A 118,345-nucleotide genomic window follows, 5' to 3' on the forward strand; every position below is an offset into this window, starting at 1 on the left:
CAGTGACGGTGCCTCAGTGAGTGCGGTGTTCACACACTCCCCCTGCAGTGACGGTCTCAGTGAGTGCGGTGTTCACACACTCCCCCTGCAGTGACGGACTCAGTGAGTGCGGTGTTCACACACTCCCCCTGCAGTGACGGTCTCAGTGAGTGCGGTGTTCACACACTCCCCCTGCAGTGAAAGTGTCTCAGTGAGTGCGGTGTTCACACACTCCCCCTGCAGTGACGGACTCAGTGAGTGTTGTGTTCACGCACTCCCCCTGCAGTGACGGTCTCAGTGAGTGCGGTGTTCACACACTCCCCCTGCAGTGACGGTGCCTCAGTGAGTGCTGTGTTCACACACTCCCCCTGCAGTGAAAGTGTCTCAGTGAGTGCGGTGTTCACACACTCCCCCTGCAGTGAAAGTGTCTGAGTGAGTGCAGTGTTCACACACTCCCCCTGCAGTGACGGTGCCTCAGTGAGTGCGGTGTTCACACACTCCCCCTGCAGTGACGGTGCCTCAGTGAGTGCTGTGTTCACAGACTCCCCCTGCAGTGACGGTCTCAGTGAGCGCAGTGTTCACACACAACCCCCTGCACTGACAGTCTCAGTGAGTGCGGGGTTCACACACTCCCCCTGCAGTGACGGTGCCTCAGTGAGTGCGGTGTTCACACACTCCCCCTGCAGTGACGGTCTCAGTGAGTGCGGTGTTCACACACTCCCCCTGCAGTGACGGACTCAGTGAGTGCGGTGTTCACACACTGCCCCTGCAGTGACGGTCTCAGTGAGTGCGGTGTTCACACGCTCCCCCTGCAGTGACGGTGCCTCAGTGAGTGCGGTGTTTACACACTCTCCTTGCAGTGACGGTCTCAGTGAGTGCGGTGTTCACACACTCCCCCTGCAGTGACGGACTCAGTGAGTGCGGTGTTCACACACTCCCCCTGCAGTGACGGACTCAGTGAGTGCGGTGTTCACACACTCCCCCTGCATTGACGGTGCCTCAGTGAGTGCGGTGTTCACACACTCCCCTTGCACTGACAGTTTCAGTGAGCGCGATGTTCACACGCTCCCCCTGCATTTACAGTCTAGGTGAGTGCGGTGTTCACACACTCTCCTTGCAGTGACGGTCTCAGTGAGTGCGGTGTTCACACACTCCCCCTGCAGTGACGGACTCAGTGAGTGCAGTGTTCAAACACTCCCCCTGCAGTGACGGACTCAGTGAGTGCGGTGTTCACACACTCCCCCTGCAGTGACGGTCTCAGCGAGTGTGGTGTTCACACACTCCCCCTGCAGTGACGGTCTCAGTGAGTGCGGTGTTCACACACTCCCCCTGCAGTGACGGACTCAGTGAGTGCGGTGTTCACACACTCCCCCTGCTGTGACGGTCTCAGTGAGTGCGGTGTTCACACACTCCCCCTGCAGTGACGGTCTCAGTGAGTGCGGTGTTCACACACTCCCCCTGCAGTGATAGACTCAGTGAGTGCGAGGTTCACACACTCCCCCTGCATTTACAGTCTAGGTGAGTGCATTGTTCACACACTCTCCTTGCAGTGACGGACTCAGTGAGTGCGGTGTTCACACACTCCCCCTGCAGGGACGGTCTCAGTGAGTGCGGTGTTCACACACTCCCCCTGCAGTGAAGGTGCCTCAGTGAATGCGGTGTTCACACACTCCCCCTGCAGTGACGGTCTCAGTGAGCGCAGTGTTCACACACAACCCCCTGCATTGACAGTCTCAGTGAGTACGGTGTTCACACACTCCCCCTGCAGTGACAGTCTCAGTGAGTGCGGTGTTCACACACTCCCCCTGCAGTGACGGTCTCAGTGAGTGCGCAGTGTTCACACACAACCCCCTGCATTGACAGTCTCAGTGAGTGCGGTGTTCACACACTCCCCCTGCAGTGACGGTCTCAGTGAGTGCGGTGTTCACACACTCCCCCTGCAGTGACGGTCTCAGTGAGTGCGGTGTTCACACACTCCCCCTGCAGTGACAGTCTCAGTGAGTGCGGTGTTCACACACTCCCCCTGCAGTGACAGTCTCAGTGAGTGCGGTGTTCACACACTCCCCCTGCAGTGACGGTCTCAGTGAGTGCAGTGTTCACACACTCCCCCTGCAGTGACGGTGCCTCAGTGAGTGCGGTGTTCACACACTCCCCCTGCAGTGACAGACTCAGTGAGTGCGGGGTTCACACACTCCCCCTGCACTGACAGTCTCAGTGAGTGCGGTGTTCACACACTCCCCCTGCATTTACTGTCTAGGTGAGTGCGGTGTTCACACACTCCCCCTGCAGTGACGGACTCAGTGAGTGCAGTGTTCACACACTACCCCTGCAGTGACGGACTCAGTGAGTGCTGTGTTCACACACTCCCCCTGCAGTGACGGTCTCAGTGAGTGCGGTGTTCACACACTCCCCCTGCAGTGACGGTGTCTCAGTGAGTGCGGTGTTCACACACTCCCCCTGCAGTGACAGACTCAGTGAGTGCGGGGTTCACACACTCCCCCTGCACTGACAGTCTCAGTGAGTGCGGTGTTCACACACTCCCCCTGCATTTACAGTCTAGGTGAGTGCGGTGTTCACACACTCCCCCTGCAGAGACGGACTCAGTGAGTGCAGTGTTCACGCACTACCCCTGCAGTGACGGTGCCTCAGTGAGTGCGGTGTTCACACACTCCCCCTGCAGTGAAAGTGTCTCAGTTATTGCGGTGTTCACACACTCCCCCTGCAGTGACGGACTCAGTGAGTGCTGTGTTCACACACTCCCCCTGCAGTGACGGTCTCAGTGAGTGCGGTGTTCACACACTCCCCCTGCAGTGACGGTGCCTCAGTGAGTGCGGTGTTCACACACTCCCCCTGCAGTGAAAGTGTCTCAGTGAGTGCGGTGTTCACACACTCTCCTTGCAGTGACGGTCTCAGTGAGTGCGGTGTTCACACACTCCCGCTGCGGTGACGGTGCCTCAGTGAGTGCGGTGTTCACACACTCCCCCTGCAGTGACGGTCTCAGTGAGCGCAGTCTTCACACACAACCCCCTGCACTGACAGTCTCAGTGAGTCCGGAGTTCACACACTCCCCCTGCAGTGACGGTCTCAGTGAGTGCGGTGTTCACACACTCCCCCTGCAGTGACGGTCTCAGTGAGTGCGTGGTTCACACACTCCCCCTGCAGTGACAGACTCAGTGAGTGCGGTGTTCACACACTCCCCCTGCAGTGACAGACTCAGTGAGTGCGGGGTTCACACACTCCCCCTGCAGTGACAGACTCAGTGAGTGCGGTGTTCACACACTCCCCCTGCAGTGACGGTGCCTCAGTGAGTGCGGTGTTCACACACTCCCCCTGCAGTGACGGTCTCAGTGAGTGCGGTGTTCACACACTCTCCCTGCACTGACGTTGCCTCAGTGAGTGCGGTCTTCACACACTCCCCCTGCAGTGAAGGTGCCTCAGTGAATGCGGTGTTCACACACTCCCACTGCTGTGACGGTCTCAGTGAGTGCGGTGTTCACACACTCCCCCTGCACTGACAGACTCAGTGAGTGCGGGGTTCACACCTTCCCCCTGCAGTGACAGACTCCGTGAGTGCGGTGTTCACACACTCTCCTTGCAGTGACGGTCTGAGTGATTGCGGTGTTCACACACTCCCCCTGCAGTCACAGTCTCAGTGAGTGCGGAGTTCACACACTCCCCCTGGAGTGACCTTGCCTCAGTGAGTGCGGTGTTCACACACTCCCCCTGCACTGACGGTCTCAGTGAGTGCGGTGTTCACACACTCCCCCTGCAGTGACAGTCTCAGTGAGTGCGGTGTTCACACACTCCCCCTGCAGAGTTGGTGCCTCAGTGAGTGCGGTGTTCACACAGTTCCCCTGCACTGACAGACTCAGAGAGTGCGGTGTTCACACAGTCCCCCTGCAGAGACGGTGCGTCAGTGACTGCGTTGTTCACACACTCCCCCTGCTGTGACGGTGCCTCAGTGAGTGCGGTGTTTACACACAACCCCCTGCAGTGACAGTCTCAGTGAGTGCAGTGTTCACACACTTCCCCTGCAGTGACGCTGTCTCAGTGGTGCGGTGTTCACACACTTCCCCTGCAGTGACGGTCTCAGTGAGTGCGCTGTTCACACACTCCCCCTGCACTGACAGACTCAGTCAGTGCGGGGTTCACACACTCCCCCTGCAGTGACTGACTCAGTGAGTGCGGTGTTCACACACTCCCCCTGCAGTGACGGTCTCAGTGAGTGCGTTGTTCACACACTCTCCTTGCAGTGACGGACTCGGTGAGTGCGGTGTTCACACACCCCCCCCCCGGCAGAGACGTTGCCTCAGTGAGTGCGGTGTTCACACTGTTCCCCTGCACTGACAGTCTCATGGAGTGCGGTGTTCACACAATCCCCCTGCAGAGACGGTGCGTCAGTGACTGTGTTGTTCACACACTCCCCCTGCAGTGACGGTGTCTCAGTGAGTGCGGTGTTCACACACTCCCCCTGCAGTGAAGATGCCTCAGTGAATGCGGTGTTCACACACTCCCACTGCTGTGACGGTCTCAGTGAGTGCGGTGTTCACACACTCCCCCTGCACTGACAGACTCAGTGAGTGCTGGGTTCACACCTTCCCCCTGCAGTGACAGACTCCGTGAGTGCGGTGTTCACACACTCTCCTTGCAGTGACAGTCTCAGTGAGTGCGGAGTTCACACACTCCCCCTGCAGAGACGGTGCCTCAGTGAGTGCGGTGTTCACACAGTTCCCCTGCACTGACAGTCTCAGTGAGTGCGGTGTTCACTCACTCCCCCTGCAGTGACGGTGCCTCAGTGAGTGCGGTGTTCACACACTCCCCCTGCATTTACAGTCTAGTTGAGTGCGGTGTTCACACACTCTCCTTGCAGTGACGGTCTCAGTGCTGCGGTGTTCACACACTCCCCCTGCAGTGACGGTCTCAGTGAGTGCGGTGTTCACACACTCCCCCTGCAGTGACAGTCTCAGTGAGTGCGGTGTTCACACACTCCCCCTGCAATGACGGTCTCAGTGAGTGCGGTGTTCACTCACTCTCCTTGCAGTGACGGACTCAGTGAGTGCGGTGTTCACACACCCCCCCCCGCAGAGAGGTTGCCTCAGTGAGTGCGGTGTTCACACACTCCCCCTGCAGTGACAGTCTCAGTGAGTGCGGTGTTCACACACTCCCCCTGCATTGACGGTCTCAGTGAGTGCGGTGTTCACTCACTCTCCTTGCAGTGACGGACTCAGTGAGTGCGGTGTTCACACACCCCCCCCCTGCAGAGAGGTTGCCTCAGTGAGTGCGGTGTTCACACTGTTCCCCTGCACTGACAGTCTCATAGAGTCCGGTGTTCACACAATCCCCTGCAGAGACGGTGCGTCAGTGACTGTGTTGTTCACACACTCCCCCTGCAGTGACGGTGTCTCAGTGAGTGCGGTGTTCACACACTCCCCCTGCAGTGAAGGTGCCTCAGTGAATGCGGTGTTCACACACTCCCACTGCAGTGACGGTCTCAGTGAGTGCGGTGTTCACACACTCCCCATGCACTGACAGACTCCGTGAGTGCGGTGTTCACACACTCTCCTTGCAGTGACGGTCTGAGTGATTGCGGTGTTCACACACTCCCCCTGCAGTGACAGTCTCAGTGAGTGCGCAGTTCACACACTTCCCCTGCAGTGACCTTGCCTCAGTGAGTGCGGTGTTCACACACTCCCCCTGCACTGACAGTCTCAGTGAGTGCGGTGTTCACACACTCTCCTTGCAGTGACGGTCTCAGTGAGTGCGGTGTTCACACAGTTCCCCTGCACTGACAGTCTCAGAGAGTGCGGTGTTCACACAGTCCCCCTGCAGGGACGGTGCGTCAGTGACTGCGTTGTTCACACACTTCCCCTGGATTGACGGTCTCAGTGAGTGCGGTGTTCACACACTCCCCCTGCAGTGACGGTGCCTCAGTGAGTGCGGTCTTCACACACTCCCCCTGCAGTGACGGTGCCTCAGTGAGTGCGGTGTTCACACTCTCCCCCTGCAGTGACATTCTCAGTGAGTGCGGTGTTCACACACTTCCCCTGCGGTGATGGTGTCTCAGTGGTGTGGTGTTCACACACTTCCCCTGCAGTGACCGTCTCAGTGAGTGCGGTGTTCACACACTCCCCCTGCACTGACAGACTCAGTGAGTACGGTGTTCACACACTCCCCCTGCAGTGACGGTGTCTCAGTGAGTGCGGTGTTCACACACTCCCCCTGCAGTGACAGTCTCAGTGAGTGCTGTGTTCACACACTCCCCCTGTAGTGACAGTCTCAGTGAGTGCGGTGTTCACACACTCCCCCTGCAGTGACGGTGCCTCAGTTAGTGCGGGTTTCACACACTCCCCCTGCAGTGACGGTGTCTCAGTGAGTGCGGTGTTCACACACTCCCCCTGCAGTGACGGTGCCTCAGTTAGTGCGGGTTTCACACACTCCCCCTGCAGTGACGGTCTCAGTGAGTGCGCTGTTCACACACTCTCCCTGCACTGACAGACTCAGTGAGTGCGGTGTTCACACACTCCCCCTGCAGTGACGGTATCTCAGTGAGTGCAGTGTTTACACACTCCCCCTGCAGTGACGGTATCTCAGTGAGTGCGGTGTTCACACAGTCCCCCTGCACTGACAGTCTCAGTGAGTGGGGTGGTCGCACACTCCCCCTGCAGTGACGGTCTCAGTGTGTGCTGTGTTCACACACTCCCCCTGCAGTGACGGTGCCTCAGTTAGTGCGGATTTCACACACTCCCCCTGCAGTGACGGTGTCTCAGTGAGTTCGCTGTTCACACACTCCCCCTGCACTGACATTCTCAGTGAGTGCGGTGTTCACACACTCCCCCTGCAGTGACAGTCTCAGTGAGTGCGGTGTTCACACACTCCGCCTGCAGTGACGGTGCCTCAGTGAGTGCGGTGTTCACACACTCCCCCTGCAGTGACCGTATCTCAGTGAGTGCCGTGTTCACACAGTCCCCCTGCACTGACAGTCTCAGTGAGTGGGGTGGTCGCACACTCCCCCTGTAGTGACGGTCTCAGTTAGTGCGGTGTTCACACACTCCTTGTGCAGTGACGGTCTCAGTGAGTGCGGTGTTCACACACTCCCCCTGCCGTGACGGTGTCTCAGTGAGTGCGGTGTTCACACCCCCCCTGCAGTGACGGTGTCTCAGTGAGTGCGGTGTTCACACACTCCCCCTGCAGTGACAGTCTCAGTCAGTGCGGAGTTCACACGCTCCCTCTGCGGTGACACTGTGTCAGTTACTCCAGTATTCGCACACACCGCACTGCTGTCTGTATTTAGTTTGCACATTGTCCCTGTGGCCTGTGGTTTTCCTCTGGGTGCTTGGCATGTGTTCATCAAGTTAGTACAAATGGGAAGTAAAACTGAATGCAGAATTTCGCCTTCATTTACAGAGAAAGTGAAGTGCAGCTCGACAAATGAAGTGCAAGGGCCTTGACGAGGTAGATTGGGAGATCAAGAGTTCATCTTTCAGTGTCCACTGGTAATGAGACGCGGTATGGTTCTTCCAGTGAATTGAGAAGCCCTCGTGTTCTGTGGAACAGTCGGGACAGGCAGGTGTGAGGCTCATCTCATTCAGACAGAGCATGCAGCAGTGTCTCAGCTCCCTTTGACAGGTAAGTCAAGCTTCAAGTTCATCAACATTATTTTCAACTGCCTGGACATTTGCCAGGAGTCTGCGGGCGGGGAGGCTTCAAACCATGCTCTTTCAATCTGACCTGCAGTACCTCGTGTTCCCCCACATCCCAAGGTGTCAGTGGGTTAATTGGGTGCTGTGTGTTGTCCCTCGTGGGTGGGTGAGGGGTAGAATCTGGAGGGAGTTGATGGGAATGTGGGGAGAATACAATCGGATCAGTGGAAATGGTTGGTTGATAGACTTTAAGATAAGATCTCTTTATTAGTCACATGTACATCGAAACACACAGTGAGATGCATCTTTTGTGTAGAGTGTCCTGGGGGGGCAGCCCGCGAGTGTCGCCGCGCTCCCGGCGCCAACATAGCACGCCCACAACTTCCTAACCCTGCCCAGGCAGAGTACAGGGTGCTGTTCCTCTCTCACCCCCAGCAGTGGAGGAGGCCAGGGACAGGCGTCACTGTGGGAATGGGGAAGAGAATTAAAATAGCTGGCAACTGGGAGTTCCAGGTGGCCGTGGCGGATGGAGCCCAGCGGTCCGACAGAGCGGTCACCTGGTCTGCGGCCGATCTCACCAATGTAGAGGAGGCCACATCTGCAGCACTGAATGCAATTAACGGAGCTGGAGGAGCTGCATGCGAAATGTCCACCTCACCTGGAAGGGCTATTTAGGGCCTTGGATGGTGGTGAGGGAGGAGGTGTAGGGACAGGTGTTACACCTCCTACGGTTACAGGGGAAAGTGCCTGGGGAGGGGGAGGGATGGGTGGGGAGGAAGAGCTAACCAGGGAGTCACGGAGAGATTGATCCCCGCGGAAAGCAGAAAGGGGTGGGAAGGGGAAGATGTAGCTGGCAGAAGCTGCAGATTGGTGTGCTGGCTGGTGCGGTGAAGGGTGAGGACCAAAGGAACTCTATCCCTGTTCTGTCTGGGAGGGTGATGTGGTAAGAGCAGAAGTGCGGGAAATAGAGGAGATATGGCTGAGGGCTCCATCAATAGCAGTCGGGGGGATGGTGGGTGGGGACGGGGGGGGGAGTCCCCTTTTCCGAAAAAGGAGGACACCTCTGATGTCCTGGAGTGGAAGGCCTCACCTTGAGAACAGATGCGGCGGAAACAGAGGAACTGAGGAAAGGGAACGGCATCCTTACAGGAGGGTTGGAGGAGGTGTAGTCTAGGTAGCTGTGGGAGTCGTTGGGTTTGTAGTAAATGTCAGTGGATAGTCTGTCTCCTGAGATAGAGGCAGAGAGATCAAGAAATGGGAGAGAGGTGTCAGAAATGGACCAAGTGTGGTCCAAATATGGACCAATGCTCAATACAAGAGGGCATGGCTTTAAGGTAATGGGTGGGAAGTTCAAGGGAGATGTCAGAGGGAGGTTTTTCACCCAGAGAGTGGTTGGGGCATGGAATGCACTGCCTGGGGTGGTGGTGGAGGCAGGTACATTGGTAAAGTTCAAGAGATTGTTAGATAAGCATATGGAGGAACTTAAAATAGAAGGATATGTGGGAGGAAGGGGTTAGATAGTCTTAGGCGAGGTTTAAAGGTCAGAACAACATCGTGGGCCGAAGGGCCTGTATTGGTGCAATGGTTCTATGGATATGGAGGGGTGTGAATATAAGATCTCTTTATTAGTCACATGTACATCGAAACACACAGTGAAATGCATCTTTTGTGTAGAGTGTTCTGGAGGCAGCCGCAAGTGTCGCCACGCTTCCGGCGCCAACATAGCACGCCCACAACTTCCTAACCTGTACATCTTTGGAATGTGGGAGGAAACCGGAGCACCCGGAGGAAACCCACGCAGACACGGGGAGAACATGCAAACTCCTCGCCGACAGCGGCCAGAACTGAACCCGGGTCGCTGGCACTGTAATAGCGTTACACTAACCGCTACGCTACAGATCCTTAGAGACAGCGAGACAGATTGAAAAGTTGTTTAAAAGACACATGGGTCGTTTTCCTTCATTAGCTGGAGCACAGAATACAAAGGCAGGGAGGCCATGTTGCATTGACGTACAACTCATTAGGCCAGAGCTTTACTATTCCAGTTGTGGTCACCACATTTGAGGAAGGACGTGGCTGCGCTGGAGAGGGTTCAGAGGAGATTCACCAGGATGTCGCAGGGACCGGGGAATTGTAGACGTGAAGAAAGATTGCAAAGTCTGGGGTTGTTTTCTTTGGAACCGAGGAGACTGAAGGCAGATTATGAATCAGAAACAGACTTAGATGACGTGAAATTTGTTATTTTGTGGCAGCAGAGCAGTGTGAAGACATAAAGACTACCATAATTTATAAAAATAAGTAAATAGTGTAAAAAAAAGGAATAACGAGGTCGTGTTCATGGACCGCTCAGAAATCTGATGGCAGAGGCCAAGAAGCTGTTCCTGAATCATTGAGTGTGGGTCTTCAGGCTCCTGTACCTCCTCCCCAATGGTAGTAACAAGAAGAGGGCATGTCCCGGATGGTGAGGGTCCTTAATGATCGATGCCGCCTTCTTGAGGCATTGCCTCTTGAAGATGTCCTCAATGGCGGGGAGGGTTGTGCCCGTGATGGAGCTGGCTGAGTCTACAACCCTCTGCAGCCTCTTGCGATCCTGCACATTGGAGCCTCCATACCAAATGTGATGCAACCAGAACGCTGTCCACCGTACATCTATAGAAATGTGTAAGAGTTTTTGGTGACATACCAAATCTCCTCAAACTCCTAATGAAGTAGAGCCACTGGAGTGCCTTCTTTGTGACTGCACCAATGTGTTGGGCCCAGGAGAGATCCTCTGAGATGTTGACACCCAGGAACTTGAAGCTGCTCACCCTTTCCACCGCTGACCCCTCAACGAAGACTGGTGTGTGTTCTCCCAATCTCCTTTTCCTGAAGCTCACAATCAGTTCCTTGGTCTTTCTGACGTTGAAGGTTCGAGACAGAGTAAACGGGAAGGATCAAGTTCTCATATTTCCTTACAACGCAGGAGGTTACTTCCCCACTTATTTCTCTGCAGCCTATTCTCTCTCACATGCACATCACTCCACTGACCGCACACACTGGGGGCAACTTACAGCGGCCAGTTAACCTACCAACCCACCCGTCTGTGGGACGTGGGGGGAAACCGGAGCGCCCAGAGGTCAGGATCAAACCCGGGTCTCTGGCGCTGTGAGGCAGCGGTTCAACTGGCTGCGCTGGTCATTGCAGAGAGGTCAACGTACCAGGAGGCAGAGACTTACAGTGATTGGTAGAAGTATTAGACGGCAGTGAAGGGAAAGTTCACCCAGAGGATGGTGAGGGTCTAGAACTCACTGCCTGAAGACGTGTGAGAGACAGAAATTGACCCCCCCCCCCCCTTCCAGCGCATCTATTGGTATTGGTATTGGTTTATTATTGTCACTTGTGCTGAGGTACAGTGAAAAACTTGTCTTGCAAACCGATCGTACAGGTCAGTTCATTAAACAGTGCAGTTACATTGAGTTAGTACAGAGTCCATTGATGTAGTACAGGTAAAAACAATAACAGTACAGAGTAAAGTGTCACAGCTACAGAGAAAGTGCAGTGCAATAAGGTGCAAGGTCACAACAAGGTAGATCATGAGGTCAGAGACCATCTCATCGTATAAGGGAACTGTTCAATAGTCTTATCACAGTGGGGTAGAAGCTGTCCTTGAGCCTGGTGGTACGTGCCCTCAGGCTCCTGTATCTTCTACCTGATGGGAGAGGGGAGAAGAGAGAATGTCCCGGGTGGGTGGGGTCTTTGATTATGCCGGCTGCTTCACCAAGGCAGCGAGAGGTATAGACAGTCCAAGGAGGGGAGGCTGGTTTCCATGACGTGCTGGGGTGTGTCCACAACTCTCTGCAGTTTCTTGCAGTCCTGGGCAGAGCAGTTGCCTTACCAAGCCGTGATACATCCAGATAGGATGCTTTCTATGGTGCATCGATAAAAGTTGGTGAGTATCAAAGGGGACATGCCAAATTTCTTTAGCCTCCTGAGGAAGTAGAGGCGCTGGTGGGCTTTCTTGGCCGTGGCATCTACGTGATTGGATCAGGACAGGCTGTTGGTGACGTTCACTCCTAGGAACTTGAAGCTCTGAACCCCCTCGACCTCAGCACCATTGATGTAGACAGGTGCATGTACACCGCCCCCTTTCCTGAAGTCAATGACCAGCACTTTTGTTTTGCTGACATTGAGGGCAAGGTTGTTGCCATGACACCATTTCCACTAAGCTCTCTATCTCCTTCCTGTACTCTGACTCATGGTTATTTGAGATACAGCCCAATACAGCGGTGTCATCTGTAGATGGAGTTAAGAGCTTGTAGATGGAGTTAAGAACAGAATCTGGCCACACAGTCATACGTGTATAGGGAGTAGATCTGCAGAGTCCTGGGCTGTGAACTTTAAGAGCCGTGATCTGCAGGGTGACAGACCCAGCGCTGGAAAGTGGGATTAGGCAGTGTGGTCCTTTTGTGGACAGCACACACACACACAATGGGTCAAAGGTCCTCCCCCTGCATCAGAGGTTTTCTTTGATTCCGCGATAAGAGACAGATGATAGTACTCGAGCTTTCAAAGCAGGATTTGTTTTGGCTCCAGCTGTTTAACAATAAGGGTGCTGTATCGGTGCCAAGGGTGAACTGTGAGCCGGCACACAGTGGGAAGGATAGGAGGAAAAAAATGTGAAGGCAAATTTCAGAAACATCTCCGAACAATCGGGCTGTGAACATGGAACACATCACTGTCTCTCACTGTGGTCCGATGGAAGCGCTGAGATCTAAAGGGCAAGGAGGGGGAGGAATTCCTGACATTAGTACAAGATGTCTTTCTTGGGATGGCTCCAGAGCAGGGGTGAATCAAGCTCTGGGGAAACCATAATAGCATCAGGTCGTGACAGAGAGGGACCCGGAATCGAAGGTGATAGGACGGTGCGTTGGGAGCTGCCACTGGATTTGGAAGAGGTTGTTTGGAGATATAAATGAAAAACACTGCGATGCTGGAGGAACTCAGCAGGCCGGGCAGCATCCGCGGAGGAAAGCAGGCGGTCAGTGTTTCGGGTCAGGACCCTTCTGAAGGTGAAGATAGGGAAAGGGGGAAGCCCCAGTATATAGGAGGGAAAAGCAGAGCAGTGATAGGTGGGGTCGCAAGATGCAGTAAAGCTCCGATGGTCCACTGACCCACTGTCCAGAAACCCTGGTGAGTCAGCAGCTGGTGTTTGCTGCAGTCACTTCAACGCACTGGGACCCCCTCTCCTTCCCTCACTCCAGGACCCCATCCCCCCTCTCCCTCCCTCACACCGGGACACCATCCCCCCTCCTCAATCCAGGACCCCATCCCCCCTCTCCCTCCCTCACACTGGGACACCATCCCCCCTCCTCAATCCAGGACACCATCCCCCCTCTCCCTCCCTCACACCGGGACACCATCCCCCCTCGTCAATCCAGGACCCCATCCCCCCTCTCCCTCCCTCACACCGGGACACCATCCCCCCTCCTCAATCCAGGACACCATCCCCCTCTCCCTCCCTCACACTGGGACCCCCTCTCCCTCCCTCACCAGGACACCATCCACCCCCCCCCCCCAACCGGGACCCCCCTCTCCCTCCCTCACTCCAGGACACCATCCGCTCACCCCCCCCCCATACTGGGACCCTCTCTCCCTCCCTCACACTGGAGTCCCTCCACCTCTCCCTCACTCACACCGGGACCTCTTCCCCCTCTCCATCCCTCACACCGGGACCCCCTCTCCCTCCCTCAATCCAGGACACCATTCCCCTCTCCCTCCCTCACACTGGGACCCCCTCTCCCTCCCTCACCAGGACACCATCCACCCCCCCCCCCATACCGGGACCCCCCTGTCCCTCCCTCACTCCAGGACACCATCCACCTCTCCCTCCCTCACACCAGGACCCCCTCTCCCTCCCTCACACTGGAATCCCTCCACCTCTCCCTCCCTCACACCGGGACCTCTTCCCCCTCTCCCTCCCTCACACCGGGACCCCCTTCCCTCTGACACTCTGGGACCCTGGTCCCTGATTCCCTTTAACCCTCACTGGATTAGAATACCACGTAACATCTGAAACATGAACTGAGAGTGTTCTGGGGCATTAATAGCATCCAATAGTCCGGAAAGTCTTCCAGTCCGATAACCACCACGGTCCGAGTGTGCCGGATCATCGGAGTTTGACTGTACACGGGCTGGTATCCCTCCTCTGCAGAGCTAGTTCTGCTGAACTGACGGTGCAAAGATGATTCAGACTGTTTCGGGGAGGGCACCACTGACCCGGGTGGAAGGGTGTGAGGGTGCTTTCCACACAGACAGTATTGTCTGCCCAGTGTTTGTTCAGTGAGTGCCCCACAGGAAAGATAAGCCACACCATCCCTCCCAACCCCCCCCCCCCCAAAAGCCATTCTGCACCATTTAACCTCAGGCCCCACCTCGTAAAGGACAGGACTGGGATGTTGTGGTGGGACGCTTGTGTGGGACATGGAATGGGTTCCAGGGGTCACCGAGAAATGAATCGGGGTTGGGGGCAGGAAACATGATACAAATGACGAGGGGGAATAGATTGGGTGGGTAGTGAGAAACCTTTCCCCCAGAGTGAGGAACCGAACACTAGATGACATAGGTTTGAGGTGAGGACGAAGAGGTTTAGCGGGAATCTCTCTGGACCACAAGAAACCACAGAGAGTTGTGGACACAGCCCAGCGTGTCACGGACACCAGCCTCCCCTCCTTGGACTCTGTCTTTACCTCTCGTTGTCTTGGTGAAGCAGCCGGCATAATCATAGACCCCACCCACCCGGGACATTCTCTCTTCTCCCGTCTCCCATCAGGCAGAAGATACAGGAGCCTGAGGGCACACACCACGAGGCTCAAAGACAGCTTCTATCCCACTGTGATAAGACTATTGCAGGGTTCCCTTATACAATGAGATGGACTCTGACCTCACGATCTACCTTGTTGTGACCTTGCACCTTATTGCACTGCACTTTCTCTGTAGCTGTGACACTTTACTCTCTACTGTTATTGTTTTTACCTGTACTACATCAATGCACTCTGTACTAACTCAATGTAACGGCACTGTGTAATGAATTGACCTGTACGATCGGTATGCAAGACAAGTTTTTCATTGTACCTCGGTACAAGTGACAATAATAAACCAATACCAATACCAATACCGATCTGAGGACATTATCGCCCAGAGGGGGGGGTTGGAATCTGGAATGCACTGCCTGAGGAGGTGGTGGAGGCAGAGACTCCCACAACATTTAAAAAGCATCTGGACGAGCACTTGAACCACCAAGGCCGAGAAGGCTACGGACCAGGTGCTGGTAAATGGGTGGGTACATGATGGTCAGCATGGACTTGGTAGGCTGAAGGGCCTGCTTCTGCCCCGTTACGACTCTACGATGATGTCAAGCGGGAAGGAAAGTGTGGCATCCCAGAGTGGAAGGGATGGGGTGCTGAGGGGAGGGATAGCGGGAGCAAGAGCGAGGGGAAATCGGACAACCCCGACTCACGTGGTCCTCTAGACCCAGTGGCCTCGTCACTCCTGCACGGCAAGCTGATCCACTGTGGCCGGCGTCTCCCGTGATCACTGACCACTCTGGAGGAGGCGCTCCCTCCTGACAATGCGGCTGGGGTTGCAGGACCCAGGAAGGAGCGGAAATCCCAACGGGCACAGATGTCTGAGCAGAAAGCATCGCCCCTCAAGGGCTGCCGACCCTCCCTGTGCCTGAGTGCTTGGTCTCTCTACGCTTGTTACCTTCCCCGCATCTGGAGTATTGCATTCAATTCTGGTCGCCCCATTACAGGAAGGATGTGGAGGCTTTGGAGAGGGTGCAGAAGAGGTTTACCAGGATAAGATAAGATAAGATATCTTTATTAGTCGCATGTACATCAAAACACACAGTGAAATGCATCTTTTTGCATAGAGTGTTCTGGGGGCAGCCCGTAAGTGTCGCCACACTTCCGGCGCCAACATAGCACGCCCGCAACTTCCTAACCCGTACGTCTTTGGAATGTGGGAGGAAACCGGAGCACCTGGAGGAAACCCACGTAGACACGGGGAGAACGTAGAAACTCCTTACAGACAGTGGCGGGAACTGAACCCGGGTCGCTGGCGCTGTAATAGCATTACGCTAACCGCTACACTACCGTGCCTGCCCCAGATATTTATTTATTAGTCAAATGTACCTCAAAACACACAGTGAAATGCACCTTTTGTGTGGAGTGTTCTGGGGGCAGCCCGCAAGTGTCGCCACGCTTCCGGTGCCAACATAGCACGCCCACAACTTCCTAACCCGTACGTCTTTGGAAAGTGGGAGGGAAACACCTGGATTAGAGCTGAACGCAAAAAGTCGACCCTCTCCAGAGCCAGTTTTTTCTTCATTGAGGAGGTTTGGTAGGTCACCAAAGACTCTTGCAAATTTCTACAGATGTACGGTGGAGAGCATTCTGACTGGTTGCATCATCACCCGGTACGGAGGCTCCAATGCACAGGATCGCAAGAGGCTGCAGAGGGTTGTAGACTCAGCCGGCTCCATCACAGGTACAACCCTCCCCACCATCGAGGACATCTTCAAGGGACGGTGCTTCAAGAAGGTGACATCCGTCACGAAGGACCCTCACCACCCGGGACATGCCCTCTTCTCGTTACTACCATTGAGGAGGAGGTACAGGAGCCTGAAGACCCACACTCAACAATTCAGAAACAGCTTCTTCCCCTCTGCCATAAGGTTTCTGAACAGTCCATGAACCCAGGAACACTACCTCGTTATTCCTTTTCTTTGCACTATATATTTGTTTTTGTAATTTATAGTAATTTTATGTCTTTCTACTGTACTGCCGCTGCAAATTTCATTTAAGACAGTGTTAATAAATCTGATTCTGATTCATTTCGGGCAGATAACATCACTCATTGCACAGGGGTGAGTCACACTGACACCCAGCTGTTGGTGCCGCTCCCTCCCCTGTAATCCCCTGTAACTGCAGAGAGTTGTGGACACAGCCCAGCGCATCATGGAAACCAGTCTCCCCTCCTTGGACTCTTATGTCTTTACCTCTTGCTGTCTTGGTGAAGCAGCCGGCATAATCAAAGACCCCATCCACCCGGGACATTCTCTCTTCTCTCCTCTCCCATCGGGTAGAAGATACAGGAGCCTGAGGGCATGTACCACCAGGCTTAAGGGCAGCTTCTACCCCACTGTGATAAGACTATTGAACAGTTCCCTTATACGATGAGATGGACTCTGACCTCACGATCTACCTTGTTGTGACCTTGCACCTTATTGCACTGCACTTTCTCTGTAGCTGTGACACTTTACTCTGTACTGTTACTGTTTTTACCTGTACTACATCAATGCACTCTGTACTAACTCAATGTAACTGCACTGTGTAATGAATTGTCCTGTACGATCGGTTTGGAAGACAAGTTTTTCACTGTACCTTGGTACAAGTGACAATTATAAACCAATACCAATACCAATACCGATCTGCCTCCTGGTGAGGATGCCAGTCTCATGTGAATTTCCTTTTGTCATTTTGCTGGAAGCAAACCTTGAATACCATGCTGGCTATCCCCTGGCTCTGTCTCCTGCCTATGATTATGGTCTCCAGTGTGAAATAGATTCCCAGAGATGTTAAGGAGGATGGGGCTAGTCCCTTTGTGACCTTCGGGTAACTGGTAATTTGTTTATCATTGTCACGTAGAACATAGAACAGTACAGCACAGGAACAGGCCCTTCAGCCCACGATTTCCGCACTGAACACGATGCCAAATTAAACTAAACCTCTTCGGCCTGCACGTGATCCCCATCCCTCCAATCCCTGCATATTCGTGTGTCTATCTAACAGCCTCTTACACACCACTATCGTATCTGCCTCCACCACCACCCCTGGCAGCCCGTTCCAGGCACCCACCACTCTCCGTCTAAAAAAACCTGCCCCGCACATCTCTTTTAAACTTTCCCCCTCTCTCCTGAAGTGCATGCCCTCTAGTATTTGAGATTTCTACCCTGGGGGAAAGATTCCGACTGTCTACCCTATCCATGCCTCTCATAATTTTACAAACTTCTATCAGGTCTCCCCTCAGCCTCTGCCACTCCAGAGAAAACAACCCCAGTTTGTCCAACTTCTCCTTATAGCACATGCCCTCTAATCCAGGCAGCATCCTGGTAAACCTCTTCTGCACCCTCTCTAAAGCCGCCACATCCTTCCTGTAACGGAGTGACCAGAATCGTACACAACTTGCGGCCTAACCAAAGTTTTATGTGTCACGTGTACCAAGATACAGTGAAAAGCTTTTACTTGCGTGCCAACCAGACAGATCATTCCCTACATAAGTACACTGAGTACAAAAGAAAAAAAAATCAGAATACAGAATATAGTGTTACAGTTGCAGAGAAAGTGCAGCGCAGGTAGACAATAAGGTGCAAGGGCCATGACGAGGGAGACAGAGAGTTCATTTCTATCATACAAGAGATCCGTTCAAGAGTCTTATAACAGTGGGATAGAAGCTGTCCTTGAGCCTGGTGGTACGTGCTTTCAGATTTTTGTATCTTTTGCCTGATGGGAGGGGGGAGAAGAGAGAATGACCGCGGTGGGAGGGGCCCTTGATTATATTGGCTGCCTTACCGAGGCAGTGAGAAGTGTAAACAAAGTCAATGGAAGCGAAGCTGGTTTTCATGATAAACTGGGCTGTGTCCCTGACTCTCTGCAGTTTCTTGCGGTCTCGGGCAGAGCAGTTGCTGTACCAAGCCGTGATACATCCAGATAGGATGCTTTCTATGGTGCATCTGTAAAAATTGGTGAGGGTTAACGGGGACATGCTAAATTTCCTTAGCCTTCTGAGGAAGTAGAGGCACTGGCGTGCTTTCTTGGCTGTGGTATCCATGTGGCTGGACCAGGACAAGTTGTTGGTGATATTTACACCTAGGAACTTGAAGCTCTCAGTATCTCCACCATTGATACAGACAGGGGTGTGTACTCCACCCTGCTTCCTGAAGTCAATGACCAGCTCTTTTGTTTTACTGACATTGAGGGAGAGGTTGTTATCTTGACACCACGTCACTAGACTCTCTATCACGCTATTGCAGCGCCAGCGACCCGGGTTCAATTCCCGCCGCTGCCTGCAAGGAGTTTGTACGTTCTCCCCGTGTGTCTGCGTGGGTTTCCTCCGGGTGCTCCGGTTTCCTCCCACATTCCAAAGGACGTACGGGTTAGGAAGTTGTGGGTGTGCTATGTTGGCGCCGGGAGCGTGGCGACACTTGCAGGCAGCCCCCCCAGAAGACTCTACGCAAAAGATGTATTTCACTGTGTGTTTCGATGTACATGTGACTAATAAACTTATTTTATCTTATCCTTCCTGTTGAGGAAATGAAGGGATGTGGGCTTAGTGGAGAGAAGTGTGACTGAGGTAGAAGAACAGCTATGATCTCATTGGATGGCGGAGCAGGTACGAGGGTCATTTGACCCATCCCTGCTTCCATTTCCTATGTGTTCCTGCTGACAGCCATTGCCAGGGTTATGACTGGGTCAGAAGGTGAGAACCCCTTTTTGGACCAGGACCTTCACATCTACAGCGGACATCCCATGGCACCCGCGAAGGTGATTGGTCAGATGGCCCTATTCCGCCTGTGGAGAGAGGAACAGAGTTAGCGTTTCAGGTCAGACCTTTGACTCTGTTTCTCACACCGCGGAGGCTGACTGACCTGTTGTGTATTTCCAATGTTTTCTGTTTTTATTTCAGATTTGCAGCATCTACAGTTTTTTTTTGCTTCAACTATGGTGAATCTGTTTATTCGGTTGTGAATGGACAGTTTCTTTGGAGAACTTTTTATTTCTCAATGGAACGCACATTCATTGAGAAATGTAAAATATTTTTATGTTTCTGTTGCTCATCAGCCATTATGGTGTTTTACTCAATTTCCAGAAGTGGTTCAGTTATCTCACCATTCATTGGCTTTAGCTTGACTCTTCACTCCAACACACTCAAACTCAATTTAAAACCTATCACATTATGATCACTCTTCCCTGGAGGATATCTTACCGAGAGATTACTAATTAATTCTGTTGCATTGCATAACCAGATTCAAAGTGGCTGGGTTCCTGGTTAGTTCCTGAATATTTTGCTCTGGAAAATGGCTTTAAATGGGTTCTGTGAAAATGCCCTCGGAATTACTTTTTCCAATTTCATTTCTCTAATCATGTGAAAATTAAAGTCATTCATGAGTACTGTGTTACAGGCTATTCCGGTTTCTTTATTAATAATCTGCCCAACACGTTGACTGCTGGATGAGGCTTTAAACTACTCCCACCACTGTTTTATGCCCCTTGATTATTTTCATCTACTTTGATTCTAGCTCCTGATCTTATCAGGGCTACTCTAGCATCACTCTCTTATCTTAAGTTTTTTTTCAATTCTTTCACAAGGTAAAGTACCTGGAAACATTTCGTTTCAAACCCCTAATCACACACAACAGTGGCTCTGTTATGGCCAGTGGATCATCCCATGCATCTCTGTGGCGATAACTCTCTGCCTCGTAATAAATGTTTAATTTATTCAGGTAACAATCTTCAATATTAACTGTTGAGTTTTTTATTTCTGAACTCCAGCACCTGCAGGTTTCTTTTTAGTTTTATTCAATGTTATCAAAGTTTATACAACATTTATAAAATTAGAAGAAGCATAGACAGGATCTTTCACGCAGGGTAGAAATGTCAAGTACTAGAGGATGTGCATTTAAGATGAGAGACAGAAAGTTCAACGGGGAAGTGCGGGGCATAAAAGCAACAACTTCTTTGGCCAGAACTGTTGGCTGTGCCCTGTGAGCTGAAGTCCCCATCTCCCACACCTTACTCCGAGCCAAGCATTCACTTCACTGATCTCTTTGACCCTCTGCCTACTTGCGTTGGCTCGTGTAACAATCCAGGGATTGTTCGCTGGGCCGTCCCCTGTTTTAACTTCAACTGATTCTCCTCAGACTCTCTCACCAGAGCTTCATCCCTATTTCTGTTTAATTGTTTCAGAAACAATGACAACTGGATCATCTTCAGCTCAAGTGATTCAGGAGGAGACATCGTTAACCCTGGCATAAGGAGCAACACGATAGCAATGTTTAATAGACAGGCACATGAACAGGCAGGGAATGGAGAGATATGGACCACGTGCAGGCGATGGGATTAGTTCATCATGGGTGGCACAGGCATGGTGGGCTGAAGGGCCTGTTCCTGTGCTGTACTGTTCTATGTTCTATGTTCTAACACAGCCTCTGGGAAGATGGGTTATAAGACCGTAAGGCCAGAAGATTTAGGCGCAGAATTAGGCCATTCAGCCCATCGAGCCTGCTCCGCCATTCAATCAGGGGTGATTTCTGTTTCTCCCCCACCCCACTGTTTCACGTTCTACCCGTAACCCTTAACCCCCTTACTGATCAAGAACCTATCAAATCTCTTCCATAAATACACCCAATGACTTGGCCTCCACAGCCCTCCGTGGCAACGGATTCCACAGATTCACCACCCTCTGGTTTAAGAAATTCCTCCTAATCTCAGTTTTAAAGGGACGTCCCTTTATTCTGAGGCTGATTCTAGACTCTCCTACTGACGGGAATATCCTCTCCACGGCCAAGAAAGCTCACCAGCGGCTCTACTTCTTCAGGAGGCTAAAGAAATTCGGTATGTCCCCTTTGACACTCACCAACTTTTATCGATGTACCATAGAAAGCATCCTACCTGGATGTATCACGGCTTGGTACGGCAACTGCTCTGCCCAGGACTGCAAGAAACCGCAGAGAGTTGTGGACACAGCCCAGCGCATCACGGAAACCAGCTTCCCCTCCATGGACTCTTGTCTATACCTCTCGCTGCCTTGGCGAAGCAGCCAGGATGATCAAAGACCCCATTCTCTCTTCTCCCCTCTCCCATCAGGTAGAAGATACAGGAGCCTGAGGGCACGTGCCACCAGGCTCAAGGACAGCTTCTACCCCACTGTGATAAGACTATTGAGCGGTTCCCTTATACGATGAGATGGACTCTGACCTCACGATCTACCTTATTGTGACCTTGCACCTTATTGCACTGCACTTTCTCTGTAGCTGTGACACTTTACTCTGTACTGTTATTGGTTTTACCCTGTACTACCTCAATGCACTATGTAATGAATTGACCTGTACGAACGGTTTGGAAGACAAGCTTTTCACTGTACCTTGGTACAAGTGACAATAATAAACCAATACCAATACCAATACCAATACTCTGTCCAGGCCTTTCAGTATCTAGTAGGTTTCAATGATATTCCCCCCTCTCCTCCTTCTGAACTCCATGGAGTACAGCCCAGAGGTATCAAACACTCCTCAAGTTATAACCTGTGGGATCAATATCCATCCCTTAGCTGCACTGTACCCTGTCACCTCATGGGTTCCTCTTCACCAGTTCCGGTGGTGCTCTGGAATTGCCACCTTCTGCAGTTCTTGCCCTTGCTCTCCTAAACAGTGAACATGGAGGTGCAGGTAGTAGCGCTGCTGCTTCACGGAGCCAGCAATCCCGGTTCAATCCTGACCTCCGGTGCTGTCCGCAAAGAATTTACATGTTCTCCCTGTGACCATGTGTGTTTTCCCCAAGTGATCCGGTTTCCCTCCCACGTCCCAAAGACGTTGGTGGGTTAATTGCCCGCTGTAAATTGCCCCAAGTGTAGAAAAGAAGCAAAGGCGTGTCGATGGGTGAGAGAGGAGTCGCAGGGGTGCAGGGAAATAAAGAGAAGGGAAAGAGGCAGGCATGGTAGTGTAGCGGTCAGCGTGACGCTATTACAGCGCCAGCGACCCGGGTTCAATTCCCGCCGCTGTCTGTGAGGAGTTTGTACGTTCTCCCCGTGTGTCTGCGTGGGTTTCCTCCGGGTGCTCCGGTTTCCTCTCACATTCCAGAGACGTACGGGTTAGGAAGTTGTGGGCGTGCTATGTTGGCGCCGGAAGCGTGGCGACACTTGCGGGCTGCCCCCAGAACACCCTACACAAAAGATGCATTTCACTGTGTGTTTCGATGTACATGTGACTAATAAATAGATCTTATCTTAAGGAGAGGGGAACAAGCAGGGGGGAAATGGGACTAATGGATTTGATCCGTTGGGCTAAGCATGGACTGACAGTCATGGTGAGTAAGTAAGTACCTTACACTTGCTGGGCAAGATAAGGGGCTGAGACTCCTCCCTTCCTGAGCCCCCATACCTGCCTGACTCAGTGTCACAGGTTCCTCTCCATGAGCAGCAGCCAAATCTAAACCACCGCCTGACCCAAGCGCCGTTGGCTGTTCCCCAGGGTCAAAGCTTGCAGGTAGTTCTTGCCCCCTCTCTCTGACTCGCCCGCACTTTGGACTCCAGCTCAGCAACTCCCATCGGAGTCTCAGATGCAGCTGCTCCGGGTCTGCCTGACTGCCGAGCGTTAGCTTCACCGTTACCGACGCACTGCGTTGCGTGAATGGACGAGGAGGTTTGGGGGGAACATTTGGGGAGTAGGCCGCGGGATTGCATTTCAAGGTATCCTAGTTAATGTCAGTGGCTGGTTTAGTGACTTCATCCATTGTCCAGTCACCCAAAGGCAAGTGATTTTCCCTGCATCGTCCTCCAGATCCATCTGAGGCAGGCTTGATGAAGAGGATAAGATAAGATCTCTTTATTAGTCACATGTACATCGAAACACACAGTGAAATGCATCTTTTTGTGTAGAGTGTTCTGGGGGGCAGCCCGCAAGTGTCGCCACGCTTCCGGCGCCAACACAGCACGCCCACAACTTCCTAACCCGTACGTCTTTTGGAATGTGGGAGGAAACCGGAGCACCTGGAGGAAACCCACGTAGACACGGGGAGAACGTAGAAACTCCTTACAGACAGTGGCCGGAATTGAACCCGGGTCGCTGGCGCTGTAAATTGTTATGCTAACCGCTGCACTACCGTGCCTGCACAAACCCACCCCCCGCCCCTCAGACACACCTGCAACTTTCCACTGCCTTGCCCTGTGACTGATTGTGACAGATGAGATCAGGGCCCAGTGTTGCCCTGGGTGATCCAGGGGCAGTGAAAGACCAACCAGTTCAGTCTTCGACGCGGGAGTGGACATTACGGGAGGGAGGAGTGGCCAGCTGTGAGGTGGGGGGGGGGGATACGGTTTTAATGGGGATGGGGACGTCAGGCAGGTGAGGTGTTCCAGGCTGACTGCAAGGATAATGGCAGGGCCCCAGGGAGTGTTGTGGAACAGAGGGACCTAGGGGTGTAGGTACAAAATTCCTTGAAAGTGGCCACACAGGTAGACAGTGTGGTGAAGAGGGCGTCTGGCACGTTGGCCTTCATCAGTTTGGATATTAATTACAGGAGTTGGGATGTTGTGTTACCGCTGTACGAGACATTGGTAAAGCCACATTTGGAGCACGGCGTAGCCCTGCTACAGGAAGGAGGTCATTCAACTGGAGAGGGTGCAAAAAGGACCTACAAGGATGTTACTGGGACCAGAGGGCTTGAGTGAAAAGGAGAGACTGGACAGGTTGGGGCCGTTTTCCCTGGAGTGAAGGAGGCTGAGTGGTGACCTTATCGAGGTTTATAAAATCATGAGGGGCATCGATAAGGTGGATGGTCACCGCCTTTTTCCCAAGGTTGGGGAGTCTAAAACTAGAGGGCACAGGTTTAGGTCTGAGAGGGGAAAGATTTAAAGCAGACCTGAGGGGCAACTTTTTCCACAGAGGGCAGTCAGTCTCTGGAAAGAGCTGCCAGAGGAGGTGGTAGAGGCAGGTACAATTTATATTTAGAAGACATTTGGACAGGTACCTGGATAGGAAAGGTTCAGAGGCTAAACATGGGCAAATGGGACTAGTTCAGGTAGGCACCTTGGTCAGCATGGACCAGTTGGGCCGAAGGGCCTATTTCCGTGCTGTATGACACTTTAATGGTCTAGTTCACCAGATCAACAAATTCATGGCTTACAACAGGTGGATTGTCACAGTCTGTTCCCCAGGGTAGGGGAGTCCAAAACCAGAGGGCGTAGGTTTAAACTGAGAGGGGGCAGATTTAAAAGGGGATCTGAGGGGCAAACCCTTTCCCACACAGGGTGGTGGGTGTGTGGACCGAGCTGCCAGAGGAAGTGGTAGAGGCGGGTACAATTATGACATCTAAGCGACATTTGGACAGGTTCGTGGATAGGAGAGGTTCAGAGGGATATGGGCCAAACGCAAGCAAACGCAACCAGCTCAGGTAGGCAACTTGGTCGGCACGGACAATTTGGAACTAAGGGCCCGTTTCCATGCTGTGTAACTCTATGATTCTATGACTCAGGTTGGTAGCCGGTGTCTAATAAAGTACCCCAGGGATCGGTGCTGGGGCCCCAGTCGTTCACAATCCATATCAATGTTTTGGCCGAGAGAACCAAATGTCATGGTTCCAAGTTCACTGAGGATGCTGCACTAGGTGCGATTGTAATGTACAGAGGAGCAGGATGTAAAGAGGCTTCAAGGGGAAATGGACAAGTGGAGTCTGTGGGTGAGAGCATGGCAGGATGTGGAAAAATGTACGGGTGCACATAACAGAAACGTGAACATTTGTTAAATGGTGGGAGATTGGACACTGTTGAGGTTCAAAGGGACCTGGGTGTGCTTACACACAAGTCACTGAAGGTCAATGCAGATCTCGCTCTCCCTTCGTTGGAATTGATTTTTTATTGCCACTTGTATCGAGGTACAGTGAAAAACTTGTCTCGCATACCGATCGTACAGGTCAATTCATTACACAGTGCATTGAGGTAGTACAGGGTAAAAACAATAACAGAACCAGAGTAAAGTGTCACAGCTACAGGGAAGTGCATTGCAGGTGGACAATAAGGTGCAAGGTCACAACAAGGTAGATTGTGAGGTCAAGAGTCCATCTCATCGTATAAGGGAACCGTTCAATAGTCTTATCACCGTGGGATAGAAGTTTTCCTTGAGCCTGGTGGTACGTGCCCTCAGACTCCTGTATCTTCTGCCTGATGGGAGAGGGGAGAAGAGAGAATGTCCCGGGTGGGTGGGGTCTTTGATTATGCCGGCTGCTTCACCAAGGCAGCGAGAGGTAAAGACAGAGTCCATGGAGGGGAGGATGGTTTCCGTGACGTGCTGGCTGGGCTACGTACACAACTCTCTGCAGTTTCTTGTGGTCCCGGGCAGAGCAGTTGCCACACCAAGCCGTAATGCATCCAGCTAGGATGCTTTCTATGGTGCATCGATAAAAGTTGGTGAGTGTCAAAACGGACATGCCAAATTTCTTTAGCCTCCTGAGGAAGTAGAGGGTTATTAAGAGAAGATTTGAATACAGGGGTAAGGAAGTCTTACTGCATTTATATTGGTGAGACTGTGCCTGGATTATTGTGTCCGGTTTTGGTCTCATTATCTTAGAAAGGACACAGTTGCTACAGAAGGAGTGCAGTGAAGATTCACTGGACAGGTCCCGGTACTGGGTTTGGTGTGTGAGGAGTAAACTGCGGCCACGTTCTCTGCAGAATAGAAAAAGAGAGATCTTATTGAAACACAAAGTTCTTAAAGGGTTTGGAAGGCTCAATTCAGGGAGGGTGCTTGGTCTGGTTGTGGACTCTAGAATCAGTGGGTATGGTCTCAGAAGAAGGGGTAGCTGTAAGAAGAGGAGACATTTCATCATGGGTGAACTGTTTCAGCTCTCTACCCCAGAGTGTTGTAAGGGTTCCGCTGTTGTGTCTGCTCAAAGAGATTAATAGATTTCTGGGCAATAAGGGAATCCAGGGATGGGGGAAATGGTGCTGAGGGAGGAGATTAGACGTGAGCTACTGAATAGCGGAGCCAGGCTCGGGGGCTGGATGGCCTACCTGCTCCTATTTTTATGTCTCTGAACATTTCCCTGTCTCGGGGGACAGGCACAGTAGCGTAGCGGTTAGCGTAATGTTATTACAGCGCCGGCGACCAGGGTTCAATTCCGGCCGCCGGAGTCTGTACATCCTCCCCGTGAGTCTGCGTGGGTTTCCTCCGGGTGCTCCGGTTTCCTCCCACATTCCAAAGACGTACGGGTTAGGAAGTTGTGGGTGTGCTACATTGGCGCCGGAAGCTTGGCGACACTTGCGGGCTGCCCTCAGAACACTCTACGCACAGGATAGAGGCATTTCACTGTGTGCCTCGATGTACATGTGACTAATAAAGAAATCTTATCTTAGTTGGGGATCAATTGCTGTGTAATGCACCTGTGAAGTACCTCAAGGCATTTGTGCTGTGTTAAAAGGCCTACGTACATAGTTATCGTGTAGGAGGAAAGCTGAGTAAACAGTTGTCAGCAGGATCTATCTTGGGTGACTTAAAATGTGTTTCTATCTGTCGATCTCGATTTCCGTCTGTCTCCAAATTTCTGTCCACCTCTACCTCTCTGCTTCTCCTTACGCCTCAGTCTTTCTTTTCCCTCTTTGTTTACCCCTCCTTGGTTTTCTCTCTGTCTCACCCTCCTGGTGCCTCTCTCTATTTGTACTTGTCCCTTCCTCTCAGCCCCTCTCTTTGTACCCTTATCTCAGTTGGGCTCCATGCATCCAATGCAGTCCTTTACAATAGTAAAACAATTAAGACATTAACAAAGCCCATCATTGTGATTTCTTGAAGAAGCAATCTTATATCCAAAGCTGACATACACTGCTGGTTTTGTTTCTGTGGTGAGTAGCAGGGGATGGCTCCTGTAAGGGCAATGTTTGTTCTACTCTCCCATACTTGAGAGAAACAGACCAGAGCAAGGAGGTGCTGGAGGGGTTGCGGACAAGAGTTCAATGGTGCCTTAGTAACCAACAAATAAATGTTTCTTCACGGACTCTGCCCTTCCCTTTTCGCCGTGAGCCACTCGCAGCTTCGAGCCTCTCCGGTCAGAGATAGACGATCAATAGGTCTTTCTGTGTAGGTGAGGTGCGGAGGGCGGGAAGAGGAGGCCATTCGCCCCCTCCGCAGCCTGTTTCGCCACACAAGTAGGTTTACGTCCGGTAAGCATTTCGGCTCCTGACACCCTTCCTAACAAAAGGCCCAATCACCGTCTGGGAATCTTGGGGGGGAAATCCAAGGAAGAATGTTTTCGCCCACAGAGTGGTTGCAATCTGGATCACATACTGTCTGATAACGTGATGAAGGCAGGTACTCTGACATCATTTAACAAGGATCTGGACGAGTACTTGATTCACCGAGACACCAGTGGTAAATGGGATTTGTATGGATGGGTCAGTATGGATATTGTGGGCTGAAGGGCCTGTTGCTGTGCTGTATGACTGTGACAGAAATGATAAGGCAACAACTACCTTTCTCGGGAGAAAATTCTAAACTGTGTGTGGGATACCACTCCTGGTAGCATCCTGCAGCGGACACATCCTGGAGGTGGGGGGGGGGGGGGGGATCCCAGGCGGTCACAGGGAGAGTACGTGCAAACTCCACACCAACTCCAGCTGAGGTCAGGATTGAACCCAGGTCTCTGGGGATGTGAGGCGGCGGTGCTAACCACTGAGCCACCGTGTTCACCCATACGTGAACACTTCATTGCGTAATGTCATGGTCAGTGATTCCACTCCTGGGTCTGATACCAAGTTTGCCCCTCCCATTGTTCATGGTTCCCTACCAGAGAGAACTGCTTGTCACTTCGAACACCTTGGTCAGATCTTGCTCCGCAGAATACAAGACAACTTCCTGCAACTTGTTATTCATAACCAAAGACCCCACCCACCCGGGTCGTTGTCTCTTCTCTCCTCTCCCATCAGGTAGAAGATACAGGAACCTGAGGGCACGTACCACCAGGCTCAAGGACAGCTTCTACCCCACTGTGATAAGACTATTGAATGGTTCCCTTATATGATGAGATCGAATCTGACCTGATGATCTACCTTGTTGTGACCTTGCACCTTATTGCACTGCACTTTCTCTGTAGCCGTGACACTTTACTCTGTACTGTTATTGTTTTTTTTACCTGTACTACATCAGTGCACTCTGTACTGTCTCAACGTAACTGCACTGTGTAATAAATTGACCTGTACAATCGGCATGCAAGACAAGTTTTTCACTGTACCTCAGTACAAGTGACAATAATAAACCAAAACCAATACCAATAACTTAACCTGAGAAGCCCCAGTACCTTCCTGGATGTCGATGCAACTCTCCACTCCAAAGCAGCAGATGGGACTGGCCATGATATTACACAATGAAGCACCCCCTCTAGGTGCACACGGTGCCTCAGCGGTTAGCATCGCTGCTTTAGCACCCCAGAGACCCACGTTTGATCCCGATCTTGGGCGCTGTCAGTGTGGCGTTTGCACATTCTCCCTGCGTCCACATGGGATCCCCCCCAACACCCCCCTCCCGCATACTCCCGGTTTCCTCCCCACATCCCAAAGATGTGCGGGCTGGCAGGTTAACTGCAACTCGTGCAGAATTTGTGGAAATGTGGGGAGAATAGGTTACAGGAAAAGATCTCTTTATCAGTCTCATGTACATCGAAACACAGAGTGAAATGCATCTTTTGCGTAGCGTGTTCTGGGGGGGGCAGCCCGCAAGTGTCGCCACGCTTCCAGCGCCAACATAGCACACCCGTACCTTCCTAACCCGTACGTCTTTGGAATGTGGGAGGAAGCCGGAGCACCCGGAGGAAACCCACGCAGACACACAGGGAGAACGTACAAGCTCCTTACAGACAGCGGCCGGAATTGAACCCGGGTCGCTGGCGCTGTAATAGCGTCGCGCTAACCGCTAGGCTACCGCGCGTGCGGCAACGTGCGGGGAATGGGATTAGTCTGAGAGCTGGTGCGGACTCCATTGGCCGAATGGCTTCCTTCTATTTCGTAAGGAAATGTGGACTAGTTGTCCTCCCATTGATTGGTTTGCAGTTCTGCTGAGCTCTCAACTATTCGGCACCCCGTCCTTCCCACAGGCTCAGCATTCCAGCCTGACTCCATCATACACCACACATCCTTCATCCACACAATTCCTCCAAGGACTTCTGTTCCACTTGCTCTTTATGGATAGAGAAGTTCCTTTCTTCAGTGTCAGTCCACGCCCAAGCCGGAATTCTTGGAAGCAGTTGCCCTCTCTATTTGGAGCATCTTTGTAGCTTGCTATGTACTTCCCGCCTCCTCCCAAACAGCAGGAATTTCCTTCTGAAATCCATGTTGGGAGTCAGTGAAACATTCCAAGTGAGGAATAAGGGCAGGGAATAACTCCCGAATATTTAGCAATGGGAAATAAATCCGGCAGATGCACTCACTATGTAAGAACAAAGTTAAACCTGCCACAGCTCCTTTCTATTCTTTTCCAAAGGTGGTTTATTCAGTGATGACAGAATCACATTACTGCAATATCACAGTACTTCATGATACACACTGTTTACAGCTTCAAATTACAACACGGTCATTGCTATCCAGAACGCACTCGAGCCCCTGAGGTGCCCACCGGTCCCAGAAATCCCCCATTGTGCCCGCGGACACCGCGCGCTCCTTCTCCAGGGACAGATGTAGCCCAGGGAGAGGGGCAGGTGATCGGCTGGGGCAGACCCCTTGACTGCCCCTAGACCTGTGAATGGCCGCTTTGGCCAGGCCCAGGAGCGAATCCGGGAAGATCCCTCAACCGCCCTACCCCGCTTTTATTTTAATATACAAAAGTTTATTCACTAAAAGCACTGCAAAATGACATACAGAGTCAAAAACGACAGCAACTATTACAACAAAAAGAACCACACAGATGCCTAACTGCAGCAGATGCAACGAAACTACAGCAAAACGCACTACTTCAAATCGAAATACTATTAATGCCCTCCACGACACACGCGATCCGCTGCGGGGCCGATCCCAGAATTTTGTTTTATTTTACAAACGTTTATTTGTTTAAAGCACTACAAAAGGACATCCAGTGTCAGAACTACAACTAATACAGAAAGTAGAAGGGAAACGATGCAAACTACAGAACTACAGCAATAAAGCTAATGAACACCCACTAAACGCACACACAACACTTCAGAGAAGAAGCGCATTCTCACCGTCCACGACACACACAATCCCCTGAGGGGCCCACCCGTCGCGGAACCGCCTGCTCCCTCTCCAAGGACACTCGGGCGCGTACGTAAGCCCGGGAGAGGGGCAGGCAGGCGGACCAGCCGGAACCCTCGGCCGCCCGCCGCCTGGACCCGTGGATGGCCGGCTTGGCCAGGCCCAGGAGAAGACCCACCAGGAGACGCCCCAAATGGCTCCCTCCGCTGCACTGGGTGACTGTAGATCAGCAGCGCGGGGCTGAAGTGCAGCCAGAACTTGAGCAGCAACCCCTTCAGATAGGCGAAGAGGGGCTCCACGTACACGCGGTACGCCATCTCCTCCCGGCCGCAGGAATGGCAGGGAGCTGGGGACTCTAAAATGACTGAGAAATCTGTTAGACGGCACTGCTCTATGCAACACTCTCCGCCCCAGGACCCCAATGTAAAGGGGGAGGACTGCCACATATCCTGACCAAACTGCCCACTCTTTGCCACTTCTTTTTATTGAAAAGAGGACTTGAAATATATAAGTTTCTAATTTTGATTCAGCACTACTTATTTTTGGGTGCGGCAAAAATCAGCAGCGCTGCATTGGTCATTTAAGACAACACTTCTCACAAGGGATGCATCAACTTTCAGTCTGAAAATCCAGATCGGTCACAGTGCCAAAATGAATTCATTGACAAAATCTTCACTTTCTTTCCAATCACCACAGACGTCATTGCCTATTTTTTAAAGTTCCCCCACCCCTCTGATGTGACTGCCAGGATTTCCCCCATCCTTACGCCAAAAACAGGTGGAAGTTCAAATACAACATGGCTTGCTTTTATAGTTGGCGGAGATTTTTCATCAGTGAAATTAAATGAACTTGGGTTGGCGTTTTCATAGACTATCCTTTTGGATTTTATTTCCAAAAAAAATACAACTCTGCTTATAATGTACTGGCAGTGATTGGGAAGGATTTTCACCGGCTGAACTTTAATGCCGTTTCCGGGCCTCCGCCTGCTGGTGCCAGGGGAGGAAGTTGGAACCTCGGCGCGCGGCCTCCCTCCCCACCAACTCATCCAGCACCACAGGTAGCGGGGGTAGGTGCCAGGGGAAGCACTGATGCTTGGTGCAGCCAACACAAGGCTCTCTGGGGAAGGACTGCAATCTAAGGTCCTCCCACCAACTGTACACTGAGGGGCAGATCACCTAACAGCCCCAAACACTTGAAGGTATATTGTTCAAAGAGGCCACAGGAGTGATGCTTTGACACAGAATGTATTAACTTGACGTCACTGTGTACGTACAGACCGGACGTCACTGTGTATGTACAGACCAGATGACACTGGATGTACAGACCGGCCGACACCGGATGTACAGACCGGACGACACCGGATGTACAGACCGGACGACGCTGGACGTACAGACCGGACGACGCTGGACGTACAGACCGGACGACGCTGGACGTACAGACCGGATGACACTGGGAATGTACAGACCGGATGACACTGGACGTACAGACCGGATGACACTGGGAATGTACAGACCGGATGACACTGGACGTACAGACCGGACGACACTGGATGTACAGACCAGATGACACTGGGAATGCACAGACCGGACGACACTGGGAATGTACAGACCGGACACTGGGAATGTACAGACTGGACGACACTGGACGTACAGACCGGACGACACTGGACGTACAGACCGGACGACACTGGGAATGTACAGACCGGACGACACTGGGAATGTACAGACCGGACGACACTGGACGTACAGACCGGACGACACTGGACGTACAGACAGGACGACACTGTGAATGTACAGACTGGACGACACTGTGAATGTACAGACTGGACGACACTGGATTTGCAGGAAGCCGTGCACTGTTTTGCATTTCTTGCAGATATTTTTGATGAATGAAGTTTATTTACAATAATATAAACGTGCAAGGTGGCCACCGGGGCCAGAGTATCCAGGCAAGGGGACGATCCTCTCCCCCTCCCTACCGTCCCTCACACCCACCCACCCCCCACTCCCCCAACTAACTTCAACCCCCCCTGCCCTTCCACCCCTTACGCCTCACCCCCCACCGTCCCTCACACCCCCCACTCCCCCACCGTCCCTCACACACCCCGCTCCCCCACCCAACCTCACCCCCCCACCGTCCCTCACACGACCCACACCCCCACCCAACCTCACACCCCCACCGTCCCTCACACGCCCCGCTCCCCCACCCAACCTCACCCCCACACCATCCCTCACACCCCCCGCTCCCCCACCCAACCTCACCCCCCCACACCGTTCCTCACACGACCCACACCCCCACCCAACCTCACACCCCCACCGTCCCTCACACGCCCCACTCCCCCACCCAACCTCACCCCCCCACACCGTTCCTCACACGACCCACACCCCCACCCAACCTCACCCCCCATCGTCCCTCACACCCCCCGCTCCCCCACCCAACCTCACCCCCCACACCGTCCCTCACACCCCCCACTCCCCCCACCCAACCTCACCCCCCCACACCGTCCCTCACACTCCCCACACCCCCACCCAACCTCACACCCCCACCGTCCCTCACACGACCCACACCCCCACCCAACCTCACACCCCCACCGTCCCTCACACGCCCTGCTCCCCCACCCAACCTCACACCCCCACCGTCCCTCACACGCCCTGCTCCCCCACCCAACCTCACCCCCACACCGTCCCTCACACGACCCACACCCCCACCCAACCTCACCCCCACACCGTCCCTCACACGACCCACACCCCCACCCAACCTCACCCCAACACCGTCCCTCACACGACCCACACCCCCACCCAACCTCACACCCCCACCGTCCCTCACACGCCCCACTCCCCCACCCAACCTCACCCCCCCCACACCGTTCCTCACACGACCCACACCCCCACCGTCCCTCACACGCCCCACTCCCCCACCCAACCTCACCCCCCACACCGTTCCTCACACGACCCACACCCCCACCCAACCTCACACCCCCCGCTCCCCCACCCAACCTCACCCCCCCCACCGTCCCTCACACCCCCCGCTCCCCCCACCCAACCTCACCCCCCACCGTCCCTCACACCCCCCGCTCCCCCACCCAACCTCACCCCCCACACCGTCCCTCACACCCCCCGCTCCCCCACCCAACCTCACCCCCCCACCGTCCCTCACACCCCCCGCTCCCCCACCCAACCTCACCCCCCCCCCGTCCCTCACACGCCCCACTCCCCCACCCAACCTCACCCCCCCACCGTCCCTCACACCCCCCGCTCCCCCACCCAACCTCACCCCCCCCACCGTCCCTCACACCCCCCGCTCCCCCACCCAACCTCACCCCCCCCACCGTCCCTCACACCCCCCGCTCCCCCACCCAACCTCACCCCCCCACCGTCCCTCACCCCCCCCGCTCCCCCACCCAACCTCACCCCCCCCACCGTCCCTCACACCCCCCGCTCCCCCACCCAACCTCACCCCCCCACCGTCCCTCACACCCCCCGCTCCCCCCACCCAACCTCACCCCCCCACCGTCCCTCACACCCCCCGCTCCCCCACCCAACCTCACCCCCCACACCGTCCCTCACACCCCCCGCTCCCCCACCCAACCTCACCCCCCCACCCAACCTCACACCCCCCGCTCCCCCACCCAACCTCACACCCCCCGCTCCCCCACCCAACCTCACCCCCCACACCGTCCCTCACACCCCCCGCTCCCCCACCCAACCTCACCCCCCCACCCAACCTCACACCCCCCGCTCCCCCACCCAACCTCACACCCCCCGCTCCCCCACCCAACCTCACCCCCCCACCGTCCCTCACACCCCCCGCTCCCCCACCCAACCTCACCCCCCCACCGTCCCTCACACCCCCCGCTCCCCCACCCAACCTCACCCCCCACCGTCCCTCACACCCCCCGCTCCCCCACCCAACCTCACCCCCCCACCGTCCCTCACACCCCCCGCTCCCCCACCCACCCTCACCCCCCCACCGTCCCTCACACCCCCCGCTCCCCCACCCAACCTCACCCCCCCACCGTCCCTCACACCCCCCGCTCCCCCACCCAACCTCACTCCCCCACCGTCCCTCACACCCCCCACACCCCCACCCAACCTCACCCCCCCACCGTCCCTCACACCCCCCACACCCCCACCCAACCTCACCCCCCCGTCCCTTCCACCCCTCACCCCCCGCTCCCCCCAACCACCCCCCATCTCTTCCGCCCCCAACCCCCAATGTTCCCTCCACCCACCTCACAGTGTCTCCCCGACCCGACCCGACCCCCCCCCGCAGGTTGTGGCGGGGCCGCGATGGGTGGGGTCGGGGGGTCGGGGGACGGGGGGCCGGAGCCGGGACGGGGGCTGGGGGCTGGGTTGGGCTTGTCCCCGCCCCGCCCCGCCCCGCCCCGCTCCGCTGCGCCGGGCTCCCGCCCCCGGGGGCAGGGCTTCCTCTCCTTTGTCAGTCGCCTCGCCTTCCACCCAGTCAGTTTCGCTGCGGCCCCGGGACAGGAGCGGCGTGTGACCGGACCTGGAGCACCGGGTAAGGGCCGGGGTGGGGGCGGGAGCCGGGCCCGGGGTTTCGGCTCGGCCCCGGCCCGGGGATCTGAACTTTCGTTGGCCGACGAGAAAGTCCGGACTCCCATCTGTTGCTGCGCTGCGTGGCATCTTGTTTCCTGCAGTCCGGGGCCGGGTCTGGGCGTGGGATCCTGCTGTGTGGCGGCAGGAGCCGGGTCTGGGCGTGGGATCCTGCTGTGTAGCGGCAAGGGCCGGGTCTGGGCGTGGGATCCTGCTGTGTAGCGGCAAGGGCCGGGTCTGGGCGTGGGATCCTGCTGTGTAGCGGCAAGGGCCGGGTCTGGGCGTGGGATCCTGCTGTGTAGCGGCAGGAGCCGGGTCTGGGCGTGGGATCCTGCTGTGTAGCGGCAAGGGCCGGGTCTGGGCGTGGGATCCTGCTGTGTGGCGGCAAGGGCCGGGTCTGGGCGTGGGATCCTGCTGTGTGGCGGCAAGGGCCGGGTCTGGGCGTGGGATCCTGCTGTGTAGCGGCAAGGGCCGGGTCTGGGCGTGGGATCCCGCTGTGTGGCGGCAAGGGCCGGGTCTGGGCGTGGGATCCCGCTGTGTGGCGGCAGGAGCCGGGTCTGGGCGTGGGATCCCGCTGTGTGGCGGCAGGAGCCGGGTCTGGGCGTGGGATCCCGCTGTGTGGCGGCAGGAGCCGGGTCTGGGCGTGGGATCCCGCTGTGTGGCGGCAGGAGCCGGGTCTGGGCGTGGGATCCCGCTGTGTGGCCTCAGGAGCCGGGTCTGGGCGTGGGATCCCGCTGTGTGGCGGCAGGAGCCGGGTCTGGGCGTGGGATCCCGCTGTGTAGCAGCAGGAGCCGGGTCTGGGCGTGGGATCCCGCTGTGCGGCGGCAGGAGCCGGGTCTGGGCGTGGGATCCCGCTGTGCGGCGGCAGGAGCCGGGTCTGGGCGTGGGATCCTGCTGTGTGGCGGCAGGAGCCAGGTCTGCCTGTGGGATCCTGCTGTGTACCAGTAGGAGCTGGGTCTACCTGTGGGATCCTGTCTGCACTTATCAAGTGAGCCAGTGTATTGATGTGTGGGACTTCTCCCAGGTCTGGTCCCTGACCAGCAGCTGGAGTGTGCGTGTGACCCTCAGTGAGTTCACTTTCTCTCAGGGTTACAGCCATAGCTCCGGGCTGTTCACAGTGAGTGTGTTCCCGGAGATGCCCAGTGAGGCTGAGACTGAGGGGGAATGTGGGTCTCTCCCAGTGGGATTAAATGCCTGCTCATCCCCCGTCACAGTAAACCACCACTGGCGGCAGGTCTGGTACTAACCCCTGAACCTAACCATGCTGGGGTGATCACATGCTCCTTTCTCGCAGAACCACAGTGCTGAGGGAGGCCATTCAACCGATCAGGTCTACACTGGCTCTATGTACGAGCAATCTGGTTTCTCGCACGCCCCTGAACCTCTCTCGCATACTTATCCAGCTGCTTGTTTTTGTTTTAAGGCTCTGATGGGAGATTAGCCTTGACCAGATTTGTCTCAAGGCCTTTCAGGAGTGTCCTGAAGCCCACAGTACCATAGGGTCACATTGGGGATGATAGGCGGTGTGTTTCTTGGAGGTGCTGGTCTAGAAGGGATGTCGTGCTATATCTAGCACTACTGTGTGTAGTGGTATAATAGTGGGGACTTCATCTAGCCCCTGGTGTATTTGCTGTAGGATGGATTGATGGGACGGTGCACAAGTCCCATTACCTTCTGTGCAGCTGTGGAAAGTAATTTGGCTTGTTCTGTTATCCCTGTGTTGAGGTGCCCTCATCAGATGGTGTTATCTGGTGATCGAGCATCTCAAGTGGACAAATATTGACGCGATAGGGTGTTGTGTAGATTACAACATGTGCTGAGAACCCGTTAAATATAAAGTCACATTTTTCCGAGGGAGAATTTGTGCCTTCTTCCACACCCACCCCCTTCCTTCAAGTTGTATTTGGCAATTCTTGGATATTGCAGGTGTGGAGAGAGAGGTGGCTGAGGGTCTTGTTGGTGTATCTGCGGTATCAGCGTTGGAACAGGCTGCCAGGGGATAGTGGTGGAAGCAGATGTGATAGGGCATTTAAAAGGCTGTTAGACAAGTGAGTATGCAGGGGATTGAGGGATATGTATACGTCTCCCAGGGTTGAAATGTCTAATACTGGAGGGCATGCGTTTAAGGTGAGAGGGAGCAAGTGTGTAGAGAGTGGTGGGTGCCTGGGAATGCCAAGGGTGCTAGTGGAGGCAGAGGCTCAGGAAACTCTTGGGCACATGAATATGCAGAGAAGGGAGGGATATAGACCAGGGATTAGGTGTCATTGGCTTAATTAGTTTGACACAACATTGTGGGCAGAAGGGTCTGTTCCTGTGCAGTGTATTGGTATTGGTTTATAATTGTCCACTTGTACCAAGGTACAGTGAAAAACTTGTCTTGCATACCGATCATACAGATCAATTCCTTACACAGTGCATTGAGGTAGTACAGGAAAAAAACAATAACAGAATACAGAGTAACATGTCACAGCTACAGGGAAGTGCATTGCAGGTAGACAATTAGGTGCAAAGTCGTAACAAGGTAGATTGCGAGGTCAAGAGTCCATCTCATCGTATAAGGGAACCGTTCAATAGTCTTATCACCGTGGGATAGAAGCTGTCCTTGAGCCTGGTGGTACGTGCCCTCAGACTCCTGTATCTTCTGCCTGATGGGAGAGGGGAGAAGAGAGAATGTCCCTGGCGGGTGAGTTCTTTGATTATGCTGACTGCTTCGCCAAGGCAGCGAGAGGTATCATGTACAAGCAGAAGAGATTTAGTTTAATTTGGCATCATGTTCGGTGCAGATATTGTAGGCTGAAGAGCCTGTTCCTGCGCTGTTCTAACACAGCAAGACTTGTACTGTGTTTTATTTTGGTACAATTTTCAGTCTCTACTGCAGAACTTCAGGGAGTGATTTAGGTGTAGTGATATGTTGTTGGGTTTGACTAATCTCTGACCTATGAGGTTGTATTTTAAGGCTTATCACAAAGCAGTTGGGAACATTGCACTGTACAGTGGAATGCTGCATTATAAAACACTATGTAGGTTTGCCTGCTGTACTGGCACTAACCAACAAACTTACATTTAGGGACAGGAATAGGCCCCTCAAGCCTGTAAACTCCAGAACTGAGTTCCCGTCTACCCTGAGTAATCTTTTGTCCCTTTGCTTAAAAAGGAACTACACACTTCCACTTTAAAAAGTGTACAAAGACCTTGTTTCCACTATCCTTTAAGGAAAAAAACACCTCGCCTCTGTCTTGGATGGGTGACCCCTTATTTCTCAACAGTGATGCCTGGTTTTAGATTAAAGTCACAGAGTATAAAGCACTGAAAAAGGCCCTTTGGCCCACTATATCCATGCCAACCATCAAGTACTATCCCATTTACCAGCACTTGCCCTGTAGCCACCTGTGCCTTGGTGATTCATGTGCTCGTATACATACTTGTTATGTGAGGGTGCTTGTCTCCACTGCCCACTCAGACGGTGCGTTCCAGATTCCAACCATCCTTTGTGTAAAAAAAATCTTTCCTCTGATCCCCTCTAAACCTCTTATTCCCCACCTTTCACCTCTGCCTTCTGGTTTCAGATGTCTCTCTAACTCAGAAGGATTTCTCACCATCCGTGTTATTTATGCCCCACAAGAAAACGTCCTCTCCACATCAGATAAGATATTTTTGTTAGTCACATGTACATCGAAACACACAGTGAAATGCACCTTTTTGCATAGAGTGTTCTGGGGGGCAGCCTGCAAGTGCCGCCACGCTTCCGGCGCCAACATAGCACGCCTGCAACTTCCTAACCTGTACATCTTTGGAATGTGGGAGGAAACCGGAGCACCCGGAGGAAACCCACACAGACACAAGGGGAGAACGTACAAACTCCTCACAGACAGCGGCGGGAATTGAACCCGGGTCGCCTGCGTTGTAAAGTGTTAAGCTAACCGCTACGCTGCCGTGCCTGGCTCCTACACTACCATGCCCACCCTGTGAAGTCTCTTGTTTCGATCAAGTCCTCTCTCACTCTTCTAAACGGCGGCAGATACAAGCCCGGCCTTTCCAACCTTTTCCCCCTCGACAGGCGACCTGCCCATCCCAGGTTTGTGGTTTGATAGAGGCACCGTTCACTCATTCCGTGTGGATAGGCGTTGATGTTACCTGCTGACACTTCGTCTGACTGGGGGAACCAAAACAGTGTCTGGGTGTCTGGTGCAGCTGCTGAGCAAATGATCACCTGTGTGTGGGGATGAAATAGTCCTGAACGTTCACACAGCCTCTCGGGGAATGTAGGGAGTCAGCTGGAATGTGTTCCCGTTACCCTTTTGTTGCCAAGTCATGTTGCAGCCAAGTCCTGTTTAACTTCAATTTAAGTGGATGAAAACATGTGAAAACAAGGCTGTACAGTAAATCTACACACCGTGACTCTCAGCTGGCACACTTCCCCACCTCTGCTCTAATCTCCCTTCACAGCAGAAGGTTGTGTCTCCATTTTACTACTCCATTGCACAGTATCTTCGAGGTACACCGACTTTGAAGAGGTTTTTTCCTCCTCTCATTGGGAGTTCTGTCAGATCCTCTCTCACTGCTTCCCCCTCTGTGGTTTCTGCTTTGATGATTCCTCTCCCCAACTCCCCACAGATCCTGCTCGACCCGCTGAGTTCCTCCAGCAGATCTATTCTTGGCCAAAAATCTTGCCACGCAGTGATTGGATAAGGTGTATTTGGGCGACTCGTATCTTCCAGTGGTATCCCTGCTGGACCTTGCCAAGTGAAGCATAGAATCGTACAGCATGGAGGCAGGCCATTCGGCCCTCTTGTCTGGACTGACCAGTGGGCACCCTTCCACATTAACCCCATTGCCCAGCACTTGGTCCATAGCCCTCCATGCCAAAGATAAGATATTTTTAAGCTATCCTTATTAGTCACATGTACATCGAAACACACAGTGAAATGTATCCTTTGCGTAGAGTGTTCTGGGGGCAGCCCGCAAGTGTCGCCACACTTCCGGCGCCAACATAGCATGCCCACAACTTCCTAACCCGTACATCTTTGGAATGTGGGAGGAAACCGGAGCACCCGGAGGAAACCCACGCAGACACACAGGGAGAACGTACAAACTCCTTACAGACAGCGGCGGGAATTGAACCCGGGTTGCTGGCACTGTAATAGCGTTACGCTGAGTGCTCCTCTAGGCATTTAAATGCTGTGGGTGACCCTGCTTCCACTACTCACTCTGGCAGATACCTGCCACTCTCTGAGTGAAAAGGGGCCCCCTCAGATCCCCTCTGAATCCCTTCCCCCTTATCCTAAATCTGTGTCGTCTTCCTCTGAGAGGGGGAGAAGTTTCCTGCAGTCCAGCATACCTAAACCCCTCATATTTTGATATACCTAAATCTGGTCGCCCTTAACCACCTCTGCTCCCGGAGAGAATTCCTCATAACTGAAACCCTCCATCCCAGGCAGCATCCTGGTGAATTTCCCCTGCACCTCTCCAATGCTATCACATCCTTCCTGTCCCTTGGTGACCAGCGGATGGACTATCTTGCGGGGAGTCACCTCCTCTCAGCGTGACCGTCAGGGTTGCGGTCTCATAATGGCTTTCTGTAATAAGCCTGCAATGTTACGAGGGTGAGTCCGCGTCCCTCCTTGCTGCAGCCCACCGTTCTGGTCTGCCTCCCTCCCACTCTGTGCTGAAGATTCTCTGTGGACCTCCAGGAATGCTCGGAATGGGTGTAGTTTCCCACGCCGCGCTGGCTGTGGAAGGGGGGGGGGGGGGGGATGTGCTGGTGTTTAAAGCAACAGTGCCTGGAGAAACGTGCATAGCACCATTGCTGCTTGCGGGAACACAAAGTGGCCCTGTGCACTGCTGGGGCGTACTGGGTGTCCTGAGTGTGTGTGTGTGTGTGTGTGCATGCACACTGGGACCAGACAGTCGGGGAACTCACACGGCACTCTCTCTGCACCTACTCTCGGTGCTATCCTGGCTCACTGCCCCATCCTTTAACCTCTCCTGTAGTGGTCCTTGTCTGTCATTCTCTCTCCCTCTGATGGCACCTCGCTATGACTTGTAGGCCAGCTGCCTGTACCAGTCCTGTGTTCCACTGTCCTGTGGTACTGCACTCCACACCTTGAATGGTCAGTGGTCAGTAACAGTGCTTTACTCCCATCTCCTGGTCTCATGCTGCCCGACAGTCCTGACCTGTCACTGCACAGCTGGCCTTCAGCTGTGACGCTGTCACTGACAGTATCGTGGGCTCGCTCCTGCAATGGCAGTCTCAGTGACGGCACACTGGGCTCCCGTTCTATAACGGCACTGGTCTTGCCTGAAATAGCACTTGTCAGTGGGCGTGTGTCTGTAACAGCAGGGGCCTTGCCAGTAACGGCATTGCAGGATCCAGCCTGTAGTGGGTCCTCCGCTGCCTCAGCGAGAAGCAGCACGACCTGTAACCCGATTTGGAATTATGCGTGTGAAGTTAACTGAAGTTGAGACGGTGCCCAAGACTACTTTACTTGCATCGAATCTCAGCTGAGTCCTGTTATCCATTGAAATGAGCCTGCCGGGATGGGGGCGGCTCAGTGGTGCAGGGAGTAGAGCCGCTGCCTCGCAGCTCCAGAGACCCGGGTTCAATCCCGACCTCTGGCGCTGTCTTTGTGGAGCTTGCACGTTCTCCCCGATGCTCTGGTTTCCGTGCAGGTAGCTCAATTGTCCACTGTAACCTGCACTAAACGAGTAATTTGGCGGGAAAAAAAGAATCAAAGGGGGGGTTGATGGGCAAGTATGAGAGTGGGTACGTTGTAAGGGTCTGGGAGGGGTAAGAGACTGATGGGATTGCTCCCCTGGGCACCTGCGTGTACGAGATGGGCCAAGTGGTCTCTCTCTGAGTTGTAATGAGCATCAGATGAAAAGAGCTGTGGGAGGCTGTGTATCTTTGAGTTCTGAGTATATATGTTCTGAGTGGGAGACTTTAATGCATAGGATTAAAAACTACAGTAACGGGTAAGATCAGATATCTTTATTAGTCACATGTACATCGAAACACAGTGAAAGTCATCGTGGTGTTAGCCAGAAGTGGTTGATTGAACGTCACAGTGTGGCGCCACAGTGAGCACATCGGCCTGGTCGGAGCAAAGTGAAACAAGGTCCCCTACCATGTGGGCAGGCACGGTGGCATAGCGGTTAGCGTAACGCTGTTACAACGCCGGTGACCCGGGTTCGATTCCCGCCGCTGCCTGTGAGGAGTTTGTACGTTCTCCTCGTGTGTCTGCGTGGGTTTCCTCCGGGTGCTCCGGTTTCCTCCCACATTCCAGAGACGTACGGGTTAGGAAGTTGTGGACGTGCTACGTTGGCGCCGGAAGCGTGGCGACACTTGCGGGCTGCCCCCAGAACACTCTACGCAATAAGATGTATTTCACTGTGTGTTTCGATGTACATGCGACTAATAAAGAGATCTCATATATCATCATATTAGAGGGAGAGAAGACCTGACAAAGGTCCTCAGGGGGTCCTGACAGTGTGGAGAAGAATGTTTTCTCTCGTGGGACATCCTAGAACAAGGGTTTTAGAAAGAAAAGTCACCCATTTAAGTCTGAAACAAGGCGATGTCTTTTCTGGGTCACGAGTTTTTCAATCTCTTTTCCTCAGAGGGCAGCGGAGGCAGAGTCTTGGAATGTTTTTAAGGCAGATGTATGCTGTTGGTAACACGAAGTGGGGGGTTGCGGTTACAAGCAGATCAGCTGTTAGGGAGGATCGAGGGACAGGGTGCCCTCCTAATTGGTATATCCGAATGGGAGGAGAAAAGGGAATGACCAGTGGGGACGGGTGGGGGGAAGGTGGGGGTCAGTGATCTCTTCAACAGAGGAGACCCCAACCTCCCGGACAGAAGCGGTTGGGCAGTAACCCAGCCCCTCTCCAATGACAGACGGTCTAATGAGGCGGGGGGGGGGGGGGGGGGGTGAGGGGGGTGCTCAACGGTTGCGTGCTGAGCGTGTGGAAGTGTGTACGCGAGGGGGTAGAGAGAGTGCTGGTGTTGACGGGCTGCTGGGGAGTGGTGGAGACCTCGCCCAGTTGGCCCGGCTGTGTACATGTGCGGGACGGTCTGCCTTGGAATGGCTCTTGGCGCCGAGTGGGAGAAACCTTCCCTTCCTCAGTGAGCGCCAGTGCAAAAATTTAAAAAATAATGCCACGGGGTTGTCTGTGGAGGAGAATCTCGACTGGGAGCTGGATATACTCGGGGGGGGGGGGGGGGGGGGGGGGGGTGGAAGCTGGGAGCAAAACTAGGAAAGAGGGAAGGAAGGGAATATGGGGCTAATACTGCTCCAGAGGACTTGACCAGGCGTCGGGGGTGAAAGGGCTGGGATGGAGGGGGAGGCCCCAGATTGGGAGCGTGGAGCGACAGGGAACGACCTCCGCCGTTCTGAAGCTTGTAGCCGTGTGTGGGCGAGGGGTGGTGCGGTGGGCGAGGGGTGGCGCAGGGGGTGAGGGGATTCTATTGAAGGGGTTGGAGGTTAAGAGTCAGGAGGTCAGGAACTGGAGGCTGCCAATAGGTCAACAGAAGTGCCAGTCAAAAACACCAAAGTGTCATGGAAGCTGCCAGTGTGGTAGATCAGCAGTGCATTAGCACTGTGCACGCCCCCCTCGCACGGCGCCCGCGTGCGCACGCACCCTGTTGCTCGACACGGCATGCGCACACGCCCTCTCTCAAAGCGAATGATGCTCACATGAAAAGCACGACGACGCTGGAGGGACTCAGCAGGCCGGGCAGCGTCCGTGGAGAAAAGCAGGCGGTCAACGTTTCGGGGTCAGGACCCTTCTTCAGGACTGGAGATGGGAAAAGGGGGAAGCCTGATATATAGGAGGGAAAAGCAGAGCAGTGATAGGTGGACAGAAGAGGGGAGGTGGGGTGGGCACAGGGTGGTGATAGGTAGATGCAGGTAAGAGATGGTGATGGGCAGGTGTGGGGGAGGAGGGGAGAGCAGACCCACCGGGGGGGTGGTTCAAAGGTAAGGAGAGAGAGAGAGGGGAGAGAAAAGGGCTAGGAAAGGGAAGAGAAGAAACATGGTTGGGGGGGGGGGATGTGGGGAAGGGGGGTAGGGATTACCTAAAGTGGGAGAATTCAATGTTCATGCCTCCTCCACTGCCGGGAGAAGTCCAAACGCAAACTGGAGGAACAGCTCCTCGTTTTCCGTCTTGGAACCTTGCAGCCTGACGGCATGAACATTGAATTCTCCCACTTTAGGTAATCCCCACCCCCCTTCCCCACACCCAGCCCCCCCCCCCCCCCCCCCCCCAACCGTGCTTCTTCTCTCCTTCCCTTTCCCAGCCCATTTTTCCCCCTCCCTCTCTTTACCTTTAACCCGTCCCCCGGTGGATCTACTCTCCCCTCCTCCCCCGCACCTGCCCATCACCATCTCTTACCTGCATCTACCTCTCACCACCCTGTGCCCACCCCGCCTCCCCTCTCCTGTCCACCTATCACTGCTCTGCTTTTCCCTCCTATATATTGGGCTTCCCCCTTTTCCTGCCTTCAGTCCTGAAGAAGGGTCCTGACCCGAAACATTGACCGCCTGCTTTTCTCCATGGATGCTGCCCGGCCTGCTGAGTCCCTCCAGCACCGTCGTGTTTTTCATCTAGATTCCAGCATCCACAGTCCTTTATTTCTCGTGAATGATGCTCACCTCATTCAGAGGAAATCATGAAGCGTGCATAGTTACTCATCCCAGACGCACCTCCTGCACCGCACAAAGGCCTCTGGCTCTTTCCATTAAGCCAGGAATCGTTTACAAAAAAGCCACAAATAATCGAAAAGCAATGTACTAGAAACCCGACTATAAAGCCAGAACTGCTCAGCGGGTCAGGCGGCATCTGTGGAGGGAGCAGGAACTGCCTTGGGTTGGTGGCCTTTCATCAGAGTGGGGAGCAGTTGGAGGTAAGGCAGTTGGGAAGATCTGTGAGAGGGAAGGGACCCTGTGACAGGCGGCGGAGGTGGAAACTGGCCAGAGGTTCGTCTGGGGACCGCAGGGGCCAACGACATCTGAAATCTAGCACGGGAGAGAGGAAGGAGCCGCTTGCTATTGTCAATGTTTTCGGGCCGTTTGGCAAGTAGTTGTCGTTCCGAAACTGCAGTAAGGGAAAATTGGGAAACCTCGCAGGTGCTGGGAATCTAAAACTAAAGCAGAAGATCCTGGAAACACTCAGCAGGTCAGGCAGCGTCTGTGGAGTAGAAACAGTCAACGCTCCAGTTGGGATACCCTCCGTCAGAACTGAAAAGGAGATGAAGGAAGGTTAAACTGCACGGAGGGAGGCAGCGTCTGTGATAGGCTGAAACCGTGGTAACAAGCTGCTTCTGCCTGAGGAGGGGTCTCTACCTGGGACGTTGCCTCTGCTTCTGTACCCACAGATGCTGCCTGACCTGCCGAGTATCTCCAGCATCTTTCTGTTTCAGTTTTGGGGCAAGGGGAAAGTGGTATTGGAAAAGTGTGGAGAGGAACGAGGGGCCAGCAGGCTGGGGACAACATGGAATTTGTGATGGGGGTGGGGGGTGGGGGAAGTGGGGAGTGATAGCCTCTTTCTGTGCTGTGATATCTGCAGTTTCTCCTGCTGGAGTTGCCTCTACTACGGCTGTAGTTCCCCGGTTGAAGATGGCCATTGTCTCCCGTGAACGCTCCCTTGTGTTCCCCGGTGACTGGCACTGGCGTGCACGCGCTGGCCTGCCGTCTCCCAGCTGCACTTCAGCTGAGCTCCCACTGTGGCTGGCTGTCAGCCGGCTATCCGACCGTGCCAGGCATCACAAGCGGGGACCCATTCAGGATTCTGCCCTCCCTCGGGTGTGACCCAGTGCGGGGAAGAGCTGCCGGTGGGTGGGGAGCACTGGTGAGGGCCAGCTGCTTTAATTCGACCACACGATCAGTGGAAGGGAATCGCAGCCGTGTTTTGTCCTGGGACTTTGTCCCTGTGAGCAGTAAGGGGCTGCCTCTCTGCTTTCCTGGGCTGCCCAATGAATATCCTGGGGAAAAGGCGGCCACTGTCTCTCTCTGTCAACTCCTGGAGGCACAGTGGTGTAGGATGAAGTGTGGAGGCTCTCGCACACATCAAGCCTGCCTTCCTGCAGCTAACGGTGCAGTGTGGTTTCTTCCACACTGCTTCAAACTCCAAACTCCAACAACTTGTCCTGCTACGTGGACACCACGGCCAAGAAAGCACGCCAGCGCCTCTACTTCCTCAAGAGGCGAAGGAAATTCGGCATGTCCCCGGTGACCCTCATGACGTGCCACAGAAAGCATCCTATCCGGATGCATCACGGCTCGGTGTGGCAACTGCTCCGCCCGGGACCGCAAGAAACTGCGGAGAGTTGTGGACACAGCCCAGTCCGTCACACAAACCAGCCTCCCCTCTGAGGACTCCGCCTACACTTCCCGCTGCCTCGGGAAAGCAGCCAGCATAACCAAGGACACCCCCCACCCTGGACATTCTCTCTCCTCCCCTCTCCTGTTGGGCAGAAGGTACAAAAGCCTGAAAGCATGTACCACCAGGCTCAAGGACAGCTTCTACCCTGCTGTTATAAGACCCTTGAACAGACCTCTTGCACGATAAGGAAGAACTTTTGACCTCACACTCTACCTCGTCACGGCCCTTGCACTTTATTTTTTTTGTAGTATAATCATTTATTAGCTAAAAGCAGTACAAAAGGACAACCAGTGCCAAAACACTACAACTAGTACAGAAAGAGAAAACAAACTACACATCTACATAACTACAGCAAAATGACGCGAACTAAACACCCACGAAACACACGTACAACACAGCAGAGAAAAACGCCCACAAAACGCGCCACGCACACCTCAGATGAGTATCGCATTCTCACCGTCCACGACACACGCGACCCCCCCCCCCGAGGGGCCCACCGATCGCGGAGCTCAACCAAGGTGCCCGCGGATACCGCCTGCTCCCTCTTCAAGGACACCCGGGCGCAGACGTGAGCCCGGAAGACGGGCAGGCAGGCGGACCGGCCGGAACCCTCGGCCGCCAATCGCCAGGACCTGTGGATGGCCGGCTTGGCCAGGCCTAGGAGAAGACCCACCAGGAGATTCCCCGCACGACCCGCCTTGCACTTTTTGTCTACCTGCTCTGCACTTTCTGTGCAGCTGTGACACTATATTCTGCATTCTGTGTTTCCCTTGTTTACTGCCCCGGTGTACTTGTGTGTGGAATGATCCGTCTGGATGGCATGCAAACTAAAGCATGTCTTGCTACATGCGACAATAATAAACCAATTACCAATTCCCCCACACCGTCCATCAGTTTTGACCTCAACCCTTGCCCCGGCTGATCAGTTCTGACGCGGGGCTCATCTGACGCATGAATCAGGAGCAGGAGTAGGCCACCCGGCCCATCGTACCTGCTTTCCCATTTAATAAGAACACGGCCGGTCAGAACAGAATTTCAGCTCCACATTCCCATCCACGGCAGTAACACAGAAAACACGGTAGCGTAGCAGTTAGTGTGACGCTATTACAGCGCCAGCGACCCGGGTTCATTTCCCGCCGCTGTCTGTGAGGAGTTTGTACGTTCTCCCTGTCTCTGCGTGGGTTTCCTCCGGGTGCTCCGGTTTCCTCCCACATTCCAAAGACGTATGGGTTAGGAGGGTTAGGAAGGTGTGGGCGTGCTATGTTGGCGCCGGAAACGTGGCGACACTTGTGGGCTGCCCCCCCAGAACACTCTATGCAAAAGATGCATTTCACTGTGTGTTTCGATGTACATGTGACTAAGATATCTTATCTAACCTTTCACCACTGCCCCCCCCCCGCCTCACTTGCCAAGAGTCTATTTCCCTCCACCTTAAAGATATTTGAAGATCCAGCCTCCAAGGAAGTGTGTTCCAAAGGCTCGCCACCCTCCCAGAGAAAAAAAGTGGCCTCCTCGCTATCCGAAATGGGGGACCCTTTATTTGTAACCAGTGAGCCCTGGTTCGAGATTCTCCCTCCCTGTGTCCGCCCTATCAAGGTCTCTCCTCATCCCGTGTCTCAGTCAAGTCCCCTGACCGATTCCAGTCAGGGGCAGGCTGTGCAGTGCAGCTAACACAGCCCCTTTAGAGCAGGAGAGTTGTGGATTGTGTAAGCTCAGTAGTTGCAGGAGGTGCTGTGGAATGTGGGTGGGGCTGGATAGCAGTGAGACGAGTTGTTACTGACAGGAGACGTGCAGTGAGAACACCAGGTCCAGCTGCTGGATAAAGACTTTGATCAGTGTTGTGGGTCCCACACACCTCCCACTCCTGCTCCCTCCCACTGTACTGTGCAGAGAAAGGGGGAACCCATACACATCCCCATCACTGTACAGTACAGGGGGTGCGTGTGACCCTGTGTCTGTACAGTACAAGGTGTGTGTGTGACCCTGTGTCTGTACAGTACAGGGTGTGTGTGTGACCCTGTGTCTGTACAGTACAGGGTGTGTGTGACCCTGTCTGTACAGTACAAGGTGTGTGTGAGACCCTGTGTCTGTACAGTACAGGGTGTGTGTGACCCTGTCTGTACAGTACAGGGTGTGTGTGACCCTGTGTCTGTACAGTACAGGGTGTGTGTGCTGGGAGACCAACAAGTTTCGGGCCGACCAAAGAGCGTCTTTCACCGAGTTGATGACCTTGCAGCAGCAGTTGATGTCCGTCTCTGTGTGCGTCCCCGGGGACAGCCCGTAGATCGGAGAATCCTCTGTTACGCAGCTGCTGGGGATGAACCGTGACAAGGACCCTTGCATCTTTCGCCACACCCTCCTCGCAAACCTACAGCCTGCAAAAAGGTGGGCGACCGTCTTTTTCCCCAGCGCAGTCCTCCCGGGGGCAGCGTGCGGTGGGAGTGAGGCTCCAACCATACAGGAAGGATCTGACCAGGAGGGCCCCTCTCACCGCCAGCCAAGCGAGGTCTTAGTGCTTGTTGGTGAGTTCTGGCGATGAGACGTTCTGCCAGATGGTCTGGACAGTCTGCTCAGGGAACCACTCCACAGTGTCCATTGAGTCCTTCTCCTTCCAGCACTGCGAGATGTCCGTAGGGGAATGCTGCCGGCTGGCACGATCCAGGCTGCAGGAGTACGTGCTGAGGGACACACTGAAGCTGGGTGCAGCCAATGCAAGGGCTCGGTGGGGAAGGACTACAGTTTAGGGTTCTTCTGCCACTGACGAGGGAGGGGCGGGGGCAGGTGAGAAAGCCCCTAAATATTATAAATACGGGACCAGGTAGCTTCCAGGGAGCCACGTGTGGCATCGGTGCTGTTTTTTATATATATAAAAAGGTAACACTAATGAATGATCTGTACAAGAATGTAAAGGTTTGCACTGTTTTGTAATTGTATATAGTTCGTCTTTTATTATGAATAAAGTTTATTTTGAATAAAAAGAAGTACAGGGTGTGTGTGACCCTGTGTCTGTACAGTACAGGGAAAGATGTGTGTGACCCTGTGACTGTACAGTACAGTGTATGTGTGACCCTGTGTACAGTACAGGGAGAGGTGTGTGTGTGAGACCCTGTGTATGTACAGTATAGAGAAAGGTGTGTGTGACCCTGTGACTGTACAGTACAGTGTGTGTGTGTGACCCTGTGTCTGTACAGTATAGGGAGAGGTGTGTGTGTGACCCTGTGTCTGTACAGTACAGTGTGTGTGTGTGACCCTGTGTCTGTACAGTACGGGGTGTGTGTGTGACCCTCTCTCTGTACAGTACAGAGAAAGATGTGTGTGACCCTGTGACTGTACAGTACAGTGTATGTGTGACCCTCTCTCTGTACAGTACAAGGAGAGGTGTGTGTGTGAGACCCTGTGTATGTACAGTCCAGAGAAAGGTGTGTGTGACCCTGTGACTGCACAGTGTCTGTGACCCTGTGTACAGTACAGGGAGGGGTGTGTGTGTGTGTGTGTGACCCTGTACAGTACAAGGAAAGGTGTGTGTGACCCTGTGACTGTACAGTACAGTGTGTTACCCTGTGTACAGTACAGGGGGAGGTGTATGTGTGTGTGAGATAGTTGTTGGGTGTTATCACTTGACACGTTGTAGTAAGAAAGGGTGCGGAACAGTTGGGGCTGTACAGTCGGTGACCTGTGTCTGCTCCCTCCACAGATCGACAGTGAGGCAGGATGGGTGAGTATGTGGAGAAGAGGGACACCTGCGGGACCATCTGTCTGAAGTACCTGCTCTTCATCTTCAACTTCTTCTTCTGGGTAAGGCTGGGGGTCTGGCACTGCCCCTCACACCAGGGGTCCTGGGGGTCTGACACTGCCCCTCACACCGGTGGTCCAGGGGGTCTGTGACACTTACACCAGGGGTCCCGGGGGTCTGACACTGCCCCTCACACCGGGGGTCCCAGGGTTCTGATTGCCCCTCACACCGGGGGTCCCGGGGGTCTGACACTGCCCCTCACACCGGGGGTCTGACACTGCCCCTCACACCGGGGGTCCCGGGGGTCTGACACTGCCCCTCACACGGGGGTCCCAGGGGTCTGACACTGCCCCTCACACGGGGGTCCCAGGGGTCCCTGCCCCTGCCACCAGGGGTCCCGGGCTCCGTCCCTGCCCCTCACACCAGGGGGTCCGGGGCTGGGGGTCTGTGTCCCCACATCAGGGGTCCTGGGGGTCTGACTGCCCCTCACACCGGGGGTCCTGGGCTCTGTCCCTGCCCCCCCACACTGGGGGCCCCGGGGGTCTGTGTCCCCACACCAGGGGTTCCGGGGGTCTGACTGCCCCTCACACCGGGGGTCCCGGGCTCCGTCCCTGCCCCCCCCCACTGGGGGCCCCGGGGGTCTGTGTCCCCACACCAGGGGTTCCGGGGGTCTGACTGCCCCTCACCGGGGGTCCCGGGGGTCTGTGCCCCCCACACCAGAGGTCCCAGGCTCCATCCCTGCTCCTTGCATCGGTGGTTGAGGGTCAGAGTCCAAATGTTCCTTGGTTTCGGGCCCTTCTGGGGCGAAGTGTACAGTCAGTGGGTTACCCTGCCGTGTGGGGCAGGGTAGGGGCACTGTGATGGGAGGGTGGACTTGCTGCATTTCACAGGCCCGGGAGCGTACGCTGGGTCCTCACCGGTATTGTACAGCCCAGACTGTGCCTGACGGGACGGTGCAGAGGGAGCTCTGTACTCGATCCACACAGGCTGCCCTGCTCCACCAGATCTGTCAGCCTGGGAACGGGCTCCAGCGGGATATGGGTGGGGTAGAAAGATCTGGCGGGATGTGGTGGGTGGGAAGGGGAGAGATCCGGACTGGGTTCGGTAGACCAGTGTTGAAATGATGAGGTTCTGTGCGTGGGGCCGTTGTTTGTGGTTGATTCTGCTGCTGTGAATGGGACAGTATCTGGAGAGTGCACCCTGTGCCGGGCACACCCCGGTCTGGGGGTTGGGTCTCTGAGATGCCAATGTCACCAGCCCCTTCTGCCATGACCCCTACACTGCCCCCCCCCCCCGTTCCACCCTGGGCACACCCGGGGAACGACAGGGAGGGCAGACCCCAAGAGAGACCCCTCAGCAGCACACCAGACCCCTACCCAGACCCCTCACCCTGCTGGGACAGAGCCTGGCCTGCTCCCGGCCCTGCTGGGGGAGCACCGTCTGTGCTGGAACCTTGCTGGCAGGGGTGGGCCCTACTGGTGATATTGGCCCCGCCTGGTGGGCTGAGCTGGTCACGTGGGGCAGGGTTGGTCCTGCTGGTGGGGTGAGCTGGTCTGATGGGGGTGGTCCTGTTGGTGGGGTGAGCTGGTCTGGTGCGGGTGGTCCTGCTGGCGGGGAGAGGTCCTACTGGCGGGGTGAGCTGGTCTGGTGGGAGGGGTGGACCTGCTGGTGGGGGGTGGTTCTGCCGGCGGGGTGAGCTGGTCTGGTGGGGGTGGTCCTGCTGGTCTGGCTGGGGGTGGACCTGCTGGCGGGGTCAGCCCTTGCCCCGTTGGGGTGCTGATGGCAGCCGTGCGGCGTGCTCTGAATGGCCCTAGCAGGTGACCGGGCACTGGGGACGCCCACCCTGGGAAGCACACGCTGGGCGGTGCCCGCAGTGACCCCTCTGTCTTCCCCTGCAGCTGGCCGGAGGCGTGGTGATGGCCGTCGGTATCTGGACCCTAGCCGAGAAGAGTGACTACATCAGCCTGCTGTCCTCCAGCATCTACGCAGCCACCGCCTACATCCTGGTGGTGGCTGGAGCAGTCGTCATGCTGACCGGCATCCTTGGCTGCTGTGCCACCTTCAAGGAGAGGAAGAACTTGCTTCAATGGGTAATGACAATCCGTCCTTCTCCTGGCCTTTGTCCCTAGGTTGTCCCTGTGCACCTGGATGTACTCACGGATCAGGTGGTGGTCTGCACAAGAGTCCCATGGGAACGGAAGCTCAGCAAAGTCTGGCACCTCCCAGGGTCTCGCACTGTGTTCTGTCACGAGGACCGTGGTGTGTGCCTGTAATGTAAGGCCGGGCACTGATAGTCTGTGGTTTCTGCCAAGCTAACGTTGTGCGCTGGTAGTCTACAAGGTGTACCTTTGACCCTGTGCATTGGTACACTGTGTCTACACCTTTCCTTACGCTGTGTCTCGGTACCCCTACTCTCCTGAAAGAGCACTGACAGACTGCAGCCTACAACGGGAAGCATGCACGTGTCAGGGACTGGAGAGTTACCAGGGTTAAACTGATGGGAGCTGGAGCTTGTAGCCGTGTGTGTGTGTGTGTGTGTGTGTGTGTGTGTGTTTGTTTGAAAATGAGGGGTCGAAACAGGTGATGAACATTTCTGGGGGGCAGCGTGAGGAGCTGTACAGATCCCAGGTTAAACTTCAAACTGGTTGGGGACCTTCCCCCGCCATCCCTAGGAGACACAGGAGACGACAGACGCTGCAATCTGGAGCAACACGCAGTCTGCTGGAGTAACTCAGCAGGTCGAGCAGCATCTGTGGGGATGGGAAAGGAACCTTGGATCAGATTTATTATCACTGACTTCTATGAGGTGAAATGTGTTGTTTTGCGGCAGCCGTACAGTATAAAGACACAAAATTACTGTAAATTTACAAAAGTGAATGGATAGCGTGAAAATAGGAATAACAAGGCAGTGTTCACGGGTTCACAGTCCGTTCAGAAACCTGATGGCGGAGAGGAAGAAGCTGTTCCCGAATCGTTGAGTGTGGGTCTTCAGGCTCCTGTACCTCATCCCCGATGGTAGTGACGTGAAGAGGGCACGGAATAAAGGATGGGGGAGCACTGCCTCTCCTACCAGATCCCTCCTGCTCCAGCCCTTTGCCTCTTCTACCCATCACCTCTCAGCTTATTACATCTTCTCCCCCCTCCCCCACCCACCTACCTTCCCCCTCTCACCTGGGCTCACCCATCACCTGAACTCACCTGTCCCCTGCCTGCGTGTGCTCCTCCCCTTCCCCCCACCTTCTTATTCCAGCTTCTGCCCTCTTCCTTTCCAGTCCTGATGAAGGGTCTCGGCCCGAAACATAGAACACTACAGCACAGTACAGGCCCTTCGGCCCACAATGTTGTGCCGACATTTTATCCTGCTCTAAGATCTATCTAACCCTTCCCTCCCACATCGCCCTCCATTTCTCTGTCATTCACGTCGTCGACTGTTTATTTCCCTCCAGGGATGCCGCCTGACCTGGTTAGTTCCTCTAGCACTTTCTGTGTATTGCTCGGGAAGCTGGTTCCTGGCCACGAAATGTGTACTCTGGTGTAGTGCTGATGCAGCTCGGCTGTCTCTATATGTTTCTCTGTTGCACCTGCTGACGTTGTTGTTTGAGTGACCCTCCTCCCAGTGCCCGGGAGTCGATGCGGAGTCTGGGAATGCTTGGATGCAGGGATGTGTCCTCCCCCGCCCACCCCCCCGGACAATGGGATCTCGGTTCCCCTGGCAATATCAGACTGTGTGTGCGCTGCCAAGGCCCCTGTGTCTAAAATCAGCTGCGTGTTTCTATTGATAGCCTAATCTCAAACCGCAGCTGTCTCCATGTTAGGGAATTAGGAAGCCCACTGTCTGTTTCTGTTGCTGCGTCCTGGGTCACTCACCATCCGACATCCTGATGACTGCAGTGCCCTTGGTTCTTGGCTGCACCCCGTTGAATTTGCACCCCAAACCTGCGGCTCCTGAGAGAGTTGAGAGCCGTATTGCTTTATTTTCCACTTCAGAATTCCGAAGCTTTGAGTGAAAGCTTCGGGCAGCACACTGTCACAGCTGGTGGAGTCGCTGCCTCACAGCTCCAGTGACCCAGGTTCAATCCTGACCTCCGGTGCTTTTGGTGTGGAGTTTCTTCCTGTGAATGTGTGGGTTTTGTCCCACGTCCCAGAGATGTGCTGGTATTGGTATTGGTTTATTATTGTCACTTGTACCGAGGTACAGTGAAAAACTTGTCTTGCATACCGATCGTACAGGTCAATTCATTACACAGTGCAGTTACATTGAGTTAGTACAGAGTGCATTGAGTTAGTACAGGGTGCATTGAGTTAGTACAGAGTGCATTGATGTAGTACAGGTAAAAACAATAACAGTACAGAGTAAAGTGTCACAGCTACAGAGAAAGTGCAGTGCAATAAGGTGCAAGGTCACAACAAGGTAGATCGTGAGGTCAGAGTCCATCTCATCGTATAAGGGAACCGTTCAATAGTCTTATCACAGTGGGGTAGAAGCTGCCCTTAAGCCTGGTGGTCCGTGCCCTCAGGCTCCTGTATCTTCTACCCGATGGAAGAGGAGAGAAGAGAGAATGACCCGGGTGGGTGGGGTCTATGATTATGCCGGCTGCTTCACCAAGGCAGCGAGAGGTAAAGACAGAGTCCATGGAGGGGAGGCTGGTGTCCCTGACACGCTGGGTTGTGTCCACAACTCTCTTCAGTTTCTTGCAGTCCTGGGCTGAGCAGTTGCTGTACCAAGCGGTGATGCATCCAGATAGGATGCTTTCTATGGTGCATCGATAAACTGTTAGGTTAACTGGCTGCTGTAAATGACCCCTTAGTGGAGGTATGTGGCAAAAGGAATTGGGAATGCTATGAGGGCTGGCATAGGCTCAGTGGGCCAAATGGCCTCCTACATAGTGAGAGTATATGAAAAGGTGACACAACACCACCAGAAAATATGAGTAGGTGTCAGTTCCTCAGGCCTGCCCCACCATTCAATATGACCTTGGCTGATCTACACTGGTCTCAACTCCTCTTCTGTGCAGCTCCCCATCACTTTCAATTCCTCGATCTTCCAAATATTTATCTGCTTCCACCTTAAATATATCTAACGATCCGGCCCCCACTACCCTTGGGGGATGGAGAATACCAGAGACGCACTACCCTGTGAGAAGAAATTCCTACATATCTCAGTTTTAAATGACCGGCTCCTTATCTTGTAGTTCTGTCCCCTTGTTCATGACTCCCCCACTAGTGAAAACATCCCAACATCTACCTTGTCAACCCACCTTAGGATCTTATACATTTGAATAAAGTCGCCCTTCGTTCTTCTAAACTCCATGGAATACAAATACAAACTGTCCAGCCTCTTTTGGTAGGACAACCCTCTCATTAGCCTGGTGAATCTCCTTTGGACTGGCTCCAATGCTGCTAGATCATTTTTTTAGGTAAGGGGACCAAAACTGTGCGCAGTACTCCAGGTGTGGCCTCACCAGTACCCTGTACAATGGTAACGAAACCTCCTTATTCTTAAACTCCAATCACTTTGCAATAAAGGCCAACGTGTCCTTTGACTTCTTATCTACTTGTTGGACCTGCCTGCTAACTTTCTGTAATTCATGCACTGCGACTCCTTGACCCCTCTCATTTGCAGTCTCTCTCCACTTAGACAATAATCGTCCTTTTGATTCCTCTTACGGGAGTGTGAGGTCATATACTTCACCTCGCGCTTCCTCATGTTAAACTCCATTTGCCAGGATTACACCCAATTACTCAATCTATCCACTTCCCATTGCAGAGTCACAACATAACCTTCCACCTAGTTTCATATCATCGGCAAACTTGTAAACCTTGCATTTCATTCCCTCCTCCAGGTCGTTAAACAGTAGAACATAGAACAGTACAGCACAGTATGGGCTCTTAAGCCCACGATGTTGTGCCAAACTATATGAACATCTCCTCCATGATCAATCTGATCCTTCCCTCCTGCACAGCCCATATCCCTCCATTTTCCTTACTTCCATGTGCCTATCTAAGAGCTCTTTAAAGGTCCCTGTTGTATCAGCCTCTACAACCACCCCCGGCAGTGCAGTTCCAGGCACCCACCACTCTCTGTGTAAAACAAAACCTAGCTCTGACATCTCCCCTAAACTTTCCTCCACACACCTCAAACAGATGTCCTCTGGTATTGGCCATTGCCACCCTGGGAAAAAGGTTCTGGCTGTCCACTCTGTCTATGCCCCTCATAATCTTGTACACCTCTATCAAGTTGCCTTACCCTCTGTCGCTCCAAAGAGAAAAGCCCTAGCTCGTTCAACCTTTCCTCATAAAACATGTTCTCTAATCCAGGCAGTATCCTGGTAAATCTCCTCTGCACCCTCTCTAAAGCTTCCACATCCTTCCTATAATGAGGTGACCAAAACTGAACACAAGTGTGGTCTAACCAGAGTTTTATAGAGCTGCAACGTAACCTTGCGGCTCCTGAACTCAATCCCCTGATTAATGAAGGTCAGCACACCATACGCTTCTTAACCACCCTATCAACTTGCGTGGCAACTTTGAGGGATCTATGGACTTGAGCCCTGAGATCTCTCTGTTCCTCCACACTGCTCAGAATCCTGCCATTGTACTCCGCCTTCATGTCCGTTCCTCTAAAGTGTATCGCTTCACACTTCTCCGGATTGAACTCCATCTGCCACTTCTCCTCCCAACTCTGAATCCTGTCCATATCCTGTTGTAACCTACGACAACCTTCTACACTATCCACAACCCCTCAGTGTCATCTGCAACCTTACTAACCCATCCCTTCACTTCCTCATCCGTCATAAAAATCAGAAACAGCAGGAGTCCCAGAACAGGTCCTTGCGGAACACCACTAGTCACTGACCTCCAGGCAGAATACGCTCCATCTACCACCACCTGTGGGCAAGGCAATTCCGAATCCATGCAGCCAAGTCTCCAGAGATCCCATGCGTCATGACTTTCTGGATGAGCCTACCATGGGGAACCTTGTCAAACGCTTTACTGAAGTCCATATACTCCACATCCACCGCTCAACTTTCATCTATTTGTCTTGTCACCTCCTCTCGAAAAACTCAACCAGGCTCATGAGGCACGACCTGCCCCTCACAAAGCCATGCTGACTGTCCTTAATTTCCCGAAGGGCCTGTGCAGTGCTGTTAGGTTCTATATGACTAGGCTTCTCCGAATTCTGTCCCTAAAAATGCTCTCCAATAGTTGCCCACCACTGACGTAAGACTCACTGGTGTATAATTCCCAGGATTGTCCCTATTACCTTTCTTGAACAATAGCCGTCCTCCAATCCTCTGCTACCGCTCCTGTGGCCAGGGAGGGTACAAATCTCACCGTAAACACTTGAGGGCGTAGAACGGATCCCTGGGGTACCCTGCTAGTTGCATCCCTGCAGCCTGAAAAGGACCTGTTTCTTCCAACAGTTTTCTGTGTGACAGCCAGGCTTCGTATTGAGTGCACTTTGGCAGAGTGCCCCAGGAAAGTCCCTGTAACAGCAACAGTATCTGGGCATGGTGTTGGTCCAGGAGGATGGCACTGAGGTATAAGAAGCTGCTGAATGGGTGTGCAGGCTCGAGGGGTTGAACGGACCCCTGTTTCTCGTGTTCTCGTGTTCTCGCACACGCTGAGCCCCAAGTGGGCTTCCGGTGGGGTTCTGTCTCCGCTAGGCACTGGCACGCTGGAGTAGGTGGACAGGGCCATCGGGTGCCACAGTCTGTGACGGGGAGTACAGTTGAGCTCACTGCTCTCCCTCCCCCACCCAGGGGTTACAGGGACCCAGGCTCTGGGCTGGACGTCTCCGAGCACGCAGTGTCCGTGCAGGGGTGATGACCAAGATGGATGCAGCCTATGAATGCCTGCACTCTGGGGGATCTTGCAGTGCAGGGAGGCAGGAGGAAGGGCAGAGGAGGTCACCATTCGCCACGCACACGCACACACTCCTATCTGCGTGGAGATCAGGGTCGCTGTTGCTCTCGGTTCCCCTGCCCTGGGACGATTGCAGACTGCAGCCGATTGCTGTCATCTCATCAGGGAGCCCTGCTCCCCTCCCAAACTCCACACTCGGAGGGGAGACCTCCTCTGCTCTTCCCCCTGCCTCCCTGCACTGCAAGATCCCCCAGAGCGCAGGCATTCATAGACTGCATCCATGTCCTTGGAGTTCTCCTGGCAAGCTCTTGGCTGGCTTTAGGCCTGGTGTGTCACCGTCCTGGTCCCTCTGAGCCCTCCCTCTCCACCTCCCACCCCACCAGTGGGTGCCCCCCCCCCACTCACTCCCCATCATCATTGCACCTGTTCTTAAAGCAGCAACGCTTCCTGCCCAGCAGCTGCAAGAGTGCTGTTTGCTTTGGGCCTACGTCCCTTCAAGGGCCATCTGCTGGTCTAAAGTGCTGGCAGCTGTGAGACCTTGCGACAGGTGGGCGGTGAGGTGGACAGCTCCCACCGTGAACCGTGCCTTAGAAGGAGGTGACCTCTATGGGACTTCCATGCTGGCAGGCACAATCCCTAACTACAAAGTGGAAAAGGGATATCTCGGCCGCTACTTAAAGGCAGCGGCAAGTTGTTCTCTGCCTCTGAAGCCCAGTTCCATTGAAGTAAATGGAGGCAGAGTGCAAACTGCCAGCTCGTACCAACATACGAATTAGGAGCAACACGAGGCCATTCGGCCCTTCGAGTCTGCTATGTAATTCAGTGGGATTGGCACTGATTGACTAACTTCAACTCCACATCCCCATCTGTCCCTGTAACCTTGCACCCCCCTGCTTATCAACAATATGTCCACCTCTGCCCTCAAATTATTCTAAGACATTTCTTCCACCACTCTTTGAGGAAGAGAGTTCCAAAGACTCATGACCCTCTGAGAGAAAACGTTTCCCCTCATCTCTGTCTTCAGTGGGTGATCCCTTATTTTGAATCGGTGAACTCATTCCCGATTCTCTCACAAGTTGAAGCGCTCTCTCCACACCCACCCTTGCTGAGATATCTCAGGATCCATCTGGGGCTGAGTGCCTCGGCAGAGGCGTGCCTAGAAACAGGCGCTCCTGAGAACGTTTGTATTCCGATCCAGGTGAACGTGAGGTGCACTGCTGCAGATTGCTGGCGGGTCTGACGCGGGCTGACTGAGCAGGGGAGGCTGTTGTTGTTCGGGGGGGGGGGGGGGCAGCTGCCGGCACAAGGCTGTGGCCAGGCTAGTCCGACAGACCAGACCTGAGGCCTGATAGCCGCTTTGTCGAGCACCTTCGCTCCGTCCGCCGCAGCAGCCAGGACCTCCCGGTGGCCGTCCACTTCAATTCCACATCCCACTCCCACACTGACATGTCTATCCACGGCCTCCTGTACTGCCGCGTTGAGGCCAGGCGCAGGTTGGAGGAACAACACGACGATGCTGGAGGGACTCAGCAGGCCGGGCAGCTTCTGTGGAGAAAAGCAGGTGGTCAACGTTTCAGGTCAGGACCCTTCTTCAGGACCCAGACTCAGGTTGAAGGAACAACACCTCATATTCTGCCTCGGGAGTCTCCAACCTGACGGCCTCAACATCGATTTCTCTAACTTCCGGTAACCCCTCCCCTTCTGTTTCTTGCCCCCTGACTCCTTTGTCTTCCCTTATTCCTGTGGCTCCCTTCCCCCCGCCTTGATGACCTGCCCATCTCCTCTCCTCCCCTCCCCTCCCCCATCCTTTATTCCAGGGTCCACTGCCGTCTCCTACCGGATTCCTTCTTCTTCAGCCCTTGGTCTCTTCTAGCTATCACCTGTCACATCTTCCACCTCTCACCCGGACTCGCCTCTCCCCTGCCTGCGTGTGCTCCTCTCCCTCGCCCCCCCCCCCCCCCCCCCCCCACACCTTCTTATTCTGGCTTCTGTCCTCTTCCTTTCCAGTCCTGATGAAGGGTCTCGGCCCGAAACGTCGACTGTTTATTTCCCTCCGTGGATGCTGCCCGACCTGCTGAGTTCCTGCAGCACTCCTTGTATATTGCCCCTGAGAGCAAGCTGTGGTTGACCAGCCTACTGCCACTATCTGAAGCTGGCTTCCTGGGCAAAGTGACTCAGCTGCTCCCGGAGACAGTAAACTACATTCCTAATTCCAGATGGGATGCAGGGATTATCCCTGATTCCCGGCCCTACTTGCTTAGAAATAGCTAGGCTCTACTTAAAGGGCGACAGGGCAGGGAAAAGCTGAGAAGCTTCAGGACCCGTGAGGTTACAGCAGCATAGTGGTCAAGATACTGGGTTGCTAGCCAGAAGTCTGGGTCATTGATCCTGGGACATGAGTTTGAGTCCCACCTCGGCAGCTGGGGAATTTAAATCCAAGTAATTAAATAAACCTGGAATTCGAATGGACAATCTTTTCTCGGTAACAGTGACCGTGAAACTGCTGGATTGTCATTTTAAAAACCCGTGTGGTTCACTGAAGTCCCTCAGGAGGTGAACCTGGTCTGGCCTATGGAACTCCCGGCCCATAATGTGCTTGCCCATCTCCTCAGCTGGTGGGCAGTGAGGGATGGGCAATACGTGCTGGCCTTGCCAGCGACTCCTGCGTCCCACACAGGGTTAAATGAACAACAAAGCCATCACGGGCAGAGGATGACCCTGAGCTCTCCGGAAGGGTGGGACAGGATGGGATTCGGGAAAAGCTGGAAATGCTCAGCAGGTCAGGAAGCATCTGTGGAGAGACGGTCTTGTGGGTGGGTTCTTGCAGAGCCAGAGACCCTGGTTCAATCCTGACTTCTGGGCGCTGTCTATGTGGAGTTTGCACGTTCTCTCTGTGACAGCGTGGCTTTCTCCTGGGTGCCCCTGTTCCCTCTCGCATCCCAAAGACGTGCTAGTTCAGTCAATTGGCCGCTGTAAATTAACCGCAGTGTGGGTGAGGGGTAGAATCCTGGGGGGAGTTGATGGGAATGTGGGGAGAATAAAATGGGATTGGTGTAAATGGATGGTTGATGGTCGGCACGGACTGGGTGGGCCGAAGGGCCTGTTTCCCTGCTGTATGTCTCTACGACTCCGTCGGTGAAGACACTCTGCTGGAGAGTTTCTCCTGTGGAGTGGCTTCGCAGGAGAAACTGGACAGGCATGCTGACGTGTTTGATGAGAAGTTATAGACAAGGGCTGGGCTGTAAACTCTGCTTCTGGGCCTCAAGGTCAGGCTGCCCTGTCTCCCACCCCTGGCCTAGCCAGCCCCTGCCGTCACTGACTGTGATTGTATCCGGGAGTGAGTGCGGGATGGTTGGAGCAGAGGTGATGCCAGGGATGCGAGACCAGCTTCAGTGTCCAACCCAGAGTGTTGGCTTATTGCCAGCCAGACTGCACCGCAGATGCTGCCCCCTCAGTGTGTGGCTGTCTGGTGATTTTATCTGCGTTGAGTCAGGGAGGGCGTAGGAATGTGGGGCAGGCTGGGACCTGTCTCAGCTCTCTGTTAAATGGGCCCGCCTGCTGCTGCATCGCCTGAGAGGTAGATTCCTCCAGATCCAATGGTTCCAGTGATGACAGGCTTTGTAATCTCCAGTAACGGTGAGACATGGCACGCCCGGCAACCACAGGCCCTGGCAACTGCAGGCCCCGACACCCATGGCAACCGCAGAGCCTGTCACCCATGGCGACCGCGGGCCCATGAATCCCAGGCCCCGACACTCCTGGCAGGCCCTGACGCCCGTGGCAACCATGTTTCCTGAATCCCAGGTCCTGTAAACCGCAGGCCCCAACAACCACGTGCAACCGTAGGCCCTGGCATCCACGGGCCCTGAGTCTCCTGGCAACAGAAGGCCCCGGCAACCACAGGCCCCATCACCCCCGGCAACCGCAGGCCCTGAGCCTCCTGGCAACGGTAGGCCCCGGCAACCACAGGCCCCATCACCCCCGGCAACCGCAGGCCCTGAGCCTCCTGGCAACGGTAGGCCCCGGCAACCGCAGGCCCTGAGCCTCCTGGCAACAGTAGGCCCCAGCAACCACAGGCCCCATCACCCCCGGCAACCGCAGGCCCTGAGCCTCCTGGCAACGGTAGACCCCAGCAACCACAGGCCCCATCACCCCCGGCAACCGCAGGCCCTGAGCCTCCTGGCAACAGTAGGTCCTGGCAACCACAGGCCCTGAGCCTCCTGGCAACAGTAGGCCCCAGCAACCACAGGCCCCATCACCCCCGGCAACCACGGGCCCTGACCCTCGGGCCCCAACACCCTGACGACCACAGACCCCGACACCCCCAACAGCTATGGCCCCTCAAGCCAAGGCCCCAAGCCCCTTGTCAACTACATGCCCCAGGAACTGCAGTCCCAACACCCCTGACAACCGTGGGCCCCCTCACCCCCAGCAAGGAGAAGGTCAAGTCCTCTGGGGATGTGTCGACATCCCCACCTCTCTCTGTTCAGGTCCCGTTTCGTTCTGTGAATGTGTCCTGTCCGGCTGAATCTGGTCTGTGACAATGCACAGTAACTCAGCCGCATTCCCAGTTGATGAGACGATAGGTTTGTTTGTACAGCTCCACTGTGTTTATCTTGGAAACGATGCTGCTGCTGTGATGTGAGGAGATGCTGGCAGCGTGCCCGACAACCATGGTCAGCACTGGGGAGACTCCCAAGTGGCCCGGTCCCTCTCGCATTCAAGATATGGGCGTGGGCTGGCCTTTGACGGTACAATAATCCAGTATGTGGTTTTAAAATGAGAGTCTTATAGCATTGTAAACAGGAACACCAGGAGACTGGAACTGCGGAAGCCTGCGTTTGTGTTCAGTACCTGAGCTTATTCCAGAGTCTGAGGTCCAGGTTTGTGCTTAAGGCCTCGGTCTGTTCCTGGGACTAGGAACCCATGTTACTGTTCAGGGCCTGTGTCTGTTCCTAAAGCCTGGGACTTGAGCTGATGGTTAGGGCCTGGGTTTGTTCCCAGAGCCCAGGGATCAAGGTTTAAATTCGATACCTGGGCTTGGTCCAAGAGCCTGCAGCCTGAGTGTACACCTGTAGCCTGGGTTTCTTCCCGGTGTCAAAGTCGAGTTTATTGTCATATACACAAGTCCATGTGTGCACAGGTGCAATGAAAAACTTACTTGCAGCAGCATCACAGGCACATAGCATCAGATATGCAACGTTCACAAGAAAAACATAAATTAAACATAAATTACACAAGAAAGGACACAATTAGAACAAAAAAACAAAGTTTATTGTAGTGCAAAGTGGTCGCAGTGTTGCTATACTGAGGCAGTGATTAGGGTTGTGCCGGTTGGTTCAAGAACTGAATGGTTGAAGGGAAGTAGCTGTTCTTGAACCTGGTGGTGTGCGGACTTCAGGCTTCTGCACCTCCTGCCCGATGGTAATTGCGAGAAGATGGCATGGCCCCGGATGGCGGGGATCTTTGATGATGGATGTTGCCTTTCTGAGGCAGTGCCTACTGTAGATACCACTGATGGTGGGGAGGGATGTGCCCGTGATGTATTGGGCCGAGTCCACCACTCTCTGCAGCTTCTTGCGTTCCTGCGCATTCGAATTGCAGTCCCAGACCGTGATGCAACCAGACAGGACACTTTCAACAGTACATTTGTAGAAGTTTGTTCAGTGACAAGCCGAACCTCCTTAACCTTCTAAGAAAGCAAAGACGCTGGTGCGCCTCCCTTGTGATTGCATCTATGTGTTGGCCCAGGACAGGTCACCTGATATGTTAACTCCCAGGAATTTAATGCTGGGGTGTGTTTGCCTTCAGGTCCTGGGCTTGGTTCTAGAGCCTGGGGCCTGGGATTTTTCCCTGGGGCCTGGGTTTGTGCGCGGGGCCTGGGTTTGTGCGCAGGATCACGGTGAAGGAATGGTTACTGTGGTAACGGCCAGCCTCTGATCTGTTGAACCTCGCTGCCGTGAAGTTTAAAGTAGCCACAACGCGACACACGATCCCTGCAACGTGCTGACACCGGTCCCGGATTCTGCAGGCTCCAATTCAGGGTGGAGGTGTGGAGGTTCACTCCCTGCCGGAGTGATGTCCACCTCTCCCTAAATGCACCCCACTCATCTCCAGAGGATCGTTCACTCTCCATGACCACTGCATTCATCAAAGAGGTGGAAGTAGGCGTTGTGTCCGAGCAACGTTTGGGGGTCGGTGCAGTGACGGGGTGAGGTTTGGGGGTCGGTGAGGTGACGGAGCGAGGTTTGGGGTTCGGTGCAGTGAGGGAATGAGGTTTGGGGGTCGGTGCAGGGACGGAGTGAGGTTTGGGGGTCAGTGCGGTGACGCAGTGAGGTTTGGGGTTCGGTGCAGGGATGGAGCGAGGTTTGGGGTTCGGTGTAGTGACGGAGCGAGGTTTGGGGGTCGGTGTAGCGACGCAGTGAGGTTTGGGGTACGGTGCAGGGACGGAGCGAGGTTTGGGGTTCGGTGTAGTGACGGAGCGAGGTTTGGGAGTCGGTGTAGTGACGCAGTGAGGTTTGGGGTTCGGTGCAGTGAGGGAGCGAGGTTTGGGGGTCGGTGCAGGGACGGAGCGAGGTTTGGAGGTCGGTGCGGTGACGGAGCGAGGTTTGGTGTTTGGTGTAGTGACGCAGTGAGGTTTGGGGTTCGGTGTAGTGACAGGGCGAGGTTTGGGGTCCGGTGTGGTGACGCAGTGTGGTTTGGGGTTCGGTGCGGTGACAGAGCGAGGTTTTGGGTCAGTGCAGTGTTGGTACAATGTTTTGTTTGTGGGGGGGTCAGTGCAGTGCAGTGTATCATTGTGATGGTAGGGGACACGTGCTGTGCTTTCGCAGTGTTTGGGCTTGTACAACATCTCCTGATCCATGAGTGTGTCGGCCGTGTCAGAGTGACATTTGAGCCTGTATGCTGTCCGATGTGCGTGCACTGCCTCGGTATTTGAGTTCGATGCGCAGCGTTGATGCGCAGTCTTGGGGATGAGCTCTGCTTGGTGCAACATTTGCAGTTGTAACCTTCGGGTCCGCGTGCTGCCCCCCGGTGCTGTGTGGGAGCCGCGCACTGCCCCAGCACGGACGTGCGCTGTGCTGGCGGGTGACTTTGCGTGCGTGTCGTCTCCGTCTCTAACCCGGTCTCTCTCTCCCCCCCTTTGTTCCTAGTACTTCGCCTTGCTGCTGTTCATCTTCCTCCTGGAGATCCTGGCTGGCATCTTGGCGTACATCTATTACCAGCAGGTACATCCCGTGCCCTCGCGCCCATTCCCAGTCCGCGGAGCCCTGCACTAACCGGGGCACCATGCTTTGATTATTGAAAGCCCCAGATCTGAGCGTCCAGGAGACGGGCAACGACCTGGCTGGCGCCCAGCAGCTCGATCTCTCCTGGTGCCTCGAGCCCTGTTTCACGAGGAATGCAGCTCGATTTGTAAAGCCCCATCCCGAAGAGCGCAGACCCAGGCTGTGCCTGACCCTGCAACTGAATCGGAATCAGTTTTATTATCACTGACACGTGACGTGAAATTTGTTGTTTTGCAGCAGCAGAACAGTGCAGAGACATAAAATCTATAAATTACAACAATAAATAGTGCAAAACAAAAAGGAATAATGAAGCAGTGTTCAGGACCGTTCAGAAATCTGATGGCAGAGGGGAAGAAGCTGTTCCTGAATCGTTGAGTGTGGGTCTTCAGGCTCCTGTACCTCCTCCCCAATGGTAGTAACAAGAAGAGGGCATGTCCCGGGTGGTGAGGGTCCTTAGTGATGGATGCCGCCTCCTTGAGGCACTGCCTCCTGACGCTGTCCTCGATGGCAGGGAGACTGGTGCCCGTGGTGGAACTGCCCACTCCCTACCCCTGGGATGTTCCCAGATCATTCCACTACCGGACGCACGACGTCGTCCCTCACAGGAGGACCCGCCGATTCCAGCGGGAGGGCCCTGCTGAGCGGGACTCTCCACGGGGCAGTGTGCCGGCAGCTAACAGAGGCGATCTCCGCCCGACCTTCACAGAGACCCGCAGAGCTGTTCGACACAAAGCCCCCCCCCCCCCCCAAAGCTGCAAGTGCTGTCGACAGACAGGAGCCTCACAACCAGTGAACAGCTGCCTCCTGCTTTATTTTACAGTTTTCCCTGCCTCCTCCAGCTCTTCTCGACTGCAAATCCACACACTGACCCAGGTCAGGCATGCTAAATCACTCCATTGCTTTATTACGGCCTGTCGTCCCCAGGTCCCCGGTTTATGCACTATTTTTGATTTTGCTTCCTGTTTTAAAACTAATTTTATTTACATGCTTTTGACATTATTTTAAATTTAAAACATTATCCCCCACCCTTGGTGCCAGTCACGGGTAAACAAGCCTAGGCAGCTCTGTCAGTCAGTGCTAGGCACAGATAGAGCAGGTCTGAACACCCTGCCATCTGGTGGCAGGCACCAGTAGGGCACGTCTAGACCCCAGAGCCAGGTAATTGGTTTATTATTGTCACATGCACTGAGATACAGTGAAAAGCTTTTGCGTGCTATCCAGACAGATCATTCCATACACAAGTACATTGAGGTAGTACAAGGGGGGGGGAAACAGAATATAGTGTTACAGTTACAGAGAAAGTGCAACGCAGGTGGACAAATAAAGTGCAAGGGCCACGACGAGGTAGATTGAGTGAACAAAAGTTCTTGGTCGGACAAGAGGTCAGTTCAAGAGTCTTATGACAGCGGGATAGAAGCTGTCCTTGAGTCTGGTGATATGTGCACTCAGGCTTTTGTATCTTTTGCCCGATGGGAGGGTATCGGTATTGGTTTATTATTGTCACTTGTACCGAGGTACAGTGAAAAACTTGTCTTGCATACCGATCGTACAGTCAATTCATTACACAGTACAGAGTGCATTGAGGTAGTACAGAGTACACTGAGGTAGTACAGAGTACACTGAGGTAGTACAGGGTGCATTGAGGTAGTACAGGGTGCATTGAGGTAGTACAGGGTGCATTGAGGTAGTACAGGGTGCATTGAGGTAGTACAGGGTGCATTGAGGTAGTACAGAGTGAATTGATGTAGTACAGGGTGCATTGAGTTAGTACAGGGTGCATTGAGGTAGTACAGAGTGCATTGAGGTAGTACAGGGTGCATTGAGGTAGTACAGGGTGCATTGAGGTAGTACAGGGTGCATTGAGGTAGTACAGGGTGCATTGAGTTAGTACAGGGTGCATTGAGGTAGTACAGAGTGCATTGAGGTAGTACAGGGTGCATTGAGGTAGTACAGAGTGCATTGAGGTAGTACAGGGTGCATTGAGGTAGTGCAGGGTGCATTGAGTTAGTTCAGGGTGCATTGAGGTAGTACAGGGTGCGTTGAGGTAGTACAGGGTGCGTTGAGGTAGTACAGGGTGCGTTGAGTTAGTACAGGGTGCATTGAGTTAGTACAGGTAAAATGTCCAGGGTAGGAGGGTTCCTTTATTATGTTGGCTGCTTTCCTGAGGCAGCAGGAAGTGTAGACAGAGTCCATGGAGGGGAGGCTGGTTTTTGTGAAAAACTGGGCTGTGTCCACAACTCTCTGCAGTTTCTTGTGGTCTTTGAGTGGAGTATTGCTTGCCTTGCTGACTGGTATTAACTTGGGATATAGATATCTCCCGGTCTGACCACATCCATGTATTTCCCTCTCCTCCCCGCTCGCCCTCCCAACCCCCTGCTCGTCGCTCCCTCTCTGCCCTCTGTCGCAGCTGAGCGATGACCTGAAGACAAACCTGAGAGTGACGATGATCGAGAAGTACCGGGTGGCAGGACACGAGAAGGTCACCAAGGCCGTCGACAAACTGCAGCAGGAGGTGAGGGCCCACTTGGTCAACGGTCTGGGACTGAAGGTGGGCTGGGGTGGGGCTGGGTCTGACAGAGGGAGGGAGAACACTAGGGGGTCTGGGAGAAGCACGAATGTGGGGGGGGGTCTAAGAACGTAAATAAGATCAGGTGTCAGCCATTTGGCCCCTTGCTTCACCATTTAGTAAGATCATGGTTGATCTCCACGCCTGTTCCCCAGAACCCCGTTGCTCACCCTGTAGACCAGAACCCTGCTGAGTTCTGGTCTACAGCGTATTCATTAGCTCTAGCTCTGCAGAGAATGACACATTGACTCTGCTCAGTTGAATTACAGTTTTCTAAATTCCTGCTCCCACTTCCCTAGCCTTGGATTCCAGCATTTCCCTCCTGGCTAATGTTCAGACCAACTGGCCTATAGTTTCCCGCTCTCTGAATCTTGAATAGGGACGTTTCCGATCCACTGGGGCAAACTCTCCCTTTGCTGCCACTTCTTTTAGGACTCGAGGATGCAGGCGACCAGGAGCGGGAGGTCTATCAGCCTCCAGTCCCGTTGGTTTGCCTGGTGCCTTTGCCTGGAGGTTGTGGTTGGTTTAACTTTCTCCTTCCCTTTTTGGTTCCTGGATTTTCTGTTACTTATTGGGATCTTGTGTCATGAGGACAAATACAAAATACTTATTGAAAGTCTTTCCATTTCCTTATTTCCCTTTTAGTAATTCCCCAGACTCATCCCCTAAGGAAGAAACATTTGCTTTTGTTTCTTTGTGTTACCGTTGTTTTGCTGGTTTGCTCTCTCAATCTATTTTCTTCCTCTCTTTATTGGTTTCCTCTGAGCCATCGCTAATCCTTGCAGAACTATACACCTTTTCCTTCAATCTGATACTATCATTACTTTCATCACTTAGCCACTTGGAGAGTTGTTATTTCTCAACAGAATATTATGAAATATTTCCTTAAAGATCAGCTGCTTATCTACTCTCTTATTAATCTATGGAGGGGGTAGAGGAGAGATTGGTGGGGGAACAAGGCTGGAAGGTGAATGGGATTGGTGGAGAGGGGCTGGAGGCGAATGGGATTGGTGGAGAGGGGCCGGAGGGATTGGTGGAGAGGGGCTGGAGGTGAATGGGATTGGTGGAGAGGGGCTGGAGGGATTGGTGGAGAGGGGCTGGAGGGTGGATAGGATTGGTGGAGAGGGGCTGAAGGGATTGGTGGAGAGGGGCTGGAGGGTGGATGGGATTGGTGGAGAGGGGCTGAAGGGATTGGTGGAGAGGGGCTGGAGGGATTGGTGGAGAGGGGCTGGAGGGATTGGTGGAGAGGGACGAGGGTGGAAGGGATTGGTGGAGAGGGGCTGAAGGGATTGGTGGAGAGGGGCTGGAGGGTGGATGGGATTGGTGGAGAGGGGCTGAAGGGATTGGTGGAGAGGGGCTGGAGGGTGGATGGGATTGGTGGAGAGGGGCTGAAGGGATTGGTGGAGAGGGGCTGGAGGGATTGGTGGAGAGGGGCTGGAGGGATTGGTGGAGAGGGGCTGGAGGGTGGATGGGATTGGTGGAGAGGGGCTGGAGGGTGGATGGGATTGGTGGAGAGGGGCTGGAGGGATTGGTGGAGAGGGGCTGGAGGGTGGATGGGATTGGTGGAGAGGGGCTGGAGGGTGGATGGGATTGGTGGAGAGGGGCTGGAGGGATTGGTGGAGAGGGGCTGGAGGGTGGATGGGATTGGTGGAGAGGGGCTGAAGGGATTGGTGGAGAGGGGCTGGAGGGTGGATGGGATTGGTGGAGAGGGGCTGAAGGGATTGGTGGAGAGGGGCTGAAGGGATTGGTGGAGAGGGGCTGGAGGGATTGGTGGAGAGGGGCTGGAGGGTGGATGGGATTGGTGGAGAGGGGCTGGAGGGTGGATGGGATTGGTGGAGAGGGGCTGGAGGGATTGGTGGAGAGGGGCTGGAGGGATTGGTGGAGAGGGGCTGGAGGGTGGATGGGATTGGTGGAGAGGGGCTGGAGGGTGGATGGGATTGGTGGAGAGGGGCTGGAGGGATTGGTGGAGAGGGGCTGGAGGGTGGATGGGATTGGTGGAGAGGGGCTGGAGGGATTGGTGGAGAGGGGCTGGAGGGTGGATGGGATTGGTGGAGAGGGGCTGGAGGTGGCGAGGGTGGGAGGGAGTCTCGGGGGGGCGGAATTGAGGAGCCGGTGGGGCAGAGGGGCTGCGATTTGGGAGGTGTGCTGGGAGGGAGGAGGAGGGAGGGAGAGTGACAAAACCTGCCCCCTCGCTCCACGTCTGACGGCCGTTGCCCCTCCTGCAGCCCCCGCCTGTTGCGACGTGCAGGTTCCAGGGTTTGGGGAAGGGGGAATAGTTGTGTCCCAGGGGCTGTTACCTCCCAGCTGAACCCTCGCCCTCTCTGCCTTCTCCTCAGTTCCGCTGCTGTGGAAGCAACAACTCACTGGACTGGAACGACAGCACCTGGGTGAAGAGTTCCAATGCTGGGGGCCGCGTTGTCCCCGACAGCTGCTGCAAGACCAAGATCACCGGCTGCGGCAAGAGGGACCACCCGTCCAATATCTACAAGGTGGAGGTCAGTGTCGGGGGAGCTGCAGATGTGTCGTCCTGGGCCAACGTGAATCCAGCTGCTCCCATCGGCGTCCACTGAAGTCCCCACCGTCGGGACACGCAGCTGTTGATTGGCAGTTAGTGCCCAGCTGTTCATTGACGATTGACGTCAACTGGTGACTGTGTCCAGCTGTTGATTGGCAGCCAGCTGTTGATTGCTGGTTGCTGTACAGTCATTGATTGCCATACAGCTGTTGGCCGTCGATTGCCATACGGGTGTTGATTGCTATACAGCTGTTGATTGTCATACAGCTGTTGGCCGTCGATTGTTGTACAGCTGTTGATCGCCATACAGTTGTTGGCTGTCAATTGCCGTACAGCTGTTGGTTGTCATACAGCTGTTGGCCGTTGATTGCCGTACAGCTGTTGATCACCATACAGATGTCGGCCGTCGATCGCCCTACAGCAGTTGATCGCTGTACAGCTGTTGGCCATCTGCCGTACAGCTGTTGATTGGACAGTCTCCTTGCCTCAGTTAGACACTCTGTGTTGAGCCTGCCCACTCCCCTGCCATGTTGTTTTGCCCTGTCACTGCAGGAGAAGCCTCCAGCGGCAGAGGAGACGGGTCCGTGGCTGTGCACCCTCTTGTGTGCCTCCCAACCCTCTGTGTACCTCTCAACCTTGCCCAGCCCCCTGCCCAGAATTATTCCTCACTTCCCCTTTGGAAGTTCCCGAATCCGCTTGCACTGCCCTTTCAGGCGGTGGGTCAAATCCCACAACCGGCCGCGCGCCATCAATTCTGCTTGTTCTTTACGAGTCGCCTGACACCGTGCCCTGGGCTCAGCTTTCTTCCGCTGCCGCTTTAAAGCCTTCAGTGACGCAGAAGGCTCGGACAGCCTCTCTGCGACACGGGCGGCCCTCCTGCCCTGCTCCCGTTCCGAAGAGACCGCCCTGGCCCCTCTCCCCCTCCGCGCCGGAGCCCAGAGTCACGGGGCTGCTGTCTTTTCCAGGGGGGCTGCATCACCAAGCTGGAAGGATTCATCATGGCCCACCTGAGGATCATCGGGGCAGTGGGAATCGGCATTGCCTGCGTTCAGGTAGGAACGCCGTCGGCAGGATGCGGCAGCGTGCTGGGGCCGAGTGGGTGATTTCCCTGGACGGGAGTCGGCAGGAGCCCCACCCTCGGGCTGGCGTCCAATGCCCCCCTGACAGATGGGTCTGTCAGCCCTGGCTCCTCCCGTTTCCCCCGGCTCCTCTTCCAGCAGGACCTCGGGCGCTCGCTCCTACTGGGCCATCTCCGGGCAATCCCGGGACATCCTGTAGGAGGGGTTGGCTGGAGCTGCCCAAAGGGTGGGTGGGTGGGTGCAGAGGTCCGCTGGCGGGGCATGGCGCCGCGCATCGCAGGCCTGCGCGGTTCGGCGCTGTGCAGCTCAGACCCCTGCGTGGCCCGGACCGCGGCAGAGCCGCTGGGCGATGAGGGGTCGAGGGTCCGTCGGGAGCAGGAGCCTCAGCACTGGGGTAACATGCTGAGGTGGTTCTCAGTGGGGCTGCTGCTGTGCTGGATCTGCCTGGTGGTGGGGTGTGTGGGAGAGCTGGGGAGGTGGGGGTGAGGAGAGGGGTTTGTGGGAGTGGGGACGGTGGGGTTTGAGGAGGGAAGGGGTATTTGGGGGGGAGCGGTGGGGTTTGGGATGGGTGGGGTTTGGTTTGGGGAGGGGGAGGGACTGGGGGGAAGAGGGGTTAGTAGGGGTGGGGACAGTGGGGTTTGGGGAGGGAAAGGGTGTTTGGTGGGGGAGCGGTGGGGTTTGGGACGGGAGGGGGTTGATTTTGGATTGGGGGAAGGGTTTGGGGAGCAGGAGGGTGGGGTTTGGGATGGAAGGGGGTGGGGTTTGGTTTGGGGAGGGGGAGGGTTTGGGGAGGTGGGGGGGTGGGATTTGGGACAGGAGGGGGACAGTTTAGGAAGGTGGGAGGGTGGAGTTGGGATTGGAAAGGGGGGAGGGTTTGGGACAGGAGGGATTTGGGTTTTAGGCAGGGGAGGGTGGAATTTAGGGAGGGAAGGGGTGTTTGGCGAGGGGGAGGGTGGGTTTTGGGATGGGAGGGTGGGGGAGGGGTGGGGTCTGTGGGGAGGCGGGTGGTTTGGGACGGTGCAGTCTCCCGACCATCGACTCACTGCCGTTTTGCTCCACAGATTTTCGGGATGATCTTCACCTGCTGCCTGTACCGTAACCTGAAGGAGGACACTCCGTACTAAGCCAAGGCAGTCGGCATCCCAGCACGCACCCCCTCCACACCCCCCCACCTCCCCCCCCCACCACCAACCTTCCGAAAGCCACCTCCATCTCTCTGCCGGGGTGTGTCGCAGGAGGTGGTTCATTCAGTACACACTGGAACCCCACCCCCCCACACCCTGCTCCCCTCCCGTCCCCTCCATGCGCTCCCTCTGTTCCCTCCCCCCCCCCACCCACACCACCTCATGCCCCTCTGCTTCTCCACTCCTGGCCCCCTTGCCCCCCTGCCCCCTGCCCCCTGCCCCCTGCCCTGCAGTCAGCAGTCACAGGTGTGATCAGGACCTGGGACACGTCCTGTTACTTGTGGTCCCATGCTGGTCCTTCTCCGGGGTCTGCATTCCTGGGGATAAGCCCAGCCTCCCCGGGCAGTTCCCCAGAGCGGACCCCGGAAACGCAGCTACCGATTCCTCTCAAGGACCCCCCCCCCCCCCCCCCCCCCCCGCCCCCAGCTTCCTCCCTCCCAGCGCAGGAGCCTTGGACCCTTGACCAGACTGGTGGGACCCTATTCCCAGACCTGACTTGACCTGACCCTCTCTCTCTCTGCCCTCCCACCCCTGCCCCGACTCTCCCCCCACCCCCCCACGCCCCGTCGATCCCCAGCCCCTCCCGGGAATGCCTCCCATTGGTACCCCCAGTGGGAAGGGTGGCCTCCGAGCTCCCGGACCCGGGGGAGAGAGAGGGCGACGAAGCAGCGGCAGGGACTCCTCGTCTTATGGTGCCCGTCCCCGGGAGAAGCGACCAGCACCCGGGTAACAGGCGGGCAGAGGGACCCCAGGGCAGCGCCTGGGTGGCCGCTGGCCCATTGCCTGTCCGGCAGGAGACAGAGAGGGCAAGGGGCAGGGGTTACACTGGCAGAGGTTGTGACACACGACATTAACATTGAGCCTAGCTGTAGAGTGAGCTGTCTCTGCTGGGTGTGTGGGGAGCAGAGAGCATTGCCGGCAGTTGCAAGTATCTCTGCTCCTGTCCTCTAACCCTACTGTAATAGCGCTGCTGCCTACAGGGACGTCTCACTGCCTACCGCCTTGTATTTTTATATTTACCGTAGAAAATAAAACAAGATCTAACACAGCCCCGTTATGGAAGTCAGTCCGTGCTGTAATAAGGTAGACAACAGCAGAACCAAGGAGCGTACAATAAGGGCTTTATTATTTAATGCTAGCGGGAGTGAGTGATACAGAGAAAGAGTAAACAGGGTAACCCAAGCTCTGTACTGATCCCCACTCAAAGATTTACATGTCTGCGTCCCTCCTTTTATACTTAATCTAAAGACGCCTACATGCGGAGTTGTACATACTTGGGCAGTTGCTTACAACAAACTTTTAGGAAAACAAGATATGCCCTAAGCACTCCCAAGCACCTGCACATCTTGCATTCATAACTATAGTCACGCCATGGTTGAAGCAATAACAGCCGTACATTATTAACCCTTACATATCCAGTTACCTTTACACCGTGTCTAACTCCCGACACACACTCCCTGCCCAAACATTGCACGGTGAGGCCACGGTTGGGCCACATCCGGAGTGCTGCGGACAGTTCGGCTTACCACATGATACGGAAGGATGGGCTTGTGCAGGAGAAGGGTGCAGAGGAGATTCATCGGGACCTCTTGGTTATAAAACCATGAGGGGCGTAGATAAAGGTGGATGGTCACGGTCTTTTCCCCCAGGGTAGGGGCGTCTAAAGATAAGATATCTTTATTAGTCACATGTACATCGAAACACACAGTGAAATGCATCTTTTTGCGTAGAGTGTTCTGGGGGGCAGCCCGCAAGTGTCGCCACGCTTCCGGCGCCAACATAGCACGTCCGCAACTTCCTAACCCATGCGTCTTTGGAATGTGGGAGGAAACCGGAGCACCCAGAGGAAACCCACGCAGACACACGGGGAGAATGGACAAACTCCTCACAGACAGCGTCCGGAATCGAACCCGGGTCACTGGCGCTGTAACGGCGTCGCGCTAACCGCTACACTACCGTGCCTGATTCAAAAACTGGAGGGCTCAGGTTTCAGGAGAGAAGGGGACCTGAGGGGCAAGCTTTCATACCGAGGGCATGGAAGTATGTGGAACGAGCTGCCAGAGGAAGTGGTTGAGGCAGGCACAGTAACAGTGCTTAAAAGACGCTTGGACAGGTACACGGATAGGAAAGGTTTAGAAGAATTTGGGCCAAACGCAGGCAAATGGGACTAGCTCAGGTAGACATCTTGGTCGTTATGGATGAATTGGGCTGCAAAACAAAAAAAGAGTCTGTTTCTGTCCTGTAAAACTCTTTGACTCTTTCAGTTACAAGGAGAGACTGGACAGGCTGGGACTCTTACCTGGAGCAGTGGAGGCTGAGGGGTGACCTCATGGACGTGTACAAAGTTATGAGGGGAGAATAGATAAGGTGGATGATGATAAACTTTGTTCCCCCACGGTGTCCGAGACCAGAGGGCGTCGGTTTAAGGCGAGGCAATACACGATCTGTGGGAGGAACTCAGCGGGTCGGGCAGCATCTGCGGGGGTGGGGGGGGGAGGAGAGGAACGGTCGACGATTTGGGTCGAAACCCCGCACTGTGTTCCAAAACGTCGACAATTCGTCCCCCCCCCCCACGGATGCTGCTCAACCCACTGAGCTCCTCCAGCAGATTGTGCGTTGCTCCAGATTGCAGCATCTGCCGTCTCTTGTAAGGTCTACCACGGGTTTATGGTGATGTGAGGGGAAGGTTGGAATCTGGAGCGCACTGCCTGAGGGGAGAGGTGGAGGCAGAGACCCTCGAGGCATGTAAGAAGTATCTGGATGAGCACTTGAATCACAAGATAACTAACGGGAGAGGGGTGCACTGGTCAGCATAGACGTGGTGGGCCAAAGGGCCTGTTTCTGGGCTGTGTGCTCCATGGTAACACCCCAGCAAGGTTTGCCGCGGCTGGACAGCCTGCCCTTGGGCTGGAACCCTGAGAGTGGGTCTACGGCCCTGTGACAGGAGCCCACTTCTTCCCGGTGGCCCTGTGTCCGAGCTGCAGTCTTGTGAGCCCCGCATCGAGGCTCTCCCATCTGCTGGGTCCACACCAGAGCTTTTCAAACCCTTCGTGAAATGTCTCGGTCGTTCACTTTGACGTTACGAACCCTGCAGGGCTAATTGGGGACGAACTTGGGAGATCGCGCCACAGGGTCTCAACGTCTCTTGGTGGCCGGGGTGCGGGGATTGGAGAGTGGGTGGCGTTGGTGAGCGCTGCCAGTCGTACACCTGGTGACGCCATTCCTGTGTGCCATCCAGAGAGACCTCGGGCGAAGTACCGCCCTGCGTACTAGAGTGGGGAAGCTGACTGCTCACGTTGGAAGGTCATGCCAGCCGTACACCCAGTGCAGCAATTTCCACCAGCACGGCGCCCTTACAACAGTGAAACCCCCTCCGGCCGTTCCTACCAGGTTGCCGTTGGGACCCATAAAAAGATACAAGGCAGAATCCGAGGGAGGGTGGTTTCAGGCAGGGGAGAGAGCTGGGAATAATCTGGGGATGATGAGGCTCACCTCAGCTCTCTGCACTCAACATTGAATTCAGCTGATAACCAATCTTTCGTTTGTATCAGAAGGACTGAAAAAAGATCATCAACTGGTAACATTCACTCTGCTTTCCTCTCCGTGGATGCTGCCTGACCACCTGGGTATTTCCAGCATTTTATTTCAGAGTTCCCATAGCTGCAGTTCTCACAGTTGCAGCCTCTGTGTGTGTGTGTATCTGTGACTGTGTGTATCTGTGTTTGTTTGTCTCTGTGTGTGTAACTGTGACTATGTGTATTGTGTGTGTATATCTGTGTGTGTGCGTGTGCCTGTGTGTGGGTCTCTCGCTCTCGCTCTCTCTCTCTCTCGCGGATGTAACATGCATGACCAATGGCAACATCATTACTTACCGATACAATCCATGAAAAGTCTAGGCATCTTCTGTAACGTGATGATGTCACGGGTGAATCGCCCCCACTGTAAACACCCTGTATCCCGATCGGTTTGAGCAGGGCGACTGTAGCACTACAGGGCCACTCAGTTCTCAGTTCTCGACACGAAACATCGACTGTCCGTTTCCCTCCATAGATGCTGCCTGACCCGCTGAGTTCCCCCAGCATTTTGTGTGTTGCTCCAGATTCCAGCGTCTGCAGTCTCCTGTGTCTCCAAACTTAACCAATCCGTAGACAGACAAATATATCAGCCTTGTTTCGGCTAATTAGCTGAAAATTTATGGCAGATTAACCAATTTTCATAACTAATTAACCCAGCCTGTTGCAAATAATGAGTCTCCCAACTAATTTTCGGATCCGTCTGCAGGGTAATTAGCACCTCACCAGCTGGGTGTGACCTCCTCCCCTCACTTGTACACAATGAATCACAGCATCGTTACAACTGTGTGCAGCGCTCAGTCAGTGCTGATGCCAACACTCTGTGGTCTGACAGGAAAAGTGCATGCATGCTGGAAATCTGAAATCAAAACAGACAACACTGGAAACACTTGGCAGGTCAGGCAGCATCTGTGGAGAGGGGAGCGGTCAATGTTTCAGGTCGATATCCTTTCATCAGAATTAGGAAACATTGGTGATTTTTTTTAAAAAATAGCGTGACACTAATCATGCTCAGTTCTGCTTATTACCCTTCCACCAAGAACAACTACTTCTACAGCAACTGTGGACGCTGTCTGTGAAAAAGATCCTGGACGTTTGTTAGTTGTAGCAATCTGCCTTCAAACATAGATCAGATTTCTTTATCAGTCACATGTACATTGAAACACACAGTGAAATGCATCTTTTTGCATAGAGTGTTCTGGGGGGCAGCCCGCAAGTGTCGCCACGCTTCCGGGGCCAACATAGCACGCCCGCAACTTCCTAACCCGTACGTGTTTGGAATGTGGGAGGAAACCGGAGCACCCGGAGGAAACCCACGCAGACACAGGGAGAACGTACAAACTCCTCACAGACAGCGGCCAGAATTAAACCCAGGTCGCTGGCGCCATAATAGCGTTACGCTAAGCGCTACACTGCCGTGCCTGCTGTACTCTACAGTACAGCACAGGAACAGGCCCCTTGGCCCACAATATCTTCACTGAACACAATGCTGAATTAAACTAAATCTCTTCTGCCTGTACGTGATCCCCCCTCCCTCCGTTCCCTGCAGAATGTGCTTATCTAAAAGCCTCTTAAACACCTCTATCGTATCTGCCTCCACCACCACCCCTGGCAGCCCGTTCCAGGCACCCACCACTCTCTGTGTAAAAAAAAAAGCTTGTCCTGCAAATTTCCTTTAAACTTACCCCCCTCTCACCTTAAATGCACGGGGCAGGCACAGTAGCATAGCAGTTAGTGTATGGCTATTACAGCGCAGCGACCTGGGTTCAATTCCGGCCACTGTCCGTGAGGAGTTTGTACGTTCTCCCTGCGTGTCTGCGTGGGTTTCCTCCGGGTGCTCCGGTTTCCTCCCACATTCCAAAGACGTACGGGTTAGGAAGTTGTGGGCGTGCTATGTTGGCGCCGGAAGTGTGGCGACACTTGCGGGCTGCCCCCCAGAACACTCTACGCAAAAGATGCATTTCACTGTGTGTTTCGATGTACATGTGACTAATAAAGAGATCTTATCTTGCCTTATATTCACACCCCTCCATGTCCATATTTGGACTACACTTGGTCCATTTCTGACACCCCTCTCAGATATATAAAGATATCTGATCTGATCCGATGACCTCTAGTACTTGACATTTCTACCTGGGAAGGGGATTCTGACTCTCCACTCTTATCTTTGCCTCTCATAACTTTATAAACCTCTATCAGGTCTACCCTTGGCCTCTGCCACTCCAGAGAAAACAACCCAACCCCATAGCACAGGCCTTCTAATCCAGGCAGCATCCTGGTAAACCTCTTCTGCACCCTCTCCAAAGCCTTCACACCCTTCCTGTAATGGAGCGACCAGAACTGCACACAGTACTCCAAGTGCAGCCTAACCAAAGTTTTATGTAGCTGCAGATGCCTTGATGTGTTGTAGTTACAAAATAACTCAAATGAGAAGGAAAATTCCCTGGTTTCACTAGTCTAAAAGCATTCCAGTGAATCCCCTCTGCATCCTCTCCAGGACCTTCACATCAGTCATACAGCACAGAAGCAGACCCTTCGGCCCATCGTATCCATGCCGACCATCAAGTACCCGTCTGTGCTAACTCCAGTCACTGGCACTTGGCTCAAAGCCTTGGCGATTCAAGTGTTTGTCTACTCTCTGCCTCCACCACCCTCTCAGGCAGGGAGTTCCAGATCGCAAATTAACTCAGATTAGTTTATTGACATATACACCAGGGCACAATGAAATTCTTTGCTCGTGAAGCTTGCGGAGTAAACGGTATCCATGGCAATAATAAATGAATAAATACGGTGACAAACGCAAAACAACAGAGTTGTGCGAAGATTACAGTGCAGTCTGAAGTAGTGCAAAAAGAAATGCTAAAGTGTTAATAACAAAAGAGGTAGAATTAAGAGTCCGAGTACGTGGCAGCGCCACCGGGAAGGGGCTGTGAAAGAGGTGATTGGTTCAGAAGTCTGACGGCAGTGGGGAAGAAGCTGTTCCTGAGTCTGGTCATCCGGGCTTTCAAACTCCTGTATCTTCTCCCAGAAGGTAGAAGAGAGAAAGGGAATGGCCGGGCTGGCAGGTGTCCATGAACATACTGTTAAGATGAGATAAGCTATCTTTATTAGTCACATGCACATCGAAACACACAGTGAAATGCATCTTTTTGCATAGAGTGTTCTGGGGGCAGCCCGCAAGTGTCGCCACGCTTCCGGTGCCAACATAGCACGCCCACAACTTCCTAACCCGTACGTCTCTGGAATGTGGGAGGAAACCGGAGCACCCGGAGGAAACCCACGCAGACACACCGGGAGAACGTACAAACTCCTTACGGACGGCGGCGGGAACTGAACCCAGGTCGCTGGCGCTGTGATAGCGTTACGCTGACCGCTACACTACCGTGCCTGCTGTTAGCCTTCCTGAAGCAACAAACCATGAAGATGGTGAATTCTTCCTCAGAATCTGCCCTGTAAACCTCCGCCTTCCTGTCTTAGCCACCCAGGAAGGATTGGAAGATTATGGGATGCTTTTCTTTATTAGCTGATGCATGGAATACAAGACTAGGGAGATTAGGCTTTGTGTGGCTACAGAACAGTACGCAGCACTAGTCAGGTCACAGCGGAAGTGCTGGGTACAGATCGGGTTGTCGTCCCAAAATCAATTTCCCTATCCGTCCGCTGTAAATAACACAGTGCCACGAGGTCGATTCGAACAAATACCTTTATTAGCAGTGCACCGCTAGGAGAATTCTCTTCAGCACTCACTAAGAGTCACTTCCCGAGTTCTCTCAGTACAAAGGGGTAGACAGAGATTTATACAGGTATTGTCACGCACACTTTAATGAGTCAGGCGCCGGAGTTCTTGGTTGAGCAGGAAACGGACAAAGGGCTACTGCAGATGGACAAAGAGCAGCCTCACACCACAGGTTCAGCTAATCATTTTGCAATCGGGTATCACCTTCATTGTTTGAGACAGCCTTCCCATTTCCCGTTAAGATTGACCATCATCTCCATAGTCAAGCATAATGGGAATCCAATTAAGTTCCAGACACAGCAATTACCACACAGCACCCAGCCCAGGTAAGCAGTGGTGTGGCTGTATTTCGAGCAGCCATAATTCTCATCCGTCTTAAGATATCAATACAGTTATAGTTTATTAATCCTACACCTCCTCATTGTCACCCTACTGCAGCGGAGGTCTGATGCAGGGGTTCGACCCTAAACGTCGACAGTTCCTCTCCCCTTACAGATGCTGCTCGACCCGCTGAGTTCCTCCAGCAGATTGTTTGTGGCTCCAGATTTCAGCATCTGCCGTCTCTTGTGTCACCAGGGTGTTGCCAGGGTTGGAAGACAGCGGCTGTGAGGAAAGTTTGGAAAGGCTGGGTTTGTTTTATTTAGGAGAAGCTGGAGTCATAGAGCACTACAGCACAGAAACAGGCCCTTTGGCCCATCTAGTCCATGATTTTCTGCTGAGTCCCATCTACCTGCGCCCGGACCATATCCTTCCAACCCCCTCCCATCCACGTACCTATCCAAACTTCTCTTAAACGTTACAGTTGAACCTGCATCTACCAGCAATGCATTTCCCTGTAGCTGTGACACTTTATTCTGTATTCTGGTATTGTTTTTACCCTGTACTACCTCAATGCACTCTGTACTACCACAATGCACTGTGTAATGAACTGACCTGTACGATCGGTTTGTGAGACAAGTTTTTCGCTGTAGCTCGGTACAAGTGACAATAATAAACCAACACCAATACCAACACTTCCAACACTCGCACCACCCCCTGAATGAAGAAGTTTCTCCTCAAATATTTCACCTTTCACCCTAAACCCATGACCTCTAGTTCTAGTCTCACCCAACTTGAGAGGAAAAAGCCTGCCTGCATTCACCCTATCTACACCCCTCCTGATTTTGTACACCTCTATAAGATCTCCCCTCATTCTCCTGCGCTCCAGGGAATAAAGTCCTAACCTATTCCACCCTTCCCTACAACTCGGGTCCTCGAGTCCCGGCAACATCCTTGTAAATTTTCTCTGCGCTCTTTCAGGCTTATTGGTATCTTTCCTGTAAGTAGGCGACCGGAACTGCACACAGTTACTCCAAATCCAGCCTCACCAACGGTTTGTACAACTTCAACATAACATCCCAACTCCTGGAGGAACAGTACCTCACTTCCCGTCTTGGGACCTTACAACCTAACAGCGTGAACATCGAATTCTCCCACTTTACGTATACCAAACCGCCCCCCCCCCATGCCTCCTAGCTCACTTCTTTTTTCCTCAACTATTTACTTTCTTTTCCTCTTCTCCCCTCCCCTCATGGGGGGCTCCTGCCTCCCTACCTTTAACCCGTCCCCCAGTGGGTCTGCTCTCCCCTCCTCCCCGCACCTGCCCATCACCATCTCTTACCTGCATCTACCTATCGCCACCCTGTGCCCACCCCGCCTCCCCTCTCCTGTCCACCTATCACTGCTCTGCTTTTCCCTCCTATATATCGGGCTTCCCCCTTTTCCCATCTCCAGTCCTGAAGAAGGGTCCTGACCCCGAAACGTCGACCGTTTTTCCCCCACGGATGCTGCCCGGCCGGCTGAGTCCCTCCGGCATCGTGGTATTTTTTTCATCCCAACTCCTGTACTCAGTGCCGGTGTATACAATTACACGGGACGGGCTTAGTGAAAGCGCGTTCCCCTTTGCGGAGTCAGAACCAGGGCCGTGGATTTAACGTAATTGGTCGGACAATTCGAGGGGAGGTCCTGTGAAGTAAAACTGCGGAGTAAGGACTGAGCTGGAAATACACCTTTTTATTACAAGCAAACAGGGGACAGGGAGCCAAAATGTCTCTCAAAAATTCACCAGTTACAGCAGGACGTTTCACACCCCAGTTAGTGGTGGGAAAATTATTGGAGTCTATCCTCAAGGAGGAGGTTACCGAATACCTAGAGGCGCAAGGCAAGATTGGACCTAGTCAACATGGTTTTGTGAAGGGGAGGTCCTGTCTGACCAACCTATTGGAGTTTTTTGAAGAAATCACAGGTAGGGTGGATAAGGGAGAGGCGGTAGACGTTGTGTATTTAGACTTTCAAAAGGCCTTCGATAAGGTGCCTCACAAGAGACTGATTAATAAGATGAGAGGTCATGGAATTACAGGTAGGATAACAGAATGGGTGGAGAATTGGCTGGTTGGCAGGAAGCAAAGGGTGGAAATAAAAGGATCTCGTTCTGGCTGGCTACCGGTTACTAGTGGTGTGCCGCAGGGGTCGGTGTTGGGGCCGCTCCTTTTTACCTTGTACATCAGTGATTTGGATGATGGAATAAATGGTTGTGTGGCTAAGTTTGCGGATGACACCAAGATAAGTGGAGGAGTAGGGAGCATAGAGGAAATAGAAAGGATGCAGAGGGACCTAGACAGTTTAGGAGAATGGGCAAGGAAATGGCAGATGAGATTCAATGTTGAGAAATGTGCAGTTGTACACTTTGGAAGTAGAAATAAGCGGGTAGATTATTATCTAGAAGGAGAGAAGATTGATAGTGCGGTAGTACAAAGGGACTTGGGGGTACTCGTACAAGATACCTTAAAAGTTAACCACCAGGTTGGATCGGTGGTTAAGAAAGCGAATGCTATGTTGGCATTCATCTCGAGAGGTATAGTGTATAAAAGTAAGGAAGTGTTGATGAGGCTCTACGGGGCGCTAGTGAGGCCTCATTTGGAATACTGTGCGCAGTTTTGGGCCCCGCATCTTAGGAAGGATGTGCTGACGTTGGAGAGGGTTCAGAGGAGATTTACGAGAATGATTCCAGGAATGAAAGGGCTTAAGTATGATGAGCGTTTGTCGGCTCTTGGACTGTACTCGCTGGAGTACAGAAGGATGAGAGGGGACCTCGTAGCGACATTTAAAATGTTGACAGGTAAGGATAGAGTAGATGTGGCTAGGCTGTTTCCCTTGGTGGGCGTGTCCAGGACCAGAGGGCACAATCTTAGAATTAGAGGGTACAGTTTCAAGACAGAGATGAGGAGAAGTTTCTTTACCCAGAGGGTGGTGAAATTGTGGAACTCCTTGCCACGCACAGCAGTGGAGGCCAGATCAGTGGGGGTGTTCAAGGAGGAGATAGACAGATATCTAAATAGTCAGGGTATCAAGGGATATGGGGATAAGGCTGGCAAATGGGATTAGAATAGTTTTTTTTTCTCTCTTTTTTTCCCACCCCATTTCTTTTTCCCTTTTCCTTGGAGCAGACTCGATGGGCCGAATGGCCTGCTTCTGCTCCCTTATCTTGTGATCTTGTGATCGGGAACTGGTGCGGTTACCCCTGGGCTGTCCACCACCTTGTGTTTTATGCATCTTGTGTCAGGGTTACTGATAAGCACACTGAGGACTCACAACGGAAAGATAGAATAGAATGGTAACCCTCTTAACCCCTTTGTGTTCCCACCTCACACCCTCCTGCCCCTGACCTAGGGGAGGGCAACATAGCCAGCGGGACCCTCCACCAACAGAGCAGTCCTGAAATCCAGTGATCCCTGAGGGCATCAGGTCCCCCTCTACCTCCAGTAATTGTGGTTCTCTCCCAGTTTCACTGGCTGTGCCAGTGATGTCCCACTGGGTGTGGAACAAGAATGGAATTGGTATTGGTTTATTATTGTCACATAGAACGTTACAGCACGGTACAGGCCCTTCAGCCCACAATGTTGTGCCGACATTTTACCCTGCTCTAAGATCTATCTAACCCTTCCCTCCCACATAGCCCTCCATTTCTCTATCATTCACATGTCTATCTAAGAGTCTCTTAAATGTCCCTAATGTTTCTGCCCCCACAACCTCTGCCGGCAGTGCGTTCCACGCACCCACCACTCTCTGTGTGAAAAACCTACCCTGACATCCCCCTTATATCTTCCTCCAATCACCTTAAAATTATGTCCCCTTGTGTTAGTTTAATTAGGCGTCTGTGTGCTTGTGTGTGTTTCTGTGTTTGTGTGTGCGTGTCTGTTTGTCTGTGTGTCTGTCTGTCTGTTTGTCTCTGTGTGTGTCTGTGTGTGTCTGTCTCTTTGTGTGTGTGTGCGTCTGTGCGTGTTCATTTGTGTGTGTATGTCTGTGTGTGTTTGTGTCTGTCTGTGAGTGTCTGTGCATGTTTGTGTGTGTGTGTCTGTGTTTATGTGTGTCTGTTTATCTGTGTGTTTGTGTGTGTCTGTGTGTGTCTCTGTGTGTGTATTTGTGTGTGTCTGTGTTTCACTATGTGTTTGTGTGTGTGTGTGTTTCACTGTATGTATGTGTGTGTTTGTGTGTGTGTCTGTGTTTCATTGTGTGTATGTGTGTGTATGTTTGTGTGTGTGTGTCTGTGTTTCACTGTGTGTGTTTCACTGTTTGTGTGTGTCTGTGTTTCACTGTGTGTGTGTGTGTGTGTGTGTGTGTGTGTGTGAGGGTCTTGACAGGTTAAAGTGGAGACTCATGAGACGGCAGATGCTGGAATCTAAAGTAACACACAAAACACTGGAGGGTCAGGCAGCATCTGTGGAGGAAAATGGACAGTTGACATTTTGGGTCGAGACCCTATTGAGACCCAGATGAAGGGTCTCAACCCGAGATATTGACTGTCCATTTCCCTCCACAGATGCTGCCTGACCCTCCAGTGTTTTGTGTGTGTTGCTCTTGACAGGTTAAAGTTCGTTCTCTCTCTCCTCTCCCTCTCTCTCCCTCTCTCTCCCTCTCCCCCTCCCCCTCCCCCTCTCCCCCCTCCCCCTCCTTCCTCTCCCTCTCCTCAACCACATTAACTGTTATACGACACGCTGCTGTCAGGTAACCGTGCACGTGTGAGACTCAATCGTCACTGTGAATTCATCATGCCCTTCCAGTCACAGTTGTACACTCAGTGCGACACAGCCATTAGATCTCGGTGATCTACAAAGGAACATGAACATGAGGATCCAGGCCTGCCTTCATCGGTCGAAGCATTGAGTTGGGACGTCATGTTACAGCTCTACAAGATGTTGGTAACACCGCACTCGGAAGTGCTGTGAGCAGTTCTGGTTGCCACGCTATAGGAAGGATGTCATTAGACTGGAGAAGGTGCAGAAGAGATTCACATAGATGTTACCGGGACCGCAGGGCTTGAGTTATAAGGAGAGACTGGATAGGCTGGGACTGTTTTCTCTGGAGTGAAGGAGGCCGAGGGCTGACATTATGGAGGTTCATAAAATGATGAGGGGCATAGATAAGGTGGACCGTCATGGTCTTTTTTCCCAGGGTAGGCAAGTCTAAAACTAGAGGGCACAGGTTCAAGGTGAAAGATTTAAAGGGGACCTGAGGGGGAAGTTTTTCACACAGAGGGTGGTGCATACGTGGAACGAACTGCCAGAGGAAGCTGAAGAGGCGGGTACAATCACAACGTTTAAAAGACGTTTGGACAGGTTTGTGGATAGGAAAGGTTTAGGGCCAAACACAGGCAAGTTGGACTGGCTCAGGTAGGCACCGTGGTCAGCATGGACAAGCTGGGCCGAAGGGCCTGTTTCCGTGCTGTGTGGCTCTATGACCCTGTGTCTCGCACAGGTTACTGGAGGCTGTTCCTCTAAATGTGACCAGGCGGGGGACACAATCCTCTCCCAGAAAAAGTGACTCATTAGCTATTCCCTACTGCACCTTTCAGGATTTACACTTCAAAATCAAACCAATATGTTGGCAAACCCTACCAAGATAATGTAACCCCACTCAGAAAGATCTTTGGGTAATATATGGTGGAGTAAAGCACCCATTTGTGATTGAGAATGTGTGATTAAACTCTGGTATGAGAATATATGATTGGTATTGATATTGGTTTATTATTGTCACTTGTACCGAGGTACAGTGAAAAACTTGTCTTGCAAACCGATCGTACAGGTCAATTCATTACATAGTGCAGTTACATTGTGTTAGTACAGAGTGCATTGATGTAGTACAGGTAAAAACAGTAACAATACAGAGATTGTGCCAGTAAAACTATACTAACCAATACAACACCTCCAAAACATTGTTAAAATATTGAATTACCACCTCAGCCTTCTTTCATTATTTGGATCCCAGAAATATCCCCATGGATTACATCTTCGTCCATTTCCAAAACCTGACCCTATTGTTGAAAGGTTTCGTCAAAGTTCAGTCTGGTCTCCCGGACTGAAGCTTCATTCTTTGATCTGGAATAAAATTCCAGAGTTCACCTTTTTTTTTAAAGTAGCAATCAAGAGTTAATCATTCCCAGACCTCTGGCGACTTTCCCCCTGCGTGTTTTGTTCTGGAAGTGAACAAACAACGCTGAATGGGTTAAGTCCAGGCCCCTGACGGGTCAGGTCTTAAGTCCCAGTTGTCACTGTGCTGTGCTTGAAATTGGCCTACAGGTTCGTAAATTCTTGAAGCCGCTGATCGATGGCTATTCAACAGCCATCGTCACCCGGCTAAAAGGAAAAGAATCCACTGCAGCTCTGTTGAAGTATTTTAACTTTTAAACATCCATTTAAAATTAAACAAACAAATGAGCTGTGAAAAGAACAACACACACACACACACACATATGAACACACACACACATACACACACACACACACACACACACACACACACACACACACACACACACACACACACACACACACACACACACACACACAGAATGCCTAGGAACTCAGCAGGTCGGTCAGCATCCGTGGAGGGAGATAAACAGTCGACGTTTGGGGCCGAGACCCTTTGTCGGGGACTGGAAAGGAAGAGGGCAGGAGCCAGAATAAGAAGGTGGGGGGGGGGGGGGGGGGGGGGGGGGGGGGGGGGGAGGGGGAGGAGCACACGCAGGCAGGGGACAGGTGAGTCCAGGTGACAGGGGGAAGGTAGGAGGGTAGGGGAGGGGTGAGAAGTATGAAGCAAGTGGATCCAGGTGAGGAGGGGGTTACGTTTGTTCTTCGTCAAGAGACAAACTTCGCGTGGGTTTAACCTCTGAACATTTTTATTAACCAACACCAGAGTGGCTTGCTTTCCCTCTCTTTTTACAGCCACTTTCTGTTCCCTGATGTGACCCCTTGCATTGCCTACTGGGATGTGCAGTTCTTTATTATAACTACATAATAAGACAGGGGGGTGACGGGCAGGCGGAGGGAGGGGAGGGTGGCGATAGCGACAGAGGCTGGGAGGTGACAGAGGGCAGAGTGTGACAGGAGAAGAAGGCAGAGTGTGGGATCGAGTGAGGGAGGTGGGGAGGGCAGATGGGAACAGTGGGGGCAGGTGGGGTAAACGAGCCAGTGTGTGGACGGCGGGCAGACGAAGTGGGTAGAGGAGGGGAAAGAGACATGGTGGGGTGGGGGTGGGTGCAGGACGAACTGGGTAGGTCAGGAGGAGAGAGAAATGGGCCAGAGGGGGAGCAGCCGTGGAAAGGGTTAACTTCTCTGCAGGTTCATTCCCACCGGCAACGTTTCAACCATCGAGGCTGGCGGAGCAACCTTGACCCCCTGATCCTCGACTTTCCAAGTTAACGATCCAAAATCAAAGCCAGCTCTATAATGACGAGCAGCTTACTAACCCGGAGGGAGAAAGTATCCTTCGTCAGTGAAGACGGTATGTGAGATTACACTCCAATTGTTCCCAAAGTTATTTCCCAAAATGACAATTCAAAGTTCACCATCGCCGATCGTGAATACGCAGGAATGGCATATCCAGAATTAGGAACTCGCGCATTAACCTCTGATGATTTACGCTTGGAATCTATGGAATTTAAGACCTTTTCCCCAGAGCGTCACGGACACCAGCCTCCCCTCCGTGGACTCTGTCTTTACCTCTCGCTGCCTTGGTGAAGCAGCCGGCATAATCATAGACCCCACCCACCCGGGTCATTCTCTCTTCTCCCCTCTCCCATCAGATCACAAGATCACAAGGGAGCAGAAGTAGGCCATTCGGCACATTGAGTTTGCTCCAAACAAATGGGGGAAAAGACAAAAAAAATGAGAAATGGGGGTTGGGGGGGGGGGAAGTCTGCTCCATGAGCAAAAAAACTATTCTAACCCTAATTTCTGGCCTTATCCCCATATCCCTTGAGACCTTGACTAATTAGATACCTATCAATCTCCTCCTTAAATGCCCCCAATGATCGGGCCTCCACTGCTGTACGTGGCAATGAATTCCATAAATTCACCACCCTCTGGCTAAAGAAATTTCTCCTCACCTCTGTTTTAAACCTGTACCCTCTAATTCTAAGATTGTGCCCTCTGGTCCTGGACTCACCCACCAAGGGAAACAGCTTGCCCACATCTACTCTGTCCAGTCCTTTCAGTTAGAAGATACAGGAGCCTGAGGGCACGTACCACCAGACTCAAGGACAGCTTCTATCCCACGGTGATAAGACTATTGAACGGTTCCCTTATACAATGATGGACTCTTGACCTCGCAATCTACCTTGTTGTGACCTTGCACCTTATTGTCTACCTGCACTGCACTTGTAGCTGTGACACTTTACTCTGTACTCTGTTATTGTTTTACCCTGTACTACCTCAATGTAGTGTAATGAATTGCTCTGAATGAATGGTATGCAAGACAAGTTTTTCACTGTACATGTGACAATAATAAACCAATTCCAATGTGGAATTTGGAAGGAGTCAATCCAAAAAACCAGCTCAGGCATGCAGTAACTGAATTATATCTTGCTTTAGGAAATATTTAACTTACTATCAAACAATACCACATGTTTTAGAGTGCATAAAACTAAAGCAAGTTCTTAACTGTAGTTGAATGTTTAGAGTGGGGCAATCAGGTGGGCTGTTTTGTCTTGGGTGCTGTCGAGCTTCTTGCGAATTACTGGTGCTGTACCCATCGAGCCAATGGAGAGAATTTGGTTGATTACTGGCGCCTCGTTGATTTTGGAATGCACTTCTTGGCAAGACATCAAACTGCCTTTAATAATGTACTTGGAAAGGTTTAATGCGTTATAGATCTAATAGTGTGTTCAGTTTTGGTCTCCCTGCTGTAGGAAAGATGCCATTAAGCTGGAAGGAGTGCAGAGGAGATTTACGAGGATGTTGCCGGGACTTGAGGGACTGAGTTACGGAGAGAGGTTGGGCAGGTTGGGATTTTGTTCATTGGAGCGTAGGGAAATGAGGGGTGATCTTATAGAGGTGTATAAAATCATGAGGGGCATAGATAGGGTGAATGCGCACAGCCTTTTCCCCAGGGTTGTGGAATCAAGAACTAGAGGGCGAAAGGGGAGAGATTTAATAGGAACCTGAGGTGGCCAGTATAGGGAACGAGCTGCCAGAGGCAGTGATTGAGGCAGGTACATTAACAACATTTAAGAAGTACCTGGACAGGTACACGGATAGGAAAGGTGTAGAGGGATATGGGCCAAACACGGGCAAATGGGGCTAGCTTGGATGGGAATCGTGGTCAGCATGGGACCAGTTGGGCCGAAGGGCCTGTTTCTGTGCTGTGTGACTCTGTGACTCTACGTGAATACAATTCTGAGTCATAACATCACACAGCAGAGAAACAGGCTCTTGGGACCACCATGACTACACTGACCATCAAATACCCATCTGAGCTAATCCCATTTACTGGCACTTGGTCCGTAGCCTTCCACGCCACGGTATTTCAAGTGCTCGTCCAGATACTTATTCAATGTGAGCGCCTCTGCTTCCAACACCTTCCCACGCAGTGTGTTCCAGACTGCGGCTTCCCCCCCTCCCCCCTCCCCCCTTCCCCCCTCCCCCCTTCCCCCTCCCCCTTCCCCCTTCCCCCCTCCCTCCTTCCCCCTCCCCCTTCCCCCTCCCCCCTTCCCCCCTCCCCCCTTCCCCCTCCCCCCTTCCCCCTTCCCCCCTTCCCCTCCCCCTTCCCCCTCCCCCCTTCCCCCTCCCCCTTCCCCCTTCCCCCCTCCCCCCTTCCCCCTCCCCCCTTCCCCCTTCCCCCCTCCCTCCTTCCCCCTCCCCCTTCCCCCTCCCCCCTTCCCCTTCCCCCTCCCCCTTCCCCCTTCCCCCTCCCTCCTTCCCCCTCCCCCTTCCCCCCCTCCGTCCTTCCCCCTCCCCCCTTCCCCCTTCCCCCCTCCCCCCTTCCCCCTTCCCCCTCCCTCCTTCCCCCTCCCCCCTTCCCCCTTCCCCCCTCCCCCTTCCCCCCTCCCCCCTTCCCCCCTCCCCCTCTCCCTCCTTCCCCCTCCTTCCCCCTTCCCCCCTCCCTCCTTCCCCTGTCCCCCTCCTTCCCCCCTTCCCCCCTCCCCCTCTCCCTCCTTCCCCCCTCCTTCCCCCCTTCCCCCCTCCCTCCTTCCCCTGTCCCCCTCCTTCCCCCCTTCCCCCTCCCCCTTCCCCCGTTCCCCCTCCCCCCTTCCCCCTCCCTCCTTCCCCCTCCCCTTCCCCTTCCCCCCTCCCTCCTTCCCCCCTCCTTCCCGCCTTCCCCCTTCCCCCTCCCCTCTCCCTCCTTCCCCCCTCCTTCCCCCCTCCTTCCCCCCCTTCCCCCCTCCCTCCTTCCCCCTCCCTCCTTCCCCCTCCCTCCTTCCCCCTCCCCCCTTCCCCCTTCCCCCCTCCTTCCCCCTCCCCCCTTCCCCCCCTCCGTCCTTCCCCCTTTCCCCCCTCCTTCCCGCCTTCCCCCCTTCCCCCCTCCCCCTCTCCCTCCTTCCCCCCTCCTTCCCCCCCTTCCCCCTCCCTCCTTCCCCTGTCCCCCTCCTTCCCCCCTTCCCCCTCCCCCCTTCCCCCTTCCCCCTCCCTCCTTCCCCCTCCCCTTCCCCCTTCCCCTCTCCCTCCTTCCCCCTCCTTCCCCCCTCCTTCCCCCTCCCCCCTTCCCCCCCTCCGTCCTTCCCCCTTCCCCCCCTCCTTCCCGCCTTCCCCCCTTCCCCCCTCCCCCTCTCCCTCCTTCCCCCTCCTTCCCCCCCTCCCCCCCTTCCTTCCCCCTTCCCCCTCTCCCCCTTCCCCCCTCCCCCTCTCCCTCCTTCCCCCCTCCTTCCCCCCTTCCCCCCTCCCTCCTTCCCCTGTCCCCCTCCTTCCCCCCTTCCCCCCTCCCCCTCTCCCTCCTTCCCCCCTTCCCCCTCCCCCCTTCCCCCTTCCCCCTCCCTCCTTCCCCCTCCCCTTCCCCCTTCCCCTCTCCCTCCTTCCCCCCTCCTTCCCCCCTCCTTCCCCCTCCCCCCTTCCCCCCCTCCGTCCTTCCCCCTTCCCCCCCTCCTTCCCGCCTTCCCCCCTTCCCCCCTCCCCCTCTCCCTCCTTCCCCCCTCCTTCCCCCCCTCCCCCCCTTCCTTCCCCCTTCCCCCTCTCCCCCCTTCCCCCCTCCCCCTCTCCCTCCTTCCCCCCTCCTTCCCCCCTTCCCCCCTCCCTCCTTCCCCTGTCCCCCTCCTTCCCCCCTTCCCCCCTCCCCCTCTCCCTCCTTCCCCCCTTCCCCTTCCCCCTCCCCCCTTCCCCCCTCCGTCCTTCCCCTTCCCCCCTCCTTCCCGCCTTCCCCCCTTCCCCCCTCCCCCTCTCCCTCCTTCCCCCCTCCTTCCCCCCCCTCCCCCCCTTCCTTCCCCCTTCCCCCTCTCCCCCCTTCCCCCCTCCCCCTCTCCCTCCTTCCCCCCTCCTTCCCCCCTTCCCCCCTCCCTCCTTCCCCTGTCCCCCTCCTTCCCCCCTTCCCCCTCCCCCCTTCCCCCTTCCCCCCTCCCCCTTCCCCTCCCCCCTTCCCCCTTCCCCCCTCCCTCCTCCCTCCCCTTCCCCCTTCCCCCTCCCTCCTTCCCCCTTCCCCCTCCCTCCTTCCCCCTTCCCCCCTCCCTCCTTCCCCCTTCCCCCCCTCCTTCCCGCCTTCCCCCTTCCCCTCCCCTCTCCCTCCTTCCCCCCTCCTTCCCCCTTCCCCCTTCCCTCCTTCCCCCTTCCCCCCCTCCTTCCCGCCTTCCCCCCTCCCCTCTCCCTCCTTCCCCCCTCCTTCCCCCCTTCCCCCCTCCCTCCTTCCCCTGTCCCCCTCCTTCCCCCCTTCCCCCCTCCCCCTCTCCCTCCTTCCCCCCTTCCCCCCTCCCTCCTTCCCCTGTCCCCCTCCTTCCCCCCTTCCCCCTCCCCCCTTCCCCCTTCCCCCCTCCCCCTTCCCCCTCCCCCCTTCCCCCCTCCCTCCTCCCTCCCCTTCCCCCTTCCCCCTCCCTCCTTCCCCCTTCCCCCCTCCCTCCTTCCCCCTTCCCCCCTCCCTCCTTCCCCCTTCCCCCCCTCCTTCCCGCCTTCCCCCTTCCCCTCCCCTCTCCCTCCTTCCCCCTTCCCCCTTCCCTCCTTCCCCCTTCCCCCCCTCCTTCCCGCCTTCCCCCCTCCCCTCTCCCTCCTTCCCCCCTCCTTCCCCCCTCCTTCCCCTCTTCCCCCCTTCCCCCCTTCCCCCCTCCCTCCTTCCCCTGTCCCCCTCCTTCCCCCCTCCCCCTTCTCTCCTTCCCCCCTCCCTCCTTCCCCCTTCCCCCCCTCCCCCCCCCTCCCCTTCATCCCCTTCCCCCCCTCCCCTTCATCCCCTTCACCCCTTCACCCCTTCCCCATCCCCCTTCACCCCTTCACCCCTTCCCCATCCCCCACCCCCAATCCCCCTTCCCCATCCCCCACCCCCAATCCCCCTTCCCCTTCCCCATCCCCATCCCCCTTCCCCATCCCCATTACCCTTTCCCCCTCCCCTATTTCCCATCCCCTTTCCCCCCCATCCCCCATCCCCCGTTGAGAAAAGGCTGCTGTCATTGACTCTGATCGTCACCAAAGCTCGACAATCAATTACCAGATGCTCAGATCTAATTAACTGATCCTCGGAGCTAACCACACTTAATTATATGATCCTCAAAGCCACTTAACCAAAGATCACAGATAATTAATTAATCCAACAACTAATTAACTGGTGTCCACAACTGCTTAACCAATTAATCGGTCCTCAGAGGTAATTAACCAATGCTATGGCTTACAAATTGGCGCTTTAGAAATAACCAGCAGAACCAATTGGGAAATAAGGGGAAGAAACGTCTGTGACCCTCCCGACGTGATCGTAGAGGAACTACAGGGAGGTGTCATTTGGCAAGGGTGTCCATGTCGCTCTGTCATGGGGATTAAAGAGGGAACACGTTGTACGCAAATCATGGGGAAAATTCTGACGGACAGCGAATTCATACCATAGACCGAGCTGTAGCTGTTGTGGCAGTGTTCTTAAAACACTCAGGAGTGTTTCTGAACATTTCCGAGACAACTTTTTGACATATTGAAAATCTTAAATATTTTTCAAATTTTTAGTGGAAAGGATGAGGAGTCTGTCTGCCAGACCCCATTCACTGTGAGTTTGCCTGTACTGCAGGCCTGTTTACTTGGACTCTTCAAGTCCCCTTTCACCTGCAGTCTGCCTGTACTCCAACACCCTTTCATGGGGAGTTTGCCTGTTCTTCAGTCCCCATTCACTGCGAGTTTGTCTGTACTGTACTCAGGCTCTTCCTGTACTCCAGTCCCCTTTTACCCAAAGTCTGCCTGTATCCCAGCCCCCATTCACTAAGAGTCTGCTTGTTTCCCAGTACCCATTCATGGAGAGTGTGCCTACACTCCAGGTCCCCACTCACAGGAGTCTGCCTGTACTTCAATACCCATTCATCAGGAGTTTGACTGTACTCCAGACCGCACTTACTGGGAGTCTGCCTGTTCCCCAGTCCCCATTCACTGAGAGTTTGTCTACTCCAGCCCCTGTTTACTTGGACTCTGCCTGTAATCCATTCCCCATTCACTGAGAGTTTGTCTGTACTCCAGCCCCTGTTTACTTGGACTTTGCCTGTACTCCAGTCCCCATTCACTCAGAGTCTGCCTGTACCCAGTCCTAATTCACCAGGTGTGTGCCTGTACCCCAGACCCCATTCACTGTGTGCCTGAACCCAGTCCCCATTCACCAAGAGTGCGCCTGTACCTCAGTCCCCATTCACTGGGAATCTGACTGTGTTACCCAGTCCCCATTCACTGAGAGTGCGCCTGTACCCCAGACCCCATTCACTGGGAGACTGCCGGAACCCCAAAGATTTCAGAAGTAACTCTGTCGACTGAAGTGAATTTATCCAACCACATCAGATCAGTGGGTCAGTGTGCAGTTGGTGGGTCGAAGGGCCTGTTCCTGCGCTGTTTCTCTCTGTGACCATATGACAGTCTTTCTCCACGTTAGGTGTCAGTGCTTTGATAAGTTAAAATGGCCTCTCACTGTCCTGGGCCACTTTAACCCTCTCTTGTTCTGTTTTCAAGTTTATTGGTATTGTTTTATTACTGTCACTTGTACCGAGGTACAGCGAAAAACTTGTCTTGCAAACTGATCGTACAGGTCAGTTCATTACACAGTGCAGTTACATTGAGTTAGTACAGAAGGCATTGATGTAGTACAGGTAAAAACAATAACAGTACAGAGTAAAGTGTCACAGCTACAGAGAAAGTGCAGTGCAATAAGGTGCAAGGTCACAACAAGGTAGATCGTGAGGTCAGAGTCCATCTCATCGTATAAGGGAACTGTTCAATAGTGTTATCACAGTGGGGTAGAAGCTGCCCTTAAGCCTGGTGGGACGTGCCCTCAGGCTCCTGTATCTTCTACCCGATGGAAGAGGAGAGAAGAGAGAATGTCCCGGGTGGGTGGGGTCTATGATGGGGTCTATTGTCATAGAAATTCACAGCCAGGGTATAAATGTCACGAAGATTAGCTTCCTGCAGCAACAGCACGGTACGATACAAACATGACAAACGTAAGTTAACATAAACTTAAATTAACATAAATGATACATAACTTACATGACAAAAGAGACATAACATCAATGAAAGCTGAGGGAGAGATAAAGAAATACAGTCGATAAGAAATGTAGAGGTAGTGTTGGGGTTTCTCAGGCCGGTTCAAGAACCCGATGGCAGTGGGGAAGAAGCTGTCGTTGAACCTTGAGGTGTGGGGTCTTCAGGCTCCTGTACCTCCTGCCTGACGGCAGCATGGAGAAGAGGGCACGGCCCGGATGGTGGGGGTCCCTGATGATGGATGTCACCTTCCTGAGACGTCGCCTGTTGTGGATGTCCTCGGTGGTGGGGAGAGCTGTGCCCATGATGGAGCTGGCTGAGTCCACCACTCTCTGTGGCCTCTTGCGATCCCGTGCACTGGAGCTTCCGCACCAGGCCGCGATGCACCCAGTCAGAACGCTTTCAAGTAACTGAAACCCATGCAGATCCACCGCACGTTTTCACCCTCTTGTTCTCTGCTTGGCCCCCTCCTCTCTGCACTTTCTCACTTCCCCATTTCTGACGCAGGGTCTTCGACCTCGAGCCCTGGTGTTCCTCTCTCCACAGACGCTGACCGGCCTGCTGGGTATCTTCTGTTCTTATTTTCACGGGAGGTCGGCGTGATTCCCCTTGCTCTTTCCTCCCCCTCAAAACATCGGGGACCGCCGCCGATAAATCAAAGGGTACCGGTGCCTGCTCTTTGGGAATTCCTCGAGCGGTTGATTTCATGAAGAAAGTTTCAGCCACCTCTGGAGAAAGGTTGAGGAAAAACATCCTCATTTTAAGGAAGTGTTGCTCCAGCACATTGCAATGAGTGTATGTCATGCTCTCAATACCTTTGCCATGACTGCATCATCAGATTAGATGAGGTATCGTTATTGGTCTCTTCTTGTCACATGTACCCAAATGCTGTGCAAAGCTTTTATTTGCATGCCATCCAGACAGATCATTCCGTACGTGGAGGTACATTGAGGTATTGGTATTGGTTTATTATTGTCACTTGTACCGAGGTACAGTGAAAAACTTGTCTTGCATACCGATCGTACAGGTCAATTCATCATATAGTGCAGTAATAAAAAGGAAAACAGAATACAGAACATGGTGTTACAGTTACAGAGAAAGTACAGCGCAGGTGGACAAATAAAGTGTAAGGGGTCACGACGAGGTAGATTGAGATCAAGAGTTCACCTTTTAGCGTACTGGAGGTCCACTCGAGAGTCTGATAGGAGCGGGTGAGCCGAGGTCACGCAGATGCAGAGACCGCTGGCTGTTGCCAAGGGCCTGGTTCAGTGACAGCCAGGATCGCGTCACAGTGACAGATGACCAGGAAGTGACAGGGCCAGGAGCCAGAGGGCCCAGCTCACAGCCACGACACACTGTCACTTCCTGAGGCTCTCCCTCCTGTACAGAACAGCGGAGGCTTGATAAACCCCAGGTGTCAGAGCCCTACGAGGTTTCCAGGATGCTGCCTGGATTAGAGAACGTGTCTTACGAGTATAGGTTGAGTGAGCTAGGGCTTTTCTCTTTGGAGAGGAGGAGGATGAGAAGTGACTTGATAGATGTGTACAAGATGATAAGAAGCATAGATCGAGTGGACAGTCAGAGACTTTTCCCCAGGGCGACAATGGCTAACACGAGGGTACATGATTTTAAGGTGATTGGAGAAAGATATAGGGGGGGTGTCAGGGGTGAGTTTTTTTTAGACAGAGTGGTGGGTGTGTGGAACGCACAGCCGGCAGAGGTTGTGGGGGCAGATACATTGGGGACTCTTAGACAGACACATGAATGATAGAGAAATGGGGGGCTATGTGGGAGGGAAGGGTTAGATAGATCTTAGAGCAGGATAAAGTGTCGGCACAACATTGTGGGCCGAAGGGCCTGTACTGTGCTGTAACGTTCTATGTTCTATACGTCCGCTGCCTTCCTCAGTACCACAGCGCCTGCCTCCCACTGCGCTGGGGTTATTGCTATCGCTAAGAATTCAATGCTTAAACTCAGATAATTAAATAAAGAGTGAAAAAAGCGTGTGTCAGTCATGAAGCAAGCAGGCAGCATAAAGGCCTACGCACTCGCTCAGGTCCTCCAGCGGAGGAGGTCTGCCGTCCTCCCTTATTCCGGGTGGCTCTGGGCCCACTGTCATCCCAGAATGACACAGCAGGCCTCTTGTGTCCATGACGACCATCCACACTGGTCCCATTTCCCAACATTTGGTCTGTCGCCTTCCAGGCCCTGGTGATTCAAGTGCTCGTCCGGATGCCTCTTCACTGCGAGGCTCCCTGGCTCCTCCACCACCAGGCAGTGCGTCCAGGTCCCGGACAAAAAAACTCCTTCCTCAGATCCCCTCTTACCCTAAACCCTTGCCCTCTATCTTTTGACGCTCTGCTCTGGAGGAAAGTTTGACGCCCACGCCCCCTCGTATTTTCGGACGCCTCTGTCGCATTCTCCCTCAGCCTCCTCCACGTCGAGGAAGACAGACCCACGCGATCCGGTCTCTCCTGAGACGCTCCGTCCCGGGCAACACCTGGTGAGGTATGTGACTCCTGACCGCTCCCTGTGCTGGGCATTTAGGGTGGATAAGTCACTTAGTCCAGGGAGCAGTAGAAGACTTGCCATTAAAAAAAAGCAGCAGAGAATTTGCCTCCTCTGGCCCCCCCCCCACTGCTTTTTGTTCCCTTTGTCCCCTACCCCTCCCTCCAGTCCCCTATCACCCACTTCCATCACCCCCTCCCAGTTCCATCAACCTGCTGCCCACACACCTCACCCTCTGACTCTCCCCCACCCCGCCCTTCACCTCTCCCCTGATGGTTCCCAGCTGTTCTCTACAGATCTACTCATTACCCCTACTATAATTGTTCTACACTTTTAAATTTAATTTCTATGTACCTCAATGCACTGAGGTCGAGAGGGTCGAGAGCTTCAAGTTCCTGGGAGTGAACATCACCAACAGCCTGTCCTGGTCAAATCACGTAGATGCCACGGCCAAGAAAGCTCACCAGCGCCTCTACTTCCTCAGGAGGCTAAAGAAATTTGGTTTGTCCCCTTTGACTCTCACCAACTTTTACCGGTGCGCCATAGAAAGCATCCTATCAGGATGTATCACGGCTTGGTACGGAAACTGCTCTGCCCAGGACCGCAAGAAACCGCAGAGAGTTGTGGACACAGCCCAGCACATCACGGACACTAGCCTCTCCTCCATGGACTCTGTCTTTACCTCTCGCTGTCTTGGTGAAGCAGCCGGCATAATCATAGACCCCACCCACCCGGGACATTCTCTCTTCTCCCCTCTCCCATCGGGTAGAAGATCCAGGAGCCTGAGGGCACAGACCACCAGGCTCAAGGACAGCTTCTACCCCACTGTGATAAGACTATTGAACGGTTCCCTTATATAATGAGATGGACTCTGACCTCACGATCTACCTTGTTGTGACCTTGCACCTTATTGCACTGCACTTTCTCCGTAGCTGTGACACTTTACTCTGTACTGTTATTGTTTTTACCTGTACTACATCAATGCACTCTGTACTGACTCAATGTAACTGCACCGTGTAATGAGCTGACCTGTATGATCGGTTTGTAAGACAAGTTTTTCACTGTACCTCGGTACAAGTGACAATAATAAACCAACACCAATACCAATACCTTACTTATCAGATTCCAGAGCTGTTAACCCTTCGTGTTGCTGCTTATCTCACTCCAAGCCTCTGTCTCCACCTTCACCCGCCTCCCCTCCACCCCGGCTCCACCTGCCCCCATTTTTGTGTCTGCCTCCACCTATCACGCCTCCGACTCCCGGCCCTCCCTCTCCCCCACCTGGCTCGATCTGCCCACCAACCTTCAACGCCCCTCTCTGCGTCAATTCACCGTTCGGCTAACGGCCCCTGTCTCATCCCCGCCCCTCTCCTCTCTGTGCCGGCTGTTCCCTCTCTCCCCCCCACCCCCACCCGCACTCCGCCCTCAGCCCCCAGCCCCAAGGCAGGGTTTCGACCCGAAACGTCGACCATCCCAGAGCCCCTGCTCGACCCCGCTGAGTTCCTCCAGCAGACTGCGTGTTGCTCCAGATCCAGTGTCTGCCGTCTCTCGTGTATCTCGACTAAACGCCGGCCTCGCCAGTGAATGAAAGATACCAGGGGAATATCTACCAAGGCACTGTGCTGCAACCCTTACACAAAGGAGTGCAGTGGATCAAGGAGGCAGCACGGTGGCGCAGCGGGCAGAGCCGCTGCCTCACGGCACCAGAGACCCAGGTTCGATCCCGACCTCGGGCGCTGTCTGCGTGGAGTGTGCACATTCTCCCCATGACCGTGCGGGTTCCCCCCACCACCTCCCCCCCCTTCAGGTGCTCCAGTTTCCTCCCACCTCCCAAAGACGTGTGGGTCTGTAAACCGGCCACTGTAAATTGTGTGGGTGAGGGGTAGAATTTGGGCAGGGAGCTGATGGGAACGTAAACTGGATTAGTGTAAATGGGTGGTCAGTGGTCAGCACGGACGCTGTGGGCCGAAGGGCCTGTTTCCGCCCTGTAGGAGTCGGTGACACCACCTTGCAAACTTGCAATAAGTGTCGGCCTTCCCTGGATTCTGAATAAACCAGATGAGAGCAAAACACGACGATGCTGGAGGGACTCAGCAGGCCAGGCAGCATCCGCGGAGAAAAGCAGGCGGTCAACTTTTCGGGTCAGGACCCTTCTTCAGGACTGAAGATAGGAAAAGGGGGAAGCCCGATAAATAGGAGGGAAAAGCAGGGCAGTGATAGGCGGACAGGAGAGGGGAGGCAGGGTGGGCACAGGGTGGTGAGAGGTAGATGCAGGTAAGAGGTGGTGATGGGCAGGTGTGGGGGAGGAGGGGAGAGCAGATCCACCGGGGGACGGGTCAGAGGTATGGAGAGAGAGGGGAAAAAAAGGGCTAGGAAAGGGAAGAAGAGAAGCACGGTGGGGGGGGGGGGGATGTGGGGAAGGGGGGTAGGGATTACCTAAAGTGGGAGAATTCAATACTCATGCCTCCTCCACTGCCGGGAGAAGTCCAAACGCAAACTGGAGGAACAGCTCCTCGTTTTCCGTCTTGGAACCTTGCAGCCTAACGGCATGAAGATTGAACCTGAAATTTTCGGGTCAGGACCCTTCTTCAGGACTGAGAGACCCGAAACGTTGGCCGCCTGCTTTTCTCCACGGATGCTGCCCGGCCTGTTGAGTCCCTCCAGCATCATTGTGTTTTTCATCTCGATTCCAGCATCCGTAGTCCTTTGTTTCTCAGTATTGTTGGTTGTTGCGTTAGTCACTACACTGAGTTGTGGTTATCTCTCTAGATCACAGAACAATGGTTTGTCATTGTTTAATTAAATGCCCGGGGACCCTGGTGGGAGGTGGTGGGAGGTCTGTCCTCTTCATTGTAAGCTGTTTCTTTAACTGGAAGGAGAGAGCACTGCGGCAGTATGGCTGCACTATGGTGGGTTGCTCAGAAGCCGGGCTGTGGAAAGACCGAGGTTGGCCCCTTTTACATCGGGGACTTGGTGCCACGCAACCGTTTCCTGAGCCGGTTCACCGACATCCCGGCCGCCTGTCACTTCTGCGGCCAGGAGGAGACGGGTGTACCGCGTACACGCGGAGTGCGAGAGGCTGCAGCCCCTCCCTGCGTATCTGAAGGGGCTGCTGCTCCAGTTCTGGCCGCACTTCAGCCCTGCGCTGCTGATCTACGGTCACCTGGTGCGGCGTGGGGCGGGTCGCGCCGGGGGGGATCTACCGGTGGGTCTTCTGCTGGGCCTGGCCAAGCCGGCCATCCGCCGGTCCAGGCAGCAGGCGGCCGAGGGTTCCCACCGGTCCTCCTGCCTGCCCCTCTCCCGGGCTTACATCCACGCCCGGGGGGTCCTTGGAGAGGGAGCAGGCGGTATCCCTGAGCACCCGGGGTGAGTTCCGTGATGGGTGGGCCCCTCAGGAGATCGTGTGTGTCGTGGACGGTGAGAATGTGATTCTCATCTGAAGTGTTGCGTGTTCGTTTAGCGGGTGTTTATCTCTGCCGTGTTGCGTGTGCGTTCAGTGGGTGTTTAGTTAGCGTTATTTTGCTGTAGTTATGTAGATAGGTAGTTGTTTTCTTCTCTTTCTGTATTAGTTGTAGTATATTGACACTGGTCGTCCTTTTGTGGTGCTTTCAGTTAATAAACAATTATATTACAAAAAAGCGCAAGGTTGGCCTCTTTAAATAAAGACCCTCTCCGAGCAACTGTGTCCTCCTCTAAACTACAGCTGACTGCCGCCGACCAACGCCACCTGACAGCCCTGGCATCCGTGAAATATCCGGAACCTTCCCCGGCAGCTGGAGTCGGCTGCAGAGGGAGACACGGCGACGGGAGGCTGGGACCCCAGGGGGATGATCGCAGGAGCCCGGACCTGCTGCGGGGGAAGTGGAGGGAGGGGTGAGGAAGGGGGGGGTGCCCAAGAACGTAGCCCTGGGGGTGTGGGGGGGGGGGTAGGAGAGAAAGGTTGAGGAGGTTTGACCCTCTGCAGGTTTAGCTGAATGGAATCGGTAGCTGGGACCACCGGGAACTGTACTCCTGAGGCCCAGCATAAAGGTCGGGCTGCTCTTCACTGGCCCCAGAAAGGGGCTTCATTCCAAGGAAAAGCCCCCTGTCTCTGACAATGTAAAGTGAGAAGCTGTGGTCTGTTTGGTGTGAGGCTCCTGCCGGGAAGCAAAGAAGCTCAGGGGTGGAATTTGAGCAGCTGGACATCCCAAGGCCGGAACCTCACTCCCAGCGCGCGCTGCCCCCGGGAGGACTGCGCTGGGGACGAGACGGTGCCCCACCTCTTTGCGGGCTGTGGGTTTGCGAGGAGGGTGTGGCAAAAGATGCAGGGGTCCTCGTCACGGTTCATCCCCAGCAGCTGCGTAACAGAGGATCCTCTGATCTACGGGCTGTTCCCGGGGACACACACAGAGACGGACATCAACTGCTGCTGGAAGGTCATCAGCTCGGTGAAAGACGCCCTTTGGTCGGCCCGAAACTTGTTGGTCTCCCGGCACTGCGAGATGTCCGTAGGGGAACGCTGCCGGCTGGCACATTCCAGGCTGCAGGAGTACGTGCTGAGGGACGCACTGAAGCTGGGTGCAGCCAGTGCAAGGGCTCGATGGGGAAGGACGACAGTTTAGGGTTCTTCTGCCACTGGAGAGGGAGGGGCGGGTTCAGGCGAGAAAGCCCCTTAAATATTGTAAATACGGGATTGGGTAGCCCCCAGGGAGCCACACGAGTGGCATCGGTGCTGTGTTTTTTTATATAAAAAGGTAACACTAATGATGGATCTGTACACGAATGTAAAGGCTTGCACTGTTTTATCGTTGTATATGGTTTGCCTTTTATTATGAATTAAGTTTATTTTGGAATTAAAAAAAAGCCCCAAGGCTCCGGCGCCAGCTTTCAGCTAAGCCGTCGCTGGTTTCATGCAATCTAAGCCCATGCCAGCCCTCAATGGATCCGTCCCGCCGGCCCCACTCCCCCTGTCCTTACTTGCCCGCGGCGGCCTGTGTTCTCTCTGCCCTGCGTTCCCGTCAACTGTTGCCAGGTTCACCCACGCACCAGGACCCCAACCAGCACGTCTGTGGGGCGTGGGAGGAAACCGGAGCACCCGGGAGGGGTGGGTAGGGGGGAGAATGGGGAAGCGGTCGCAAGGGAGGGAACGCACAAGCTCCGCACGGACAGCATCCAAGCTCAGGATCGGACCCGGGTCTCTGGAGTTCTGTGGCAGCAGCTCTACCAGAGACCCAAAGAGTACTTTATATGGTGAGAGGGATAACAGACTGTGTAGAGTCCTCTGTCCAGAAGATCTGCAGGACAAACATTCCCTCGGTCTCCTCAGTACATGTGAACCTTCAGCACATGGTCTCCCAGACACGAGTGGCATTGGTATTGGTATTGGTTTATTATTGTCACTTGTACCGAGGTACAGTGAAAAGCTTGTCTTGCATACCGATCGTACAGGTCAATTCATTACACAGTGCAGTTACATACAGAGTGCATTGAGGTAGTACAGGTAAAAACAATAACAGTACAGAGTAAAGTGTCACAGCTACAGGGGAAGTGCAGTGCAATAAGGTGCAAGGTCACAACAAGATAGATCGTGAGGTCAGAGTCCATCTCATCGTATAAAGGACCATTCAATAGTCTTATCACAGTGGGGTAGAAGCTGTCCTTAAGTCTGGTGGTACGTGCCCTCAGGCTCCTGTATCTCCTACCCGATGGGAGAGGATTCCTCCATGTATCAGAACTGGCCGTTTCTTCTGTCAGTCATCTCTCTCTGATATTGACTCAGTTTTTCTGTCTCCATTAGTAGAGGCAGACTTTCTGGGCATGTCCCACAGCCATTAGCAACACGTTATGTTTCTGCGATGGACACAGTGTTGTGTGGAGACACAGGAGACCACAGATGCTCGAATCTGGGGCAATACACAAGATGCCGGAGGAACTCAGCAGGTTAGGCAGCATCTGTGGAAGGAAATTGAGGGAGCCCCACCATCGGTGGTATCTACAGGAGTCGCTCCCTCAAGGAGGCAACATCCATCATCAAAGGTCCCCGCCATCCAGGCCATGCCATCTTCTCGCAGCTACCACCGGGCAGGAGGTACAGAAGCCTGAAGTCCCACACCACCCGGTTCAGGAACAGCTACTTCCCTTCAACCATTTGGTTCTTGAACCAACCGGCACAACCCTAATCACTGCAGTTTGGCGACACTATGACTATGTTGGTCACTTTGCACTCAGATGGACTTTGTTTTATTTGTTCTAATTGTGTTCTTTGGTATTGGTTTATTATTGTCACTTGTACCAAGGTACAGTGAGAAACTTGTCTTACATACTGATCGTACAGGTCAATTCATTACACAGTGCATTGAGGCAGTACAGGGTAAAAACAATAATAGAATGCAGAGTAAAGTGTCACAGCTACAGGGGAGTGCATTGCAGGTAGACAATAAGGTGCAAGGTCATAACGAGGTAGATTGTGAGGTCAAGAGTCCATCTCATCGTATAAGGCCAATGCCATTTGATAGTCTTATCACCGTGGGGTAGAAGCTGTCCTTGAGCCTGGTGGTACGTGCCCTCAGGCTCCTGTATCTTCTACCTGATGGGAGAGGGGAGAAGAGAGAATGTCCCAGGTGGGTGGGGTCTTTGATTATGCCGGCTGCTTCACCAAGGCAGCGAGAGGTATAGACAGTCCATGGTTTCCGTGACACGCTGGGCTGTGTCCACAACTCTCTGCAGTTTCTTGCGGTCTTGGGCAGAGCAGTTGCCATACCAAGCCGTGATGTATCCAGATAGGATGCTCGTTAAAAACTTTTTTTAGATTTATGTTTAATTTATGCTTTTCTTGTGAATGCTGCTTATCTGATGCAATGTGCCTGTGATGCTGCTGCGAGTAAGTTTTTCATTGCACCTGTGCACACATGGACTTGTGCCTATGACAATAAACTCGACTTCAAACTTTGGATTGGCCAGTCGACGTTTCAGGTCGAGACCCTTCATCTGGACTGGGAGTAGAGGGGAGATAGTTGGTATAATGAGGTGGGGGGGGGAGAGAGTGGGAGTAGCGACAGGTTGGGGCTGGGAGGTGATAGGTGGAAGCGTCAGAGGGCTGCAGAGGAAGGTGGAGCATTGGGTCGAGGGAGGGAGGGTGGGGAGGGCGGGTGGGTATGGTGGCGGGGGGGAGGGGACCCGGTGGGGGGCGGGGGGGCGGGAGGGGACCTAGCGGGAGGAGAGTGTGGGTGAGGGGCAGATGCAGGAAGGGGGAGCATGGGATCGAGGGAGGGAGGGAGGGAGGGAGGTGGGGAGGGCAGATGGGAAATGGTGAGGGGAGGAGGGGACCCAGTGGGGGTGGGGGGAGGGGACCCTGTGGGAGGGATGGAACCCAGTGGGAAGAGGGGACCCAGTGGGAGGGGGGGGGGGAGGGGACCCTGTGGGAGGGATGGAACCCAGTGGGAAGAGGGGACCCAGTGGGGGGGGGGGGGGGGGGAGGGACCCTGTGGGAGGGATGGAACCCAGTGGGAAGAGGGGACCCAGTGGGAGGGGGAGGGGGAGGGGACCCTGTGGGAGGGATGGAACCCAGTGGGAAGAGGGGACCCAGTGGGAGGGGGGGGGAGGGGACCCTGTGGGAGGGATGGAACCCAGTGGGAAGAGGGGACCCAGTGGGGGTGGGGGGAGGGGACCCTGTGGGAGGGATGGAACCCAGTGGGAAGAGGGGACCCAGTGGGAGGGGGGGGGAGGGGACCCTGTGGGAGGGATGGAACCCAGTGGGAAGAGGGGACCCAGTGGGAGGGGGAGGGGGAGGGGACCCTGTGGGAGGGATGGAACCCAGTGGGAAGAGGGGACCCAGTGGGAGGGATGGAACCCAGTGGGAAGAGGGGACCCAGTGGGGGGGGGAGGGGACCCTGTGGGAGGGATGGAACCCAGTGGGAAGAGGGGACCCAGTGGGGGGGGGGGGAGGGGACCCTGTGGGAGGGATGGAACCCAGTGGGAAGAGGGGACCCAGTGGGAGGGGGGGGAGGGGACCCTGTGGGAGGGATGGAACCCAGTGGGAAGAGGGGACCCAGTGGGAGGGGGGGGGGGAGGGGACCCAGTTGGGGGGGAGGTGACCCTGTGGGGAGGGAGGGGACCCAGCGGCAGCAGTTTGTGTGGGTGAGGGGCAGATGCGGGAAGGGAAAGAAACACGGCGAGGGGGGTACAGGAGGAACCGGGTAGATCAGGAGGGGACAGAAGGGGAGCAGCCTATTCGGCCGGAGAGTTCATGCTGTCAGGTTGCAGGGAATACCCAGGCGCAACATGCCCCGTGGATCTATAACCTTCGCCATTTGCTTCCAGACGGCTGCCTGCCGTCCAAAAGTCACGACGTGGTGGTGCGGAGCCTGCCTGATGCCTCCCGTCGTGGGGCCGTCGTTCTGCTGTGTAAACAGAGCCCGTGCAGTGTTGGGTTTGAGGGTTACGTCCTCGACAGGGGCAACACTGTCGGAACCGGCACTTACCCACCACCCCCGTGCCCTTGAACTGAGCTGGCGCCCGGATCCAGATAGCAGCTTGACCCGGAGTCACACATACGTGGAGACCCTTCCCCCACCAGACAAGTGAACCAGTTATATTTTTAATGTCAATCCAGTAGATTCACACTCACGACTGTGTGGCCAGATCCTGCTCCAACTCCATCTACAAGTTTGCAGGTGACGCCACCATCGTGGGCCGTATCTCGAACAACGTTGTGGGGACTGGGGAGGGGAGACGGCCGGTATGAAGAGGGGAGGGGAGCACGAGGTGATCAGTGGAATGAGCAGGTGGGGGGGTTGACTGATGACGGGGAAGGTTGTTCCAGGTAGGGGAGGGGAGCAGGGGTGGAGTTCTATCCATAAACCTGAGGGGGGTCACCGTTGACCAGAGTCTCACATGAATACTGTGGCTCCAAGAACGGGTCGCTGGCTGGGTACCTAAACTAGAGGGCACAGGTTTAAGGTGAAAGTGGGGAGATTTAAAGGGGACCTGAGGGGCAAGTTTTTCACACAGAGGGTGGTGGGTACATGGAACGAGCTGCCAGAGGAAGTGGGAGAGGCGGGTGCAGTTACAGTGTTTAAAAGACTCTTGGGTAGATACATGGATAGGAGAGGTCACGGGCAAAAACACAGGCAAATGGGACTGGCTGAGGTGGGCAAACTGGCCAACAAGGATGAGCTGGGCCGAAGGGCCTGTTTCCGACTCTGACCCTGTGGTGAGTGGCTCACCTCCTGACGCCACAAAGCTTTTAAACACACACACGCACACATGAGCACGCACACACACTTACCCATGCACGCACTCACGCACACACGCACATATGTGTACACACACATGCATGCAAGCACACACTCACGCACGCACATACACGCACGCACACACACATTGGTCTGGGAACCCACCGTGGGAGCAAGTCGGTGCCCACAGACTGTGCCGTCCAGCCAAGTGGGGTGTATTCTGTTGTGCTGCTGACGCACACATACACACACACCCACGTGCACCAGAAACACGGTGGGTTCCCAGACCAATGTGGGACCCACAGGCTCTGCCAGGACGGGGCAGGAGGTGCTGGATGGGGGCAGGAGGGCAGGTAGCCCGTGAGACAGCCCGTGAGGTAGCCCGTGAGGTAGCCTGTAAGGTAGCTCGTGAGGTAGCCCGTGAGGTAGCCTGTAAGGTAGCTCGTGAGGTAGCCCGTGAGGTAGCCCGTGAGGTAGCCTGTGAGACGGCCTGTGAGGTAGCCCGTGAGGTAGCCTGTGAGACGGCCTGTGAGGTAGCCCGTGAGACAGCCCGTGAGGTAGCCCGTGAGGTAGCCCGTGAGGTAGCCCGTGAGACAGCCCGTGAGGTAGCCCGTGAGGTAGCCCGTGAGACAGCCCGTGAGGTAGCCCGTGAGACAGCCCGTGAGGTAGCCCGCTCCTTCCACTGGGAAGCTCGACATAATCCAGGCCGATCACCAACGTAGTAACAACCGGAATTATAAATCTGGAGATCGCGAAGGAAGGGCCAAAGTAAATGTGGACAATGGTTTAATAAGAGAAGCAATGTCCGTATTGTGTGAGGAAAGGGGCCGGTGTGAATTTCAATCTTTCGCACAATGCCAGCTATTTCACACGGCTGTCCCCTCCCAGCAATCTCTGCATTGGAACTAATCTGGGCATTGGGAGTGGGGCAGTCCCGGTAATTCGTGTGACATATGGTGCAGAGGCATTTGGGACGAAAATAGTCAGGGAATGCACAGGAGCTTTCTGCGGGTCAGCCGGTGCGCGACCATGAGTCAGGCCCAATCCAGCGTGTCGGCGAGCAGCGGGTGGACGTGCGGAGATGGAGGCCCACAGCCCGGCGCTGCTGCTCTGGAGCGGCCCTGTGCTGCTCCTGCATCCCAAGCAAGGTACGCCGTCCTGTACGGTCGGGGCTCTGCTCATTGGAGCACACAGCCCTCGGTCACACCAGCAGAGGGAGTGCCAGCTCTCACCAGCAGTGAGTAGCCGGGGTTAATGGTGAGGGGTAGATGGGGTGAGGGCACAGGACAAGGTGGGACAGATCTTCAGGTGTGTGTGTGTGTGAGTGTGTAATTGTGTGTGACTGTGTGTGTGAGAGTGCGTGTGTTTGTGTGTGTGTGAATGTGTGTGTGTGTGAGTGTGTTTGAGTGTGTGTGAGTATGTAAGTGTGTGTGTGACTGTGTGTGTGTGAGTGTGTAAGCGTGTGTGTGCGTGAGTTTGTGTGTGTGTGTTTGTGTGTGTCAATGGGTGAGAGTGTGTGTTTGTGAGTGTGTGTGTGAGTGTGCCTGTGTGTGTGTGTGTGTGAGTGTGCCTGTGTGTGTATGTGTGTGTGCATGTGCGCCTCTGTGTGTGTGAGTGTGTAAGTGTGTGTGAGTGTGTGTGAGAGTGCGTGTGTTTGAGTGTGTGTGTAAGTGTGTGTGTGTGAGAGTGTGTGTGTTTGAGTGTGTGTGTAAGTGTGTGTGTGTGAGAGTGTGTGTGTTTGAGTGTGTGTAAGTGTGTGTGTAAGTGGGTGTGTGAGTGTGTGTTTGAGTGTTTAAGTGCGTGTGTGAGCGTGTGTGTAAGTGTGTGTGAGTGTGTGTGTGAGTGTGTGTGAGTGTGTGAGTGTGTGTGAGTGTGTGAGTGTGTGTGAGTGTGTGTGTAAGTGTGTGTGTGTGTTTGAGTGCATGTGTGTAAGTGTGTGTGTGAGTGTGTGTGTGTTTGAGTGTGAGTGTGTGAGCGTGTGTGTGTGTGTAAATGGGTGAGAGTGTGTGTGTGTGACTGTGTGTGTGTGAGTGTGTAAGCGTGTGTGTGCGTGAGTTTGTGTGTGTGCCTGTGTGTGTGTGTGGTGTGTGTGTGTGTGTGTGTGTGTGTGTGTGTGTGTGTGTGTGTGTGTGTAGTGGGGAGGGGCATCTCTGGTCAGGCACAGAGTCGGGCTCCCCCCTTGCCGCCACCTCATACTTCCAGGGCACATTTACTGAGCTAAGGCTCTGGTGTACTGACACCATGAACGGTCCCGGGACAGGAGAGACGTAGAGCGGAGCCACTTCTGCACACCTTCAGCAGACATCTCCGTGCAAAATGGGAAAACTAAACGCGGATGCTGGAAATCTTAAACAAAAGCAGGTAATGCTGGAAACACTCAGCAGGTCAGGCAGCATCTGTGGGAAGGGAGACAGAACTGATGTCCCTTCATCAGAATACAAAGGGTCAATGACCTGAAACGTTAACTGTGCTTACCTTTCCACGGATACTGACTGACCTGCTGGGAGTTTCGGCGTTTTCTGACTTGTAGTTCTGAACTAGATACAGACTGGGTGTGGTGAAGAGTAGAACTTGCTGTACAGATCCTCACCAGGAACTGCCAGGTTAGGTCTGGTGTGAGTTATATCTGGTGGAGTACCATCTGATGGTAAATTGGTTTATTATTGTCACATGTACCGAGGTACAGTGAAAATCTTTGTTTTGCATGCCATCCATACAGATCATTTCTCTACAATGGTGCATTGAGGTAGTACAAGGTAAAACAATAACAGAATGCTGAATTAGCGTTACAGAGAAGGTGCAGTGTGGGCAGACAGTAAGGTGCAAGGTAACACCATGGTAGATTGTGAGGTCAAGACTCCGTCTTATCGTACTAGGGAACCGTTCAATAGTCTTATAACAGCGGGATAGAAGCTGTCCTTGAGCCTGGTGGTACGTGCTTTCAGATTTTTGTATCTTCTGCCCGATGGGAGAGGGGAGAAGAGAGAATGTCCGGGGTGGGTTGCATTTTTGATTATGTTGGCTGCTTTACCGAGGCAGCGAGAAGTGTAGACAGAGTCCGTGGAGGGGAGGCTGGTTTTTGTGATGGGCTGGGCTGTGTCCACAACTCTCTGCAGCTTCTTGCGGTCCCGGGCAGAGCAGTTGCCGTACCAAACCGTGCATCTGCGTAGGATCTGATACAACCAGGTCACGTACAGCGTATTTCATGTGGAAAGTACACCTCCCAGGAAGAGTACAAATGGGGCAAATCTACGCAGGAGTAAGAAAATACAACACCTCAGATGCTGGAAATCTGAAATAAAAACAGAAAACACCGGAAACACTCAGAGAGAAACAGTGACTCTTGATAGGCTGACCCGAAACATCTCTCTCTCTCTCTCTCTCTCTCTCTCCATAGATGCTGCCTGACCTGCTCAGTGTTTCTGACATTTTCTGTTTTCTTTTAATTCTGGTCGCCCAGCTGCAGGAAGGGTGTCATTCAGTTGGAAGGAGTGCAGGAAAGATTCATATGGACGTTACCGGGACCAGAGGGCTTGAGTTATGAGAGGCTGGATAGGCCGGGACTGTTTTCCCTGGAGCGAAGGAGGCTGAGGGGTGACCTTATGGAGGTTTATAAAACCACGAGGGGCATCGATAAGGTGGATGGTCACAGTCGTTTTCCCAAGGTTGGGGAGTCTAAAACTAGAGGGCACAGGTTTATGGTGAGGGGGAGAGATTTAAAGGGGACCTGAGGGGCAACTTTTTCATATAGAGGGTGGTGGGTACATGGAACGAACTGCCAGAGGAAGTGGTAGAGGTGGGTAAGATATAAGACATCTTTATCAGTCACATGTACATCGAGACACACAGTGAAATGCATCTCTTGCGTAGAGTGTTCTGGGGGGCAGCCCGCAAGTGTCGCCACGCTTCCGGCGCCAACATAGCACACCCACAGCTTCCTAACCCGTACGTCTTTGGGATGTGGGTGGAGACCGGAGCACCCGGAGGAAACCCACGCAGACACGGGGAGAACGGACAAACTCCTTACAGACAGCAACCAGAATTGAACCCGGGTCGCCAGCGCTGTAATGCGTTGTGCTAACCACTGCACTACTATGCAACGATTACAGCGTTTAAAAGACAGTTGGACAGGTACATGGGTAGGAAAGGTTTAGAGGGATATGGACAGATGGGACTGGCTCAGGAGGACATCTTGGTCGTCAGGGACAAGTTGGGCCAAAGGGCCTACCTCCGTGCTGTATAACTCTATGGCTCTACAATGCTATTTCCAGCAGGGGTTCGATATAATTACAGCGGCCTTAACGCTGTTCTTTTAATCAGTCCTGGCACGGTAGTGTAGCGGTTAGCGCGACACTATTACAGCGCCAGCGATCGGGGTTCGATTCTCGTCGCTGTCTGTAAGGAGTTTGTACGTTCTCCCCGTGTGTCTGCGTGGGTTTCCTCCGGGTGCTCCGGTTTCCTCCCACGCTCTGAAGATGTACGGGTAGGTTAATTTGTGTTTAAAATGGGCAGCGCAGACTCATTAGGCCGAAAGGGCCTGTCACCACGCCGTAAATAAAATTTTTTTAAAAATTTAAAAAAAAATTTACAGCAGGGGTTCCATCCAGAGCAAAGTTACCTCAACCCTGTGACCAGAGTCGCTCCCTCATGGTTCCTGAGACCCGGGTTCGATCCTGACCTCCGATGCTGTCTGTGTGGAGTTTGCATGTTCTCCCTGCGACCGCGAGGATCCCCCCCCTCCTGGATGCTCCAGCTTCCTCCCACGTCCCAAAGACGTACCAATTGGTGGGTTCGTCACCCCTTGTAAATTGCCTCCTTCCCTCCAGTGTGTAGGTGAGGGGTAGAGCCGGGGGGGGGGGGGGGGGGGGTCGATGGGAATGTGGGGAGAGTAAAATGGGGTTGGTGTACGGGGGTGGTTGACGGGTCTGTGTGGCATCGGTGGTCAGAAAGACCTGTCTCTGTGGTAAATGACTCCATCACTATCTATAGCTCTGACTGTACACTAGCCAGGTAGACACAGAGTCCGATCCCACAGTGCCAAGACAGGGCCAGCATGGGTAACAGTGCGAGCAGTCGTCCCTCGACCCTGTCCCATCCAACACTCTGGGGCCACACACAGCAAAGAAAGGAAGGTAGTTACCCAGCACCCGTTCGATTCGGCAAACTGTCCCAAGGCCCCTTCACAGGAGGGTCTGGCCACACAACTGGTCACCAGGCAGCGGCGGAGAGACAACCTTCAGAGACGTCTGGGCTGTCGGGGTCGGCGGAGACTGATGTCCGGCGGGGTGGCAGCTGGAGGGGAGGGGTGGGGGGGGGGGGCGGCTGAGGACAGGTGGGGAGCTCCTGTCCCAAGGGTGCGTGACGGGACAGTGTGGAGGGAGCTTCACTCTGAACCTTACCCATCCTGTCCGTGCCCCTGTCCCAGGGGTGTGTGACAGGACAGTTTGGATGGGCAGGTTCTACTGTCATCCTTAGTACCTCTCACCTTTCCCCCAATGTGGGGGAAACTCTACGTTACCCTCTCCACATCCGTGCCGGACATCCACGGGAATTTCTGGGTTTATTTCAGAGATCATGTACCGGCTTCTATCCCTTCCCCAGCCTTGTTCCCGGGCTCTGGAATCCTCTCCCAGGCAACTCTCCGCACTGGAATCAACGGGTGACCAGGATGAGGTCCGACCTCGCAGCTCCTGCTCCCTCTCTGAACCTCAGCATCACCTCCCCAGCACCGTCCCGGCCTCCCTGCCCTCGGCTCATCGACTGCCAAAACCATCACCCAGTCGGGGGCAGACCATCCCTCCGACCCGGGTAGACCCTGAGACCACCCAGAGTGTTGATGTCCCTGACCCAATCCGCATTGAAAACCCGTTCACTCCACACCCCCCGCCGCCCCGCCCCGCCCCTTCCCGTCCCGTCCATAATCTCCAGGACCTACCACCCCCACCGGTCTAAAAATCCGCGGCCGGGTGGGTAAGGTTCAGAGTGAATCTCCCTCCGCACCGTCCCGTCATACACCCCTGGGGCAGGGGCAGCACGGGACAGACACAGAGTGAAGCTAACTCAGCATTGGTACAGTGGGACTGTATAAAGAATAAAACACATCAATTAGTTGAAGTACAGGATAAGGCTCCCACAAGGTAGGACAATAGGATTAGGTACAGAAGGAAGTTAAGCTGCCTGAACACTGATACAACAGGAGTTCTCCTGTACCATTGGTAGAAAGGGGTTAAATACCAAATAAATCTTTCCCAAAACCGGTGCAGCAGGGGTAGGTACAGAGAAAAGCTGCTTCAGCACTGGTGAATGGGATTAAATACAGACAAGCTTGATCAATTGAGGCATAGCAAGGGTTAAACACAGAATAAATCTTCCCCAACACTTGCACACTAGAGGTCGATACAGAGTAAAGCTTCACCAATAGAGGGGAAAGTGCAAGTAACGTTCCTAAACACTGGCACACTGGCAGGAATAGAGCTTCCACTGCACAGACACAGCAGGGTCAGGTGAAGAGATAGGGACCCTCCACCAGAAAGGTAAACCAGCAACTGCAGATGCTGGAAATCTGAAATAAAAACAGAAGATACTTGCAGCGGTCAGGAGGAAAGGGAGACAGGGTTAACCTTCAGATGAAGGGTCTTTGATCGGAATCGTTAACTCTGTCTCTCCCTCACAGGGATGCTGCCAGGCCTGCTGAGTGTTACCAGCATTTTCTGTCTGAATGGCGGTAACGTTATAAGTCGCTCACTTTTCATTTCTTCTGGCCTCCTCTGAATCAAAGCAGAAAGGTCCTAAAAAGTAATCTCCGTTCAAGTTCCAGCCACCTGCCCCAACAACTCCTGGTGTGGCTTGGAGACAAATTGGCCCGTGAGGACTTTGTAATATTTCATGCCATTGGGCAAGTTATTTTCTATTTTAGATTTGTTTATTAGTCACATGTACATCGAAACACACAGTGAAATGCATCTTTTGTGTAGAATGTTCTGGGGGGCAGCCCGCAAGTGTCGCCACGCTTCTGGAACCAACATAGCACGCCCGCAACTTCCTAACCCGTACGTCTTTGGAATGTGGGAGGAAACCGGAGCACCCGGAGGAAACCCACGCAGACACGGGGAGAACGTACAAACTCCCTACAGACAGCAGCAGAATTGAACCCGGGTCACTGGCACTGCAATAACGTCGTGCTCAATGCCACACTACTGTGCTGTTGATGTTATAGTCAGGGTGTGAGACCCTTTCCATGACGAAAACTATTCCCCACCCTACAGAGAGAGGGTAGAGGGGTGTGTTACAGAGAGAGGGTAGAGGGGTGTGTTACAGAGGGTAGAGGGGTGTGTTACAGAGAGAGGGTAGAGGAATGTGTTACAGAGAGAGGGTAGAGGGGTGTGTTACAGAGGGTAGAGGGGTGTGTTACAGAGAGAGGGTAGAGGGGTGTGTTACAGAGAGAGGGTAGAGGGGTGTGTTACAGAGAGGGTAGAGGGGTGTGTTGCAGAGAATGGACTGGAGGGTGTTGTGGGGACGTTGTAAAGTTTACTGGGAGTGAGGGGGACGTTTGCGTGTTTCAGAGAGACGGAGTGTGTGGGTTTATGGAACATTGAGGGTTACGGATGGGAGGTGGAGAGAGGCAGCAGCTCAGAGCCCTGTGTGTAGGATCTGGCCGCCTGGCCTGGGCCTGCTGCACCCCCTCCCCACAGACGAACCCATCAGTGACTGCTGGTTACAGATTTCCAGGAGAGAAGGGGTAGGATTGCCCTCAAATAACTTCCCAAGATACAGATTCTGGGAGGTTGCAATGCAGATTAAAACCAATGCAAGACGAACGACCAATCGTATCAGAGGTTGGACAGGCATTGCACTTTGAGGATGTTGACCCTACGTCTCTGTGAAATCGCTTGTACCTGTGCCTTTCAACGACTGCAACCCCTTGGATGTCTGTACGAAGACACAAGAGATTCTGCAGATGCTGGAAATCTGGAGCAACACACACAAAAAGCTGGAGGAACTCAGCAGATCAGGCAGCATCTACAGAGGGAGATGAACCGTAAATGCTTCGGGATGCTTCAGGTCCCAATGTAGGGTCTCTGCGCTAACTGTTCATTGCCCTCCATAGACACTGCCTGACCTTGTGGAAGTCTTTATGAAGTTTGCCCTGTGAAAGGGCAGACATCGAGGCCTTCCCTGCTGCTTTGTTACTGTGTCTGTTGTTACAGATGCAACCTCTCCTGCAATTTTCAGGAGTCCAGTGCAGTCTTCACCCTGAATCCCCCCCCGAAACAGGCTGAGCTACGAAAGATTTCATGCAATTCTGTTTAATCTCTGGGCTGTTAATCCAGTGCTCCAATACAGACAGACACTGAGGAATCCAGCTCACGAATTCATCAGCGGCCCTTCGAAGTATAACATTGTTTTTTTTGAAAGGATTAAAACCAGTTCAGAATGAATTTACAGATAAGCTCATGTGGATGTGGAGATTTAAGTCGCTGAATGGAAGACGAATTGCTCAGACATCTGCAGCCCACATACCTGCCGACGTGCACTGACAGAAAGGTGGTGCTGCTGCTGAGCGAATGAGCAGTGTGGGGAGGTACTGAATGCATCTGCCGTGTTCACCTGGAACGGATGGGTCCGTCTGTGGGGAGGGGGTGCAGCAGGCCCAGGCCAGGCAGCCAGATCCTACACACAGGGCTCTGAGCTGCTGCCTCTCTCCACCTCCCCTCCGTAACCCTCAATGTTCCACAAACCCACACACTCCGTCTCTCTGCAACACACAAACGTCCCCCTCACTCCCAGTAAACTTTACAACGTCCCCACAACACCCTCCAGTTCATTCTCTGTAACACACCCCTCTACTCTCTCTCTGTAACATACCCCTCTACCCTCTGTAACACACCCCTCTACCCTCTCTCTGTAACACACCCCTCTACCCTCTCTCTGTAACACACCCCTCTACCCTCTCTCTGTCGGTAGGAAGAGATGTGTACACATATAGTGAGGGAGGTGTACTCTTGAGGTAGTGAGGGAGGTGTACACTGTGGTGGTGAGTGAGGTGTGCACTGTGGTGAGGAAGTGTACACTGAGGTGGTGAGGGAGGTGTACACTGAGTTGGTGAGGGAGATGTGCACTGTGGTGGTGAGGGAGGTGTACACAGGTGGTGAGGGAGGTGTGCACTGTGGTGGTGAGGGAGGTGTACACTGAGGTGGTGAGGGAGGTGTGCACTGTGGTGGTGAGGGAGGTGTGCACTGAGTTGGTGAGGGAGGTGTGCACCGTGGTGGTGAGGGAGGTGTGCACTGTGGTGAGGGAGGTGTGCACTGAGGTGATGAGGGAGGTGTGCACTGTGTGTGAGGGAGGTGTACACTGAGTTGGTGAGGGAGGTGTGCACTGTGGTGGTGAGGGAGGCGTGCACTGTGGTGAGGGAGGTGTACACTGTTGGTGAGGGAGATGTGCACTGTGGTGGTGAGGGAGGTGTGCACTGAGGTGGTGAGGGAGGTGTGCACTGTGGTGAGGGAGGTGTACACTGAGTGGTGAGGGAGGTGTGCACTGTGGTGGTGAGGGAGGTGTGCACTGTGGTGAGGGAGGTGTACACTGAGTTGGTGAGGGAGGTGTGCACTGTGGTGGTGAGGGAGGTGTGCACTGTGGTGGTGAGGGAGGTGTACACTGAGTTGGTGAGGGAGGTGTGCACTGTGGTGGTGAGGGAGGTGTGCACTGTGGTGAGGGAGGTGTGCACTGAGTGGTGAGGGAGGTGTGCACTGGTGGTGAGGGAGGTGTGCACTGTGTGGTGAGGGAGGTGTACACTGAGTGGTGAGGGAGGTGTGCACTGTGGTGGTGAGGGAGGTGTGCACTGTGGTGAGGGAGGTGTACACTGGTTGGTGAGGGAGGTGTGCACTGTGGTGGTGAGGGAGGTGTGCACTGGTGGTGAGGGAGGTGGAGGTGGTGAGTGGGAGGGAGTGACTGTGGTGGGTGAGGGTCCTGAGTTGGTGAGGGAGGTGTGCACTGAGGTGGTGAGGGAGGTGTGCACTGTGGTGAGGGAGGTGTGCACTGTGGTGGTGAGGGAGGTGTGCACTGTGGTGGTGAGGGAGGTGTACACTGTGGTGAGGGAGGTGTACACTGAGTTGGTGAGGGAGGTGTACACTGTGGTGAGGGAGGTGTGCACTGAGGTGGTGAGGGAGGTGTGCACTGTGGTGAGGGAGGTGTACACTGAGTTGGTGAGGGAGGTGTGCACTGTGGTGGTGAGGGAGGTGTACACTGAGGCACTGAGTGAGGGTTACACTGAGGTACTGATGGAGGTGCACACTGTAGTGAGAGAGGTGTGCTCTCCTGTGCACTGATTCTGCAGCACTGTATATTTCCCTGTGCCGCTGCTTTGAGCACTCAGTGCTACATTTCCTTTGCAGGATTCTGACACATTATACAAATTCTGCCCCTTCCCTTCCCTGTGCTCCCAGTGCTGAACCTGCCTCTTTCACTGCGGTCATGTCCCTGTCTCCCAGCTCTTTGTTCCCTCTAGCTTTCCGACTCATTGCACCGGTCAGACCACCCTTCCCGTCCCCCCTTTCACCCCCCCCAACTCCCGCAGCCTCTTGCTGCCGACCTGCGACTCTCCCTCACCTCGGCCACCTCTGCCCCGCACTGTTCCAGTCGCTCCAACCCTGCCTGGGGAGAGCCCCGAACGTAGGCTCAGTCCGGCAGCTGGCCCGCGGCCAGGAGAGAAAGCCTGGGGCACGGATCCTTTGTGAGAGCCAGGGAGATGAATATTGAACCCACCCACCCCTACCCCCTGCCTGTCAGACACACTGAAGTTGCCCCTTGACCCTGGTTGACCTGATGGAGTAATTAATTATCCTCATTCTGGGTCTCTCTGCCTGCAAACCACTGATTGCTTATCCACACTCCCTGCACTGATGATAGATACGGTGATATTCTTGCTCTACCTCAGGGGATCTGGGGCGGTTGGGGAACCCACAGACTGGGTTGCTGAGATAAATGGGCTACCCTCGGTGGGACCCTGACCTTCTTGTTACCGTTGCGTAGAGCGAGCCAGTGTGAGCAAGGCAAGGCAAGCCCCGGGGGTGGTGGTGGGATGAGGAGGATGCAAGGGGAGTGGGGGGAAGAGAGAGAGAGAGAGAAGTTGTATCTCTGCAGAGTGGGAGAGCCAGCCCTCTCTCTCTCTCTATCTGCAGGATGCTCCTGATGATGCTATGCTGCCGCCGCTGCTCCTCTGATTGGCTGGCGGTGGTGGTGGGGGGGGAGGAACCGCTGGCCGGGATTGGCTGGGAGGGAGCAGGGGCTAACGTGAGGGAGGCTTTGGTTGGTAGGGAGACCGGTGACAGTGAGTTGGGGAGGGGGCAGAGGAAGAGAGATCCCTGCCCACAGGAGCTCCCCCAGCCAGTGCTCTGAATGCTCAGGCGGGATAGTTGGCTGTCAGGAGCTGCTGCGGTCAAGTCCTAGTGAGGGCAGGGGGCTGGAGGCTGGAGGCAGGAGGCAGAGGGCAGGGGGGTGGGTGGGTGTGGTGTCTGTCTGACCGACCCCCCCCCCCCGGCTGGCAGTGAGGGGACAGAGCCCAACCCAAGCGACGGCCGGACCATGTGAGGGAGCTC

At 54.2% G+C, this 118,345-nt stretch overlaps 1 protein-coding gene across 1 annotated transcript; it reads left to right on the forward strand.

The window, feature by feature from the left end:
• The first annotated feature begins 35,012 nt into the window (after positions 1–35,012).
• LOC127577853 (CD151 antigen-like) lies at positions 35,013–73,829 on the forward strand. The gene is made up of 8 exons (XM_052029467.1): positions 35,013–35,138; positions 50,247–50,347; positions 52,184–52,375; positions 65,303–65,377; positions 67,845–67,949; positions 70,340–70,498; positions 71,484–71,570; positions 72,659–73,829. The coding sequence occupies exons 2-8, from the start codon at positions 50,264–50,266 to the stop codon at positions 72,719–72,721; spliced, it is 765 nt and encodes a 254-aa protein (XP_051885427.1). The 5' UTR covers positions 35,013–35,138; positions 50,247–50,263; the 3' UTR covers positions 72,722–73,829.
• Positions 73,830–118,345: the final 44,516 nt, after the last annotated feature.

Source organism: Pristis pectinata, chromosome 14, assembly GCF_009764475.1.
Source record: "Pristis pectinata isolate sPriPec2 chromosome 14, sPriPec2.1.pri, whole genome shotgun sequence".
Classification (NCBI taxonomy): domain Eukaryota; kingdom Metazoa; phylum Chordata; class Chondrichthyes; order Rhinopristiformes; family Pristidae; genus Pristis; species Pristis pectinata.

What these genes read in the sequence shown, in the direction of transcription:
- LOC127577853 (XM_052029467.1), top strand. Translation starts at nt 50,264, where the DNA reads ATGGGTGAGTATGTGGAGAAGAGGGACACCTGCGGGACCATCTGTCTG. An exon ending in TCGACAAACTGCAGCAGGAG is followed by an intron (nt 67,950 to 70,339) that starts GTGAGGGCCCAC and finishes CCTTCTCCTCAG; the next exon opens with TTCCGCTGCTGTGGAAGCAA. An exon ending in CCAATATCTACAAGGTGGAG is followed by an intron (nt 70,499 to 71,483) that starts GTCAGTGTCGGG and finishes TGTCTTTTCCAG; the next exon opens with GGGGGCTGCATCACCAAGCT.